Source organism: Anopheles bellator, chromosome 1, assembly GCF_943735745.2.
Source record: "Anopheles bellator chromosome 1, idAnoBellAS_SP24_06.2, whole genome shotgun sequence".
In the NCBI taxonomy this organism is placed as follows: Eukaryota; Metazoa; Arthropoda; class Insecta; order Diptera; family Culicidae; genus Anopheles; species Anopheles bellator.
This window is the reverse complement of record NC_071285.1, coordinates 29,823,189-29,937,256: the sequence shown is the minus strand read 5'-3', so window position 1 is coordinate 29,937,256 and position 114,068 is coordinate 29,823,189. Positions and strand designations below refer to the sequence as shown.

Here is a 114,068-nt window from a genome sequence, read left to right as displayed (position 1 = left end):
TGGCAGTCATCAGTTTTGCACGGCCGCATGGTCCACCTACCCGTGCCCGAGGCGAGTTAACCAGAGCCACCTTAGAACAGGTGGCAGAACTCTGGCCACACACCTACGGGTAACCTCAATAACCGTATATAAGTGGTCGGAAAAATGTGCTTAGCTTATCAGTTGACGGTTGAAGATGATTTCGACAGCACCTCACCGAGGTCGCCGTGGCTTTAGTCGGTAAAGGACCTCGCCGGGCTGTGCACTTTTGCGGACCTCACGGCTGCGGGGCGATTGTCGGAGTAGTCGCTTGTGATCCAACCCGGAGTGACTAGACCGAACACTCGTATCCCGTAGACGCTGAGCCTTTGCTGCCTGTGTGTTTGTTTGATTGTGTTGTTGCGCTAGTGTTGTGAACCCAAGAAGGAGCTTCTCGGCGGGAATCGAGTGTCCGAAGTCGGAAGGAACTCCCGGTGTGATATGTGTAAAGAATGGCGCTAGCGCCGCTATATCACAGCAGCAGTTACCTACTAACTTTGCACTCGCAAGGCGACGATGTGTGGCGTGGCGTTGTAATGTTAAGGACGGCAGGCTCAGATGTCAGGGTGCCTAGATTGAAGGAACTTCTGCTGTGATCTGAGTTACAGGTCATATCACAGTAGTTGTACTTTAATGTGGACATTTCCGTTAGCAGCACGGCTGGTGATTAAATCGTGACTCTCGTGTGCGCAGGCAGGCAGCAAACGTTATGCGACTAACTTCGTTCAGATGATGTTTCCCATACAGCAACTCATCACTGGGCAAAGTTTGTCGCATAAATGAACCAATCTACAGGACGGGGTGCCCAAAATGTGAAGCTCGTGGGGTGTCTGAAGGTTCAACTCGATCTTCAAACCCCAGCATTTGGAGCTCGTTCTCCCGCCAGTACTGCGCCGGTTACGTGTTACCTTATCCAAAATTACCTTCCACAGGGCCTGTCAGCCGGAGAATTGATGAAGTATTGGCAGGCAGGTTCTCCGAAATCGACGATGCCGGCCCGCCTTTCGGGGAGAGAAAATGGTACTGTCAAAGGTTAGGCTTACAGCTTGCGTTGACGTCAAATTATGGAACCGCGTTCGACAACAATGCTTGCAATGGGTGTCCCGCAGACGACGATTGATAGCTCATTTCGTATGCAAAAGCAATTTTCTTTTCCCGTGCCTCGTCCCACATGGACGACGAAACAATGCCAATCTGGGCCTGCCAGTGCCGGAGCGCCTGCAACGAGGATGTAATGAGTTAGTAATTTATATTTAACCAAATAAGCACCTAGACGGGCGCGGCGATACATCGGACGAGGAGTGCAACAGGTTGTGCAGCGGCGGTTCTATGGAGGAGATGCGTCCTCTAGCGCAACCTTTGGCCCAAGCTGCGCTTTAATTATGTCGTCGGCACCATGTGCCGTGCCATGTAAACAAATCTCGCTTTCCCGCCATTTCGAACGCAGCAGTGAACACCCATTCATCGGCGAGTGGGGCCAACCAAGATATGGTGAGTATGCGCACGGCGGGCGGTCTCTCGGATGCTGAACATACCCGGAATCGGCTGCAGTCGGCCGCGACCAGTTCCGTGTCGGTGGCTTTCGCAAACGGATCGCGTCGCGTTGATTCGCGAGTGTTCCGAGACTACGTGATTGGGAACTGTAGAATTGGCTGCGAATTGGCTCGGCGGTCGGCTCGCAGCGCAGCACAAGGATAAGTGTCCGATCTCGTTTGCATCAATTTAGTCGCAATCGAAGCTGCTGCTGCTGTGTTTGCCATTCCGTCACGTTTCCAATCCACAGCGCGCTCGTAGCAGCAGCCACAGCAGCAGTTGATCGTGAGTGTGACGAGAGTTCTCCATGTTGGTAGATTAAATTTAAAATTTGAATTGGTGATCTTACTTAAGAAAGAAAACGGAAGGCACGTTGGAATCAGCGGCACGCCGGCTCGTTGGTGTGTTGTGCGCGCTATGTTCGAACAACGGCCAGGAAACCGGGTTTGGGCCAACAATTAGCCCTGCACTTTTGCGGCGAATCCTGTTTCTGGTGGTGTGGTTGGTGTTTGCCGTTTCGGAAGTATGTGCATTTGTTAGTTTTACCAGTGTTTTGTGGATATTTTGAAATGGATCCCTATGGCAGCAAAAAACAAGAAGAATATTTAGCATCGGATAGCGTTATTTGCATAGCATAATTTGATGGTCCTAAAATTGTGGGGTCGCCCAGGAAGTTCCACTACAGGTTCTTACACGGTGCGGCGGTCGGTGTGTACGCGTGTGAAGTGCTTGATGAGTAAGTTCCCAATTTAAATATACCGACGAATACAAGATTTTCGCTCATCTCCCAGGGACGCTGGCCAGGCTGGGTTTCTCTGTGGACTGGACTAAATCAATTTAAATTTCAATGCCGATGGTTAGGCTGGCGTCCACAAATCGTCTCCCACCGGCAGTAAAGATTTTCGCCAACGATACGCCCAAAGATGACCTCTAAATGAGAGCGTATAAAATAGCTGTTCGTAACGGAGGCACTAGGGCTTCGATGCGGTAGATATCGTTCCAGCGTTTCGATATCTATTTCCCGAACGCTTGGTACCCTTTCTGATTTCGTGATCGGTCATCAACGTGGTTCGTGTTTTCGGAACGCTTTCTAACGGTTGCCCAGGCAGCGACCAGTCTGTGTAGGGGGCCTAGATCGAAGATAACGTATCACCGTACCTGGTATCTAGTTCGGAGTTGCGTTGTATGCGGAATTTAGCTAAACCAAATTACTAATGTATTAGCACTTCTTAATAGTAGTTGACTTAAGAATTGATAAATATAGGCTGCATTCATGGAGGAAGTTCAAGGACTCCCATTCCATCAAAAAGGAACTTGTACTATTCAACCGGCATTTGCTAGTACCGCGGTACACTTTGTGAAGCAAATGATTTGTGAGAAACGCTCGAAGGGATTTACAATTTCCCCGAACAATTACGGTGTCAACTGGGCCCGAACTGTGAACCCAATCCAAACAGCTTCGGACAAGGATTTACATCTTTCGGCGACAGGCGCATGACGATTGAAAAAAAGTGCGCAGAAATTCGCAAAATATTTCCATTTTTCTAGCATTCCGTTTTCAAATCTCTCTCGCCACTGACCGAGGGCAGCGAAAATGGTGGACGAATTTCTATTTTTCAGTCACCATATTTCTCCTGCGCAAATCTTTTTCCGACCGTGCACTTCTCCGTAATGACTTCTCTGGCGCGAATAAATGGATCATACAATTAATGCCCTGTAGCGGCACCCCGAATAGGAATAGGGGTTTCTTTTTTTCGATCTTACTAACCTTCGTGCGACTGCGGGACTGCCAGCTGGGAGTTCTCGAACGTAAATGCTCACGGCATTATGTTTTCCAGCGTTTAATCGAGTCGCCGTGGCTGGCATAAAGTAGATAGTGTTTTGACCTTCGGACGAGCATCTTTTCTCTTCGCCTTAAAAACCGGCGCGCCTTTGAAGTGTGGACTCTAAAATGGACCGATTGCGTGTCGGTGTGGTCGAGATACTCGACGATTTCTGTTTCTTTGCTTTGCCCCTTCGAGGGGAGCATCATTAGTTGCGAGATAAAGAATTTCTGAAGACGGTTGGCACGGTGCCACTGCAAAGAATGGAGCTTCATAAGAAAATTAATTCAAGAAAAGTCGTCATTAGCAACGTTCAACAAAAGTGTCGGTTATGAATAGAAACTCCTGTTTCGAACGGTAGTTTGCTTCGGTGTAACGAATGGGAATTAGTGGATGTGAGTAAGTTTTAATAAATTGTTGAAAGTGAAAACTATTGATTCGACAGATTGAAAACCAACCAGTGGTTGACGTCATACGCTACTTCACAGAATGTTCAATCCTCATGAAGAAGCAGTTAGCACACAACGGTACAGCTAGAGATATAGAGATCGTGTAATGTGTTTGGGAAAACTTTGTGAAAAATATGACGTATTCCTTACGGTTGTCTTTCCGGTTGGTGGGTATTCCGCAGACGGACGAACCGACCCTGCGGGCGTATAAGAATCGCTCCGTAACGACCTCGAATCGTTCGCCACGACGAACGTAATCACGGATTCGTGTTCGCGTACGAATCAAACAAATTAGTCCGTGGCATTTCGAAGAACGCGCCGAATTTTCGGGCAATATGTCGACAGTGTGTCGTGGCGTTCCGCAGGATGTTGGACACGGGCGAGGCAGACGCATATTAATAAACTTTGCACAGATTGAAAAATCGAATTCAATTGTTAGGCAACTCCGATTTAACAGATGGCTCGATTCGGCACGATAAGCCCAAAACGCCGTTAGCAACAAAATTAGGAAAGTGTCAAGAGAGCTACACTCCGAGAGAGAAAGAGCGAAGAGAGAAATTGTGAAAAGCAGGAAGGAATGAGATCATTACGAACGAAAGCAAGAAACTGAAAGTAAAAATGTTGTCATTTTGGAAGTTGTTTCAGGAGACGACTTACAAGTAAACAAAATAATCCCAAACTCTAAAACATACTCCTTTAAACAAATTCAATTTCAATTTAACACAGTACCAGCTAGAGAATGTTTTCGTTTACGCAACTGTTAGATGATCGTTTACGCAACTGTTAGTTTTACGCAACTGTTAGATGATGAATTATAGTAACTATCATACGAAAGGGGTTTGCCTATGTTTGGTACAAATCAAACCAGAGAAGGAACTTTTTTACAACTGAATCGAATCTCAATCTTCATGCGATAAAACAGCAACGAATATAAGTCTTCCAAAATGACATCACACGACATCGACTAACTTTAATGTCAATGTCATCAGAACTGTGGTTGTATGTTACCGTGTTAAACTCCCCCTTCAAACACTGTTAAACTCCCCCTTCCCCCTTTGGTACCTATGCTGGTTCGCACATTATCACTTCCTATTTGAAGGACGAATGACTGACTTTAAGGCTTCCGGAGACCGTGCCGAAGAGTGTGATAATGTGCTCGATGATTGCTCGCCTGAAATGGTAATTTATGTTGCCAATTTGTACGTATCTCCGAAATCAACTGTCGACCCTGGTCCATGGTCTACGGAATCGCATCCACAGGTGTGTAGGTGCTTTACAAGTTCGCCTTCCTCCTTGGACTGCCCCACTTGCTCGGGTTGCTCAAGAGAAATTGCGTCTACTGACGTGCAACAAACGGACTTCCCGGAGTCACGGAACGAGATTTTTCATGTCTAGAGCCACACTGGCCACGGGTTCAGATCTGTTACAAATGTTCGTGCCACCGCGGCGATGGTCATCCATCATTGGATGCAACGCGATGAAGACGAAACAGCGACGGTGGTAGAAAAGTTCGAAATTGAAAAACTTACCAGATTCCATTTCCAGCTGGAAATGGAACTCGGATGAATCAGTTCCACGACGTCGAATTGCAGTCGGACTCTGCAACAGGGCGGCGGATGTGAGGTTGGTGAGGAAAAATCAAGTGGCTCGCAAAAAGTACCCTTCATAGCCGGTGTTACCGCGCTGCCTGGGCTGCTGCATGTCCAAGAAAAGGGAGAGAGAGAAATGCATCTCATGCGATCCGGTAGCGCGAAATGGTTGCACTATCCGGCGGCAAAAAAAGCGCACGGAAGGAAAGTGAACGGAAATTGATTGTGCTATGGCGTATCAGAACGGAGTAAAGATAGCGCCGAATTTCTGACAGTTCTGTGCCACTGAATATATTTTTGAGGGATTTTTCCAATGCCCATCAGAGCTCATTCCCGGTTGAGTTCTGTTGGCGATTAAAAATAAAACTAAATGCGTGATTCGAGAAGACTATTGCTAGTCAGTCTGATTTCCATCTTGCCACACATTGTTCCGAACAACAGGAATGTGGGTGGAAAAATCCTAATTCCCGTACTGTCGTAAGTCACGACACGTATCACGGATCGCTTTGATGTCGTCTCGACTTGGATTTGTGTTGGGTATTCGAGATGCGGCGTGATTCTTTTCTCGATTTTTTGCTCACCCCGAAAGGGTTCACATCAAAGCCATACCAGCCGTACGAGAGCATCCATCCATACATCTCGAGCATGCCATGAATGTTTATGAATGACGCAACCCGAAGCTTGATTTAGCTCTGCACTATCTACAGGTGCGTGTTTCGGTTGAGCTGCTACCAAAGTGAGTTCGGGAAGAAAAGAAATCCTCGTAGTGGCGGGGCGTTCCAGTGCATTATTATCAATTTGTGAGCAAACATTCATATTTGTCCTTACCCTAAAACATACTTCCTAATCGCAATGTGTGAAATGCCAACACTTCTTCTACCCAATGGTCAGTCCATGCATATTTTTCAGTTCGTTAGTCAAAGCATATCGTAGCGGAAGGAAACTAACGAATAACAACTTATCGGAATGAAGTTGGAAGTGAGAATTGACCATGTGATTCTGGCAGTTTGTGGCAGTTTGCCGAAAGATATTCAGGTGCTGGCCACTCCAATTCTAGCATTCCAGTATTTGGCACCAAAAAAAGGAAGAGAAGAACCATTTTGGGCCGTATTATTGTTCGTTTCGATATCGTAAATTGTTTAGAAAATTGAAATTAGTGGGTCGTGCCGCCGAGGGATGAACTATCCCAAGGATCTAATGGTGTCACGTAGTCAATCCCCGATTACATAGCGTAGAGTGCCGTGCGGGACTGACACGTCCCGACCTTTCGAAGCATCGCTGGCCACATCGTGAGTAATGCTGGTAAACATTCGCTCATCTCGCTGTGCCGATTGATTAGCTATAACCGTATAATGAATGGGAACTATCAAACGACTGTACGCTTGAGATTATTGATGCTAATTGAAGACTTCGCCACGCTCCATCTATTGTTAATGGAGGGGCCCGGAAATGAGAATCGTATCTAATAATGGCATTCATAGGATTCATTCATCACTTTCTTTGATTGTGCCGGTGTTTTCTGTGTGTGGTGGCTGCCACCGCGGTAGGGATGATGTGTGCACAGTTCAGCACACTTATCAATCAAGGCCAGGACACAACCAGAAATTCTTGCGGACTTTTGCCAAAGAGCAATGTTTATCTTGCTCTACAGCAAAAAAGGACTAATACCGAACCATTCACCAGGTATGAGTAGTAACGGGGCGCAGTAGAGCTACTCCTGCTCGATGGAACCAGGAGTGAAATGAAACATGTGGCGGTGCTTTCGGTGTAATACAAGGAAAGCAGTCAGCCCAACTAGGTTAATGGTTTCGTGGCAAAATAATTACAACAAATTTTGTGGATATTCCCTAAACGTTAAACGTTTTGCACCACGAACGGTGTGTCACTTCCAGCTTTCGTTTGAAATTAGACGATTAAAAAAAGACTTTCTTTTTATACAGGCAACAAATTATAAAAATATGGGGTGAGAATTAGAAAATTATAAATTTAAGAAAGTGTTTCGTAATTGATTGGCAAACGCTGGAGTCTGATAATGAGTACTAGTTGAAGTTCTACTAGGCAAACAAGAAACAGTAATAGATCCTGCTAAAGTTACCTGGTGGTGATGCCGGTAAATCAATCCCCAAAATTAATTCATCAGTCACGGGCGCATTAGTCGCGTGGATTTGTGTGATCAAATTACAGGGGAGTGTTGCACCAAATTGTACTGACGTTATCTCTAGCGCTGCTGTCGCCGATTCCTTGAAATGTGCCAAGCGAACAAATCAGTTGTAAATCATTTATGTATCAATCCTACGCCTCCGCGAGCACACAGCATGGGCACTAAAGCAATCACCCGGCAAACGATTGCTCTTCAATTGGCCAACGAGTTGGCTTGGAGTGTTTTTATTACTTTTCATGATTTATTGCAATCGACGCCACGGCGTAGCAGCTATTAGGATTGAGAGCATAAACTATCGCTCGAAGGCGATCCGGGAAAAATTCTTTAGGTAGTTTGGTAATATGTTTTTGGTATGAAAAATAATGAACAAAAAGACAATTCGTAGTTTGGGTATAGTGTATAAGATTAATAAGTTAAATTATTGTTAAATTTTCACTGCCTTTATTGTATAGTTTTCATTGATCATGTCGTACCATTTTATAGTGTCAATTCCTTACAATGAACATTGTGGGATTTTAGGCGGTTCGGGAACGTTTGAGACCGTCTGAAATGGTCAGGCAAACTGTCTTTTTCCATATGTTGCATGTCGTGCTATGTTTAAACAGTGTAAGAAGTACAATAGACCACCGTTTAATTACGACCCATGACGGTGTTCGATTGTTAACCAATCAACCACACCACACACGCCCACCGATATGGTGGCGATTGAGAGAAAGAATTCATCGGAGGTGCAGACGATGTGCACAGCACATCCGTTTAAGAGCGCCAGAAAACAAGTGAAAACCTTAATCATGATCGGGTTACAGCTCTTTGACTGATGATGGTTTCGGCGAAATTAGCACCGCCTCCACATCTGCACGGTGTAATCAAGCAAAACGAAAGAAATCTTTTCGACGTCTTTCGAATCTTTACTCCTTTATGGCGGTTGTTATGGCAAACGCGTGTCACTGTAGCGGCGAGAATCCACCGTGAAATGAACTTCATTGTTGCGAATACAAGTAAACGATGTGGTGTAAACAAATCTTGCAAAGTTTTTCGCCAAGCTAACCAACGCGCAGCAGGCGAAGGTCTGGCAGGTAACTTAGTTACGGTAACGCCACCACAGTCTGCGACACAAGTTTTTCGCGATTCACAAGCAACGATGCTTATGAATATGAGACGATTAATATTAAATGCGCCGGAATGCTGCCATCGTTCCGAAATTCACAGTGTGCTTCCGTTTGGTGACCCCAGAAGTAAATTGAATGAGCAAACGTCGTGTTAAGGAACCGTCATGTCGCTCTGGATGGGAGGTCCTTTGAGGAACACCACAAGGTGGCGTGTGTTTATTGTTGGTAACGGTTAAATTAATTTACTCGATTATGTTGACTTGTGATGCAAATAAGGTGTAACTTAACTGATCGTTTTCTTTTTTATGGAAAACAGACAGGAAAGAGAGTATAAACAATTATATTCGAAGAAGTTTGTGGCGACACAGCCAGAGAAATTAGCAGCTTAACGATCATCCGAACCTGTCTGCTTGGAAGCGCATCCTCCACGAAGTAAATGAGCTTCGATTTCTCAAGTGGCTAATTTCGTGTTTTGCGCTCATTGTTTAAAAACTGCTTTTAAACAACAGAGTGTAATGAACCTTGCCCTAAGATATATCCGTTTTTTGTTCACTTCTTTTTCTAACTATCTATTTGGTTATGTTATTTTTCACTAACGGAAAACCAATCGTTTTGTTCTCTGGTTGAATAACTTTGCCGTCTTTTCCCAAAACAGCGGAACACATTTAGCGGATCGTTATTGTTTTGGTCCCGTAGCGCTTCCTCTGCGGCGCCTGTATTTTCTCGAATTGGGTATGTAGGTATACCAGAAGCCTAAGCACGATATTGGTGTCCAATGTAAATGCATGAATTGCGAGAAACACGGATGACAATTCCGGATGACGGAGCCCGAGGAGAGCAATTTAAAATGTCTCGGAGGAAAAACATATTACTACGAGCCGCTGGTTCTAGTACGCTATTACGAAAACTGGTGCCCGACACTGAGCGCTGGTCCACATCCTAATCTGACGACGCTGCTCGAAATTATCATTACTTGCACTCAGCAGATACACATTAAGTGTAATCAACGCCCAAGAAGTACGCCCGGTGGGCAAGTCGAGCAATTATATTTTGCATGATTGCTCTAGCAGCAGGTCTGGGATCTATAGTAGTTTTGCAGGGAGCTTGAATGTTTGTATACTAATCACTGCACGGGTCCAAAGTGTTTACAAGAAATCGAGGTCTGCAATAACGATTTCACTCAAGAAGTCAAGCAAACTGATCCAGCACCTGCGCATAAGACGTCCTTCTTTAACGTTTTCGCTAACTTGAAGTTATTATTATTTAACCTCGTTTCAAGTTGCTCCTCCAAACGTTTATCCATCTTGGGCTAGACGGAAAGATGGCAAGTACTACACCCGGATGCCGGAACCCGGAATGAACGCAAATTGAAGTTGCGGAAAATTACACTTTTTCCTACTTAAGACCATCACTATTATATTCCATAGTCTTGAATTTTAATCACGGATTCTGCTCACACAGACAGTGCACCCAGCCCTTCATTCTTACTTAGACCAGATGTACCAGATAGATAAAGGATAAAGGGAAAGGGAAATTTTTGAAAAATGAGAAATCCTCCGTCCGTTTTATTGCTAAACTTTAGTCTTTCCGGTGTTCGCTGCGCATTCGAATCCGAGATGAAGTAGGTCGAGAATTTTATAGTGGTAGAAACTTTAAAAACCGTAGGCAGTTCCAGCTTTCGGGAGGTACTTTGCATAATGAGAACTTCCGCCACATTCGTCACAGTGTGCAGTACGTTCTAAAGCGCGGCAACAAGTTTCCCCGATGCAGCAAGGATTCGGATGCCCTTCATCGTTGTCATTAAATAAATGGAGCAAACAATAGAATAACTGTAACAACAAACTAAAGCTTTCATGCTAAAACTAAAGCAGAATCCCCGAGTTATATACTCACCATAGTCTCTCCGACTAATGCGTGTAAAAAATGGAAAATTACATGGACATGGAGATGGAGTTAAATGGAATGGAAAATGGACAATTATAAATCAGTTCTGTAGTGCTTCATCAAAAGCTTCGAATATTCTACACAAATAGTTTTATATAACAACCTTTTTCGTACCTATCTTACTGTGGTTTGCTACTGTTGGACTGTTTGTCTCATGCCAATTGAGCCCCAGAAGCTGCGTAGCTGGAAAGGCACGAAAACAGCTCCGGCTTGGTGAACCATTCTGAGTTTTTGGTGAGATTTCAACATCGTGCCCGACAGTTTGCCCAGCCCACACATGGAGATCTCTAAACTGGATCCGACTGCTTTATTTGCGTAGCAGCATTACTCTGGCCACAAATAAGCTTAAGCAGATGCCGGTACTACGCCGGGAACTACTGTTTGGGTTTTTGGGTATGATTTCTTTTTTCCACATTTGGGGCTATGTTGATTTTCCTGTTGTTCGGTGAGGTTAATTGCCAGTTGCAACGCAGCCCGATTACTCTGGACCATTAGTTCAGACCACTTAGGGTCGCTTCGTAAAACAAATGCTCGTAAAAAATAATTGTCAAACGTAAATAAACCCTTTGATACAAGCTTTCCGTTCAACCGGCGAATGTAAACCGAAGTGTATGGTTCTAGTATGCGTTTTTGGTGCTTAGCTAAGAGGTCTGAGGTTTGAACTAGCAGCAGAACATCAAAGCGTAATCCGCGCTTCTAAACCAACTTCTCGGAGTGTCAAAAACTAGCTGATGGACAATAGGTTGATAAGTTGCGATTTTATCTAGCTGCAAACCGCGTATACTTTGAAACGTTCTTGATAGATCCATTCATTCCATCTCTAATATGACCATCTCAGCAACGTTACGGATTGAACTTGGGTAACCTTACAGAGTATGATCTGCAATACTCTGTAAGGTTACACAAGAACTACTTGTTTTTGCTCTCAAAGAGCTTGCCGCAAGTAATATATTTTCGAAAGTCTACCAATCCACTATCCACTATCATTATCAACTCAATAATCCTATCTCATGCGGTTTAGTTCAATAGTAAATAAAAATTTAATGCGAAAATTTACACGAAAATTTAAGCAAACGCATGATTTAAAAGTTGTTGCTGAAGGCACGTTAAAATTAACCAGTGGCCCGTGTAAGCATAATCTGCCCTTTTGTGCCGGACATGATCACTTCGAGCGTGACTATGTCTGATCTTGGTGAATCCCTGTCATCAATCTTTATTAAACTCAAAAAAACAAAGCAGTCATATAATTGGTGTGGCGCTCCGTGGGGCCGCAACCAAGGGACTCATACAGCAGCGGGAAAAGCAGGAAGCAAGCGAAACATAATCGTGGTACAATTAGGATGAGCAAAAACCATGTTAAAAAAACACCTAGACCTCCATCAACGTGCTCGGGACCCGCTTCCTAATAATAAAAACTTTTACAAATCTACCGGACTTTGGGTGCAGTTTTGGGAATCTTTCCGCAACCTTTCCGGGCGAGCGATTCAGATTGATTGATGAATGTGCGGCAAAAGCATAAATCTTTAAATCGTGTTTAATCCATCCATCGCGTAAATCGTTGACTCGCGGACCGCGTTTTTATCGCTCCGCGTTTCGCAATTTTCCGAGTGGACGGTCGCGCTGTCTTCGCGAGGCACGCGGTGGACCGCGATGATGCAGTAATTCGTTTGGTACGTGAGTGAGGATGTAAAATGTGTGTAATAAATTTATCATCAACTGATTTATGATCATACTGTGATTTACCATCACACTCGAGTCACAATCGCATGACATGACCGTTCTCGACGATTATGTGGTAACGGTGAACGTTATCGCCAAATCAAACATTGGACTATGTTAAATTCCTCTTCCATTCCATTAAAAATAATCTTTTAACAGATCCTTTAAGAGCTAAGTAGGTTTAAAAAGGGGTCTGACGTTTGAATTGCAAAGTTTTACTTGCTTTGTGGAGTTTGGCAAATTCGGGCTAACGTTTGCACATTTTGGGTGCGAATGCGGCGTGGTGTTTTGCGAGTGACGCAAGTGTTCTAATCAAAAGATTGCTGAGCCCGATGGAACATCTTCGAGCTATTGAAGGATACCGGAATGACGCACACAGCGACCGTAGCGAGGCATAAATGTTTCTTCGGCGTCGTTTCAACCGGGACGAAACCGTTTCCGAAAAACCGTTCCCGAGCGGTGCCGGCTCCAAAAGGAGTGTGGAATCGTACGAAATGCAAATAGAATCTAACTAGTTTGCTAGAAATAATAGTCAACCCGTACACGCAACAACCGAGGGCACTGACACTGGAGGATACGGGGCGCTGTTTAGCGCCCGTAGTTAGATAAGCGAAGTTCTACGGATGCGGTTCACTGCTTGCGTCCTCATTGGCGATTCACGCGCGCGAACCGTAGGCCAGGCAGAGACTCTGGCGATCGATTTGCATACCAATTAACGATTCTAAAAATCGACCCACGGTTCCTCGGATTCGCGGTGGGAAATTGTAAGTTGAGTGTTGTTCGATTGCGGTATCGGGAAGTGGATTTTTAACGTTGTGGTCACGGGTGGTCTAGGAGCGCCACAAGGCCCGGCCTGTTCCATGCCGGCACACGTTGTGCACAATAATAATTTATTTCTCAGTAACAGAACCTTTCGCACCGCCATGTGACGGATGTCCGCACGGATGTGTGCTCTTTCCGGGAACGATTTCGTTAGCGTTGCTACTTCGAATACCTGTTGTAGAGCCAATACATAAATAGCAATCCTACAAGAATCTTCACGCTAACGTCGAGCACCAGCAGTCGCTTGTACTTTTTCAGCGCCGCCGGTATGGTTTCGTCCGACTCCTTCATCAGGTACCGGCGGCCGCCGAGAATCGCTCGCTTGTAGTACTCCATCATGCCGTGCAGAAAGTAGCTGGTAGAGAACGCACTCCTGTGGATGGAAGGCATCGGAATGGGTTCTGTTAGTTGTTCCGCAATCATCCTGCAGACGTACGTACTTGTCGTCGTCCTGCAGCACCTCCTGGAGCTGTTTGAAATTGTTGTTCACAAAGAACCACTCGTTGTTCATGAAGTAGCGTAGGGACACTTGGGCGTCAAATATTTTACGAATCAATTTTAACATACTTTATGAAAGAGATACATAAAATAACAATCGTAGGGTTAGTGGTGGCCGATGGCTTGCCGATGCCGTGCGATCGTGCGATCGTGACTCACGTACAATGGCTTGTGGCTGGTGATGCGGAGCAGCGTGTCGATCAGCAGTGCCGGCACTATTTGGGCGAAAAAGAACGCGAAATAGAACAAGTACTTGTTGGTCGTCGCCGTACCACCCGGGGCCCAGAGCACGTTGGACAGCGGCACACGGTCGAACAGGGCCTTGCCGTCGTACAGCATCATGCCGTAGTTGATGGTTTTCTCCGGCGCGGCGGCACTGTTGTAGACGGGCAGCGCACCCGCCCCATCGATCGAGGCCCGCTTCCAGGCGGCCACTATGATTGCCTTAATGCTGACATCGACCGGGATGCAGTTGATGCGATTCTTTAAATCGACCAACCCGGTACGAACGACGCCGGAAGCGCAACCCAGCAGCAGCCCGATCGGTCCGTTGAAGTTGTCGACCCATCCGCTCAGCGGTTCACTTTCGGCGTTCGTCACAATCGATGGCCGGAACACAACCAGCGGGATCTCGTGACGATACTCCTCGCAAATCTGCTCCGCCAGCCCTTTGGTGTAGGTGTACGTGTTCGGGGCAAACTGCGTCAATCTATGCATGTGTAGACAATTTACCGATTAGTCCACTTGAAAGGAGTGCACCGGGACCGGGATCCGTCCGTTGAAAAACGCACTTTTCTTTAAACATCTCCAGCGTGGCCCGATCGAACGTCTCGGCCAAACGTATCGCTTCCTTCCAGTCCATTTTCGGCGGATAGATCTTCTCCTCCACGTGCAGCAGCTCCGGGTTGCAGTAGGTGGTGGATATGTGGACGACGGCCTTTAGCTTTTCCAGTGTTTTGGCCCACTCCAGCAGTTCGCGCGTGCTGCGAGTGTTGGTGAGGATGGCATCTTTGAGCGGGTCATCGAAACGCACACTGGCGGCCGCATGAAACACAAACTGGACGTTTCGCAGCCGCTCCACGGTCCCGTTGGACATGCCAAGGTTCAGCTCGGTACAGTCACCCTCGATGGGGCAGATTTTGGCCAGGGCGGCTCCATTCTCGCGCTTCAGCACGGCGAACAACTGGAAAACCAACAAAGACACGCACACAAACACATACAGACACCATGAGCTTATCAAATCAGCTTATCAAACACACGTCCGCAGCCCTTCGGCGGTGGCGCAGAATATCCGTATCGTACCGTAGTGTCGTCGTACTTACCTCTCCGTCGGTGATCTGTTTCAAACGCTCCTCGAGCGATTTGCCGCGTTTGCCGCGCATCAACACAAACACTGTTCCGAGTTTCGGGCACGATCGCAGCAGTTTCTCTATCAGCACTTTGCCCATGAAGCCCGTGCCGCCGGTAATGAAGACGTCGGCACCGGCAAACACGGCCGGTATTCCGGTGCACTGTTGCTGTCGCGACACCATCGCTACGCACGTACGTCGGTCAACTTGATCTTTCAGAGACCCCCTTGGAGCCGCAGCCGCTAGTGTGTGCTGTTCGCTGCGCCGCTTGAGCCTCGATGTTAGAACGTTCCGCTCCGACGTAACGTCGATGAATGACTCGGCTGGAACGGGGCAGTTTCGGGCGATGTCCGGACACGATTGCGTCGGTTACAATTTACGGCGAGCAAATGAAAGCACACTATTGAATATTGATTGTTTTATAACAAACTTCATTTCCATCGGAAGCCAGGCTTTGGATGCCAGGCCAGTGTTTGAGAGTGTACTGGTACTGGCGCGCACTACCCGCGTCCATCGGTCAAAAGGGGTGTCTTTCCAACGAATACCAGTCCAAAAGGGCCCCCAGTTCGTCACCACCACTACCGGGCGCTCTGATGCCATTCACACCAGGTGGGCGGCCTCAGCAGATGTGTTCCGACAACGGACTCTAGAAAACAAGTTCACAGAACCAGTTCGTAAAACAATCGGTTTGCGTATGCTGATCGGATGAAAAAGAAGAAAAAAAACGAGCGCTTCGCCTATGAATATTCATTTTGAAGGGACTTCGGGAATGTTTATCAAACGCCTGGTCCGGGAATACCCGTGTTATATAGAACCATTCCATTCGCGGCAGGCTAGTGACTGCTCTTGAACCTCCCCACCGTGCGTCGCCGGGTTAACATATGCTTGTTTAATATAGGGGTAAAGCCGAACAAATCTAGGGCTGTGAGAAGCGGACACTGCCCGCCAGCGGAGCGGGCCACACAGTTCATGACCAGTCCTTATTGGCAAATGAGTCAGGATGCACACTTCAACCCCGGAACCACCAACTCCGATCGACCCCGACCCACCGACCGACGGACGGGTTGCCCACTACGAAAGCGATTTCTGTAAAGGAAAACAATAACAAAACCGCATATCGATTGCATTGGGTTGCAGTTGTAAAGAGATCATTTTTTCTTGATGTTTGCAACTATCAGGACCGTAATCCGCCGTTCACAGCACAACACGAGAAGATTGTTATTCTCGCTTTCGGTTCGATTCTACTCAATTTGTCTTGTTTGCAGAACGATTGAGCAAGACCCATCGAGCTGACTAATTAAACAGTGTGGTTGGGATTCCATTGCTCGAAATGTCGGACTTCTATTCGGATTCAGGAAAGAAGATAGCATGTCGGTGAAGGCAGCGTATCTGAAACGATGCTTAAGGAAGGATAATTTACGTGCATCGAGGTCTGATTAAATAGAGAGAGAGAGAGAGTGTCTATCGTCCACCAGATCCAATGTTCAATGGTTGTCACACATTTAAAGTGCCGGTTGTACGGGTTTTCATTGGCATGAATTTATCTTCTATTTGACCCAGCAAATGTGGTCGAACTGAACTCTAACACGAGCCGTAGGTTTAAGATTACGATTATTTAAATCGTAATCTTAAACCTACGGCTCGTGTTTTGTTATTGCAGAACGAGCGCGAGCGTGATCCGGAATAGAAGCTGCTCAGCTAGAATCTTTACCGATTGCCCCAAAGTCGATGTAAGGACAGGGTACGAGTGCGATCGAGATAAAATAATTTAAATCGTGGCCTCCGACGGATACGGATCTAAACAAAAAAGGACAAAACAGGATCTGAGCCGCAATTGAATCCGTAAAACAATCCGTAAGGAAACGAACGACCCACCCGCTAAGTGCCATAGATTGGGCACAATAACAAAATCGAGTATTGAATTTGTTTTCATTATAAAGAATGGAGTACTTAGCGCATCTATTGATTAAGTAGCTTTTTAGTAGCACAATATTTAATATTTATGAAATTAAATGATTAAACTGAAATTTTCAGAAAACAATTGCAATGCCCTTCCTTAATGCAGTTCAAACTGTGTCGTAAATGTTCAAATGAAGATTAAAAGTGTGTACATCATAGCAGTGGAACGGCAAAGACGTGCTTCCGCAGTGAACACGGCCACAATAATCTCGTTTCCAGCTGAATTGGGTGAAACGCCATTTTCGGCATGCTTAATTGATTCCCGTGGAGAACAGCTCCCCTGACTTTTGACTTCACCGGTTCTGATTACATTCTGGGCTTATAGTTAAATGCACTTCGTGCGCCGGATGCGGGAGCCGCGTAAATTCCATCGACGGATTCTCGAGCAACGAGCATTCCCCGAACGTGTTTCGTAGCCGGCGGGAACGAAATGCCAACGGTGCTCTATTGTTTCGCATTAATCGCAAGGTGGGCTCATAAATTTGCTACCCAACCAGCGATGGGTAGCCTGCCTGCAAATAGTTGCCCTGCAGCACGATTCCTTCGCCCGGTTTCGGTGGTACTCTCAACAAAACGATCCATGCTCGGTGCTGTCTCAAGGCAAGCATTTTAGCGATTAATGCGCCAGGCTAAGAATTGGCCAAAATTAAATTTATTGCCTTAGTAGTGTGGCCAAAGGTCTATGTGTTAATCACCGATCCCAGACAAATCAGCCGACGTAGGCAAAACGGGAATTAGATCCACGTTAGCAACGTTTGCTCGGAACGATGGGCTGTACTAAGGATCCCGAATGTTTGCCTTTGACTTGCACGTTGATTGGCCGGCACGGATGACATCTCGCCCAAACCGTCGATTGATAAATCAGTGGAATCCATTTTCTTTTTAATTAGTCCCCTCGTTTAACGAGCGCTTGTGGAATAACGATGAAGTCACACTGGGACACAGTAACATGCCACTGGGTGGTCCAAGTAGTTGCCACCTGGATGTGTTTGGCTGCGTTTGTTTGCCCTTGTTCTCCGGTTACGAGGCAGCCACTTGGGATCGATGCTCATTAGGAGCAAGTTTCACTCTCACTTTTGCGTCACGGTTGCATGTCACACGATAAAGACTGATCACTTTCGATAAATCACTCGTCGGAGGCAATTCGTGGACATTTTGTTGTGATGGAAATTTTTGGGAACGCTTGTGATGGGTTTTAAATTGCGGTTTTTTTTGCAATTATTGTATAGCAATTGTCACTGAGAAAATATGCCAAAGCTGTTGCGAAACAGCAACGGGTCAACCAGGCCTAGGACTTAGGGTAAATTTACTATGACAAGGTTATGGGTTCTGAGCTGAATCCAACAGCTTCCGCATTATTATAATTTATCACGAACCATTTGTACTAACAATACCTCCTACAAGGTGTCTTGTGCATTCGAAACAAGCTGAACAAGCCAGCACTGCTTTTAATCATGATTGTAAAAGATAATGAGCAAAACAATAAGCGATAAGATACGATTAAACCCTACTTCTCTTTCTTGTTATCCTGTTTCCTATTAGGCAATGTTTTGAATTTTGAGGGTAATTTCTGAAAGGTTTGAAGGTACCAATACAAATTTCTGCCTTGAGCGTTTGGCTGATTTTCCAAAATGGAATTCTAGCAGACTTAATTTTTTATGTATACGTTTACTCAAAACTACTGATAAAAATAAAACAACAAATAAAACACGACAAATAAAAACTTAATATTTTTTGAGTTGTGAGATGAAACTCATAGTTCCTTTTTTCTACATAAAACAATAGAGAAATAAGAACTATTCAACATAATTTTCCAGTTCGTACAATTTATATTTCCAATTTTACAAACAATTTTATATAATTATGTTATTATTCATTGGTTCTATGCGTCATAATTACCATTGAATAAACGTTAAAATATTAGCATTATTAGCTTTTTCGCTTCGAAATTGTTAGCAACGGAATTGTGCAATACCTTTGAAATATTAAAAATGTCCTCTGCCATTGTATTTAAAAGCTAAAAAAAGTTATTCGTATGAGGTAAAGAAAACACCATTTCATTAGAAGCCATGTCCTGTTCATCATATTGAGAATGTAGTAAATGTGATTGCTTCACTGTGGCCATCGTCTATCTATTGGAGAGCCATCGTTGTTTGATGTTTAAAAAAATGTCAATCGAACCCGTTTCGGTAGTCCCCTTCGACTAACACATCCTGTAACGGAAGCCTCATAAAATCTCTTACTAGCCGGTGGCGGTTCCTATGCATCCCCGGAGCATCACGGTGCACCGTGAAGTCCTCGAGCCATTTTTTACGGGAATTTCACTAAAAACCAATTGAATTCACAGAAGCTCCAGAGAAGGTATGAAATATGGCCTGGCACCATTTAAATCATACCGACGGTGCCGTTGCGGCGGGGAGCTCTAATGGACCCATAAACAGTGCACCATAAAAAGGAAATAAATTGAAAAAATACGATTTAAAATTAACGATCTCCAGCTTTCGACGGCAGCGCCACGGGTCAATTCCTACGAATTTCTCGACACAACTGGCCAAGGCCAGTACAACTTCACAGTACACAGGACACACGCCTCTTGGCTGCCGGGCCAATGGTAATCGAAAAGACAAATATCAGCCAATCACAATGGCCTGGCCTTTATAAGGCACTTTATCCTGACCAAATAATGTGAAATCGAACGACACGGTTCGGCGAGGCGGTTACATGCGCCAGTCCTTGGGTGTTATCACTTCTGCGGTGTTTGTTGCTAGATTGGAAAGTTAGGGTGTTCATAGCATAGCGGCATGCGCGGGTCTGCGTGGTGACAGGCAGAAAAAAGTAACCGAAAATATCTTTCCACCTAAATTGACATCTACAGACGCCGCTGGAGCCAACAATATGGTGCCAGTTTTATTACGTACGGTCTCGAATGACCTTCAATCCGAACGAATGACGTGTATGTAAGCCGCAACGATTGCCTGAGTCCACAAGGAAGAAAACGGGCTTAAAGATTTCGGTGGTCTTTAAACCCAAGTTCACTACCCACATTTTACAAGAGCAAGGCAGAAGAGTGAGTTTTCCTACCGAACAATTCTGTAGAAGAACTCAAAACATACGAGACATTGATTTTAACAGGGCTATTTATTTAATTAACGTTCGTGAACGGAACGGTTAGCAAGACGGAAAACTTTAGAACCGATCCGAACCGAAAAGCGAAACCTAAATTCGAATTACTACGTTTTGTTTTCCGCGGTTCGGTTCTCGATTCGAATGTTGAGCGCCAACGGCTGTTCCGGTAATAAGCAGCTCGGATCCTGTTTGGACAGCCTACGACCCTAGCCATTATTTTGCTTTCGCGTATTCGGAGGAACTGATAGACGAGATAGCAAAATATCGTTGCTTTTAGCAGTTCAAAGGCTTAATTATTTTTGGTCGGACGTTGTGTGTTTTAGTTTGTACTACTCACGAGTGAACATATTAGAGACGATTGTTGCGACAAAACAATTTTAACAGTGATAGAGTTAATCATTTTAAGTTAGATGAATTCTGGAAAAGCGTGAAATGTTCAATGATATGAAAAACGCCTGGGTTAAGGTCGTTTAGACTAAATTGTAATCAGGTTACGCACAATAATTTTGGTATGAAAACCTTCTGTTTCAATATTTGGGTACATTTCCTTAAGCAGGATCAGCATTGACGCTTCCCTTTTCTAACATATCCCATGCGGTAACCGTGCCCTTTTGCTAGAGTCTTTCAAGTTGACCAAATAACTTCAATAGTTGTGTCGTAATTAATTTATTCGATGTTCAACCCTGGCGTAGGGACACCCCAACGCGAACGCGTACCGCACAACAGGTAACACAGAGGTCACGTGCCTGTCCCGTTAATTAAACAGTTCTTGATGAAATCCGCAGTAAACTGTTTACTGGATTACCCAGCTCTGCGAGCGACACGAAACGGAGAAATAAGGAGAATCTATTGGTTTCTTTTTCGCCGGTGTTCTCAGAAGAAATTCACCAAGAAATCAACCGGATGTATCATCCAAGCGGATGTCCGATACAGCCCTCAAATCCCGTTTCCTGCTAATTGTAAACGCAGACGTAAGCCGTCGTATTTCACAGAACTGCGATTTTATGTTCACTGCAAGTATTTATAATTAATTTTTGATACTTGTGAATGTTTACTTGCTAAAAAGTTTTTTTTAATTATTGGAACTTTGTAGTGAAGATAACATGCAATACGCACGGTTGCAGAGCGATAAGGAAGATTCATGTGCCCCGTGTTTTCCTAGGTTTGTACCATATAATTGCGAGGATCGGCGAAACAAGCAGCTTCTTCGATAAGGCAACATGTCTTGTTACTATCTAGGGATGCTGATGCAGCATAATAGTTTTACGTGATCGCCCTACTGGTTTGGTGATGGTAGAAAGGTACTTACTAGGTGATAGAGAGGCACTTACTGTGTGGATTTCGAGATGCTCGCTATTTCCACGAATTGTGTCGACAAATTAACTTTTATCGCCCAATAGTCCATAACTGGAATGGAATTGCTATCCAAAACAGTTCAGAGCGTGAAGAAGTGTGTCGTGCTCGTGTCACGAAGTTCGGTGAGCTGACGGCTGATCCTTGGTTCGTTGTTATTCATTCCCAATGAGTGGATTCGTACACCCATTCCAGCAGCATGCTGTTATATTCTGCACAGAGCCCAAAGGGTCCACATCTGGATCTATGTGCGTCTGGCATTCGCAATTGTCTGGAGGACCCACTTGATCTTGGTTTGGTTTTAGTTTTCTAGGGCTCCTTAGGAAACTCTGCTCTGGTAATCTGCAGAATCGGTGCGTCTGTTTCCTTGCTCACACTGTCTTATCGCGAAACCGAAATTTAAAATTACTTCTTCGCGTCGGATAAATGTTGTTTTGTGTACACAAACAGTAACACAAATTTTTAATCTGATGAAGAGATAAGGTTATTTTCCTTCTAGTGTACGGATAAAGACCATTGAGGATTGACCTATAAGTGTGTTAAATTGTTTACCTTTTCGAGAAAATTGTGTTTCTGATTACATGCCTCGGGATAAATGTTAGCTTTCTGGTGCTGCACGGATGTCCTTTCGATGACTGCTCGTTAGACCACAATCCTTAGATTGGAGCGGGTTGGTTGCGATATTGTGCGGGGCTTTTGTGTTGATGCCTCCTAACAAAGTACTCCGTCGTCAGCAAAACCACTAAGACTGTTTCGATCCTAATGAAATTTCACGGTTGAGACGTTGAGGTGTGGTTCATGGTTAGTCGCACTTATTAAGAGTCAATTCCGACGAATACCTTTGACGATACTACTTTATATTTGCACATCAGACATCTTCACGCTGAGCCTGAAGCAACTTATCGTGAGCGGTGGGAAACTTGCCTGTAGACTTCTGCAGATTGTTGTAACTTGTTGTTCACGTATCAAGGCATGCTTGGGTTCCACCGTTTGAAGGAGAATTGTGTGGTGTCTTTTCACTGCTGAAACAATGACTAACAAAATTTGCTGACTTCTTCGTAAACGATGCACATCGTGACATTGTGGTTCCATCAGCTCAAACCCCATTAAAAGGCAAATACGAATGATTAATTATAAACGGTATGGGTTCATATAAAATTCAACCCATAAGGGACACATCCTGACCAGTATGTTAAACTTCAAATTCGTTCATGTCGATAAGAGGCGCAAACTAACGATGAAGGTGCTCGGTCAGCAGTGTTAAGATCCGGAATGTGTTTACCGTTAACTAGTAGCGAGTTTAATTTCCGCCTCCATTAGCATTTCATTTCCAGCTGCTGTGTAACGTAATTATGGACATGCAGCATCGTTGTTTTTTGTCTACTCTTTTTGGGCGCACAGTTTGATCCGATCAATTGGGCCATCGGGCATGTTGGGCACAAGAGCTCCACTGCCCTTTTGGGTCGTGTTTGTAAAAATGTGTTTCATTTCACTCGGTAACTGTCAGAGCTCATAAACACACCACAGTGATGGTTGCTACTAATGATGAGTAGAGTATCTAGTGGAGTTATATTGTGTTCGTTTCTTTTACTTTTATTGCGTTACCAACGGTTCTTGTCCTGCGGCACTGTCCGTCGTTGTCCTGTGCTAGCTTTAGCTGGGATTAATTAGATACGGTCATCATCATCATCAGAAAAATGACATCATCGCTAGAGAGCGAGAGCAATCAAACGATATCATTTTCTTCGAGAGCACTATGTGAGCTCTATAGGCACAAAGCATTTTGAGATATAATATTCATTCATTGCGATAAAAAATTACAACCTTAAATAAAGCCAGACCAAATGAAGCTTTCCGATCGTTTTTAGCATGTCTCGCTGATAATGAATAATAATGAAACTGAACTGTATAAAACATATATTTTGTTTCATATAAGCATCTACCGATTTACTAATAGTTTACTTGCATGAAATTTCGAAGGGAATTTATTTATCGGAAATTTTAGAAAAAGAATCTTTTGATCGTTCCGTTTATTGTTTGCAGTGTCTAGTGAAGCTTCCACTAACTCATAGTGTCCACAAAGAACTCACAGCCCCGTGTTTGTGACATCACATCACCAACTTTAATTAAAAATGGAAGCAACCACAATAATGGAACGAAAGTTTACTTTTTCCACCAACATCGGCTAGCGGGACGAGCGGAAGTATCACAAATTTCATTAATATTTTCAATATTCTGTGTCCTTTTGCTCCGCCGAGCATCGTTTTCGTGGTGCTTGTGGTTACACCTTTCGGTATCCAGTTCTATTTTAACCCGCTAGTCTGATAAATAAAAAAATCTAGGAACGAAAGTACACCGGTGGTTTGTCACAGCCGTTTTGGTTTTCTATTAAATTATCTCCCCGGTGGAAGACCGCTTTTCGTACTCATCCCGAATGGTGCTTTCAATCGAGGTACTGTTTAAAGTGTATCAATTTATAAACGGTCTAAAATTCAATTTTGTTTCTGTCGAAGGTGTACTCGAAGGAAAGAACGATACCTACCACAGGAAAATGAACGGAAAATTTAGTTTCATTCTAATTTAAAATTTCATATTTGTTTCAGCTATCTCTTGTAATGAGTTTTATCAGTATCAACAATAAACGGTATCATACTTTTATACAAATCTACCAAATTATGACCTTATTTAATTTCATAGAATGACTACTTGGTAGTGAGTGCGTCGTGGACTGGAGCCTGTTGGAATCACATCTACTTCCAATCGATTAATTACGTCACGTGTTCAACTAAATCAAGGTTTTTGGAGTGATGTAACTGTGAAACATATTTGCGTCTTCGATTCAAGCATTTCAAAGCGTTGGCAGAAGCGTAGCATATTATTAGTAACGTATAAAAGCAGTTAAGCTTTTAATCAAAAGCTCTTGCAGTCTAAATCCTATACATTACCCAACTGCGTCTATCCTTGGGCATGTTCTTGCGAATGTTCTCGTAATTGGCAATAATCGAACTATATTGTTTTTTGTCTTTTCTACAGAAACACGTTTGACGCCCCGGAAACATTCCTAAGCCCCGTAACGCCGGTGAACGCTGAGATTAACGGCCGTTTGTCATTCCAAGATAAGAAAATAAAACTTCACCATGGTACGCCGTGTTCCCTGGTGCTAGTCGCGTAACTACGGGACGCGTCACTTGACACAAGAGCCAACGCGTCACTATCGGCCGAACGCCCAAAGCTGCACCGCTGAACTATCTGGACCGGATCTGGACAGGGCGATCGACACGACACGCTCCAGAATGGACTTGGGTGTGGACGGTCCGCGACACAAGAGCTGGCGGCTCTATCGACCGGCGATTTACAATACCGTTGCCTCCTGGAGCCTCGTGGCCACGCTGTTCCTGATCCACGGGGCGATTGGAGCGCGACCTGGGACCGCTTCTCGCCAGGTTCGGCTCGGCCTGCCCGTCGACGGTAGCGAGTGGCGCCCGCCGGAAGCGAAACATTGGCAGGCAGTGTCGGCGCCAGCAACAGGACCCGCTGACAGCCCGGTGACGCTGGTGACAAGTTCGCTTGATCGTATCGCTCACAGCCATCGGGCGGCCGTAGTGACGATTGGCGGCATGATTGGCACAATGAACGCGGCCACGCTTGGCCCATCGCTCACTGCCGATGTGAGACAATCGAAAGATGGTTTGGTCCCGAGCACGATGACCGACAGTTTCCTGTTCCATAACGCCACACGGCCCCCCACGCTGGAAAAACATTTCCTGTTCCGTCGTGATTTGAGCAAAAAGGGACAGGATACAGCACCTTCCGCAGGATCGGTGAACGGGGAGCCCATTACCCACTGCCCGGGTCCAGAATCGATGGTCGGAAATTGCACCACGACCCGGGACCTGCACCCGTCGACGCTAATGACCCACGGCGCCGGCAGCGGTAACGGCACCGAGGTCACGGCCCGCCTGAACAGGACCGGCTTCGGAGGGCCGGCGATGGATGGGCCGGAATTAGCGACACTTCAGTCGCCGCTGGAAGATAATCGCACCGCCTACTACTATTCGGTCGCAAATCTGGACAACCACAACGACGTAGTGTGCGACGACGAGTACCAGATGGAGTACAACGAGAACTGCTTAATCGATCACAACGTCACGTGCGTCGGCGATCCCGATTTCTGCAACCTGACCTACGGCGAGTACCGACAGCTGCTGATGGATTACATCTATCCATCGACCGGCGAGTGGATTCTCATCGCCTCGCACACCGTCGTATTCATCATGGGGCTGGTGAGTCGAATGGGCCCCTCGGGAAGGGTGCTTTTTTCAGTTGGACCGAAACGTGGCAAGGGGGCCGCAGTTCGACGCCACAGGACATTGGAGCACAGGAGCATTGGGCAAAACTTTTAATAAACCTTTCAACGACAATGTGGTGACACAACGTGGTAATTCTGGATGCCCAAACCCTATTTTACGGCAACCCCTTTCCAATATAGCGGCCCAAACGGATAGAGGTTAGTTGGCAAAGCGCCCAAAGCACGCCCTTTTCCTATGGATCCTTGCCCCCAGCGTTTTCAAATTACTAGGCCCGGCTCCTAGTGGTTTTTGGTCAGTTGAATGTTTCAAGAAACAGTTTGCGATACAGTTTTTTTTTTTCGTTTCTTTAGCTTTACCGAATTTTTATTGTTTTGATTACAGATTCATTTCCAGATTAAAAACCACGACGACATTGCTGAAAACTCACAACATTTATTAGTGGCCAATTTTGGTCAGAAAAAGACATACCAATGTCCCATTTCGAGGCTTGAAAGTGTTAGTAACCGATAGAAGGAAGCTAAAAGACGAAAAGTGTTATTTTAAGGAACATACGTCTTTGGAAATTCTGTTTCTACTTCTTTCACTATAAAAGCAGAGCTCGACACAAAGTCCAATATTGAACATAGATTACGTTTGATTTTTACTTCATTTGTCTAATCAAGCTTTACTATAGTTTTTTTTCTATAGGGTCAATTTTGTTGGATCTGTGGAACCGTTGGCACGTTGATCATAAATCAGTTTCGGTCTTTCATAAAAAAAACCTAAGCTAACAACAATCTTTATAGCTATTATATTGAACAATTGATTACATCGGCTTCTAGTTTCGTTTGTTTCCTTAACGTTAAAAACAAATTTCCAACTACCTTGTAGTTAATGTTCACAAGTTTTTTTAAAATACCATAGCATTAGTCGAATACGAATAAGCACTCTAAGGTTGCTTTACGGAGAATAATCACTTACAGTCCTCATTCCCTCGCTAATCACTCACTGGATCGTTGGTTTGCTATTTATTGCGAGAAGAGTGCGCCAATCGCCCACTCAACTACTGCAGGCCGGCATTTACTCATCCATTGTGAGCGTAAAATTAATGATAACTGAGAACGATTTATCTTCAACTGCGAGAAAAACATTTCACTTTGTGAAGTTGTTTATTTTTAACAGAGTTTGTACAGAGACTTTTACCACAAAGTCTCTGTACGAACTCTCTCTCACATCACAAAGTGAAATGTTTTTCTCGCAGTTGAAGATAAATTACTTACATTGTTGAAACAGGGTTGAAAATTGTTGAATTTACGCAGTTGAAATATGGTAACATGTAAAATTATTTACAAAGTGGAAGCAATTTTTGTAATGCTTCACGAGTTGTGAACGAATAACAGAATATTGAATTTTTACTGGCCTAGGAAGTATTTGCTCGCGCTGCTTGTTACTTCCCATGAGTGTAACTCTTTCAAACTGGGAGAAACTGGATTACTGTTTTGAAAAAAAATCCCTCCGGCTATCACATTCTGTCACAGAATTGAGTTGAGAAGATTAGCTTTTCAGTCTCTGTTTCTGACGGACAGGAAACCAGCCCTAAGGCAATGTCCGCTACGCGGATACCATTTTCGAGGACCTTTCAGTACAAAATGCGTTCGCTTTCCGATGTATTGATAGATCGTTTCTGGTCCGTACGTTTTCTTTTTTCTTCCCCGATGTTCTTGTCACGAAGCTGGCCCCTGGAACAGATGCCTATTTTTTCTCGCCTAACAACAAGTCCTGTGACATTATCGTTGTTGCTTTTTTTCTTCTATGCTGCAGGGTCCTTCTTTTCGATGGGCCGAGATGGGCGGGACTTTACGGAAGAATAAAAAAAGCAACCTTTGCCCGCAGGACACCGTTGCACTGGTAACAAATCTTCCCATTGCCAAAGGTTATATTCACGGACCATTTTATGACATCTGGTTCAGCAATATTTCTTCCGGAAGTGGCTTCCAATCAACGCCGGATGGCCCGAACGCCATTGTTGTTCGTGTTGGGGCCCCAGAGATTGTCGCTTTGAGACCTTTTTTCTATCTAATGTAGTGTTTGTGCACTTTAAACCACGTAATCTATCTTGACCTGACCCATCCCTGCCGGTTGGTAAAAGCAAACACCACACAAGAGTATAACAATAACTTTCACATATAAATCGTGCTACTTTAGATGGACGCGTCCTTAGTTAAACACATCCATATTTATATTCTGCACATAAGATCTGCATATTTATAGTCTAACTGATTTTGCTGGGTGTGTGTCACCCAGTTCATTTTTAAATTTACAGCTCTGCCTTAAATCTATCCAAACTTAGGTTGTAGATCCGTAACCAAGGCAGTAAAAAAATGTCTACTTACACCGTTAATGACCAGTATGATAAAATGTAATATCAAAAGCACGATTTATAGTATCAAAGTCAAGGAGTCTAGCATTGTAGTAACAAAACCGGCCGATTCACCGCACTACGCGAGGATCGTAAGTTTACGCAACGATTATCAATCAGCGCGAACGTTGCCACGGCGGATCGCATAACACATCAGTCTTCATCATGAGCATGCAGGGAGCCCGCCAATTCGGAGGACCATGAAAGCAATTTCCCAAGGGTAATAGAATTCTTGACATATTTTTGGTTCAATCTCGAGTGGTTGCTTCATGTCTGGAATATTAGCGCGAACGCTGGCGGTTCGCGGGAAAGACGATTGCCGGCAGTATCGTATGGGAACAGCGCAGGTATTTCTCAGATGTTGCGCCTTTACACCTGCAGCTGCCGGAAAAGCCTGAAGTCCCAGCTCAAATGCTGGCACAACGCATCCAATCTTGGGCCGTCTTTGACTTTGAAGCCAGAGCCAAATTTTTAGTCATGAAATCGACGCGTTAGCTGTAATGGGCCTCTTTTATCCTTCGTTGGTATTTACAGGGTAGCTGAATTTCGCTCCTTCGTTCATAGATTGTTGTACTGTTGCGAAACCAGAATTTAGCATGAATTACATAGTAACAGCATTCCATTTGGAATTTAGTTTAGAGGGAGCATCTACGATTCTTGTGCCGCAACTCGGTTTTTAAATAATGTTTCTCTCAAAATGCGCTATAGTTAAATTATGACAATTCGAAAACTTACCAAGAGTACAATGATTCCGTTCTTTAACCAATGTTGCAACGTAAGCCGTTTTTGAGCTTAAGAGGAGAGCTGGTTCAAAAATTCAGTTCCCACCAGCCAGTAGATGTGTCGGATGTTTCAAAAAGGATAGGTTGATCGTTGATATTCCAGCACCCCCAACTTTTATTTATGCAGATTAAGCTGAAAGAGACGGTTATTGAGCAATATTTGAACGGTATGTAAAAATGTGAGGTCTAGCAGATAGGCGGTTTGGCGCTTCAGAAGACATAGGCACGTGGACACGAATACGAATATGCTTCTTTACGCATATCTGGTTGATGCCCTTAGTTTGGACACACAATGAGCACGAGATACAATTAAATACATACCGTCTGTCTAACTAAGGAACTTTTGGCAAACAATTATGACGCTAATTTCATTAAAGTTAAGCTCATATAGGTAAAAGAAAATGGCTTATTCGTATTATTTTATCTTTGTTCCAATAGCTCAATTTTTAGCTACTTTTGCCAACTATATTATGGCGCGGAATTGAAGATTCAATTTTATTTTGCACTGCAACGGTTTCGATAATGGCAAACAATTCATAAACATATTACCGATTACTCTTAAAATTGTTTGTATTAAAGAATATAACCACCACACCCATTGTGTAAACAGCTCTCTGTATCGTAAATCATTTACGCCATTATTTTACATTCTCTTTGTGTATATTTTTATATTACTTATGGGTATTTATACGAAGGTATATATTTTCCTTGCTATAAACACGCACTGCTTTAACGCATTAACGCCTTACCACTCAATGGTCCTCCTCTTGCATAATCTACTCCGAACCGCCGGGGTACATCAAACAGGTTGCTCCCAAAACAGTTATTTGCGTGGTTTCGTCCCCATACTATTTCCACGTGTCTACGGTTACCCAAGCGGAAAAGGTTTCACCAGAAACCACGCTTGACATTAAACCACATGATCGATACGATGGTTTGGTGGTGAAAAATCATTCGTCCCCACACCGACTTCCCAAACAGCAGTGAGTCTGCTCGGCACACATTGGCCACAGGGCCAAAGAACTTTATTTAGATGCCAATCCGTCAACGATGGCCCCGGTGGTACAAGCCCTGGTGGTTGGTCAAGTGTATCGCCTGTTTACCCAGCGGCAGCCCAGCCGCCGCGATGTGACGTAAGCGAGGGACAGTTTGCTCTTCGCGGACGGCGGGTAGATGTACATATTCTCTAAGTGAACGCGCTGCAAATTCCAGTTACTTTAATCTTCGACAGAGAGCTACTGCGACAGAGCTCGTTCCAGATATAAACACAGCCGGTTGCCGATGACCTACGCCTACTAACCCTGCCTGTCGCTGCCTGATCCCGAAAACCAGGGGATTACGGTACGTGGTAGTATGTCTTGGACAACGCGTCGGTAAGGACGTTTGTGAGCCAAGCATAAACATGGGCAGTCTCGGCTTAAATGGATTTCCTGAACACACAAACAAATTCTTCCCCACGTTCCGATATGTTGCTTTCCCATATTCACCCAAACAGCGAGCGACCGGATTCCGGGTTATCCCGGGACAAGTCTAGCATCACCAGCGTTATGTTATTTCACAAACCGGAAGAAACAGACTATACTCTGTATATATTTTGGTTGAAATGTTCATGATAAATAGCCTGAAGTTTACTCTACTCTAGTGAAGGCGCCAATAGTGAAAGGATGGTCTTCAGTTATTATGTTTCACTTAAATTAATTAGTATTTTTATAGTTTGATCAAGAAATGCTTTGATTAGTAGTTCAAACAACCACAATACGATATTCTTACTAATATTAAAAGTGCTATATCCGATTTCATTTTGACCGATGACGAGGCCGTGTCGAATTCTTTGAGAAATCCTAGAGGACAAATACAAAAAGTGCTCTTTTTAATAGGGCATTAGCATTCGAACCTTCCTCTCTCGTGGAGAGGATCATTTTGACTGAAGAATATTTTAAATACTGTTCATTGGCGATTAGGTTATTGGCTTAGTTATTCTTGAAACGAGCAGAACCTTTTCTACAATAAATGTACAACTTCAATAACAGTAACACAAATGACACACGACTACAAATCTAATTGAAGTCATGCGTCCTTATTTCTAGTTGTGGTTTGTAAAACAGTAAAACATGCAATGGCGGGCTTATCAGCTTTTTCTATTTGAAAATAAAACCTTCTTGGTATACTTAAAAAAAACATTGATTTCGTATCGAAAACCGTCAGTGCGTAGTTGTATGATCGCACCCTATTTTTACACTTTTTCAAGTCGCTATTGTTCCGCACAGCATATGGTAATGTCAAAGCGTACGCAGTTTGAGAAGATAGCTAAGCCCAAAGTCTTTACCGTGTTTTGTGCCAGCAACATACTTACAGCATAACTAAGCACGGCGGTTTGACATATGAAGGTGGATAAAACATATTATGGCACGTTCAGGCAAAACGCCGGATGCGTGTATCCCTCCGAAGGGTCGCACGCCGTCGGTAGGCTTACTCGAAAGCTAAGCAACATCAGAAGATGCGGAAGAACGAGCAAGCATTTATAATAAGCTTAAATGATAATTTCATTGCGAACGCTTGCCTTGGCTCCCGCAGCCATTCAAAGCACATGGCACCGAATGATTTACTCAAACTCGGCGTGGCATGAGTAGAGTAGCGCCGGTGAATTAATTCCAAGTGCCACCTAAGCAACTTTATTCCTAAGCCCCGCTTCATCGCTTGGGCTGGCAATGAAATGAACTATGAATCTCATCAGCGTACCACTTAGAGAGCCCACTTCACAGTAAAACTGTCAAAAAGGGCATCGCAATCGTCACTGAGTGCGCTACGCTGACGTCGACATAAATTATGCACGAACTTCGCATGTTGCATGTACTCGCTTTCCGCTTCATTTGCATACCCCGTGGTGGGGAACGGGGCGGACGGGGCGACAATGTCGAATGTTTTCGGAAGTGCAAAGACCACCGCACAAAACAAGCAAACCGTCCAGGGCAAGCATGGGGTCAGGGTTAGCAGAACCAACAACAGAGCGCTGGTAACACCAGCTGCCAGCGAACACTGTTGGCCACTGTCTTAACACACTGGCCCACAAAAGTCCTCGATTGTACCACTTTAATTAGATGGCGGCTGGTTTTTGCTCAGCTTCTTTTCGCATCCCTTTCGACGCTCAAGGCCGCGGCATGCGTGCGCCTCCTTGCACAATCAACGTAGTGTTTGTCTTTCATATTATTTATTTGTACACACAATTCCGATCAAACAGTGGGCCAGTTCGTCAACAACTCCGTGGAGCTCCGAAAAGTAGTGGCGTAAAAAACTTTCCCACATTAAGGTCACATCACTTTCTGCTAGTCGCCCGACCCGGCCTAGGGACGTTCCAAAATAGATCGACGCCTGTGGACGAGCCTCTTCTCCCTATTTGTTATATCATGATGCGTCGTTAATCATGGGCACTGTGGACGCAAAACTGCCAAACAAGGGCTTCCGGAGAGAAATAATAAGATGTATGCTAAATACGTACCCTACGTCGATTCCACATAACACGCTTCAGTCGTGCGGTCCGAACGTTTGGTCCGCTGAGTGAGGGTTGCTTCAATAGTTCCTTCCGAATGATGGAAGGTTATTTTTATCCTAACACTCTTTCTAACATTTTCTTCAGAGTGTCTAGCTATTTTCGCAATTTTTGCTATTTTCGTATTTAACTTTATTGCAAACTAAGCGCTAAAGCTATGCGCTAGTGTTTAGTGGTAGTATACTATTTTATGTTACTTAATTTTCGTAGTTACATAATGCCTTACTGCTTGCTTCACTTGTAGAGTATAAACAGTTTCAAATGAAGAAACTATTACATACAATCTAAACACTTTTTGGCGCTCCTTCGTGATTCTTACTCGATCCACTATGAAAGGAAACGTATGGGGAATGTACGGGCAGAATAGATTAAATTGTACGTCACCGATATTTATGCCCACTTTTTGCCCATATACACAACCAAAGGCGACGCTTCTCCTTGGTAACGCTGCTAAACGTCACAGAAGAGAAACAAAAAGCAAAAGAAAAAGGCACGCGAAGGGTAGGCTTCGGTTGGCTTTCAATTCTCGGTGTTTGTCGAACAAATAAATCGCACAATTATTCCACCGATTTCCCGTTGTCGACCGTCACAACTGGAGAAGACGTTGTGTTCCGTTCTCATCCGATACTTGGATCCGGTCCAAATGGTACATCGTACGAGAACATCGTGCGAGATGTGCCGAGTTTGGACGTCCTCAATGGGAATCCCATTTCTTGTCGATGTCGAAGACATCCCAAAATCTTCCCAGATCCGGTACGGGACATGGCAATTCGAAATGTGCCACAGCTGGCCACTTTTGCTGTTTGCAGCGATAATAACCGGACTTTTTCTTTTGGACTTTCTCACACAGGTCGGCAATGCATTGGTGTGCATAGCAGTGTACACCAACCATACGATGCGCACCGTGACGAATATCTTCATCGTGAATTTGGCTGTGGCCGACTTCTTCGTCATACTGTTCTGCCTTCCGCCTACCGTCGTCTGGGATGTGACCGAGACGTGGTTCATGGGGAAAGCCATGTGCAAGGTGGTAATATACTTTCAGGTGAGTCTATCAAAAGTTTATCAACAGCTCCGCAGCAGATTCTGTGTGATGATACATCTCTTCAGACCACGTCGATCATCATTTGAACTTTATTCCCCTAAACCGGCACATGACATTGAAAAGAAAATAGAATTGTACAGAACTAGTTCGTTCAACGTGGACCATTTTCCGGCATTTTTCTTTTTTAATATAATAAATTCTAGATCATTGAATTTGAGTGAAGAACTTTTCAACGGTGAAATTGATAGGATCATGAGTAGGACGGTGATCGAAACGAAAACGAAACGTTGTGCCGATGGAGGCGCCGGTAGTAGTGTCCGGTGATCTGAAAAGCTAACGCTATACTAACGCCCAATAACAGATTTCAAAGTGCGTCCTTCCGAGTGCGCTAATTGTAACCAATTGTTTTTAACCATTCGCACCAATTCACACTCTCGAACAACAAAAGGATATTCCATTTTGTGTTGTTCTATTTTTTTTATAAAACTACACCATCACCAGCGGTTAGCAGCGTGTACCATCAACCGTGCCAGGCAATCGCAAATCCTTTCGGAATCCCAAACTGCGATTGCACATTCCGTAATAAACGATGGTGCATAATGGAACAGGTGACCTTTGTTCCACGTCCAGCACCAACAGATTGGCCACTTTGTGTTGTGCCGAATTTCGGGACCCGAGCTTGACACAAATGCACCAATAACCCTGGCATCGGAAACTGGCCGAGAGCATTCAAAAGCATTCGTTTCGGGACAACTGCAACAATTCGTTCGGGCATGCAGCATAGCCAGTCACGCTTCCTTCGCCCTTCCCTTTTGCCCCATTGTGCCCGTTTTCCAATCGACGGCACAGTATTACCGACAAAGTCACTTAAGTCACGGGGTATCACCTTCCAGTGACACTATCGCCGTCGCGCAGGTCGATCGGGCAATCGGTTCGGTGCCGTGTTCGCTGTCGGAAAGGGGAATGTAGCAATTTCGATCCCAAACACCAATTATGCCTTTCACCACCGGCCGGTTGATGCGAAAATCCCCTGCATCGAGGTTGAGAGTAAAATACGGTGTCACAAAAAGGCTCAAAATCGATTTGCCACGGATTTGAGCAACACGAAAAATGAGTTACACCGACGACAGCCGTTGGGATACGTGCAAATGCGTACAAAAGCAGCGTACCTTTACCCGATGGCTATCACCATTGTGCGGTAAACCTGATAAATATTTCGTTCAGCCCGCTCTATACGAGTGATTGTTGAGCTACGAAGGATATAAGAAAGACCAGCGGCTGTAGTAATTTCGATAGGTACACTTTTCACAATATAGATTAGCCCTTTTCACTTCACCGGTTGAAAGCTTGAGATTCGTACTGTTATCAAAGAAATCAAATATTTATTATATTGAAATGAAAAATTCTATTTTATTCAAAGTCTGTGCCAACGCTATACTAGCTATACTTTTCTCCTACCTCTCTGCTACATCGTGTTGAAACAAACTAATTAGTCATCCAATTTCGACTTCCTCGTAGGATACGAAGTGCTGCCCAGCCAATACGATGTTCCATCGATGAAAATGAATCATATTCGGAAGGGGCCAAGTCTGATGAATAAGGCCCGGAGGGATAGTAGCTCTCTTCCAGGTGATCTGCTAGTATCCTGAACCAGTTTTGCTTTGTATATCATGGAGACGCCAGGTATTGATCATTGTGCCCCACCTGGCGCCTCCATTTTAAACAAGTAAAACGGCATTTTGGTTGTTTTTCGATCAATGCATGGTTCAAATTGATCATTTGTTGCCAGTAGCGATCTGAATAAACTGTTTCACCAGGTTTTAGGAGCTTGTGTTACACCACACCTTTCTGGTCCCATCAGAAAGTCATTTTTTGAAGTCCTCCGACGTTCTTTCCTTGTTAAGACAAAATCACCATTTTTTTAACCATATTTTGAAACCACTTAAAGCACTGCGATATTCCTGAAAACAAGTCCCGACAGCATTTAATGCAATTCTGAAGCAGTTTTCTTCAAGAGCTGGCAGTGATATAAAAATCCCCGGAAACCGCCATTTTCAGGCACAAAAGCTGATATGGTCTAACCCTTTCAAAGATCGGTTGCTAACTATTAGGTGTATGCGTTGAAATTTATCGTTTACATATAGGGGGCGCTACTGTTGGATAGAAGGCACAAATGTCATCAAATAACTGTCAAATGTCAAGCTTAGGCATCTGTCAACAAATCTGCATCATCACATTTGTCAATTTTTCCATTGTGAGATTGTTATTAACACGAAACCATGTGCGAATTCGAGCCAACAAAGCGTCATTTGCGGGAAGTGTTGTTGTATCACTTCCATCTGAAGAAAACTGCAGCCGAAGCATGCCGGTTGCTTCAGGAGGCTTATGGCGATGCTGTTATATGCGAAGCCACTTGTCGTAATTGGTTTCGGCGCTTCAAAAGTGGTGATTTTTGCACTGAGGACAAGGAGCACCCGGGACCAGCGAAGACGTTCGCAGCTGAAGAGTTGGAAGCATTGCTGGAAGATGATCCGTGCCAAACACAACAACAGCTTGCAGATGCATGTGGAGTGGACCAAACAACAATTTCCAGACGTTTGAATATGCCCAAATATGGCCAAAGGCATAACACGATCATTCTGCAGCACGACAATGCTCGGCCGCATGTCGCGCAACCAGTAAAGACATACCTTGAAACGCTGAAATGGGAGGTCCTACCCCACCCGCCGTATTCCCCGGATCTGGCTCCTTCGGATTACCATCTTTTCAGGTCAATGGCACATGCATTAGCTGAGGAACGCTTCACTTCGTATGAAGATTGTAAAAATTGGATTGATCAGTGGATCGCCTTAAAAGATAAGGCATTCTTCCGCGATGGAATCCGACAATTGCCAGAAAGATGGCAAAAAGTAGTGGCTAGCGACGGACACTACTTCGATTGACTAGTTTGTTAAGAGTTTTGAACAATAAACGATTCAATTTGGTAAAAAAACGATAAATTTCTACGCATACTCCTAATAACAAACAATTTTTTTCAACTTGAAATCATTTACCTGTTGTCAAAACAAGGTTATGTTGCCAAAAAAGCAAAACTAACAGGTCCAAATAGACAGGTAGATCCATCTTTTTAACAGCCCGAATCTCAAGTTTTAAACCATTATATGTTGCAGATTCTATTTTCGCCATTAGATAAAGCTTTCGAAGTTAAGACAAGAACACACCAGCTCCATCAATATTCACTTTCAAAACGTTTCTCTCTCATCACTCGTAGAATCATTGTCGTAATCATCTCCACCGCAGATTCGTTTTTCATACAGAAAGGTTCGAACCCGGTGGAATGTGGAAATACTGTGCAAATACTAAAGGCCTAGACAGACAAAACAAGCGGCGCACATACGCCGCGCATTCGGTGATGTTGCAATGTAAACACTGGCGGTCCTTGCGCTCACCGGGTTGATCCGGTGCGAGGCAGTGACCAGCAAAGTAAATTAACGCTTGCCGATGATTACTTCCGCATTTCGTATTTCGCCATTTTTCCTTTTTTACTACCAACCGCTGATGGTGGGTTAATGGCATTTAAAGCGTTATGCCAGTAATTAAATCTCGCGTGGCTTTCACCCGTGGCCCACTGGGCGCACTGCTTGCCAATTGCGATGCACTCAGTGCGGCCCTGATCGTCATCTCTCTCGCCCTCTGCCTCTCCCTCTCTCTCTCTCTCTCTCGTTGTGGTGTTCTCGCAGCAAGACGAGTCGTCAACGGTTCCAATCTATCACCAACCCGAGGAGACGAGTCTGCTTACCATCGAAACCGAGTATGGTCCGACCAAACGGGGGTAACCTCATCACTTGCACCATTAGAGCTCACAAACCAGACCTGTCACCAGGCTTTATCAGCCGTACAGCTGGCTCCAACCACCCCGGATACGACGCGGTCAGCCGGGGACGGCGACGCGTATGCGATGGGTCGAGTCAGATGGAGCGAACTCCCGCAGCCACGGGAACGGCCGGAAGAGAAGTAAATTAAATTACGCGCCCCGTAAAATATGCTTCTTTAACGATGCGAACCATTATCACGCCTTTGCCCTGCACGCTCGAGCCCTGGTCTGCGGCAACGGATCCCAACAGCTCCCTGACTCCCCGGGCACACGTCACCAGTACCCGTTGGTGGTCCGCCTGGGACCGTAGAAAATTGCTACTTACCCTTGCCCTGCCCGTGGCCAGGCCCTTACGGGTACGGGGCGCATCATAAAAATATTAATATTATTAATAAATTATTGGGATATTAATCGAGCACCGGAGGCGCCCGGAGGATGTTTTTTTTTGCTTAGCGCACGACACCATATCACGTATAACTTACACCGGGGAGTTTATTCGAGAATTATTCGAGTGAAAGGCTCGGGATCATTCGCTTAATCTCTCGGTTTGTCTCTCTCGTTCTCTTTCGCTCTACGGCGTGCCTGTGGATTCGCTTCGCCTTCTTTTCGCTGACAGCATAATCATGTTACGATGTTGTTGTGACGCTATGCTCTGGGAAACGAATTTATTTAAACCACATATTGGGAGGTTCGCGGCCGGATTTATCCGCCAACATAGTTGTGGCCAAGAATAATCGATATTTATCGAATATGCTGCGATATTTTTCCGATAAGCTCTCCGGCATGGGTCGTGTTGCGAAGCGTTACAGCATGCCAGTGGTCTAACTACACGGGGGGGCTGAGTTGCCATTCGAGCGATAGAGAGTTCACGATGTACAAGGCATATTGTGGGGTTGGCCCTCCCGCTTCCGGCGACTGTTGTCTCGTAAAATCGTTGACATTATGCTGTACAAATCTGCCGGAGGTCGCCGAGCCCAGGCCCGAGGTTAGCCACCTAGATACGCAGGCAAATGATTAATGATCATTGATTAATCCATTGCACGGAAGGGCCGGGATGCGTTGTGAAGAAGCGGCAAGAACCGTGTTCGCCGGGCGGATCGTGATGCCTGTTTGTTGTTGTGGTGTGGTGTGGTGATGTTTTTACTTTGCGCTCCTTTTCATGCCCCGAAACGGCACCCGGCACCCTAGGCTTCTTACGTAGCTTGCTGACACAAGCAACTTCGGGACGATGTGCGAACAACTGGGAAACATACGCACGTACATCTGGCAGGATTGTCCTTCGATTGTAGCTTGGTTTGAATACTGGCCATTAGAACAGTCTATTCGTGTTAGCATTACATTCTGATTGATTCCGCCAGACTTAAACTTATAAAGAAAGCAAAGTTTGAAAATAGGCAAGCAAACGGTTAAAGTAATACTTCTCTTCTTTTTTTAACCAAACACATACTAAAATATGTAACAATTAAATTTTTCTTTGTATAATATTTCTTTCGCCTCTAATATTCATCTTCCTTGAGGTCGATCGGTCTGAAGAGCAATTGTAAAGTTTGCTCGTGTGATTAGTTTGCAAACATTGTTATGCAAACATTTCATTCCATCTTTTTCAACAGCACTTTTCTCACCGTGCACGATTTTCGGAGATCTAGTTTTGAGGCACGGGTTCCGTTTGCCCGGTTGTTCGACTATTTTTGTCAGGCTACTGAAAACCAATATGAAATACCAAACGGAGCACGCAAACACGGATTGGCCGACGAACTGCGGGGCAACCGTAGACTTCTCTCGGGTGTTGCTTTTTCCTTTCCACGGTGTTAAGCACACATGCAAAATGGGGACCATATGGAATCGTCAAAGCCGTCTCATGAATTCTTAAAGCATTGATTCAAATCCTGCTACGGGACCGGCGGATTTGTGATTCACAATCCAGTGAGCGCAGAACTTCTAGCCGGGTGTATACTAAGATTTTCTTTTTGGCTCCCAGCATAGCACGAACATAGTCCTTTCTGCCCGTTTTACTCTCCGTCTGCTATTCGTTATTTAGATCCCCGAGGTACAGCATTTCGGCCATCTTCGATCTGCTTCGCAGCTTAGCAAGACTTCAGCTGCAGTCTGTCTCGTAACTGGAGCAATGCACGAGCCATGGAGCTGCGCCATCAAGGTTAACCGTATCGCCAGAGTGGTTCAAGAATCGTCTGTGAAATGAGCCCTGCGTCAGCCGGGCAGAAGGTCAGGATGACCGTAGACTCATAAACTTTGCATGCTTTAACGGGTTGCTGGATTTGCTTCGTGGAATTCTTTATCCTCCAATATTCTCATCTTTTTATTCGCATAAACTGATCCATTCTATCACTTGTCGCCTGCGGATGGCGCCCTCCGAGGATAAGACAGAACACTTCAAACGATTATTGTTATTGCTGTGTCACTGGTCGCCTCGGTTTTATCGTTTAATAGTACTTTATCGTAAGTGTAATGCTTTTGGCAACATTATAATATTGGTTTATTTTAGCAGATGTTTGTGCGACACGCACGACTCTAGCTCTTGAAATATCAGTTTCTGGTGAATGTTCGAGAAGTTTAAAATATGTTTTGGAGTTCATTCGAAAGCAACTACTATGCTCCCATAATAGCACACCGAAAAGAGTATCGGACGGAACGGACGGAAACCATATTATTTCAAGTTCGGTCGGAACATCAAAAATGAATGTACCGCCCAGATACACTGTCGGATGTATTTGTGATACGGAAACGAATAAATAAAACATGAGAATACACTACCGTTACAACAAAAGATGGTGGAAATGATAAAACAAATGGTGTTTTTGGACAACAACGATGCAAACACGTGGCAGTGCAAATTGCCAACCGATGCAGTTGATTGGGACTATATTTGCATGTTTTATTTACTGTTAAATTTGATTTTTCTGTCTGTTTTTATGGAAAATCGAATATCGCGCATTTGTTTGTTTTGACAGCCCGTACAGAAAACAAGATTACGAAATTTCATTCAATTTTTATTCATTCTTTAGTTGATTAGCGAATAGCTGAGGCATTCACTCAGGTAATGACAGATTGTAAACAGGATTTGAAGATTATGTTTTCCTTTTCCGTTATTCGTTCACTTTGATTGATTGAACCATTGATTTTGATCAAAAAATTGTTTTCGTATCGCACGGGTCAAATCGGGAAAAATGTTTGAATGATACTTGCTAATTTTTGTTTACAGTTTATAGTTTTGTAAGATATTAGAAAACTAATAAAGAAAACTCTTCGATGAGATGAATCGAGGAAGGAAAATTGATTATCCAACATGATAGCCGCGGCAGGGCAAGGTAGTCTTCGTTGAACACGACATTGACTTACCCAATCGAGGATGATTGATTCGCGAAGATGCATTGTTTATGTATAATTCTGGATTTTATTAGTTAAGACTTTACATTTATTGCCTGTAAACTCCATTGGGTTTATGGGGCTACTTGCGCTGCAACTTTGAAAACGAAAATCGAAAACCTTCCGCAACGTAAGGTCCTAGGATTATAGCTGTGCTACGCCAGCATATGAGTGAGTTTATAGATGGATTTGAAAAAGCTTTAACTTGGCTTGAGTGTAACGCGTTCGTGAAAGGATTGGAAATACCGTAGCGAGAGATTTTAATTTTTATTGAAACAACCAAATACCGTCTACAGTTTCGAAACAAAGGTGCTACATTTTTCAAAACTCGCTCGACACATTTTCCATCGGCCCAAAAGTAGCACCGACATACTATCCATCATCCTCAGTGTTTTTCGGGGTCACGAGACGCAATCAAGCTCGGCATGGTACAACGTGGCCGTTGAATCTTTATCCGGTAAACCTCAACCCGTAGCATTTGAGTTTTTGTATGGACGAATTTATAATCGCATTTCGTTGAGGCAACCGAGATTCGTGTTGGGTAAGAACTCCCCAAGCTCATAAATATTACGATACAGTAAATGAAGCATTACCTCGTCTCGGCCAAGCGCACCGAGGCAGAGGGCGCAGTTTTCTAGTTCAGAGCTTTTCTCAATATTTTATCATTTTTCCTACGAGGTGCTAGCGTCGGGCCGTGATCCGATGATCCGACCTAGACAATATTCGACCCCCAAGAAGAGGTGACGGTTCGTATCGCGGTCGCAAAGCTGAGAAAAATGAAACTACAACCGGTTAAAACTTTCCCAACGCTCAACATCGCGAAAATCCTTGCGCCTGAGTCACGACCGGAGTTCACCTCACGGGCTGTTGCTCACGGAGAAAAGTGATATTTAGTTCCGCTCGAAACGATCGGAAAAACTCCGACCCGGCCCCGGGTCGAAACTCGAAAAGCTTGGCCCGATAATGTGATGTGCAAAACCCTGGGCCAATATTTTCCACCCCAAGCTCACCCGTAAGCCATCACCATTTTCCTGTGTTTGTTTACCTTTCGCAGATTTCATCTAGGTCCAACGCCTCCCTATGATCTGGCCCCGGTGGTGGTGTGAAAAAAGGGATTTCCGTGAGTGTTTTTTTTCCCTCCCGCCATTGGGTGGTTGATGAAAGATTTGTTAAAAAAAACGACGTTGAGGGAAAGCAATCAGTAAACATCGGAGCTCTCGGCCAGCCGGTCGCCCCGGCAAAACCACGCACCTGATTCGTTCGCATCTTGGACTGGGCGGCCGTGGTCTCGGGTCGCGAGCTGATGAATATTACCCAGGGGATAGGTTGGACTCTCGGGCAAAAAGAAGAAGACACTTGTAGTAGCTCCTCACCGGTGGCGGCGGCAGCCATCGGAATCCCATTCCTGGCTCGCTCCGCTCAGGTGGTGTGCATGAGCGAACATTTAACCACTTTCACGCCTGACGTCTCTGTTGGGAAAACCCGGCTCGCATGCATGATATCCGGACCGTTTGGCTGCCGATCGTGCGTGCGTGCGGGCGGTTGCAGTTGGCCGGCCCGGGTTAGTCCGGTCCAGTCTAGACCAGGGAGAAAATTAGCCCCCGTTTATCCCGGAGACGTGAGTTGGGCGCGATTCGCTGTCCCTTTCCTTTGCTGGCACATTTCCCAGATTTTGAAAAAAAAAATGTTTACTTCTTCATTAGACCGGGCTAATGTTATGGGAAATTTTGCGTTTCTCTCTATAAATAGCAACTGATAGCGTTGGACTTCCTAGACTGCTGAGTAACAAGGGCAGGGCATACGCAGTCACTTAGATCTTGCCCTTTTTGGACTTTCATCAGACAAAATCAAATAGATAGAATCGAGAATTTAAATTCCCCACGTTGTGCAGTGCTAAGCCCTAGCAGGATCAACATCGTAATCTCTTATCTGTGAAGCTGGTCAGCACTAGCTTTTAAACAGATTATGGGTTATTCAATTGGAGAGAGCCATCGACCGATATGTTGTTTGAAAAGATGAAGGCGAACTGTTATTATAAAAATGTATAGCAACGATAAAAGTATGAATACTTAGTCGTAAAGTTTATAAACTAAAGCTAATGCTTCCTGGACGATATCTAGATATTAACCTACAAGTAGTTTGATAAATAAATTGTATAAAAACTTAGACTTCGAGTTGCACTCAGTGCGGGCAAATATACATAACCCAAGCACCTTGTAAGAACGTCGACCAGCAAGAAATGTTGTGGAACCTGGAAAATTTACGGAAAATCCGTACAAACGTACCGGAAAATTGGAATTGTTTTAAGCCGTGCTCTTTTTCGGTTATGTTCCGAATGAATTAGGTTTATTTTTGTCTGCCACTTCGTTAAGACCGCACGAGCCAGGGGTTGGGTTGATTCATTCGGAAACGGAAACGAGAGGATTTTAAGTTAACAACAATTGGATCGTGCGAAACGACTTATGCTTATTTAAAACTTAAGTAAACAAACCAGAATCAGTTCGCAGTCTGTCGTGACGAAATGCGTATCTGGGGCGATCGTTTATTATTTTTACATTTACTAACAAAATTATGAAATTGTAAACTAAAGCTCATGAGAATGAAGTGCAAGTGAAGTGAAACAGTATTTAACCTGATTTAATAAACTCTTCAACCGTGTATGTGTTTACGTTATGATTTGCTTGTTTGCAGCGCGGAATAATCTTTAACCTCTCTTGCTGCATTTTTGTTAAATGGTTGCAAGTTTTCTGAATAATATAAAGTTATAGAACTTATGTAAAAACTTCAGGGAAACTCCACACTAGAGATTCTGATTACAGTGTGCAACGATATTCGGTGCTGCAGCAACTTAGGCAAGAGTGGAAAAATAAAATGGTGTTGTTTGTAGACACCATAAGCAATACTGACGCTCTGCTAGTAACTTTATTTACCACCCATAAGCTATCTGCACCCGCTCGGCAGATGTAAGTACTCTCGTAAAAGTGGCAATTCGAGTAAAAAAACGAGAAGATTCTGACAGAGTCTTGTGCCACTTTTTTTTTCTTATAGCATTTGCATCTCTTGCGACTCGTTCGCCACCCCACAAGAGCTGCAGGATGCAAAGTTCTTGTAGCGATAAACAAATTACAGCCATCACGCCATCACTTCTTGGCTGACCGCGATGATCCTTTGGAGGTCTGCTTTTTTGTGCTGAAGGAGCGCTTCAACAGCGTCTGTGTAGCAACTTCGGAACCGCATGGTACAAGCGATACATGAAAGAGGATGATCAATGTTATAAACTTTATAAAGTGATGTCTGCTACTCTTTACTCTCGTTACACTCTGTTACGCTCGTCGCGCTACCCGAACCGCTTTAGTGGCAATTGGAGGCATCAGTAGAGTAGCTGGTGTTACAACTACTGTCTACTAACTGGTCCCTCTGGTGTGTACTCAACTTGATCCAGGATAACATTTTTTGGTGAAGTTACTTTTTCGATTGGCTTGCGTTTTTTATTATTATTATTTGTTTTATTTATTATATTATATTATGTTTATTCACTATATTTATTATTTTTTAAATAACGTAATTAATCCATCAATCAAACGTATGGGCAAAATATGACGTTTCCTTAACAATTTTAGGCTTTTTTTCTAATTTGATATTAGTCCTTAGTCAATTATTGTTTGATTGATTTTGCTTTTACCTCTCATGAAACTTGGTGATCTTAGAAAAAATATGTCAATTTCCAATGGCTTTCCCGTTCCAAACCGAGGCTTGTCCAGCACGTTAAAATTCCTACGCCCTCCTACATGTTTTGCGTCATACAGCCAACTCAATTAGGTGACTTTTTCTGTTTGAATGTAATTCCCAAACCGTGCGGTAACTAACAGAAACGCAGCGAGTTTTTTGTTCGATAATCTCGCAATCGCACCACGGTTCGTCCCACGCAAAAACTCGTAACAGGTTTTCCCGATTCCTGGGGCGAGAGTTGGGTGAAAAGTAAGGAGCCAGCGGTCAACCGGCGAGATAAAAAATAGAAACGTATAAAACGACACCCTACTGAAGCGGATGAAATCGGACATTTTGATGTAAGCTACTTTCTGGACCGAAAACTAATGGTGCCAAAAAGGCAAACACTTCCTTCGAGGTCGAACGGTACAACGGATACCACAAGGTCAAACGCCGCACAGTTTGTTTGATGTTTCCATAAAAGAGGACCAATGGAATGGAGAAAAAGAAACAGATTCAGGTGGTACATTGATCTAACATTTAGGAAGCTGATTTTCCATTTTTTATGTGATTTTTTTTTTCAAGAATAAGGATGGCCAATTGCAAATTTAACAAGCTCTCCATTCATCATCTGACGAAACGTTTCCGCGTGAGTTGTAATTGATTTTACGTGATTCGTTGTACGTCGCATTCGGTTGATTAGTGTAAAATATTTCTTTTGATTAAGTTGATCAAGTCAAACGGTCGAAAAACGGAAACAGAATGGTAAAACAGATCAAACATTAGTCGGTGCTCAATAATTACTGCTCCAGGTAACGGAATGTTTCGGATTTTATAGGCACAAAAGCTATCCAGTAGATTATAAAATAGTTAGATTGAAGTCGCATGATCAGGCAGACTAAAATCTCTTGCTTGAAGAAAAACGGCTCTCAGTTCTTGGATTTTGTTTTCAAATTACTGTATTCCTCCAAGCTTGGCCACTTTTATTATAAAGAGATAAGTGCTACATTAGTTTTACTTATTTGTTTGTAAAACAACCAATTGATCGGCTCTTGTTTGAAAGTGCTCACGTGAGCAAACGAACTCACTGGCTGATTTATTGGACAAACAAGAACTTTGGCATTATGTTAATGCGAGAAGTAACGGAAGGAATTTGCTACAAATATTGCAATTCTAGTACCAAAAACCGTTCGTGGACTACAGCTGCCATGCTTATATAAATCTCCCATGCTGACATTTGCCACCGACCATTTGTTGTAATTTATGTACATTTGTAATTACATTCTAGCCATCTTGCTTATGGGACTTTATGCATCGGACTTAAGCGAAACGAAAAAAGATTTTTCCTTGCACGATTATCGTGCAAGTCACGTAATCAGTGTGTATTCAAGGGGTATTGGAGTACTGTTTCCGCCTATGTTTCACCAAATAGGTGCAATAATCAAAATACAGCGTGCAGCGTACTAAAGCTGTAGCATCTGTTAAAGAAATTAGGAATCAACATGGGGGGCAGTTCTTCATATTAAAGATATCATTTTTACCCTCTGTTGAAATTACTATACAAATAACAAAACTAACGAATTCAAAACAGTTTAAACTGTTTTTAATTTAATTTCCAGTAAATGATGGATGATTAAGGAGTAATTGTACTCGAGTTTTAGGAATCAGAAAATATCGCTTGGTTAGTTTTACCAGTCTTCAAAATAATAAAAATTCTAGTTATCCTACCTGGAGCTGGATGGAGCAAGCGATTAGTATTCAAATCCTCTTTTAATGAAACATAACACATCGCAGGCTGGAGGCAGAAACAGAAAATCAATTTTGATCCCTGTTTACTTTCGAAACTTTCCCGCTGTTTGCCCATTGATTAAAGCTTTTTCCGACAAACATTCCCAAACGAGTGCCAGGGCAATCGGGGAGCGGCGAAAAATGGACGATGGACCAAAATCGGATGTCGGGACCATTACACAGACCATGGTGCGTACCAGGATACCTTAAAATACCTTGAGTTTTTCATGTCAATAAACGTGCCTGAGGTCCCTTTGACGATGATCAAGTGAACAATGACCTGCCCAACGGACGGTGGGCCCTACTCATTTCCGTTGCGTCATTAAGCAAACTATCATTAATTTCATGTCCTAGGATTTTACGAGAAACCTTAAAACGCGGCGGATCCTCTTAAAATGAGACGAATTCACCGATGTTACAAACCGGTACTAATATCCGACAGATTTTACAGCCGTAGCCTGTGTCTTCTACTTGTTAACGTTTCATGTTTCGGAAGACATACTAATTGCTCCATCCTTGATTGAGCCTTCAATCGATAAATGATTCGTTCGTGCGCACAAGCTAATAGAAAACCTCGCCAGAAGTACGGTCAAAATGAAGTAACTAAGGCAGGCATGCAATTTTCAATGCACTACTAAAATAAAAACAATCGTGAAGATGGCCAGTTTATTATGTAAAAAATATTTAAACTGGTTTCGCTGGATTACGCTGATCTTTTTTTAAACGACAATCAAATCGGTCCGCCAGTAACAAGTTATGACATCGGACTATCCTAGTAAACCCAACCGGGTTATATCTTCCAATTACAGCGGCTGCCCGCTTACAGCTGCGTGTAGCGTAGAAGTTTTCTCCGGAGCGATACGAATCCGGGGCATATCTATGCTGTCAACAAAATCAAACATAAACTCCTCTATTAATGGCACCCTAATCCATAAGACCCCCGTACGTCACACTCCAATGCAGAGCTTTCCGTTGTGAGCGCTGTCTCGTCCCCCCCTTTTGATGTCTCTGGAGTACCTTTTCCTTCGTTTCAGACCGTGTCGGTGACAGTTTCGGTTTTAACGCTGACGTTCATCTCGATCGATCGATGGTACGCGATATGCTTTCCCCTGCGCTACAAACCCAGACCGGAACGTGCCTGGCGCTCGATTGCTCTTATTTGGCTGATTGGCTTCCTGTCGGGTAAGTTTCCAGTTCCGCCAACGGACGCAGACTCTCGCAATCCAATAGAACTGAACAGTCGTAACAATTCGACCCCGATAACGTGGGGCATTTGTTGCCATGCAGTATCCTCGTGTGGCACTGCGGCGTTTGACGTAGGGCTAATCGCGTGTTTATTAGCTGGGAATTATGAGGCCATTTACTGCGGTTCGTATCATGCGCCGCAGATACGGGTGCAAAAGAAACATATGTTAAATTTCCTATTTTAAACAAAATAATGTAACACAATTGCTGTTATGGCTCCATTTCAATTTCACACTGCTAGTGGAAAACTGTAGTTAGGTGGTAGATGTTTCGACAGTTTAGGCTTCGATAAATTGTGTTTCTTGAAAATATTCGATGCACTTTCAACAATACATCATCAAACATGTTGCCTATAGTAGATACATTGATTGATTCATTTTTGTAAATTAAATGGTCGAAACATCATCATCGACACTCTTACAGGATTTTAAGGCTTTTCACAGATAGACTGAAAGAGTGATCAGACCCTTTTTTTAATCATTCCATGCCTATCACGTGGCACACGGCTTAGTACGTGGTAGTATGTGGCCGGACGCCAACCACAGTCCCTTCCGGTAAACAGCCTGTTGTCCCTAAGGGGGATTGATGCGAAGAACTGTCAAATACATTTCATTAGTATGGCCGTGAAGTGTGTGAATCTCATCAGGGCAGGGCAGTAGAAAGAGTTCTAACTTGCCACCCATATAATGTGTTTCTTTCCTTGCCTTTGCAGACTTGCCCGAGTTTCTCGTGCTGACGACGCGCCGGAAGAAGTTACGCTTCGACATCAAACTCTTCACGCAATGTGTTGCCACATGGGACAACGAAACCGAAAAGACTTTCTACATCGTCAAGTTCGTGCTTCTGTATACGTAAGTCCAGATCAGGGCGACGATTAGGTTAGGCCATTTAAGATCGTCCACTTATTTTGTGCAGAAAGTTTGTTGCTAAAGTCTCTGCGGCTTTGCGCGAACATGTGCATTTCGTCTTTCGCACTGCAAGGTCCTCTGGTTTTTGAGGATTTTGAGCATTTTAATTAGGCCTAATGTTAAGCGGCAACAAGGATTCATGCTCACGTATTCGTAAAGTTTAGTCACAACAATGATCAATGCGCAAAAGAATCAAAATGTTTTCGGTAACAAAATATGGGAATATTTGTCTCCTTTATCCTGCCATTACAGAAGATTAACTGTCAGGCACTTTAAGTTCAAAATTCTGAATTGTTGTTCTGTTGGTTGTTTGCACTAAAAAGGCAACGAATCTTCGATGAAAAACACCACATCTTGCTCTAATCCTGATCTCAATTGGACCCATCGAGGCTCTTGATACATCGAGGTTCTCTACTCGTTCGATGTCGCCCCTCTTGTACCACAGAGCATGCAACAACAACCTATTGTGACTCGTGCGCTTCGAAACAATTGCCATAATCCTCCATTCTTCCTGTCAGTTTCGGACCGATGGACCGATCCTGATTGTAATCTCTAGAAATGAACAGCAACATTTGTAATTTTCTGTCGCATAACGGCATTTGAGCGATTGTACCTTTTTGGTCGTTTCCGTTGTTCAACTCAAAAGTGTTTCCATGCAGGCAAATTAATCCTGAAATGTTCGTGCAAATTCTGCCGGGGGTCGGCTGGAGTTCACAACCCCAACTGATTAATAGCCTTTCCGTTAGCTCGAACAATTTCTCGCCGAACTGTGTCTCAAACTGTCTGTTTAAATTGATTTGTTCTCGTATTGAAATTACCAAACAAGTCCCAACAACTTCTGCCTGTTTTCGCACTGATTTATTGGCACACCTTGTAGAGGGCCGTTAATCAGTAGCTGGATTCGCAACTCGATGATTTGTTTAAAAACAAGGAAAACATCTTCCATTTGACAAGTTTAGAAATAGGAAACGAGTGGACAGAAAATGGTATGAAAATACAATTAAAATTAAAATATCATCAAGAAAATTACGCCGTGGAAGCTTCTTAAAGGATTAAAGTTAAATCTAGAACATAGTGCTAGAGGCGGTCAGACGGTCCGTGCCTGTTTCTCTCAAATAATCTCGTCTCCTTTCACCAAATCTCACATGGCCCATCTTATCCGTTTCAGTTTGCCCCTTCTGTTCATGACTGTCGCCTACTTCCAAATAGTGCGCGTCCTGTGGCGCTCGGATACAATCCCCGGCCATCGGGAATCACGCAATCAGCCGTGTGGAAGTAAGTAGAACACCCAGCGAATTTCGCTCATGCAGGCCTATTTCTCTCATTTACGCTAAGATCGTTTAGCACATCGTTTCGCTCCGCACTGGCTTCGTTGCACGCACCAAGGGAACCGTTTTCCCTAAAGTGTCACCACGCGATAAAAAAATCGCTGCTGGAAGTCCGGAAGCTTGGCGCTTCCAATCCGGTACCACGAAGCCATCAGCAACACTTTTCCCGCCCATCAACACAATCGGCCTTAATCTCGTGCTTTGTTGGCCCACGCTCTGCATGAGTGCGTTTTAGGTGGGCTTTTTGCCGAAATTATATGTTTTTCTCTTCCCTTTTTTTAAAATATGCTTACCCAAAACGCTGGACAAACGAATCATCGCCGCTGTACATCGACAACAGTGCACAGCACCAGGACCACACTGAACTGCGTCGGGAACACGAGCACTATGGGCCAGCTGCGGGCACGCCGGAAAGCGGCCAAAATGTTGGTGGCTGTGGTGATCATGTTCGCCGGCTGCTACTTCCCGGTGCACATGCTCAATGTGGCAAGGCAAGTACCGTGGGATGGTCGGGCAAATCCAAACAGTTGCATAATCTTCAATGGCAAAGCTTGTTCAAATGTTTTGATAGCATTTTAGTAGCTTCGTATCGTATTCACTAGTTCACAACCATAGCAAACATAGCAACCGAGCCGCTCTATTCTCAAGCAGTTATGTTGGGCCGGCGAACAGTGACGTTAGAGAAAGCCTACACTAGCTAATTAGTGGACGGCTGGCGACGTCAACACTTCAATCGGTAGAAAACGATTCGGATTTTGCTCGAGTAGCGTTCAAGAGGTCCCAGTTTATTTTGTACTGCACACTAAAAGGCTTGTTTCCGTTTCACTTTCAGGTACACCGTTGACATTGGTCAAAGCGATATTGTGGCAGTGTTGTCACTCTTTTCCCACTGGCTATGTTACGCAAACAGTGCTGTGAACCCTGTGATCTACAATTTTATGAGCGGTAAGCCTGACTATGCTTATATTATTTAGAGCGATTGGAAGAGTCGCTTCATCTTTATTTTGCAAGTCGTCAGCATTAGATAAACCTTCTCTCTCGCAATCTTTGTATGTTAATGACAAATTGTGTTCGAACACATTTCCATTGGAAAGTTGTTAGAAAGCAGTTACAGCGAGCGAGCAAAGCCTTTTCCCCCTTAACTTCTCAAGCAAAACAGCCGTAAACCATGCTACAGGATTCTCCGAATCGGACAACAAACTTGAGCCCTTAAACTACGTAGCGCAGTATTGACTTGTAATCGAAATTGTTTTCTTCCCGCGGGCCCTCACTTTTACAGCAGGCAGGCAAACCTTGTATTGATCGTTTTAAATTTAATTGAACCGATGTAAACCAAGATGTAAGATGGCGACCGGTTCATATGATCGATCTAATAATCACTACAAAATCGTTAAAATCGTGACAGTTCTATCAAATTCAAAGCAACCGCGCGCTTTGTTATATATAAAACTTAATATTAATGGGAATCACTTGAGTTAAAGAGTGCAAACAGGCTATAATTCATAGTGCAGGAAAAAATAGGTTCCAGAGAATGTGTAAGCTTGTTTGGTACCACTTATCCGACTTCCGACCATCTCCGAAAAGATAATCAATGTGACGCCATCTACAGCTTACGGAAACGGTAACATGGCAAATGCTTCAAACGATCCCTCCGTTACGTATGAGTAAGGCACCGCTAGTCTGAAAGGGATAACATTCAATCGTGAAAATTCCAAAAAGTTACCTAATTCATCTTTCTGTAAAATGTATCTTCATTATGTTATTTTCCGGTTGACACATTTTAGACAACGCATAAAAAATTTCCGTTTCCCGGTTGCAGGAAAATTTCGTCGAGAATTCAAAAATGTGCTGGAGAAATGCCGCTGCCTGAAAAACTCCCACGCGTACGGAGGGGGCCGCGTCGGTGGCTATGACGACCGGTCCCTCTGCCATACCGCCACCCGGTTAAACGTGAGCCCAAGCACCCGAAGCAACTACCATTTGGCCAGTGTAAGAGATGCGCGGTTTAAGGTTATATTAACATTCTCCATCAATAGTTGCTTTTTGTGTCTGCTTGTGTCGCGCGCGCACTTTGCCAGGACACGTGTCACCTGTCACGTGTTCGTTGTCGCTTCGCCGACACTCGAATTGCCGCTCCTTTGGCTAACGTTTTTCTTCCATCTTATTGCTTGCCTTTCCACCGTGCAGCAGCACACGCAGCAAACGTCGTTCAACGGAAGCCGCCATCTCCACGGCCGGAACAGCATCAATCATCCGGGCAGCCTACAAACTCAAATTTCCCCGATTTCGATGGAAGAGCGAGTGGCGGTGGCGAAAAATCTGGACAGCGAAACGCTCCAGTTCACACCGAGGACAAATTCGTCCGCGGTCCCAACGAGCAGGGCGGCCGGATACGGAAACAGTAGCATCAACCATTCAAATAGAGGTAGCAAAGGTGCTACCAACAGCTACCGTGGAACCACCAACGGAAGTCAGCAACAGCGCCAGTCGTTCCTGCAGCATCAACATCTCGGTCAGACCGGACAAGTGGTACTCGGCAAGGCGGACGGCAACTGTGCTGACCAGGAGCCCACCAACGCATCACCGCGGACGATGATTGTGAATCAATCGAGCAGCTGTAAATACAACGATACTTGACAGGCGAAACTGCATGTCTCCTGGCGAAAGCCACGGGCGGACATGTGCAAATGAAGTGAAGTGAAGAAAATATAACTGAAGAAACACATCTTAACATATTTTTATCGGTAACCCATTAAAACTGTAGCTAGTGTAAAGGATAGCGATACTCAATTCATGTATCATAAGAACTGAAGTAACGTTAATGAAATGAATGAAGAACCAGCCAAGAATAGGGACACACAGGCTCATGGACACCAGAGGTAACAAGAGACGAACAAAATCATTACTATTTAAAACTATGGAGGCGCAGGATACGTGCAGTTGTACAGTAATGTAATCCAATAGATGTAATATTTTACCACAAACCTTTCGAAAACAATCGAACTAAACTTGAAAGTAAAACGCAACCTTAGTCACGGAAATTATCGTTTGGTCGCACGATATAGGTTAGGCCGAAAAATGGCTAAAAATCCTTTTTTTCCGTATATTTTTTAAGCCAGCTAGGACGCACTAACGACACGAGCGGGAGCGGGAGTTCTCAAACGTTGTTAGGTCTTCTGCCCTCCAATAGAGTATGTACGTACTTCCATAGCACCACTATAGTAAATTAGATAAAAGTATTTAAACCTGTTTTAGTGATAATTTAACCTTGTTTACATTGAATGTACCTGTTTTACCGCAACACTTGTGGGATTCTCTTTATCATCTTTTCTATTTTAAAAACTACAGGTTAGGTAAAAATATGTTTAAACAATTGAAATAATAAATACTTTTCAAGCAAAAGTGGAAATGATGAAGTTTAACGCAAATTGTGGAAGTGTTCAGAAGAAATTAATTATTGTGACATTTATTATTGTTGTTACTATTCTACCATTCAAAGTTTTCAGAGTTTTCATCTCCAAACTGACAATTTTAGCATTATAAACTCCATTGAAATCTAAAACGATGGGACAATACATACTTTTTTTCCTAAGTACGGTTGAAATATTTCGATTCTTGATCACTTTAGATCACTTAAAATCATAGTCAATAACAGATAAATACTAGTAAAATTTTAATTTTATGCTCGATCTGTCGTAAGTGAAACGAGTGAAATTTATTTTCCAATCATTGTAATCAATTATTATTTCAGTTTTTAAGAGCGAAATTCTAGATGTTCTGGCAACCGGGGTTCATTCGGGTTCATTCGTTCGGCGAGTTCATTCGTTGACGTTCTTGATCCGGAACAAACCAGAATCACCGAACAAAAATCACAACAAACTGCTAGCAGCTGCTTGGGAAATTCTATTAACCGGTGTTTAAAAAGTGCATAATTTCATCAGCAATGGGTGAAACGGGCGCAGAAGACTACAAAATAGACGATGGGCCCCAAAACGTGCTGGACGCGTTTCACGAGAACGATAAACTGCGAGTGTTGAAGTTAATCGATGATCTGCACGACACATCCGTCACGCCGGCTGATTTCGAGCATGTTTATGAAGAATATGCCGAGATACTGGCCAAATACCAGGAACAACCGCATCTGCTGGACCGCAGCCTCGAAGAGGTGGTCAATAAAATCATACCGTTCCTACAGGATAACCGTAGCATCGATGCGCCGGTGAAGCACCGGGCCGCAAAATATTTGTATCAGATCTGCAAGGTCCGTACGTTTAAGGCGTTCGTGAAGAACCTACCACACGAGGTGCGTCATCTGCCGTTTGTGTTGAGCCTCGTTGAGCAACAGGATCTCGAAGATTGGCAACATTGGGAAACACGGTACATGGGTCTCCTATGGCTCTCGCTGCTAGTTCTGAACCCGTTCGACTTGAGCCGCCTGGATACGTCCGAGCAGACGTACGGTTCTACGACGATGCAGCGCATCTACGAAGTTTGTAAAGTGAACTGCCTGAAGGAGGACAGCTGCACACCGGTGGCAGGGTTCCTGGTAGCCCGTTTTGTGATCCGCAACGATGTGAAGCATGTCTGTTTGGCTCCGTTCTTCGACTGGGCCACAGATGTTAACGCGGACTATCGGGTCGATGCGAAAATTGGTCCCCTTACAGCTGTTGCCAGCGTATTGAAGCACGGCAAGCGAGAAGATTTGTTACCGTATGTTGACCGTTTAGGTCGCTGGGTGCTGCAGCTGGACTACGACACGATAGCGGGAAACTTCAAGCTCCTTAAAACGTGCATCAAAATTTGCCAACGAATTGGGCTTGTGTTGCTCCCTCCGAAGGTGGCCAAATGGCGCTATCAACGCGGTGCCCGTTCGTTGCTTGCGAACGTGCAGAAGACAGTTACATTGGCGTCGCTGCGGGAAGCCCAGCAAACCGAAGCACTACCGGAGTGCAGCGAGGAAGAAAATGATCCCGACGACGAGGAAATCCCAGCCGTGCTGGAAGAAATCATCGAGCGCCTGCTGCTTGGGTTGAAAGGGAACTCTACTATTGTGCGGTGGTCGTCGGCCAAGGGCATCGGCAGAATAACCAACCGCTTGCCTAAGCTACTGGGCGACGAGGTAGTCTCGTCCGTGATCGAGCTGCTGAACCCACTGGAGCAGGACGACGCTTGGCACGGTGCCTGTTTGGCGCTGGCTGAGCTAGCCAAACGGGGCCTATTGCTTCCTTCGCGACTGTCGGAAATCGTGCCACTCTTACTGCAAGCCCTGGTGTACGATGAGATCCAGGGTTACCGCAACGTAGGACAGAATATTCGCGATGCGGCCTGCTATATGTGCTGGGCATTTGCCCGAGCCTACCATCCATCGGTGTTGCAACCATTCGTCGAGCGGATTGCTGCCGCACTGCTGGTAACGACCGTTTTCGATCGTGAAATCAACTGCCGACGGGCCGCTTCGGCTGCCTTTCAGGAGAGCGTGGGTCGGCTAGGGAACTTTCCTCACGGTATCGACATTCTCACGACGGCCGACTTCTTTTCCGTAGCCGTACGCAGCAACGCATTTCTGAACATCAGCGAGTCAATTGCACAGTTCGATGAGTACAAGTGCACCCTTATTGGTAAGTGGAAAACCTCTACCCTCACTTCTTGGCACAGTTCTTTAACACCGACATATTACATACTTTACCGAAAATGTTTCAAAACACCTCAATTGATTGATCCCATTTTGTAGACCATCTGATCTCCCGCAAAATCAACCACTGGGACACCAACATCCGCGAGCTGGCTGCTCAGGCGCTGAGTAATCTAACAAAGCACGCCCCAAGCTACATAAATAATGTCATAGTGCCGCAATTATTTGAGCTGGCAGAATCTACGGAACTGAATACCCGACACGGTGCGGTACTAGCCCTGGGAGAAGTGATCAACGCTTTACGGAAGCTAGCAACCGTTCCGTCGGCCGATTTCGAGGCAGATTTTGATCGTTTTGGGAATCTAGCAGGACAACTTATTGGAAAGTACCGACAGCGTGGGCAGTTTAAGGGCATGAGTGGAACCTACATGAAGCACAGTTGTGCCGCGTTCATTCGCAACTGTAGTGAAGCGAACCTGCCGCTGACTAACGTGGAATATATCGGTAAAAATACTACATTCGGCATCATTTTTGCAATACCCTAATCGAACTCTGTCTTGTAACTCTCTGCCCTGTAGAATCGTGGCAGCTGTTGCTGGACGAAAGCATCATTGATGAAAAATCGACAACACGGGAGCAAGCAACGGTGGCGTTCTCATCATTTTGTGCCACCTATTACCAAACAGAACCAATCGACCGCTTAGGGGCCTTGATCGATAACTATATTCACGAACTACACGTCACGCAGATCGAGCACAAAGCGCAAGGCATCGTATCGGCGCTAGGTGCACTGCCATCGTTCATGCTACGTCTTCGCTTGACTGAGATCGTGCAGATAATGGACCTGAAAACGGTGGTGCCGCAGCCGGGTGCTGTGGGCTACAATTACTCCGAGATGCGCCGTGATTGCATCAGGGCATTGATGCGTATTGTTGAAACAGTTGGCTTCGGGAGTCAGGCCGATGGGCTGCTGTGCGAATCAGTGTTCCGTTGCTACATCCGTGCTCTTGAAGAATACGCCCTGGACAACCGTGGAGATATTGGTTCGTGGGTACGAGAGGCCAGCATCCACGCGTTGTACGCATTCCTTACCAGTTGCCCGGACCAATTGCTGACAAAGGTGCACGTACAGCAAGCATTGGTAGCGATCGCAAAGCAGGCGGTGGAACGTATTGATAAAATCCGCGCCGTTGCCGGGAAAGTGTACACGGCACTGATCCATCGTGAGCCACCGATTCCTCACATAGAAGAGCATGAACGTTTGCAGCAAATGTTTCCCAGGGACAACACGGATATACTATGGCTATTTCCGCATCACACATTCCCCCTCTTCATCGAGCTACTCGGTGTTTCACCGTACATTGAGCAGGTGTCTTCCGGGCTGATACTAAGTGTCGGTGCACCCACCGAATCGCTGCATACATGTGCATCGAAAACTTTGAACGAGTATTTGAAAAATCATCAACCGTTTATCTTAACTTTTGGTTCAGTTGTGCTTAAAATATTGACGGAGAAAACCGTCGCAGATCCCCTGTTTATTACTTCTACGTTCCAGTTTCTGACCGGACTGCTTAGCTCTTCGGCAAATGCGAAGGTGCTATTGATGGAGGATAGTGGTGCCGAATTTGCTGAGTCTATTTTCAAACTAATTAACAGTCTAACTGCACACACGAAGAAACACATAGACTCAATTCCCGTGTACTGCGCCCTCATGCTAGCGCCAAGGCTTTGCAATCGTGTCCTTAGCAAGCTTGTCGTGTATCTTGGCATGGTTTGCGTTAACGTACGACGGGAGACGGCTCTCAAAATGTACGAAACACTACTTGTGTTCGGTGATCAGACGTGCATTCCGGAGGAAAATCTTGACGAAGTGCTTGTCTGTCTCAGCGAAGAGAAATGGGATGGTGAGCTGGACGAAGCTCGTCAGATTCGCAATAGACTGTGTTTGCTTATGGGCGTTAAGCCACCCGTAACTAAAGTTAAAAAATAGAACTACATTTCATACCAACCGTACGTTGCTTGTTCAAAATACGTTCTGCTCTAGCCTCTAGGTACTGTTCTGTTGGTTGAATAATTGCTTATAACGTAATATCAAATCATACTCGTGATGTTCATGTTATGAGTCGTACCGCAACTTTGTTTTCAGCATCATCCACAGCAACTCGCAGCAGTGTGATAATTAAACAAAAATTGTGATGGAAATATATTAAAGAACCCAAAACCTTTCTAGCGAGAGAATGAGGATGCGTTCCATGACCGTTATCGTTTCAATGTGTGGATACTACACGCTTTAAAAGCTTTCCGCAATCAACACAGTTTCACAAACCTTACGCTCTGTTTCAATTTTTTTTTAAATGGCCCACTTTTTGTTGGGTTCAGTTTTTGCTTCTTTATTTGCTGCCCGGGAACTCCGGAACCAAAGTACATTGAAATGAAATTTACGACCTAGCTACTATGAAATGGCCAACGCTCTCTGGAGAGTTATTCGGAACAGTCCACGACGTAAAATTGAAAAAAAACTTTTTCGTGGATACGTGGATTATTCGTGTATAAATTTCAATTATTTTTAACACACTCGAATAGTATTATTTCCAACGATGACAATTATTCCTTCGTCCTGCAACTCCTTTAGCGCGTCCTCGAATTGCTCCTTCGTCACAAGCTATGGAACAAGAGAAGAATCGATATACAAAAATATTGGTAGCTTAAATTCAACAGTAAGTGACTTACGACTTGAGACGCTTCTTTTATTTCGCCAAACAGCTTCTGGTAAGGTATAGTTGAAATTTTTCCTTTTCCTTTCAAACTCGTCTTAATGGATTGTACCAGTTCGGCACGTTTCTTGCGCGCCGCACTGGATAATCCGGTGGTAAGAATGCCTACATCGATTTTACCCGACAGTGGATCTGTTGCCGATTGTTTTAAGGCCTCGCGATGCAGGCGCCACGCTTCTTCGACATCCACTACTTCAACGGTTTCGCTGAGTCTCACCTTAGCATGAGCCTCCGAGAGCCGGATAAGGCTTTCCAGCTGGCGAGGGTATGCTGAAATTTGGCCTCTTCCCGAGCCTACCTTACGCATGTCAACGTAAGCTTGGACCAGTCTCTGCTGCGCTTCTTCGGATAATACAGGATTTATGTGCTCCTTGGCGTAGGCAATATAGTCACGTAGCACGCTCATATCCTGCAACAAACAAAACCGAGTTTCATCGTATGCACCAGCATGGAAAGTGTTCCTGCGTTAAACGAACCACTAAGGAATCCTCGTTCTCGTCACGTGTGGCATAATACATAGACACTAAATGGGCCGCCAGACGCCGGTCGAACACTTCGTCTTGCGGGTCTAGAATTAGGAAAATCAGATCGAATCTCGACATCAAAGTGTGCGGGAGCTGTACGTTGTCGATGATGGTTTTATTTTTGTTCCATTGCGACTCCGAAGGATTTGCTGCAGCCAGGATGGAGGTGCGCGCATTCAATTGACAAATGATGCCCACTTTGGCAATGCTGAGAGTTTGTTGTTCCATCACTTCATGAAGGACACTTCTCGTAGCATCGTTCATTTTGTCGAATTCGTCAATGCAGCAAACTCCATTGTCGGCCAATACCAAAGCACCACTGGAAACAGATTAAATTTCGTTTTTGTTTCAATAAACAAAATGATGATTATACTCACGTTTGCAGCACAAGCTGCCGAGTCTCCGTGTCCTTCGTGACGTAAGCCGTTAAGCCGACTGCTGAAGATCCCCGCCCTGAAGTATACTGAGTACGAGGCACTAAATTGTAAACATACTGTAGAAGCTGGGATTTAGATGTGCCAGGATCTCCACACAGCAGAATGTGAATCTCGGCACGAAAGTGCTGCCTACCACATGTGGCTTGCTTCTTTTTCGACCCTCCGAACATTTGTAATAAAATACCCTTCTTGATATCCGTGTTTTCATAGATTGATGGGGCAATGCAACGAACTAAACGATCGTAAACGTCCGGTTTTTGTGAAATCTTTTTCAACAGTTCCACTCGCTCCGGGGGGGAAGATGTGACCTTTGCCCTCTTCTTCCTCGTATAGGCGTTTATCGTCGACTTTGCGGAAGTGCAGCACATCGATGTGCGTGCGATAGACAGATTTCATGTTCGACAGGCGTGGATTTTCTTGCAATGGCATTGCTTTGTAGATTCCGGTTACAGTAATTCGGTCTCCGGGCTGCACTTTGTCTACCAGATCATCGTGTGCCATCAGCAAGACGTTGTGGGGCGTTTGTCCCGCTGCCATGTCCTCCGGCGATTCCTGCAACTTAATTAGCTGACGATCAGCAAACTGTGATCTGTTGTGAATCAACTGAAAACAGTGGTTCGTGTTGCAATGCCCACAAAGCGTTGGTTCTGCGATGCGACCGCGTTCTAGATCAACTTCCACGGAATAGCTGCAGATAGAGCACTTGAAAAAAGCACGACGCATCTCTGGTACAATGTTCGATGTTCGGATCACCATACCGCTGATGGTGAGGATTTGATCAATATCTTCTGGATTGAGAGCTCTCATATTTCTGGTCTTGTCGGCATTAAACGGGCGAACTAGTATCTGATGCTCAAGGGTGGCGGCGGGATATCGCTCAAAGAACATTTCGTTAACTGCAAGATCCAACGCTGGAATTACCTGTAGATTACATCATGAAGCAGCATGTTTTAAGAATAAAAGTTACCATTTGACTTAAGCTCATACTTACATCTTGCGGATAACACACCAACTGACGGTACAAAGATTCGTCGAAAGTTTTTAAATGGGCACAATTTACATTCAAGAAAGGTTCTTCAAGTGTGTGAATCTATGAAAAGAAATAATACAAAATTGAACTTTACCTAGCTCAAACTATGGCAATTTTAACAACATTGTCATCACCTCTTCAAGCTTCTGCAAATATAATGGTTCATTTAGGTTCATCCCTTCCGTTATTTCATCCTGGGCCGTGTCCGGATCGATGTAACGCTTCAAGAATTCCTTAAATTTACTCATGCATTCAGTGACGACTACATTCGTCCCCCAAACAACTAAACGTTGTCCTTGCGAAATCGTATCTGTATCCGAAGGACGGCTTTCCTCGTTTACGGCATTAAGTGGCGCATCAGCACCACCGACTGTAACCTGACGGGGAAATTGATCCACCCGAAGATCCGGACGTTGACGCATTGGTGTGCCACGCACCGCCGAACGAGGCCCACGAATCGAACCAATGGAACTTGGAGTACCATAATTCAGAGGCGAGCTAATGTCGATTTCACTCATTCCTTGTACACGCATGTTCGGGCTCGTGGCTTGCATGGCCGAGAGGTCTCCGGCTGCTGGTGAAGTCATCACCGTAACAAAGGGATCGGATCGTTCTTGCGCCCGACCACCACCATTCTGTGGCATTGTGCTGCCCATTCGTAACGGCGTCTCCGCTTCACTATTGGATGTAGCTGATGGGACGAAAATGGATCAATGGCTTAGCCTGCTAGTGTTCATATCCCATTAACCAAACATAATGTTACTGCTAACACATACTTTGTTTGTGCGGCGTTTGTTGTGAATTTTCTTCTGAACTCATCTCTCCTCTACGGCTGCTTCGCGATCCTGCCGGACTCGACATGTTTGACGAATTTCAAAGATAGTCAACTAACAAACAACAATCTTATCAAACACCAAGCGACACTTTCGAAATTAGCTGAGGAACAACGTTCTGCACAAACTACTGTTGAAGTTGTATGAAAACTTTACCAAACAAGACCAAGCTCAAAAATAACGAAAGCGCGCGCTTTGTAAGAATGTCACATTTTTTGACAAATAGATTGACAACTACGATGTTGAATTTTCGGTGACGGATCTTGCTTGTCAACGAAATCACAATACGCGGGCTTTAGCATATTTCCGTTAAAGCTTGGTGTAGACAATAGTTCTAAGCGACACTAGTTTTCCGTAAACTTCGATATTCTTCGTTGTTTGCCTAAACGTGGAAGTGCATCCATTGCAAGTTACTGTTCTATCCATTGCATTGTTGAAATTCGTCAAACATGTCGAGTCCGGCAAGATCGCGAAGCAGCCGCAGAGGAGAGATGAGTTCAGAAGAAAATTCACAACAAACACCGCACAAACAAAGTATGTGTTAGCAGTAACATGATGTTTGTTCAATGGGATATGAACACTAGCAGGCTAAGCCATTGATCCATTTTCGTCCCATCAATTTACAGCTACATCCAATAGTGAAGCGGAGACGCCGTTACGAATGGGCAGCACAATGCCACAGAATGGTGGTGGTCGGGCGCAAGAACGATCCGATCCCTTTGTTACGGTGATGACTTCACCAGCAGCCGGAGACCTCTCGGCCATGCAAGCCACGAGCCCGAACATGCGTGTACAAGGAATGAGTGAAATCGACATTAGCTCGCCTCTGAATTATGGTACTCCAAGTTCCATTGGTTCGATTCGTGGGCCTCGTTCGGCGGTGCGTGGCACACCAATGCGTCAACGTCCGGATCTTCGGGTGGATCAATTTCCCCGTCAGGTTACAGTCGGTGGTGCTGATGCGCCACTTAATGCCGTAAACGAGGAAAGCCGTCCTTCGGATACAGATACGATTTCGCAAGGACAACGTTTAGTTGTTTGGGGGACGAATGTAGTCGTCACTGAATGCATGAGTAAATTTAAGGAATTCTTGAAGCGTTACATCGATCCGGACACGGCCCAGGATGAAATAACGGAAGGGATGAACCTAAATGAACCATTATATTTGCAGAAGCTTGAAGAGGTGATGACAATGTTGTTAAAATTGCCATAGTTTGAGCTAGGTAAAGTTCAATTTTGTATTATTTCTTTTCATAGATTCACACACTTGAAGAACCTTTCTTGAATGTAAATTGTGCCCATTTAAAAACTTTCGACGAATCTTTGTACCGTCAGTTGGTGTGTTATCCGCAAGATGTAAGTATGAGCTTAAGTCAAATGGTAACTTTTATTCTTAAAACATGCTGCTTCATGATGTAATCTACAGGTAATTCCAGCGTTGGATCTTGCAGTTAACGAAATGTTCTTTGAGCGATATCCCGCCGCCACCCTTGAGCATCAGATACTAGTTCGCCCGTTTAATGCCGACAAGACCAGAAATATGAGAGCTCTCAATCCAGAAGATATTGATCAAATCCTCACCATCAGCGGTATGGTGATCCGAACATCGAACATTGTACCAGAGATGCGTCGTGCTTTTTTCAAGTGCTCTATCTGCAGCTATTCCGTGGAAGTTGATCTAGAACGCGGTCGCATCGCAGAACCAACGCTTTGTGGGCATTGCAACACGAACCACTGTTTTCAGTTGATTCACAACAGATCACAGTTTGCTGATCGTCAGCTAATTAAGTTGCAGGAATCGCCGGAGGACATGGCAGCGGGACAAACGCCCCACAACGTCTTGCTGATGGCACACGATGATCTGGTAGACAAAGTGCAGCCCGGAGACCGAATTACTGTAACCGGAATCTACAAAGCAATGCCATTGCAAGAAAATCCACGCCTGTCGAACATGAAATCTGTCTATCGCACGCACATCGATGTGCTGCACTTCCGCAAAGTCGACGATAAACGCCTATACGAGGAAGAAGAGGGCAAAGGTCACATCTTCCCCCCCGGAGCGAGTGGAACTGTTGAAAAAGATTTCACAAAAACCGGACGTTTACGATCGTTTAGTTCGTTGCATTGCCCCATCAATCTATGAAAACACGGATATCAAGAAGGGTATTTTATTACAAATGTTCGGAGGGTCGAAAAAGAAGCAAGCCACATGTGGTAGGCAGCACTTTCGTGCCGAGATTCACATTCTGCTGTGTGGAGATCCTGGCACATCTAAATCCCAGCTTCTACAGTATGTTTACAATTTAGTGCCTCGTACTCAGTATACTTCAGGGCGGGGATCTTCAGCAGTCGGCTTAACGGCTTACGTCACGAAGGACACGGAGACTCGGCAGCTTGTGCTGCAAACGTGAGTATAATCATCATTTTGTTTATTGAAACAAAAACGAAATTTAATCTGTTTCCAGTGGTGCTTTGGTATTGGCCGACAATGGAGTTTGCTGCATTGACGAATTCGACAAAATGAACGATGCTACGAGAAGTGTCCTTCATGAAGTGATGGAACAACAAACTCTCAGCATTGCCAAAGTGGGCATCATTTGTCAATTGAATGCGCGCACCTCCATCCTGGCTGCAGCAAATCCTTCGGAGTCGCAATGGAACAAAAATAAAACCATCATCGACAACGTACAGCTCCCGCACACTTTGATGTCGAGATTCGATCTGATTTTCCTAATTCTAGACCCGCAAGACGAAGTGTTCGACCGGCGTCTGGCGGCCCATTTAGTGTCTATGTATTATGCCACACGTGACGAGAACGAGGATTCCTTAGTGGTTCGTTTAACGCAGGAACACTTTCCATGCTGGTGCATACGATGAAACTCGGTTTTGTTTGTTGCAGGATATGAGCGTGCTACGTGACTATATTGCCTACGCAAAGGAGCACATAAATCCTGTATTATCCGAAGAAGCGCAGCAGAGACTGGTCCAAGCTTACGTTGACATGCGTAAGGTAGGCTCGGGAAGAGGCCAAATTTCAGCATACCCTCGCCAGCTGGAAAGCCTTATCCGGCTCTCGGAGGCTCATGCTAAGGTGAGACTCAGCGAAACCGTTGAAGTAGTGGATGTCGAAGAAGCGTGGCGCCTGCATCGCGAGGCCTTAAAACAATCGGCAACAGATCCACTGTCGGGTAAAATCGATGTAGGCATTCTTACCACCGGATTATCCAGTGCGGCGCGCAAGAAACGTGCCGAACTGGTACAATCCATTAAGACGAGTTTGAAAGGCAAAGGAAAAATTTCAACTATACCTTACCAGAAGCTGTTTGGCGAAATAAAAGAAGCGTCTCAAGTCGTAAGTCACTCACTGTTGAATTTAAGCTAACAATATTTCTGTATACTGAATATATTCTTCTCCTCTTCCATAGCTCGTGACGAAGGAGCAATTCGAGGACGCGCTAAAGGAGTTGCAGGACGAAGGAATAATTGTCATCGTTGGAAATAATACTATTCGAGTGTGTTAAATATGATTCACTGTTCACGTATGCATACTTCACATTTATAATTGAATGATAAATTTTGTATAACTTTGTCTTTTGTTTCTTGGAAAATTATTTCGCAGCTTTTGTGTTTGTAACTGCCAATAAATTAACAGAACTAATTAACTGGTTTCATGACAAAGAAAAAACGTTGGAATACAAAACAACAATTTATTTCGGCTTAGTTCGAGTTATGAACAAAACGAGATGACTAAATGCAAGATATGGCAATTATTTAATTTGGTATGAACATTTGGAACACATACTCAACCATATGCTGTACACGACGGTTATTTTGGGAAAGATGGCATCATTTTCTCATATATACAACACTGCAACAACAGTTTAAAAATATACGATAAGTCGCAATGTTTGGACAATGGAAAATTATTTTCGTGTGCTGAACTTTCGACATGTACTGTGAATGGTGTAACGCCGCTGGTCCGCTGAAGAAAGGCCAAAACTGTCAGTCAGCGCTGTCGTCACGTAAAGATGTTGTGTTGTGCTGTGATGTTGTGAAAGGCTGAAGCCGATCAATGTCCATGGATTCTTCTGAAAAAGTTTGTACAAACGGTGCGCTAGCGCCGTTGGTGTGTCCAGTAGGTTCTCTTGATGGGCTTGTTAACGTTCTAGATAATGAACGCATCTTTTCGCTATCTCCTTCTGTCCACAACCAGCTAGCGATGTTTATTCTTCCAAGCCCCTCGAAGTGTTAAGTGTTTTCTGCTAACAGTACTCCAAACGTGAAGGTAGTTTTGGTGTTGGTCATGTTAGTTGTGTTTTTGTTGTGCAACACTCTATTTCAGTGTGTTTACCAAAGATTTACAAATTTTGATATCCACGTTCAACTCATCGTAATATTTTATGTTTTAGCGGTTTTGTTAGATGGCTAACAGTGAAAATAATCGCCAAGATTCACGTCAGTAGCTGACGTGAAGATAGAAACACCACGATCGTCGCATAGGACTCTGAAAACTACGGAAATTGTTCTACGCTTGGTATTCACCAAAATACACAAGAAAAAATTGCAATTCAGTTGAAGGGACCATTGCTCAAACATGCTCAGAGTAGCTAACAAAAACAGTGCAGCTTTGTCTTTACAAGGTAGTCTTTTTGTATAAACTTGCGAATCATTACTTCACTTGGAACTTCTCAGCTATAGTATTCTTCATTTTCTAAGAGCTTAATAATTAAATAATAAGTTTTTAGATTAGATATAATGATATAACGTTATACTAATGTGATGGTGCACGAGTAAAGATTATCGCTACAGGGACGATTGGCCCTGCTAAAGATTTGCTATTGAGTTTTTATTATTGGCAATCATCATATGCACCAAAGACAGAAATATTTGAAAAACTGAAAACAAAATCTGCCATCAGTTCAAAAACAGATCGATTCTTGAATAAATGCACTCCAATGGAAGTATTATGGTGCTCTGAATCAGATTTGATGCACATTTATCTGCAATTATCAGCAATTAATTATCATGTGTTTTGTTTGTTTTATATATATTTAAAGAGACAAGATAAGAATGTATATGGTCCCACTAAATTTTATCAGTTCTGTTTGTGGTTATTTAACTTGCACTTGTCAATTGCTTAATAAATAGTTGGGCAGTCATTTCAAACAGAAACTTAAGTTGAACATGGTATTCATTCCACCTTCAAGATCCATATTTTCCAAAACGTAAAACACAACACTTTTATTGCTTACAACATTATGTCACGGTTCCAATCCAATTTCGCATTGAAACTTTAATTACAATTCGAGATGAGTTAAAAATATATTTCTGATGATTATGGTGGCCGTATAGTTTATTTAAACAATTTTATGTTTTATTGTTTTTTGTAATATCTAAACATCCCTTCTCTGCTCTTTAATTACAGTACTACAACAGTAGACGATTCAATTTCTCAGCTTGATAAACTTCCATAAATGGACCCATGGCGTTCTGTAACCGCACGCTTGCTATCAAGGCGGCGTTGGGAGCTGGTTTCTTACTCATTCTTTTGAATCTGTTAAATTCGAAATTGGACTCATCGACGGCTCCGAGCAGCGGGACGCGATTCGGGTACTGAGAAAGGAAATGGTTCTAGAGCTTAATTAGCATTGACTTCTACACTCCATCTCTAATTGCAGTTCAACGCATTGGCCAAAGAGAACACATGGTAGTGGTGAGAAGCACACTGCAGACAGACAGGATAAGGTGGCCGAAAATGTAAACTCAACATCACAACATAATTACCATTCCAATCAGAATCGGTCACTAGGAACTGATGAGACAGTGTTACAAACGCACAATAACACGTTTGGTGTTACGAACAGTACACCGGAGTCCCTCGAGTCACATGCAAACCTCACACGAAAAATTGCAATGAGCTCTATTAATGGCCCGGTTTTGGCTGCCCTAAACTCGTCTTCAAATAAGATACACAATAATTCCGCATACTCCATCTCCTCGAGCAGTAGAATAGCTAATCATAGCGACAAAAGTAGTATTAATAGTAACAAATTATTGAAACCTAAGTTCCAACATTTTATGGTGGAAAAAAGCAATGTAACTCTAGAAAATGTGGCCGCGTCATCTACAGTTCTTCCCATTCGGGAAAATACTTTGCACTCCGATGCACAAACTGATGACGGGATGCTGACGTTGGTAGATAAGTTTACCATTAACAGTTGTCCACCTATTCCACCAAATCTCGGTGAGCATGAGTATATCTCGTCGCTTTGCGTCATGGTTTGTACATCTCTGTTTTCTATCACATGCAGATGGGCCAATCGAAGTGGACGTAACATACGAATCAATTAACGTGGTAGAAAGCCGATATAGTGGAAGGCTGCAACCGGGTGGACAGTATGCGCCAACGGACTGTGCAGCGCGAAACCGTGTTGCAATCATTGTACCGTACCGCGATCGCGAGCAACACCTTCCAATCTTCCTTAAAAATATACATCCGTTCCTGATGAAGCAGCAGCTCGAATATGGCATTTACATCGTGGAGCAAACAACCGGTTCCTCCTTTAATAGGGCTGCACTGATGAACATTGGTTTCGCAGAATCAATGAAGCAGAAGAACTGGGAGTGCATGGTGTTCCATGATATCGATCTATTGCCGATGGATGACAGGAATCTCTACACATGTCCTGATCAACCACGTCACATGTCCGTGGCGGTGGATACGTTTGGTTTTAAGCTGCCCTATAGTACTATCTTTGGCGGAGTGTCCGCAATGACAGAGAAACAATTCCGCATGGTGAATGGCTTTTCCAACTCGTTTTGGGGCTGGGGCGGTGAAGATGACGACATGTCGAACAGGTTAGTGCATCTTGCCTAGACAATTTTGGGGATAAACCGTACCAAACAACTGCCTGCAACTTCCACGTCTCATACGTTGCCTCTTTCAAGGTTGAAACACGTTGGCTTCCACATTGCACGTTATCCTGTAAACATAGCTCGCTACACGATGCTCAGTCATAAAAAGGAAAAAGCGAATCCAAAACGGTACAGTCTGGTTTTGTTTTAAGGTAGATTAGTATTATAGTTATACAAGCGAACTAATCTGGTTTCTTTCTTCTCCTAACGATAGGTATGAAAAATTAGTCAACGGTGCGAAGCATTTCGACAGCGATGGACTGAACTCGATGAACTATCAATTGGTGAATCTAATCAAGAAACCTCTTTACACGTGGGTTCACGTGGAAATTTCACCCGATGTATGTACACTTAAGTTCTACTTGCAGGCATTACGCGAAAAAACTAACAATTATTTACTTTACAGAGCAGCTGATGATTGTCGTTTCTAGCAGATTGGCTAGGATAAATTGAAACTAAATGAAAAACAATTCAAAACTCCAGTCATACTTTGTTTGATCATCATAGCCTGATAGTGCTCTTTTCACAAGGGAAGGGAACGACACGAAGCGTGAACAATATGAGTCCTACCTGCCTGGATTCGCATTCGGGTCTTCCACAGATGAAATGGACGGAGATCGCCAATTTATACGAATAGCTAACTAATCTCATTTAAACCACCAGTTTAAATGAAGCACGCTACACGCAGAATTGCAGCATTTCATCCAGTTTTTAGTCATTTTCAATTGCACGTGAATATTTTCGTATTGACTATTGGCAGTTGCTGTGTTCATGAAAAATGTCAGGTTTATTTATAAGATAGTCTGCATACAATTATACAGACTCATAGTAATACTATCTGCAGATCTAGATGAAAATCTCTCACAAAATTACGGACCGAAAGTTAAGTGATGTTCAAGTTACGTAAGAAACTTTTCGCCACATTTTTATTTATCCTCAATCAGAAATGTGATAACCACCATCAAAGTGAGAGTGTACGAGAAAAAGTTATTATTAAACAATGACCAATTGGGCGCCGTTAGTAAGATGGGTTTTGTGTATAGTTAAACAGTTCCAGTGGTTTCATTAAAATTTTGAAAGCTAAGGTTTAGATGTAAGTTTTTTTATATCTTCCGCTCCTTCTTTGGTAGTATCTGGTCGATCAAACATTTAGTCAATTCTTAATCATCGTGCATCATTATTATTTCAAACGGTTTTTGTTGGCAGGATGAAATGTTTTTTCCCATTTCATTTCTACTTCTGCCACAAAGCTTGAATCGCATGACAATGAAATATGCTTTATGATTTTCCAATTCAACAACAAGGCGCCAAAGTGATTGATGAACAAAGCTGAGGGCGCTGAAACAGAGCGACGATGCAATGACGACGAATTTTTTATAATGGTGAATCTTGTTAGAATTTATAATGAAAAACAAACGTACGCACAACAATAAATTGAAATGGAGCTTTAATTAGAGTGCACTCGGATTGAGGATTTTAGGGCTAACAGTTTTACGGTGCTGAGTTCGACAGTCAAATATGCGCAAAGCAGCAAAATAAGTAGCGTATATTATGTTTTCCGTTCCGTCCGGACAAAATGAATTGAACTTAAAAGTTTACGAAAGCAACACATGTGAATCTCTGTTCTAAAGCACGGGCATATTTCGAAGATATTGCGTCCGTAAAAAGTTTGTAGTTGATAATCGTTTGTAGTTTGATGGTTTTACTCTCCTCCACAAAAATACACATCAAAAGCTCTTTCCTCGAATGTTGCTAATCGTTCGGCATAGTTACTTATGTGTAGTATACATTTTTTAATTTATAGCAAAAGCGATAGGAGTTCAGAGTTATTACTGTAGAAGGAATTATTACAATTCAACTATCTTCTACAATATACAAAAGTATTATTGATTCTCTCGAAAAATATGCTAAAAAATGGTATAAAATATGGTAATCTTGTTAATCATTTGAATCACGAACTTTTGGTTCAACTTAATGTGTTGATCTTTTCTGAATCCGTTTTCTTTGTTGATCGATGGCCAAGCCATGTTTTTACTGTTGGGAATGGGCAAACTGTGCATCGATAAAACCTTTTATTTTTAAATAGAATCTTGCTTCATTCTTGCATGTTGCATAGATTTTGTCTGTGTCAAGAACGAAGTACAATGTTTTATCTTGAATTCAAAGCGTTTTATTCGAAATTGAGCTAACACACTGCGCGTTAGATGTCTTATTGAAATTACCAACAAGGTTTATCAAACAAATTATCAATAACAATAAGAAATAGAAAACGTTCTAACAATCCTCTTTGCGAAATGCGCCAGTACTTCAAAGGTATTAAACAATAAAGTAAACAATAACAGTTTAATGATTAACAGTTTTATAACATTTTTCCGTTGTATCACAATATGAATTCGCCTGTTTTATGATGCTTTTAGATCGGTTATCCTTGATGCGCTACGGCAAACATTATCAAAGCTCAATAAATTTTCTGTTGAAGCCAGACTATGTGTATAAAATCGGCTTTAAAAAAAACTCGTTTATTACCGTTAAGATGGAAAACTATTCGTTATAAAAAATTTTGCCGTCGATAGCTATACATTGTTGCCATTCGTAAGTGCATTATTCTACCGGCTAAATTGTCAGCTAGGACCATCGATCAGCAAATCAGCGGTTTCATACTTGAACACCATACTAAGTACGATCGTATTATTATATTAGTGCATTTTTGGAACGAATAAAGGGCGATGAACAATCGCATTCCTGCGACTCCGGTCTTATTAAGTATCTGCGGGAGGGGGTGTTGAACAGAGATTTTCCTGTGAAATTTAGCTAAATGTGATCGGTACAAAAGTTCGCTCTGTTCGAATAGTTAACAATGACTTCATAGTCACATATCAACATAGAATTAATTCCAAAACTCTCAAACACACGTCAATATATGCATGGAATTGTGGACAGTGATTTATCCACAATTGGTGGAAGATTGGTGATCCTATCAAAATAATTGCACCCATTTTTGGAAACTGATTAGAATATGCTACAATAGCGATTGTGCCGATTCTTTACTAAGAGAGAGGTTATTTCTTAGAAATTTAACAGATCTCGTGATGCTCAGGATAAACTGTACTTACCTTGACTGTACACACCGCGTGCAATGTCGTGAGCGCCGGCGCTGCTGTCAAGCAAAAGTGACGGATGATGCTGTGAGTTGCTGTTTGCTGGTTTCTGCCTTTGCACACATTCATGGCTGTCATTCGGATAGCTACCTTTGCGCCATATTGAACTGAGATACGGAATGCATTCCTTTCTTTTACGCCGCTTTTGATTTGCCTGCTGATGAAAAGATTTGCAAATTTTCATCCGCATGTTTCCTTTTTTTGCTCTGCATTTGCTAAACTCAAGCGTTTTGCGAATGAACGAGCGCGTTAGCCAACAAACGTACTAATTATTCGGGCGCTCGGCACGACGTACTATTTTTTTCCGAGCCCTATTATCGCAACCAGGCACGGCTACCCATAGGAACGAGGCAGATCTTATTGCCCGCTATCGCCCCATTGGCCCGTGATGGTCGGAAAACTCGACCACGGTGCGGAAAACGGAAGGAAAACTAAAGTTCTGCTGTGGTTCCGTCCTGAAACACGCGAGTGAAATCATGTGCATGTAAAGAAGAAAAAGGAGCGAAATCTGCAGTGCAATAGTTACGTAGTAAAAGAAGCGGCCGTACGTTCCTAAGACAGCTCGGCTGATTGCAGGAGAATGAAAACTGAAGTGTGAAAAAGTGATTTTCCTGCGGACAGAGTGCGGAACAACGTGAGAAACACCACTTGGATGTGTCTGTTCGGTGCACCACAACACGGAAATCAACACATTCGGTGCGTCACAGCGCCGCGGTAGCACTCGATTCCATTCGGGACATTTACTTGGACATCCACGTAATGGTCGGGTCCTTTTGATAATCCAACTGGGCGTGAACGTTATGGGACCCTTTCGCTCGTCGTAAACAAGCGCAGCTCGCAAGTCCATATAACGGGATACCTACGCACCCTGTTTTCCAGCGGGGACTCCAGCAAAAGTCATTTGCGTACTTTGACGGTAGGTGAAAGCCTCCATTCGACCTGTTTCTCGATCCGTCCTGTGTATCTTGCAGTGTTGAAAAGTGGCGTCAAGACACCATTAAGTTTCGCGTTCGGTAATTTATCACAAACAAATGTACTCTATTAATGTCTCTCTTGGTCTATATTTCATTTGCAGACCGGGACAAGAGGTTGTAGATGGGCTGTGATGCAAATGTCAGTTCAGTGAGACTAAACTAAACTAAATAGAGTAGCAGAGGTACGGAGCCACACGCCACGGACACCCGAAACAGATGGAACGAACGGATTGATGAACGAATGCTACGAAACGGCTAACAGGATAAAGAACGCACCACAGGCCGGGCGAAAGGCAGCCGCGACCGACTGATGTAATTGTTGTCATCGGATCGCAACGTTATCAATTGGCAATGGAAAGGGAACGCGAGAGAGACCACGGTGGAAACGGTGGAAGTGGCGAGGGTCCCCGTTTAAAGCATGCGAAGAAACATTCACGGAAGAGTAGCAAAAAATCGAAACGCAAACGGCGCACCTCAACGGACGTGGACGATCTTTCGTCCGCATCGTTTGGCGAGGATACGGGAGGACGAGTGGTGTCCGTTGGGCGGACACGTAAATCGGGCCGACCGAAAGTGTACGACGATAGTAGTGGCGGGTTCGAGGACGTGGCGATCGTTGAGTACTCCGACGTTAGTTCGGATGATTTTTCCGCCCCGGAAGCGGGGGAAATAGAAACCGATGTCACCGATGCTGGCGATCGAGGCGGTGGCCCCGATGGCGATAATGGTGGAGGGTCGCCGCTGAGTGCCGATGAAGTTGATGATGACGACGGCGCAAGCAAGCACCGTAGGCACAAAAGCCTGAAGCGCACGCATCGCGATGCAGGCGCCGAATTGGCCAAACTGTCAAAGCGTTGGAACCGATCCACAGAAAAGCGAAGCAATACACCAACGTTGGACGATGATGCCGCCGGGAGCAATCGCAGAGTCTTCATCACTGGTAGTACAATAGTTGCAACTTCATCAATCAGTAGCTCGTCCAGTCGGTCGAAACGGATCAATTCTAACTCGTCCGATGCGTCATCGATGAAGCTCCACCGTATGAAGCACAGTTCTACCAAGGACGATGAACAACGGAGTCGAGCAAAGGTTCGTAGGGAAAAGATGCAGGAGGCGAGTCCTATGCTTGAGGAGGATGAAGAGGAAGACGACGAAGAAGCTGCAATGGAACGCGAAGACTACACGGGCGACGATAGTAGGGCACAGGATGCCAGAAACGCAACGATCAATGCCGTAGAGCTGGAGGATGAGGACGACGACGATGTTGAGGACGATGAGGACGAAACGGCCGCTGCGTCTAGTCGGCGGCGAAAGAAAAATAAAAAGGAAAAAAAACATAAAAAGAACAAAAAGACTAAGAAGCGAAAAAAGAAGCAGCGCACCAAATCCATCTCAAGTGTAGAGACCATATCTGAAAGCGAAGACTCACTGCTGGAATCGTTGACGCCACCATTGAAGCAGTCATCGCCCTACGGAGCCCCCGACGTTGGCCCCAAGTCCTATACGCCAGTTCACAATGATAGCAGTCTCACCCCTGTGTCACCCGGTAAGATTCTTATTTTTCTCCATCATCCCGACAAACTAACACGGTTCAATTGCGCAAAATTTTCCAGGAACCCCTCCTTTGTTAGAACTTCACCATTCAACACGCCACTTGCTGAACAGTCCGTACGATCGGGACGTAACGGTACGCAGTCACAGTTCTGTGGAACACGACCGCGATCGTGATCGCGATCGAGACCGCGACCGCTCCTCGAACGCAACGGGCGGTAGTGGAAGTGTTAGCAGCCGCAAACTCTACATCTCGTCGCCCCACACTCCGCCGGTCGCTGGCCATAAAAAGGTTGTCTCTTCGTCTTACCAGGAGCGCTGCCAGCAACATCTCGGGAGCCCTATCGATCTGGATAGTCCTCCGCCATCAGTACTGCACCACAGCAGAGGAGGTAGCTACCGAGATAGCAGCAGGCGACGCAGTCAATCAACCGATCGAAGGCACACCCTCCGGAGGACGCCTTCGCCAAGTAAGGGACCTTGTAAGATATGTTCTGCAGATTATTATTACTTTTATTTCTGTTAAATGTAAAAGGATTTTTTTCACGACTGTCCAGAGCACCACAATCTAATCGCAAACTCCCAAAAAAATATTATTGAATGGGTTCGTTAATTGTGTAAAAATATTATCTGACGTATCATAGATGGCAGACATAAACCGTACACTCCGCCACCGTCGAAGCGCCGTCGTGATCGGTCGCCGCCAGAGAAAGACTACTACCGGAAAGATGGACGAAGCCACAGTAAACGAGAACGTGACTCTGACGACCGGGGGAGGGGAGGTGACACGCAGAAGCGATATAGTTTAAGGTAGGTGTGCGCTCTTCCCGTTTGCCACCATCATGAATGTTGTGAATGTTTCTGTATTTGTCATTAGAAGTCCGAGTCCGAGCAGCACTCGGCGATCGCGAAGGACACCATCACCGGTGGTGACAGGTGGTGCCGGTGGTAGTAGATCCAGGTCTTCACGTAAAGGGTACTACAGTCCGTCGCCTGATCGTGGAACCGGTGGTGGTGGTGGTGGGGGTAGTAGCTACTCAACGTCTCGTTCGCGGCATCGCTCACGAAGCCCTCGTCGATCGCCGCCTGCGTCCGCCAGCAAGCGTTTCTCGAGCAGCCGATCGCGCTCACCGCAGATGCCTTCCGCGAAAAAGTTCGACCTGCAGGAAAAAATCACCGACACCAGCTTTTTCGCCGAGCTCATCAAGGATAAGCACAAGCGCAAGAAAACCCTGCAGGAAATTTTGGAGAACAAAGAGAAACATGACGCTCCGAGCAGCAGCAGTAGTATGGCTACTCTAAACGTCCATACCGGTGGCAGTGTATCAACGATTGACAACGAAAACAGTGTCTCGAACGATTGCATCTCCGTGGGAGAAGGTAATAATGGTGGCCTGGGATCGAACTCGAATGGGTTCAAAGACGGCAACAGTGCCGATGTTGGTACGCTTGCATCGAACCTAATCGATATACCAATGCCGGCAGTAGAGACGGGGCCACGAAGCGATCAGGTCGATTCTCGTAGTTCTCTGTCCTGTCGTATCGATGTCATTGGCGGTGGCAGTGGTCACTGCTATGACGGGACCGTTAACAGCAATGGGACGAACGCAACCTTCGACAGCACGGTTCCTGACTCACGAATACCTGTGATAATGAACAGCGGCAGTAACGCTACGCATCCTCATCAAAAGCCCGTTTCCGCCATCGCTACCAACGAGCCACTGACGAGCAAAGTCGACCTGACGATGTCCGCATCAATGGACGCGGGCAATCACAGTGCGAACCTCACTGGCACCCCCATTTTGAAACCAAAAAGTCTCACCAAACTCCCAATGCCACCGGGAGTGAACGTTGCCGAGCTGGTCGGTGCACAAACACCAAGTCCACCCGGACCCATTAGCCCTGTGGCCATGAGTATGAAAGTAATGGCCATTCCTACCCTAACGACAACTGGCGGTGTACCGCAACTGGCCGTTACCGGTGCTGCCAGCAAACAGTTGCAATTGCGAGGTGATCAAGCAGCGAAAACTGGCAGTAGCAATGTAGCGGCAATGGCCGGCGCGTCTACCACGATCGTTGGAAGCAACACTGGAAGCACTAAAAAAGGTTTACTAAATCTACCAATGCCACCGATGGTACCAGGCTCGGAAGATTTAAGCGGTGACGAAGAGCTGGGCTCTCCAATACTTTCCAGCCATCGCGATGCATCGGCGCAAAAGCAGTCCTCTTCTGGTCACAACAACAATAACAATAATAACAATCTCAACAATCGCTACAAGATTGGCAGCACGGCCTCGACAACGCCGGCACAGACCACGGGCGCTGCAAAACCTACCGCGCTTCAGCCGAGGCCAAGAATTTTGAACAGGCGCCATTCGCGCAGTATGACAGCACCTATGTCAGCTTCCGGCGGTAAAGATTGGGGTGAACGATGCGTCGAAGTGTTCGAGATGTTGGACCAGATAGGTGAAGGAACGTATGGTCAGGTAGGTCCACAGTAGGCCCCGCTCTTTTGGTATTATACAATTCAGTGTCGTTGTTTTTTTCCCACTCGTATCTTATAAAAGGTTTACAAAGCGAAAGATCAGCAAACGAAAGAGTTGGTCGCGCTGAAAAAAGTTCGGCTTGAACATGAAAAGGAGGGCTTCCCCATCACGGCAGTGCGAGAGATCAAGATTCTCCGCCAGTTGAACCACAAGAATATAGTGAATTTGAGGGAAATCGTAACGGACAAGCAGGACGCCCTAGAGTTTCGCAAGGACAAGGGATCGTTTTATCTGGTGTTCGAGTACATGGATCATGACCTGATGGGACTGCTCGAGTCAGGTCTGGTGGACTTCAACGAGCAAAATAATGCCAGCATAATGCGCCAACTGCTGGATGGCCTGAACTATTGCCACAAGAAAAACTTCCTACACCGGGATATCAAGTGTTCCAATATTCTAATGAACAATCGGTACGTATGTCTTATGGATGGTTGATTTCGAATGCTCTTCGCAAAACGATGTACTAATACGCTCCGAAATGAATTTCTTTTAAAGCGGAGAAGTGAAACTTGCTGATTTTGGTTTGGCGCGACTCTACAACGCGGACAATCGGGAGCGCCCGTACACGAACAAGGTGATCACGCTGTGGTACCGACCGCCAGAATTGCTGCTCGGTGAAGAACGCTACGGTCCAGCGATAGATGTTTGGAGTTGTGGCTGCATTCTTGGTGAACTGTTTCTGAAGAAACCGCTCTTCCAAGCGAATCAGGAACCGGCCCAGCTGGAGATGATTTCACGCCTCTGCGGAACACCCACGCCGGCTGTTTGGGCGAACGTCATTAAGTTACCACTGTTTCATACACTGAAATCGAAGAAACAGTACCGACGCAAGTTGAGGGAAGACTTTATGTTCATGCCCACACCTTCGCTCGATCTACTCGACAGCATGCTGGTTTTGGACCCCGACCGACGCGTCACCGCCGAGGATGCGCTGAAGTCGAGTTGGTTAAAGAATGTGATACCTGACCAGTAAGTTTTCTAGCGGAAATTTCTAAACAATGACCACAGAGAAGCATGGTTAATCTCTCTTTGATACCTCTTCGCAGATTGGCACCTCCGAAATTGCCCACGTGGCAGGACTGCCACGAGCTGTGGACTAAGAAAAGGCGACGACAGCTTCGCGAACAACAGGAGTCAGCGCAAAACCTTCCGCCCGGCAAGCCATCTGGTAGCACCGTCAAGATGGATGGTATTATGGGTGTTCCTGGTGTAGGCGGCATTGCACCGGCAAGTGTGAATATGCTCTAAATTACACCAAGTAGGGCGTTTTAAGCACCGTGGTACCAAAGGGGCGGTTAGAGGTTATCACATCAAGCAACGTTTCTGGATGTCGGGTAAAGCAAAGTTTTCGTACTCTAGAAACAAGCAAATTGGCTCCCACGAAACTTTTGCCCAGGTAGTCCACTTCCTTCCACGTGATCACTTCGTAATGGTGGTCTGCGGTCCATACTATAGGGAACAATTAGGTTTTTATTTTCATGTTATTTTTCTTTCCTTTTACCTTCTTTGAAAAATGTACATACATATGGAAATGAATGTACATCGCACTCATGTACATATTTGGATGTATCGTTGCTCGTACTATAGTGGGCATACATACTTTATACACGTAGAAAGAGTACACAATGGCTTTTAGTCTTACTGATAAAAAGCACCCTATGTCACCTGAATGAAAAAGGCGCTGACTGAAAACATTGTCAATAGTCAATATTCGATTGGTCGGAAATCCGATCTCTCTCCGTTTTTCGTTTTCCTTCCGTAAAATCCGGATACGTCGCTCAACCTTGATGCCTCTCCTACATTATTGTATAAATTTGTGCGAATAATAGACGGACTAAAAAGTACGCGATAAGTAATAATACCACAAGGTCTCCCTCCGCCCGAAAGGGGTGCAGTGGATCAAAGGAGGGTGCGTGCTTGCATTATCATTTACTTATATAAATTTTCATCTGCACACTGCAGTCTCCATAAGGCGAACAAGCTAAAATAATTTCCGTAAGGCAGCGAGCACAACCTGCCCCACCGTGTGCCCAAAAGACCCTCGAAGCAGCAAATGGCAGATCAAGCAGCATCGTGAAGTGTCTTAGGAATTTAAAAAAACAAAACTAGCAAAACAGGTAGACACTGAGAAAACGAAAAGGAAGGGCGTTACATCGATTGGCGTGTTTTGTATCGAGGAATGTGGGATCGCCGGAAAGCTTTATTGCGTCCTCGTCCATCTTAACGGGAGGCCAGTTTCATCGGTGTACTGCGGATTAAGAAATATATTGAAGGTATCATTGAATAGAAAACGGAATTGGTTCATTTGATCGAAAGGAAGTGTTTGCCGTGAATTGTGAAGTTGTTCAATCGATTGAAAGAACTGAGTTTTGTTCGACAACAACACGGCTTATCGGATACGGATACTGAACCAAGAGTGGTAGGGTAAGAAATATCAATAACTTCAATAAAACTATGAAAGGTGCAACGGAGCAGTTGCGTGACTGATTGAGACGGCGCCACCTCGCGTTTATCAAGCAAGTGGCTAGCTAGTGGCGAAAGTTTCACAGAGAATAACGAACGAAAAAGTACGCAAATAAAACAGATTGATTGAACACATACAACGGAATACGTACTTCAATTTCAAATTCCTACTTTATAATTAATTTTTTGGCCCTGGACGAATCTAATCAAATCTGCCTACGAGACAGGATAAAGAATACAAGGGAACAAGGTACAGATTCAACAAATGTATCTAACAAACGCCTTCATTACGCCTTAATTATTAAATAAGTAGGAGAATTACATAGAAGCTACGGTGCAAAATGATTCAACTTTTATATTTGATTTATATAGTGTACACACGAATGAGTAAGATTTGTATACTTTAACATATCTTACTTAATTGCTTACATGCTCACTTTATCGGCTTCCCGGAAAGTCCCAGCGTTACGCTTGTGTGCAACTATCAAACGAAATAGTAACGCATGGCTGTCATATTTGACATTTCCCATGAATCACGCCAGCGTCAAAGCGAGCATTCCGTTCAATAACAACGCCTGCTTCGGTTGCAGTCCTCCTTTTCCACCGAAATTATCTTGTTTAATCAGTAGATTAGTGAAACAGTACTAGTGTTAAACGAACCGGCTTACCTATGAAGTCAGTGTGGTGTTTTTTGCTGCTAACCATTTGGCTGTGTCCGGGTAATGCTGTGTTTATGATTTATGTTTGGGCCTACAGCGTCCCTAACTATGGGGCGGGGCGTGTCCCTAGCAGAACTCATTAGTCAACTTTGCTTGTACATTTGTACATTCATGCCACTTCAATTACAACCGAGCCGAAACTAATGAGTTTTAAATGAGAACAATAAAATGATCCTCTCTTTCTTACAGTTTGCTACGCGGCTTCAAAGTATAATTATACAATACCGAAAATCCTGCAAGGATCATGGTTCTCATGGGAGACTGGCAATCCGACCCTCACCGTACTCGACGATCACACAATGTCCGACAGGGGTGAGATAATTCGCATGGAACGGGTTGGCTCTAACTACACGTTTATATTCCGCGGCAAACGTTGCTACCACTGTGTGCACGCATTCCCAAGGACATCGAACATTTTCGAAAAGTTTGAATGTAAGTATTGAGCGAAGAGTTAAATTGGATGCAAACATCGTAAACTACATCCCACTAACGTCTTCCAGCTGCTTGCGTCACCTTGGATGGAAACCAGGAACCATCGATAGAGCGAGTGTGCCGCGGAATAACGAATGACCAGCAGCTGATAACGCTGTTCAATGAAAATTACATTCCCGTAAATTGTCGTTCATCGCTCGAAGGCGTGTGGCAGTTTGCCTATCAAAACCGATTTCGCTTTACCGGGGAGTGCGATCATCCGGATGCTCGGATACACTCGTGCCAGCAGGCAGGAACCCAGTTTCTGATATCGAACGAAAAGTTTAATATCACCTACAAACAGTGCATTGGTATGGCTAACACGTTCAATGGTGTGGTGGAGTACAGCTGCCTGGGAGATTGGTTTATCGGAAAGAACCATTATTTTGCCGTGGCGAATACGAAGGAGTCAAGAAAGGACGAAAAGTATCGTTGCTTTCTCAAGAACCGTGACGACGATCTGTACATGGGAGTGTCGATTACGGCCGAGTGTAATACACTGAAAACGGTTGAAAAATCACCGGAACGTTTGCGAGTCACGCCTGTGAAAGCCGAAGTGGTCGAGCCCGGTTGTCGGTTTCCGCAGAATTTCACCGGTGAATGGATCAACACGGCCAACGTTGACGGTGACGTGAAGATCAATGAAACGCACATAGTAGAGATCTACAAACCGGATCAGTCCCGGTACCGCCGTACGATTTACGTGTGTCGAGAGCAGCGGGACTCGCGCATTATGATGGCACGGCTTACGGTTGATGGTTGCCAGAAGGATTACGTGTGCTTCGATTTCGTGCCGAAACACCATAACATCATACGGTACCGACGCGGGTTAGCGGTCATTCAGGACGATTTTTCAACTGTTTGTTCATGGAAGCAGTTTCCCAACAAGGAGGAATGGCGCTACGAACTCCTTTTGTCGGCCAAACCCGTTCCGATTCGGTGCCCGGTGGCGGGAAAATTTAACTTTACGCAGAAAGGTGAAGCCCCATTCCGCACGAGAATCATCGGCGGTGTGACGCTCAGTCCCCGACCGGACATTGGCTGCAAGCAGAATATTTCCGATTTCTCGGTTTGTGACGTAGATCAGAAGGAAATGGCGATAGATGCAGATTACTGTCTGTCGGTTGACCATCTGGGCCGCCCAGTTGATATCTACAGCGATCCAGATTATCGGATGAAGTGCATCGGATTCTGGCAAGAGAACCTGAAATCCTACCTCATCACATACGACGATCTTGATCCGCTGTCAAAGTACCGCTGCTGGGTGTACCAGCGAGCAGATTTGAACCGAGTTTTGATGTCGCAGGCCGTTGGTGCATTTTGCCATATTCATCAGGACGTTACGTCGTGGAACTACACTGAAGGTGCTGTTGTTGCGATCGATATGACCGAGTATGAACGCGAACGGGATCAGTGCCCAATGCACTTTGACGACGGTGCCAATCCGTGGAAGGAAACGGAAAATGTTATTACCGTGTTTCCGTGGGTGATTTATCGCTCGGCGGCACCCTTCAGTAGTACCGTCACTTCGTTTATCATTTCTTTAGCGACAGTATTCTTGAAATTATTTTTTTAGTCATTTTTCAAATGGTACTATCTATTTTGGATAGTGTAGTAGATTTTTACGAGGGTTTCCCCTCGATTTCTCTTTCCGTCACTGAGCATCTGCTTGAATCCGTCCCGATACATGCGACTCGCCACTCGTGTGTATTATGTGCCTTCATTCCGTCCATAGCTGTAATTATGTATAGTCTGCCACAAGAAAATAAATTAATCAAATGGATAGTGCCTTCACTACCTCATTTTATAATTCGTTCGCCTGTTTTCATTTTTTAAAGCTACGATTAACAACGTTTTATTGTCGTTCAAGTTCGTCGTTTGTATGCTCTGCCACAGCTTCTATCTTCTTCTATGTATATAATATTATACATATCGAACCAACTAGTTTAAACTTAAAAGAAAGGTCCAAATAAAGTAAAAGGGGGACGAAGTTGCGGTATTTTTTATTACACAGTAGTACGTCGTCCGCGTATCAGTAGCGATCCATTTCAAATTCTTTTATAACCCTTTATCATCATAAACTCGCTGCTGAGATCGTCCGATGAAGTCTGCCATCAAAATGGTCAGCTAGAACGTGCCAATGATCGATGGGAAGGATGAGCGATTAATTTTAATTTTGTACATGGCGTTTTCCGTCTCGTTTTGCTTCTTAAGCTGGTTTTGTCTATCACCATAGCGTTATCGCAAAGATAACGACGAATTCAAAAACTACCACAAATATTTCAACCTAATAACTGAAATATTTCACGGTAATTCCACGTTCAGAACTTCGTTTGACATTTGATGTTTTGTTGCTATTTCTGCTTGCTTCAATAAAAATAGTTTGTTTATTACACAAAATCACTGTTTAGCGATGAGCGAACCGAAGAAGAGCAAAAAATCGGTGAGTTATTCGTCTTTTGATTGAGTTTGGGACTGTTATTGTTTTGATGGGTGTACGTTTTTGTATTCGCAGAAAGAGGAGATAGCGAAAGAGTTCGACTTACCGGAGAGAAAAAGCAAGATCGCCACCATTCTGAAACAAGATGGACAAGCCTACTGTCTTTGCCGTTCTTCTGATTCCTCTCGGTTTATGATGTAAGTGAAGAACTGTTGGAAGGAAGAGCTGGAAAATCATTGCTTTCTTTTATCGCTTCTCGCCATTATCTATAGTTGCTGCGATGCGTGCGAAGAGTGGTACCACGGTGACTGCATCAATGTTTCGGAGAAAGAAGCCAAACATATCAAACATTATTACTGCCAACGATGCAAGGAAGATGACCCATCGTTGCAGACAGTGTTCCGCCTTGTGCCCGTGCCAGGACCAGGTCCACATATTGACGAAAAGAAACCGACGAAGAAAAAGAGGGAAAAATCAGCATGCGCTTCATCATCTTCAGAAAAGCGTTGCGGTCATTGCGAGGGATGTCTCGCGGAAAATTGCGGTCATTGTGATGCCTGCCAAGGACAGACGAAAAATGGACGCAAGCAACGGTGCGAATTGCGTATCTGTAGCAACTGTCCCAGTCGTAAGAAGGACCGTGCAGCATTTAAGGCGTCAGCAAGAATCAAGAAAAGGCGGCGCTCGCTTACGCCGGAAGTTATTTTGAACCCTGCACTCCAGGGAGATCGCCAGTGCTATGGACCCGGCTGTATCATGACGGCTCGCCCGCAATCGAAATACTGTTCAAACGAGTGCGGAATGAAACTGGCCACCACACGTATCTTTCAGGTGCTTCCGCAACGCATCCAAGAGTGGTCTCTTAGCCCTGCCGTGGGAGAGGAGCAGAATAAAAAAGCGTTGGAATCGATACGCATGAAGCAAACAATAGTTCGTGCCACATTGGCCGAACTGGACAAGCGGCATGCTGAGCTCGACTTGCTGGTGGAGCGTGCGAAACGCTGTACGCTGGATCCTAACGCGCTTGAAAATACGGATGCGGAAGACGAAATGTCGATGTACTGCATAACATGCGGCCACGAAATACACTCAAAAACTGCCATCCGGCACATGGAGAAGTGTTTCAACAAATATGAAAGCCAGGCGAGTTTCGGCAGCATCTTCAAGACGCGCATCGATGGAAACTCAATGTTTTGTGATTTCTACAATCCGGCCAGCAAAACCTACTGCAAACGGCTGCGCGTCCTGTGTCCGGAGCATTGCAAAGACCCAAAAGTGAGCGATACCGACGTATGTGGTTGTCCTTTGGTGAAAAATGTATTCCAGCTGACAGGGGAATTTTGCCGGTAAGAAATTTGTGTCCAAAGATGCCTATTCCATCTGTGGTTAGTTGGTAACTACAAGTGTTCTATTACTCGAACAGGGCACCGAAAAAGTCATGCTTCAAGCACTACGTCTGGGAAAAGATTCGGCGAGCAGAAATTGACCTGGAACGCGTCAGGCAGTGGCTGAAAATGGATGAATTGGTCGAACAGGAGCGTCAGGTGCGGCAAGCCATGGCGTCGCGAGCAGGCGTTCTCGGGTTAATGTTGCACTCAACATACAATCACGAGCTTATGGAAAAGCTGTGTGCAGGAAAATTTTAGTATAATCGGTTCTTCGGTTACCGTTCTATCATGGTTTTTGTTGGGCAAGCTCAATAAAAATGCATCTCATATTTCAGTTCAGTTCATTTCCATTAGAGCATATTGAAAATTGGTGCGTCGACTGGTTCGAGTTTAGTTTCGTCGTGATTATGGATTAGCTTGAAAAGTCCCGTTCCTATGGACGCTGGCATTCCGAGAATGATCCGCTCCGACACGCCATCTACCGAATCCGTCTGGCCGTAATACGCTGCGTCAAAGAGATGATCCGCCGTTTTCTCGAACTGCGCCAAGGAAAGAAAACAAACGATACCATTAAGCAGCAACAAGCATTTGCCGTTGCAGTCTAATTTCTTACCGAAGCGAGGTTGAATACCGATTCACGCATTTTCGCCAACCCGTGCCGTGTGATACCGAGCACTTCACCACGTGATGTCATCTGGCTAGCCAGTAGCATTATGTGGCGGTGATCGACGCTCATGCCGTGTCCTTCCATTACCTCCGTGATTTCGGTCATTATCGTCGAGCGTGCCGCCTCAATACCGAGAGTGTGATAAACCTCCAGGATGTTGTTGCTCTTCGTTTGCGTACCAATCACACCGTAAGTTGCCATTACGTCACGCAAACCGCAACCCTCCACGCATAACCGATACTTGGGTGCTCCTCGTGAATCGTCTACGGCAATAACGGCACGCGACACCTGTGGCAAACCGGCAATCACCACGTTGGGAATGGCTACGATGAGCCGTTGCAATTCCGCATTCAAACAGTGACTGTGTTTGCTGCTGTCCGGACGAATGATTATCACCGACGGCCCGTACACCTCCACACTCTCTTGCTTAAGCTTCAACTTGGATGTGCAAATACTACGGAAAGCGGTAAAACGGGAACGAAGATAACCTATCATACCCAACAGCCATAGAGGTTTTCCCACACTTACGAGTATCGTATCGTTGCCGCGTTAACTTCCAACCCGAGCACTCGTATGCGATCCAGATCGAGCTTGATCAATAGAAAGCAGTCGTCGGTTCGATAGACCTGCTCGATATACGAAGATATCTCCCCGAGGGTAGTCTTTTCGATTCGGGCCTTTACCTTGCGGGCAAACTCCATGCTTGTGTTGTTAATGATTTCCGCTGTTATGATCGGTGTCGAAATGGCTTTGGTGGCATTGATGATCTCGACTATTCGCGGTACACCTTGTGTAATGTTCATTGAGGCGACACCGGCAAAGTGAAACGTTTTCAGCGTCATCTGCGTGCCCGGTTCGCCAATGCTTTGAGCGGCCAGAGCACCGACCGCTGTGCCTGGTTCCGTTACGGCTTTGTTATATTTGTTGCGCACTTGCAGCAGAAATTGCTCCAGCTGACTGGTGGTAGTCCGTTCAATTTCCATACCCACCTTCGACCCGTCGCGGTAGCGCCGTTGAATGGAGGCCAAGCGATTGCCAAACTTTTGCAAAAACGCACTACGTAAGGACAGACGGATAGAGAACGATTTGGAGATCAATTCAATCCTACACCACGCTATACTTACAGGCATTCTTTGCGATAATCTGCTCTACATTCAACGAATTCTGTATTGCTCAGGATCTGCTCAGCAATACGTGCAACGTTTTCGCCAAGTAGCGGAGGTTCTGCTCGCGATGGCTGCACACTGCGGACGTGCATGAATTGCCTTTCGATGTCGACTGGTTTGTTTTTCACTTCCATATACACTGGGTCCAGCCCATCTCCACCGTACGTAAACTCGACCACTTCCCCGATGGCGTTGCGTACCGTACCGTCGTACTGTATTACCAAATCTTCCAGACACTTCACCAACCGGCGCTGTAAATAACCTGTTTCCGCAGTTTTTACGGCCGTGTCAACCAATCCCTCACGACCGGCCATGGTGTGGAAAAAGAACTCGGTTGGAGTCAAGCCAGAATAGAAGCTGTTCTGCACGAAACCACGAGCTGCCGGGATTTTTGCTGTAAGAGAACAAATTTTAGCGCCCGTCACTGTTACCTCAAAATGTCCGTGCGTATGAAAGAGCAAACTTACAGTACTTTTCAAAGTGCGGCAAGGCACGATCCTCGAAGCCATTCGGAACCCGCTTGCCGTTGATAGCCTGCTGTCCTACACAGGCGATCATCTGCGAGATGTTAATGTTCGATCCTTTCGAACCCGACTGCGCCATAATGAGGGCACTGTTGGTTGGGTGTAGCTCGCGGAAGCAAGCTTTAGCCGCCAGTTCGCGAATACTGGAAAGTTCCTTAAGCATGACTGCTTCTAGCGTTTGCTCGGCGGTACAACCCGGTTGACACTGGAGTGTTCCTTTTTTCATTTCCGCTATATACTCATCACATTTACGGTAACCCGTCTCGAGAAGCTTTTGTTTCTCTTCGAGGAGCTTCCGGCTCGGTGTGACATCACCGATACCGAATGAGAAACCATGGTTCATCATAAAGTACGACGCCATCCGGGCCAGTCGCCACATAGACCGGATGGCGTACTCTTCGCCAAAGTCGCGCAGGATGGTGTAGAATATGCAGCTTTTTGTTCCCGAGCCTAGCGTGCCTTTATCCATGGACCCGCACAGCAGCTGTGAATTCCGTATAATGACCCACGAGTCCTTCACGCACATGTCCATGTCGCGTGTGTAGTTGCGCCCCTTCGTGGAAAGATTCGCATTCACGCACGACCTGGCATTTGGTTTCAGAATTAGACTGAATATCTGCTTGCCGGTCCAGAGGTGGCGCGGTTTCACAATGGCGGGCCGTGGCAAATCGATTGCCATGTTGGCATCGGGTCCTGAAAGCATGCAAGCCGCCAACTGCATAGCCTGCTCTCTGTTGAGGAACTGGTCCTTTTGAGTCAACAAATAACCTCCTGTGATAAAGTCTTGCGTCGCGGCAATCAGCAGCTCCCCGTTGCGCGGTGTAACCAGGTTGGATTTGTTGCCCATCAGAACCAACGCCTCAGCACGGGCTTCCTCGGTCTGCGGCAGGTGGAGGTTCATTTCGTCACCATCGAAATCCGCATTGTACGGTGTGCAGGCACACTCATTGAATCGGAATGTCCGTTGCGGTTGAACCTTCGCCACATGACACATGATACTGAGCTTATGCAAGCTAGGCTGCCGGTTAAACAGGACCACATCACCATCCATGAGATGCCGTTCGACGATGTCCCCACATTTCAAATCCTGCGCCACCTTGTCGCGATTACCGTACGCGAGGTACTTTTTAAAGGCGCTTCCCTTTTGCTGCACATAGTTTGCTCCCGGGTGTTTTTCCGTTCCGTTACGAATCAGTTGCCGCATTCGCTAGGGAGATGACAAATTTTAAAGAAACGTATCATCACAACTGATCAACTGTTACGATTTCAACTTTGTTATAATAAATTTCTGCTCCTGCTAATGATGGTATCAGATAGACAAATATTGTGGTTTGTATTCTGGGACTTTTGGTGCAAAATATCCTTTCGTTTTTGCGACAGTCCAGGCATATGTCAAGCCGTAATGGATTTTGTTTATACTTACATTGATATTAGCAGTGTTAACTTTTTCGGGAAATGTTAAAATCTTAGCAACCCTGTCTGGAACTCCAACTTGATGGATCATCAAATTGGGATCTGGAGAAATTACGGTACGGGCAGAGAAATCCACACGCTTGCCAGACAGATTGCCCCGGAAACGGCCTTGTTTGCCCTTCAATCTTTGCACTATGCCACGCGTTGGCTTTTTTGGCTGCAGAAAAAAAGGATGCCAGAGTTACTGCAAAGCTCGGAACATGTACTGGTGTAACGATTTACCATCAGCGAAAGTGGTATTCCCGAAAGCTCGCTGTTGAAGTACAGTGCACAGTGCAATTGTAGGTAATCCCAGTCCTCTTGTATCAGCTCTATTTTGCCACCGGTCATCATGTGCTTCGATATCACGTCGCTGATCAACAGTATTTCGCTCTGTTTCATAGTGAGATCATCCTCCGTTGTGCCTGCCTTCACTTCCGACACCACTGAAGGCCTGATGCAGACCGGGGGCACAAACACACGGGTCACGATCAGGTCAGCCGGATTAGAATCGGCCGACGTCATTCCAAGCAGCGGTACGTCACATTTCGGAATGTTATTAAACAAATCCAACACCTCCACCGGATTGAGCTCCTTAGTAAGGGACGCCGGTCCTATGGTTTGCGATAGTTCGCGATTGGACTCGATCGCCGCCAACATATCGTTGAGTGCCTGCGTCACCAGTGGATCGGTAGCCTTCTTCCCACGGAGTGGTTCGTGTACAATTTTCATCAAACCGGGACCCTTCTTAACCGGACCATTCAGGCTGTTGCAGTAGGGGCATTTGGTGTGTTTCTTGGCCTTTTTCAACACCTGACTGTGGATAGACTTCTTGGCCAGATACGACAGGTTCGGGTTCATCAACCGCACAGCGAATTGTTTCTTGTCCTCCTCCTTCAGCATCACCCGCGAACACACCTTGCATATCGATTGCAGTATGGTTATTGTTGCTCGAAAGTGACCGACGTGGAACACGGGCAGCGCTAGATCAATGTACCCAAAGTGACCGACGCAATCGTTTAGCCCTTTTTTGCACGTTTCGCATGTGGCATCCTTCTGGCTGACACCCATGTGCCGGTCCAAAACACCGTACGCCACCGGTGTACGTTCGGCATTTTGATTGTACAAGTTTTTGGCCACCACATGCAAGTGAGCCTCTTGCTGGATTTGCTGCGCACTGTTGATGTTGAAGGAAACGTGCGATCTGTGGATCGAGGCAGAACAACAAAAAAGGTAAGCAAAGAATTAAGGGCTGCTAAAAATGAGCGAATCGTTCTTACATTTTTTTAATAACATCTGCTTCGCGAAACTGTTCTTTCGGCATTGTACAAACACTGATTCCAGCTAATTAAAAGTTTGCCGGCTTTGGAATATTTGCGACTGTTTTTCAAAACAAACTCCGCGTGCGTGATCGGGAGGGAGAGCAAATGCCGAAAAATTGGGCAGAAGTCGAGTGTGCATTATAAATGCGCCGACGAACCTTGACGGATCCTGACAGCGGAATGATGACTGCTTTGAATTTGAATTATCTCCAAACAATCAATTTATTATGAATCCTTTCCTACGACATTTAAATCCCTAATTATAATATCTAGTATATAGTAATTGATTGAAACCAACGCACAAGGATTCGCTCGCACAGAACAAAGTTCATTGTGCAACTAGAGAAACATTCCAACTTTAAGCTTACCTCATTTTTTAACAAAATCTCTGTTGAAGTTACAACCATTTCATTTTGCCAAACTTATGTATGTCTAGATCGCTGAAACCGACGCATTTACTTAAATGGGAGGAATGTAGGGAAGATGGATTCTCCTAACACCCCTGCATCAGAAGATCCAGCACAGATCTTGGAATGTTTTTCATGAACCAGCTCAGCCTGATGTCTGGTGATGACGATGTAATGGATTTGAAAAACTCAAACTTCAAAGCCGTTTTCGGATAACATGCATTTTTAATAACATTCGTTTTCGGATGAGAGCCAAGAAATCCATAATTGGAACGTTCTAGGAAAATTACAACTATTCACAAAAATGAAAGAATATACAAGGATGATAATAGTAAAACTATGATCTTATTTTTTCAAAAAATGGAGAAAAAAATTCACATTTTATAAATAAACCTAACAATTTGCAAGGGTTCTAAGAAGATCTTAAAACAGTTGAAGTATTCTGTTTAAAGTATGACTTTTCGATATTTTTTTTTACTTTCTATTCATCTCGTCTACAGCTTCGACATAACACAGTAGCAATAAATTAATTTACATATCCTTCGATTATGCGCGTATTATATTGGTATCGTCACATTGTTTATATTCTCCTGTTCACCAAAACAAAATTTCTTAATAATATACAAAATAAAACAATTGTAATTACACTATGATACAAGTCCCAGATTTGGTTCGACAACCGCGTTCCACTTGCACATCGGTGTGATTCTTATTGAGTAGACCATTTGCTCTCCGCTTGTTTCTTCTAATGCATTCAATTTTCACCTTTGTATGAAAGAGGAAAAACACGAACTAGTTAACAAATTTAACAATATCATATGCGATGCAAAGTCTGTTAACATAGCCAAATTCGTCAGTGCCGCTATGTGTTGCTCTCGGTCTAGGGGCGCAAAAACATCAATTGAAACTGCCACTGAGGGCAGATGATGAATTGATAACTATGCTCGACGCAGCCCAATGATGCTTACTGAACTAACGATGGAAAACCCATTATTCTAGTGAATCGATTAGATCGAAACACCGTTTTGCGCTCGTTCCTTGCAGATGAACTCTTACCGGTCGGTGCCTGCCTTGCACATCGTAGACTTTGTTAACAACATCTCTTACAATGAGTGTCGGTTCATTACCGTTGGGCCATAAAATTGGTTGGGGTTGTTTATTGTTACTTCTACTCTTGTGTTTTTGCTACCAGTAATCAATTTCAAGCTACTGATGCTAACGTAGAAAACGTTGTATTGATGCTGCTGCTCGATGCTGTTGACACCGTGCTTGAACCACTGACTATTTTCGTCTCCTGAAGTCTGTTAATCAGCTTTCCCCAAACGAATCGGGCAATGTTGACGAGATGAGCCAAGAAAGAAAATAGAAAAGGAAAATTAAATGTAGCTGGCTTTTACCATTTCTAAAGAAAATTACCTAAAAAATGGTAAGAATAAGAATGTTTCATGAATATAAAAATGGTCAGGCTCCAAATAAAATTGTAAGATCAAATGTTAAGAAATGCGAGTCGTATAGAAATCGAAACTAGTTGGTATCCAGTCTAAACTTATATGCGGAAGGTTCACAGTTCCTGCTTCGCATTACTCAACGGTGGAAATCGAGGTTCACCATTGCACTATAAGCTGCTCTTCAAAAAAGTACATGAGGCTCCAACATTATTACTATAAAAAATTCTTAACAAATTTTAAAATATTTTATAAATGGTTGAACTATCATTGTTTATTAACTATGTTATGATCAACTAGAAGAAGTGATGAACAAAGTATAGGTAACGAAGAGTATACTGGTGGAATTAATTGAAAAAATCAAATATTGTACTGAACCGGTTTAATTGAAGTACGACCAAAACTAAATACATGGATAACAAGCTTATGTTATGTAAAACAGTGGGGCAATGAAGAAACAATTCAAAGAAACAATCACATGTACAGCGATGAAGGGTCTTTTCAATGTTGGCAGATGAGTACGGCATGGATTAATGACTGCAAACGAAGATCGATGGGCATTTTTATTAAATATGCTATTGATAATTTGTATTTGTCCTGACTGATAAGCAGTCTACGAGCCACCCTTTGGCCTTTAGATCTAACAATATTTTGATTAGGTATGTGAACGCTTAGTGACTAATAAAATAATTTAAAAAAATTCCCCAAGCTTGCAGTTAAAGTAGATAATCAGAGATTAAGATGCTGCTGTAATCCGAGGAAAATAGAACACACAAAGGTGAAATGGAAAATCGTAATTGATATGGTTACACTAGAGGTAGTAAAAATATTCTTATTTTGTCAAAAGTACGATACCTGTTAAGTGATCGGAGGAAATTTGCGATGAAATAAGCCCTGCTCCTGACGTCGAGGTCGTCGTAATTGTCCCTGTCGAAACCGATGACATAACGCACTTTGCCTGGGCTCCCGTTAAACTTCCACCATTGCATCCTGCTGCTAAGCCTCTGCTGCTGATACCGCTTACCCTATAGGTATTGCCACCATAAATTGAACTTTGGAAAGGTTAATTGTAAGTAATGTCCGTTGTCATGAAATGTACTAGTATAATAGTAAATATAAAAAGGTTATATTGATAGATCCACTGTTGACATCCTGTGGAACATGTAGCGGTGAGAGGAATGTACTAGAACCAACATACTTTGAGATATTGATTATAAATTTAACTGGTGTCGGTGTAGAAGCAATGCTTTTACAGTTCTCATGGTAACTGAAAAATCGAAATTTCGTTAACAGATCTCGTAACAGGATTGCACGAACAGGATAACATTCAGCAGCAAATGTCAGCAAATCTGTATGTAGTATGTATACCGCAATAAATTTACGTTGATGTATTTAAGTTTTACTGTCAAACAAATGTATTAATATTAATTACAATTGAATGTTATTGCACACCACCATTACGACAGTGTTTGAATAAACTGAATAATCAGAATGTTTACTATTTGGTAACATTTTAGACACTCTAGCGACATTGTTATGCTTTTTAGCAAGCCTGCCTTATTTTGAGATATTTCAAAGGATTTCAACTCAAAACATAACAGCTTTTAGTTTATTACATACGTCTGGAGATATCAAGATTCGAGATTAAACATCAGCAATCAGAAGATAAAATTAATTTTAACTTAAGCCATATAAGGGGAATTTTTGCTTAGTTCGACAAATGAGTTTGCACAGAAAAATCTATCAAATACTTACCCCATACCGATTTTAGTAGGCATTGATTTATGAGCATCTTCATCCGGCATTTTACGTTTCAGGCCAGGTCGAATCAAAATTGCATGCTGTTGGGATTGTGCAGGCGGTAAGTTCATTGGAGGTTGTTGCTGTGGCAGTGATTGTGCTTGTGGTGGAGGTTGCTGTTGCAACTGCTCCATATTTCCCTAAAATGAAAAACAACCTTGGTTAAATATTGTCGCATTTCGCGGCAGAATCGTGTTTACCTTCGGCGCATCCTGCGTAGTGTACTGGACCGTTGCAAACGAAGGCGGTGGTGGTGGCGGCTGTGGAGGAACTGGGGCATTGATGATAATCTGGTGTGATGGTTGAGCAGCGTGCGGCGGACCTTGTGTTTCGATCAATTGTGGTGGTGGAGCTTGGGGAGGTGGTTGCGTTTGAGCGTTAGGCAAACTCGTGATGATTTGTTGTGGCGGAGGAGGAACCGTGTGAAATTGTACTTGAACACCTAAGGTGAGATACGATTGAGTTCAGTAAAAGTGGCATAAAACGATTTTCTTACCCGCATAATTGGTTATAAAATTTCTTTTCTTTTCTACCTACCTTGCGGAGGTTGAATTTGAGGGTTAAATGCGCTCGTAGTAATTATTTGCTGTTGTTGTTGTGCCGGGGGACGATATTCGGCAGCACTTATTATTGCTGGTTGGCTAATAATATGAATTTCGTTCGGATTACGGATGGGTTGCGTGGTAATTTGAATGCTCGGCACCGTACTGACGGGTACTTGCTGCATCTGCGGAGGCGCTGAGGCACTAACGGGCCAGGCCTGTGGAGCACTGACCACAAAGTGGGAGCTGCTCATCTGCATCTGCTGTGGGGGCGGAGCTGGCGCAAATGATTGTATCGATACCGGTATTTGGCTGAAAATTTGCTGGGGAATAGCGCCATGAGTGATTGGCTGGTTAGATTGCGACGTAATGATAGTATTGCCCACTATATGCTGCACGGTCGGAGGCGGCACTGACATAATCGGGGGCGGTGGTTGACTGATCGGTAGGCCCGGTATAGACGACACTGGTATCACAGTTGCTTTGGCCAGCTGGCCAGCATTGGGGATTTGCTGCAGAATTGTACTGTGGGGTTGACCTTCGTCCAGTTTTACCGACTCTTGCTTAATTGGTATCTCATTGGTTCCGACCTTCTTATCGTTAGCCCCGTTCACCAGTAATCCTGTCGGTTGGGCAAGAGAAGTAGGCTGACCGAGCGGAGTGAGTTCCGGTGGCGGATGATGCGTCAAGATCGGCTGCTGCGTTTGAAAAATTATCTGATTTTGAGGTTGTGGCGCCGTTTGGTGTATGATATTCGGCGGTGGTACCATGAAAGCCGTGCTTCCTTGTACTGTTATGATTTGCTGTGGGGGCCTCTGGAAGTGTTCAAACTGTGGTGGTGGTAGCGTCGTTTGCACTATTCCCTGCACCGGTTGCGGTTGCTGTTGTATTAAGTGCTGAATTGTCACCTGCCCGTTTGGATGCGATCCGCTGCTGGTTGCGATGGGAGGATTCTGCTGTATGTACTGTACTTGGTACGGTGGCGCAGGATTCACTATAATCTGCTGCGGGGCCTCAGTTGTAGCTTGTTGGATTTGCATGCTGGGAGGCGGTTGTGACAGATGTGTAGTACCAGGACCGTTCTTTATCTGCACTATTGGCGGCCTTATTTGTGCTCCGGGCGGAGGGTTGCTAACGTTCGTTATTTGCGGCGGTGGCGCAGCCTGAATTTGTGAGATTACGACATTGTTTGGCTGCTGATGAATCTGTACAGGTACGTGTGACTGTATTATGGTTGGTGGCTGTTGAATGATTTGCGGCGGAGGTGGCTGACTTTGCGGCAACGCAGGCGGATGCTGCACAAAATTCTGAGGCGCTAGAACCGACGGTGGTGGCTGGTGTATTATGCCGTTCGGTTGGGTCACATGCTGTGCCCGTATGATTGGCGGCATCTGTGTCACTTGTGCTGTCTGAACAATGCTTGGTTGCGGGATCAACTGAAAATTTGCTTTGGAAACATTGTTTTCTTGAAAGAATGTTAGCTCTTCCTGTAATGTTTCAATCAAATTTTTGGCTAATTGCTTGGCATTTTGTATCCCATCCAGACTGAAAGAGAAAACGAGAAATCGAAGATGAAGCGCTATTTTTTTTGGGTAGCACGAGACTTACCCAGGATGTTCAATGTATAAATGCAAAGGCTCCGGCGCTTCCTGCATCGTTTGTGGCTCGAGATTCATCGATCCACGACCCCGCAGGGTTACCATAGCACCGGTTTCGGTGCGTATATAATTAATGTTAGTTCCCCCGTCACCAAGTACACGGGATCGTACATTGAATGCCGGAGGGGCATGATCCAGACCAACCATAAGCTTTGCTACACACATTGTGGTTCCATTTGGTGTGCCCAGTAATGTTGGTGGAGGACTGCTAACAATTTTAGAAATCTGTTGCTGTTGTTGCTGCTGCTGCTGTTGCTGCTGATGCTGACTCGGGAGCTGCTGATAGTCGATCGACGTCGGCTGCGCTTCGAAGTTAGGTCGGATCATCTCGATGCCTGCTAGGATAGAATAAAAGCTTGCAATAAGAATTTCTTATTGGCACTACACACAAATTAGAGCAGAACTGTTTTACTGTGTCAAGTAGTCCAACAAATCAGAATCCTTATTATGTTTTGGAAGTAAACATTCAACTAAATACCTGATTTGATAGCAAAGGTCAAAGGAACAAATATCACTTACTTTTTATATAATCAGTCTTATATTAATTTTCCAACTCTGTATGCAATGTCCTTAAGTTCACTGTTCCTTGCTTCACTGTGCTGTTACAAAAAATACAACTTTTGCATTAGTTTGATAATTATTCGGAGTGTTCACAAACGAAATTGGTCTCATTTTCGCAACGAGCGGGCACAGTTTGATAATGCACCTTCCCTTCAGCCAGCAAGAAGCAACATCTTTTAAGAAAACAGCGAAGGAATAATTACACTGCATCTCATTTACACACTTTTCCTTCGCTTAGCACACGTACAGAAAATCAATCTCAGCACACAATCAACGACATCGGATCAACTTCATTTTCTTGTTCACTCAGTCGTGGAAACCGATGCAATTCACGTTCAAGGTTCCTACGCGTCTTTGGCAAACATTCTGTGAGTTTCAGTGAAACTGTGCAGGACAAACTGCACAAACTTTGTGTTTTTCACCATTATTCTCACATACAACACGGACACAAGCAAGCTGAAGTACGATTTTTTTCTTTAACTTCTCATCGGCTACGCTGTCACTGTGATTCGTTGTAGAACCAGAAGCTCAATAATTATCCCTAATCTTTTTGATGGCGGTTGGCAGCTAGTAAGTCTCACCTGCTGCACAGTTGAACGGATTTTACGTTATCAAACAGCTGGACACCTCAGAGTTCATATGCACTGATAATGAAAAAAACCAATTATTTGGGCTTCGAACAGATTTTTTGCTTTCTAGCGAGTGGTCAGGTTTTCGTCTGCTGCCATCTTGTGTTTTGACAAATTCTCTCGTAATTGACAGCTGCGTGGATTGCAGCCGCTCGAAACTGCTCGAAAGTGGTGTTCATCCGCCGGTTTCTATAATCGTGGTAAGTTTCTATAATCGACTGCAAAAGCTCGCTCGAAAGTTTATAGCATCTAGGACCACGGGCTGCGCGAGAAATCTTCGGTTCAGTTCGGGTAGAGCCGTAATAAGGACGAGTCATTCGTGGGCAAAGTAGTAGTGATTGGAATAATTTGGATAGTGTAGAAAAATGGAGAATGCATAACATTCCCTCAGTTGTTGATCGCATTGTCCGCATGTTTGGTATGTGAAAGTGTTACGCAAAGAAGGCTCTTTTCAGTTTCACCCCATCAGGCACCCTATTAACTTAAATTTAACTTATTTGAAAGTGTGGCGTGGTATTGAACTTCCTTCATGGCATAAAATTGAACCTCTGCAACTTAGCTTGGCTATCGATAGCCGATTTTCCTCAGCCTTTTGCTAATTTTATCGCATTATCCAGGCGAAGCAAAGGTGATTTGTCCTTTTTTCATCCTTATGCAGTGTTCCGTGCTGCGGAGTTCTTCGGAGCTTTTTCATTCGTTCGTGTCTTGCAATGGTAGTAGTGTTTTTTTAGTATGTACGCAATCAGGGGAAGGACCGATACTTGAAAGTCCTTTCTGTCGTGTTACGAGATGCATCGTGCGTGAGAGAGAACGGAGAAAGAGAACTAGTTTGTGAGAAAAGTGACAAAATTATTCAAATAGACGAATGTTTAAGTCTTAAACATCAACTATGAAGTAGACGACAAACGTGAAAGAGCTCATATAGAAAGTAGATCTGAATAAATGCTTATCCCGGCTTAGAATATTCTGTAAAAATTCTGTCGAGGATTCGATATGAGCGAATTCCATTTTTGTCGAACGTGTTTCGTACGAGCTTCCAATACGAGCATACGATTTGGGAGAATTTTCCCAGGCGCTCTTTCTCTCCGAGTGTATGGAATAAAATGAAGTCATCATGCGGATTGCTGTGTTCGAGAGCGCTACCAGTAAAACTTTGCCAGTATTTTCTTCAATCGCATTGTACATTTTCATTTTTCGTCAAAAAGGTTCCGAAACTGAAAAGAAAGGTTGCAGTGAAGTGTGTGAAGAGTGTGTTTTAACATAAGTGGTGGCTCTCGGACAGTAGAAACAGAAAAACGTTGTATTGCTCATGTTATTTTCACTATATTATCGTTTGGCTACGTTTATAAAGCGCTGTCTGCCTCACTTATAGTATGGCCAAAGTAAATAACTAAGCATGGTTCTGATGTTCAAGCCTTTCACGTTGCGAGCATAAAATCGATAGCCGGGAGACAACGTTGTCGTAACAACGTCAGTTGCTTTAGCGGTCATCCAAAGGAAGTTCCAAATCCTAGTTTAAATTCTTATTGTGGCTTGGCTCCTATTCGCACACCACAGTCGTTGGAAAGGGCTTCCCTTGGGGTACTTGGGAGATTTGCGGTTGTGACTGGGCGGTGTGATGCCGATGCTATCGATTCTCGCCGCGTGTGTTTGTTGTTTGTTCTCTATTTTGTAAAAATCAATACCAAGCTACACTTTTTGGGCGCAGAAACTGTGAAAATGAATCAACAAAAAAATTAATCCTTCAATTAGTGAAGAGCGTAATAAATGGTGCCACAGTACCGATTGCATGAGATGATCGCGGTTCTGATTTCTAATTGCAAATGTTTTGACCCGTTTTCATACAGCAGGTTGTAACGGTTGAAAAAGGAAAGACAAGGCAGGCTTAGATGGGGTTTTGTGCGTGATTGTGGTGCGGTGCAATAGTGCGTGAACGTGTCGTGAAATTCGTGATCGTGAATAGCTTAAAAAGTGTGGATACGGCAGATTTTGCATTGATCGTTTTTTAATTTCTGGTGTTTGAAGCAACATTTCCCGGTTGGCTGGTCAAAGTTTACCTGCACAAGTTATCATCAACGAAACCAGCAACGCAGTATCATCGGCAGTAACACCTGTAATAGTCAAAGCAGCACCGACGTGGATTCGCTAGTGCATATAGGAAGTACAAGCACGCAACAACGCTTTTCGATTGATTGTGTTCGCCGCCATAGAGAAATTCTGGATCTTTTCTAAGCATCAGAAAAAACAACGGTAATGCCACGAGTTGAGCACATTAACACCATCATGAAGTGTGGTTTTGAATAGATTCAAAAGTTTGTTCTTTTCTGCTTTGGTCGGCGATACCTTCTGCAACCCTACTGTTATTTACACAGGAAGACGAAGCCTTTCATACTTCCAAATAGCAAAATAGCGAGCCACTGTTCGCCCGTATCGGCTTACACTGCGGCACTTTCAGATGCACTTAACAATAATTTGCGGCTATTATTAGCTCCCAGTCTGACTTGACAGGCATTGCCCTCGGACCGATGATGAGCATGTATGTTTGATTTCTTTTTCGTAGTTCCGTTCTCGAAAATTATTGATTTTCTTTTCATTTGAGTGTATCCGGAGAGCCCGTCTGCAAGCTGTGTTGGGCTGTACGACTGTGTGCACTGTGTTTTCCTCTGAATCGAACATCGGTGGTGAAATGTAGAGGAGCCCTGGGTTTTACTCTTACAGCCACTCGAACATTCATCGGTGTGCATGGTAGAAGAAAAAACCGACAGGGGTAGTAGTCTGGGTAGTAGTATGGGTAGTAGTATGCCGTTGGCGAGGTTGTCATTCGTATGTATTTGGTCACTGAATAAGCAAGCAACTCTCAATTGTAGGATGAAGCAAAAGGCTCCACAGAGGCACCCGCAGTGGATTCCACTGGTATTAGTGAGCCGCAATCCGGTTGGCCCGGTGATAGAGCCAGGACATCTGTCCTTCTCATTGAGTGTTGGCCTTTTTCTGCGGTATTTTTTATACTGTAGCAAGAACGTGCAATATGGGACAAAGCCGGACCAGTTTGTACTGGTTTCGTAGTGTCAGTTTTTGTTTACCACTATAATTACGATATAATTACGAATATATTTTACGAATATAACAACATACTTCTGGGTACTTCTGGGTTGAGTTACTACCGGTACAGTTGACATTGTCCATACATAGAGATTGTATTTAGCACAGCCCCGCCTGTCAAAGGGTTCGGCCTGGCATTGCCTAAAGTAATGAGTGAATCGAACTGAGAGGATACCTGTCATCAAGCAAATGGTTAGCAAAGGCTTGCGAAAAATGAGTCCAATCACGCGACCTCTACTGAAAGGACGAAGCACATCGTTTTTCCACGAGAGAAAGAAAGAGAGAGACACCCAGTGTGAGAGGAACGCGGATTATAGAGAAAGAGAGAGTACTGGTGGGAATAGATGGAAGGACGCCACTAAATCGAAGCAGTCTGCTAAAAACTGCAGGATTGGTCAGCCTTTCTGTGAAACACACAGCAGCACAGTAACCACATACGTAAACCAAAAGTAACTGCACTTGTAAGGGTAAGCTTTGGTGTGTGGCGATGTGAAGTAAAAACAAACTGCGATGAATCACATAAGCCACGGTTATTGATTTTGGCTGGCGCCTCTAAGGGCAGACGTTTTTCTGTAGTACACAGTACTGCTGGTACCGTCTTGATCACGCAAGTTAAGTTGAACTTATAATAGTAAGAATAATAACATCTGGAATCACAAAGTGTATCATTCACTTTTGACCACAACTAACCACTAACTAACTGGTGGTTAACATTGCTCAAAAAGAGTCCTAGGGGGGCCAAATTACTTGCGACTGACGCACTGGGGAAACTACCGGTAAATTGTGTAACACAAAGACGCTGATGATAAGTTTGGAGAGATTTTAATCTATTTTGAGCGTTTTCAACCCACTGTGTGATGCAAGAACGAGAGGTGTAGTTTTGAATATTTTAGTTTTTATTTCTCACTCGTTATTCATCGTATCGAACGTCGGAAAACGCCTCTAGTGTATGCAGTGTTGGTGGTCCAATGTACTATTAATGAATGAGAGAAAAAGTGCCAAGTTTAATTTAAAATTCGAATCAGAAGTTGTAATGACTTATGAAGTGTACTTTATGTCGTATGAAGAGTTACTGTAACGGAGGAACACGATAGGATTCCATCTCGTCATCGCAGCGGCCAAAAGGATTGCGTAGCTCTATTTTTTGGTGGATCATGATGTTGGTAAACTGTGAGTGATGAAAATTATGTGCAGGTGTAATGTTTGTCATGCTTATTTAAACCACCGGACTGATCGAATTAATTGAAAGCAATTCTGCGATCGTTCCGTGGATAGTGTTTTGCGTGTACATTTTCGGGAAACTTTAAAACGGAAATATTTGTCATTGCAACATAAACGTGGGTACCAACCATCTACGAGCATGGTCAGTTATGAAATGTGATTGAAATATTTTCCACCAATCGTGAAAATAGTGGTTCGCCGTGTTATTCGGAACTCTCCTGACCTATCTCTCACTGCCACATCTCATGCTGTAAGGAAAAGAGATCTCTCTGGGTTTCTTCTCTCACTGCTTAGCGCGGAGCTTTTCGAACGTATGAATCAACGATTCATCGTCACAACGTAGTTGTATGTAATGGTGAGAACGATGTAACACGTCAAACGCATGGTGGTTTGTTCAACCAGGCCTTCCGTATCGTTAGCGTTGGAATTAGTCGTGTCATGTCCTAGGAAACTGGAGTATCCTTGGGGTTGATGCTATTAATATTTTTTGAATTGTGTTGAACTTCAAACACTTGTTTTTCGCTTTTAGATATAAACCCCGAGTAGGACAACCGTCATGTTGGGAGTTGTCATTGGTTTTAATTTTTTATTTAGTGCTAACAGGCTTATTATTCGCACAACCTAGCCAATATACTGTGATCTATTGCAGTGCTGAATCTTTAGCAAAAAATCAATATTACCTAATTAACTGAATAATTTGACCGAATAGCAATAACGAGTGCAATGTAGGTAGGTAGATATGGAGGTAGGAACGGAGGTGGGTAAGCTTGGCGTGTGACTAAGCTATGAAGGTTGACAGGTTTTCATTTCGTTTGAGAAGAGTCAAAGTGAGAAATCGTTTTGAACTTATTATATGAATTTTGACTGACGCTCGTCCGAAATAATGTCTCACTGCGAGTAAGAGTTCACTGAAACTCATATTATATTAAATTTAATTTGTATATTTTGTTAACAACTACTTATTATAGTGAAACATCTTATTTTTATTCATTTGTCCATTTGTGTTTCACTCCTGATGGAGGCGCCCAGTGGTTCACCGCGAAAAGAAGTAGGCAAACTATTCCAAAGTCCAGAACACTTGAACCGATTTCTTTTATGTTTTATCCTGGAAGACCGTTGTTGTTCGAGAATACAGCGTTAAGTCAGTTCAATAAACCTCGTCATTGTCGCCGAAATTTGTGCAACCCCAATCTTCGCTCAAAATTGGACCAAGGCCATTGATATTAGCTTTTTGGTTTCACACTTTGCGGTATCCTGGTTTGTTTGTCGTTCGAGACATTTATATGAGATGCTGTTTTAAACGAAGGCTTAATATTATATCGGTGGTGTAACGTCTATTAGATTACCTAGCTACAAATTGTACCTTATTGCGACCTTATGCCATATGTCACACTTCAAGAACTACCAACATGAAGTAGACTTTTCAGACCTCAATGTTTTTCTACAAAACATATAATGTAGTGGTTTGATGATGGCATATTTTGAAGCCTTCGATCGACGTCTAGCGTCGATGACAGCAAAAGGTATGAATTTTTATGACGGAACAGGATATTATTTATTAAAGACATTGCATTAGCTTTGGATAAGATGAACAGTTTTTCGTGCGCTTTCAAATTAAATGGTTGTCCATTTGAGCTGACTTTCGTGACGTCAAATGGCACGATCGGCTTCGAAAAGTACGAGAACCATTGAAGTAATTGTATATATTCAAGTACAACTTCGAAAGAAACAATGTTGATAAAAAATACAGGTTTAGATCAGTCTCCGTAACTCAATGTGTTTACTCAACTTACACCGTTCGTTTGTTCGATTACCTCGATGCTTAACAGGTTTTTTTTGTTTGTTTTTGCATGGCAGTTTGTCTTGCTGCCTATTTTCTATCTGAGAACACAATGCTCAGTGCTAAGAATTGAGAATTGAGGAAAATTCATGCTAATCAAATAATCGCACGTTCAAGATCACATAATATCGCATATTTTATAATGTTAAGAAAACATCAAGTTTGTGTACGATTGTTTTCAGGGGAAAATGTGTGTTTGATAGTTACTGTCACTACGCATTAAACGCAGTTTGGTTGGAGTGTAAACAACACCTTTTTTAAGCATCTTAATGTGGCGAGTTTTGTTTGTGGTAAAGTGTTTTTGCGGGGAGTATTTCTTCATTACTTCAATATGAAGAAAAATGCTATCGAAAGTCATCCTATTTTAAAGAATGTTTGTGGTGAACATGCTCTTGCTCAGAGAACGTGTCAGATGTAGTTTGTCTGACAAAACCAAAAGCGACCTGAATAGCCAAAAAAGTTTGATGATGAAGAATTGGCAGCATTTCACGATCAGGAAGCATGTCAGACGAAAGGCAAAAAGAGCTTGCAGAAATGTTAGGAGTTGACCACACGACCGTTTACGAACGCCTGAGTGCCATGGGAGTGATTAGAAAAAACATCTGATTGAGTTCCACATGAATTGAAAGAAGGAAAACCAATTGCGAGTTACTGCTTGCACGACTGAAAAGAAAGGGCTTCTTGCGATGCAATCGTCACTTGCTCCTAAACCCAGAAAGACCTGATGAACCTGATATTCACTGTGCTGGCTATGGTGTGCATTTGGAGGCTGCAAGCGTTGACTATAAAACGATCAGAATGAAAAAAAAACGTAGTAAACGTATTTTTCAACATGACAACGCTCGACCACACGTCACAAAACCGGTCAAAACCTATGTCAAATGTCGGATGGGAATTGTTATCTCACACGCTGTATTTACCAGATATTGCTACTTTGGACTGCTACTTATTTCGTTACACGACGGTAAAATCTTTGGTTGGAATACTTCCTTGTTTTTCTCAGGGTTCCAATTTCCAACTCTACGACATGTTAGTCTCTGCTTATTGGATCAGGCATATTTCGCAAATCTCTCGACCTCGTTTGTCGATTTCGGATAGTCGTGCTTTATTGAATAATTTATAATTTGATCTATCACATTTCCCTTACAATAGTACTAAAGTCGTGTATAATTTGTTTTGGTTCTACTCAACTAGACATTTCAGTGCTATTTGAGCACTCAATCGAAACATTTCACATTAAAACACAACGAAATGTTTTAAACAAAAGCAGCTACAGTCTACTTATTTACGCACGTCATTGATTGACTTATCATTGATATCGTCATTGACTTATCGAAAGACTTCATGGGATAATAAAACAGACGATTCGTTCGAATTGTTGGGCCTGCGTCTGTACATTATTCCAAAAAATTATTCATACCTTTTCCAATAATGAAGCGGATTAAATATAGCGCAGTGGCATTATAGTGTTGTTGCACCCTATGTCACCAACGATTGTCGAATGTAGTCATCTTTCCTTTGGAGTATGCTGCGGCTAAATTTACGGGGAGACACTTCGAAGCACAATGTAACTAATTTTGTTAATGCCGGCTGGCAGAAAGAGACACATTTTACCAGACTCTTGGGAGTCCACGGTTAGCACAAATGCGCATGTTTGAGCTGACGTCATGCTACAGGGATTTGAATATTGTGGAATAGGTCGCCTTGGAAACTAATGACAAACCCATACACTCTTTGGATTCATTGGACTCGTTGGTTGAGTAATAGTACCTATTATCATCTTAGTTTTCCACTGATGTTGGAAAAAATATCCGATGAATGGCATTGGGCCTGTCTGATTGTGAACTATTCTTGAACATAGGATTACTCGGTTGTAATATGGCTTTTCAATGTGGTTCCATAATAGAAACATCATTCTGTCCTTGTCATCGTTACATATGTTGTTGTTCTATTATTATGGAGACTTGGAGCGCAGGGCTTCATTCGTCTCTTATCGTCACATATTAACTAATAAAAATGTATCTTTTTCTCTGCACTATAATTTCAGCAATTTGGTTTGAGGAATTAGATGCGTCATAATCAACATGACGCCGTGTATACAACTGTGATCTGTGGAACGAAATTCATGAGCCCCATGTAAGTGCCTAAACTTCGTATAATAAAAAAGTAGCCGTAAGGAAGAAGCTAGAGGAGTTTCCGTTGTTTGTCCAATACATTAACATTAAACATTATAAACAAAACATGGTTCTTATTTTTAGATGTAAAATGTTCCATTTTTGAACTCGTGCTGAATGATACCTATTTTCTCTGTCACCGGTTGCAGGCCTTGGACATCTGAGGCTCTCATTGTTGGCCATATAGACAATGACCGAAGACTCCGATTCGATATCTGAGGAAGAACGTAGTTTGTTCCGTCCTTTCACCCGTGAATCATTACAAGTTATAGAAGCACGAATTGCCGATGAAGAAGCCAAACAACGCGAATTGGAAAGAAAGCGAGCCGAGGGGGAGGTAAATTGTGTAGTTTTGTGAAATTGGAAAACAATACACCCAAAAGGCTTCAGGATCGCTTCTGTACTGTTTTCATCCATACCCCATTTGACTCAAATCCATGTCGAACAATTCGCCAATCTGTTCTCCGGAATCTGCCTTTGAAGTTTCTAAATTTCAGTAATAGTACCTCCTATGTCTAAATTTAGTTTTGTTTCTTCGGACATTATTTGTACGCATTACTTTTGGTCCTCTTTTTGGTATTGGTTTTATCTGCGAAAAAAACTTCTATCTCTGTGTTCCTTGTACAATCTATTACTCTGTATTTGCCGTTAAATTTAATATGTTTTATGTAAATTTCATCTGATGTCTATTTTTGCTATGTCTTATTGTGTACATAAATGTTCCCGTTGTGCCCATATTCAAAACGAAGAAAGACGATCTGTTCCGTGCTATCTCATGTTCCGTAAGCACATAAAACTTACGAAATGACGCCTTTGTTCGTGCTACCTTCAGATAATAGAAATGCATGCATGGTCAGAAGAAATGACATGCGCTAAATTTGTTTTATTAAGTTGAACATTAATGAATCGATAAAACTCTCAGTTCTTATTTGTCTTGCATTACTACTGCAACTCTGCCAAGAATTTATTTGTTTTGTTCATTCATTTCAGTAACTAAAATCGCAACATTATGCTTAGTCTGTCTATATGGTCAGTCGTTATCTGTTTTTGGAAACCTTTTGCTTCGGTCTTTTGTTTAACATAATTTGTAAGATGTGCCAAAAATATCAGCTATTGTTACATTAATTCAGAAATATTGTGTATAATTACGATCACGAAGGAAATCGTTTTACTACAAATCGGTCCCTAGAAATGTAGACGTCGTCGTCTGCCTACAAAGCTTTCACAATTCAATCCTTGTGATTGAAATGCTAATTTAGATAATTTGCAAGATTAAACTAAGCATAAAATAAATTAACTTATAGGCGACGGTGAAAATACCCGAAATGAGGGTGAAATACTCTCACCATACTGAATCTGGAAAAGCAACTAACTCGATGAAGTAATTCGAACGTTCCTTCAAATGATGTTTCGATATTGTGCATGTTTTGGGCTATGTCCATGGTCTCGGTTGGCCCTTAAAAGCGCCATTTATTCTTCAAGTATCTCTGCCGTTTTTTTCATTGTCTATGATTTAAATTCAAACAAAAAAAGGAATACGATCAATGTGTTTATTCCACGGTTTGCGGGGTCTTCAGTCTACCAAATCTTACTTGAAAAGCTAAAATTCGCTTAGAATAGATTGCTTCGGCACAACCACAAAATCGACTTCCACCAATAATTTAATTTGATCGTGAATTATTTTAACTGTAGTATTTGATGTAACTCCCAAGGGAACTAATGCATCAATTACAGTGTTTGCAGAAACGATAATTGGTTAGCACAATTTGAACTGCTCAGGGCCAGGGTTCTGTGCCGTCCAGTGATACCGTAAACAATTCACGACCACGCTAGTAACTTTCGCCAACATTAATGCCATTATCACCGCAAATTCGCACTGCAACCATTGAACATCCAAGTAGAGGTTGCAGCCCAGAATGCATAACTTCAATTCATACACTAATACATATCAACTAACACCTCTTTACAGAGTGATTTTGGTCGGAAGAAAAAGAAAAAAGAAGTAAGATTGTCATTTCAAATACTCAGCAAGCGCAAGCAAAGCTCGATCTATATATAAGATTATTATATATAGATTTGTTATGATATTTTTTCTTGAAACTTTCATTTAGTCATTTTAGTTCACTACGTTTACGTTTTCCATTTATCCTTAACATTTCGTTTCTACTGCAAAACTAGACAACTTTTCTTTTACATCGATTCAAGGTGGATTAGTATCACGTTTCCAATCTGCTTACGAGGTTTTTAGCGATTTGCATTCCATTGCTATTCTTAATATTCATATTTCTGGTAAAGACTTGAACTTGCGCTGTAATGACTCACATTGTGAATTTGAAGAATCATACGTGAACATAAGTTATTCGGGAATATAATTTAAAAATTGGTGTACAATATACTCTGTAAATCCGTTGATAAAAATTGAATGAAGGTTAAAAGTACTTTGATGTAGCCTAAAATTTGCCGAAAACATGAAATACTTCATGCTATGAAATGACTCTTAAATCCATAAGTGAGTTTCACATTCTGTTTTGTTGCGTTGCTTACGCGTTTTGCTGTAAACTAAAGCATGTCTAACCTCAATTTCACTGCAAAATTTGTATAAACATTAATGTTATTGTACTACGTACTGCAACAAAGTGTAAGATGACTAATATGTTTATATAGATAACACAAAGAAAACAGGAACAAAATAATCTTAGCACGGTCTCCCGATGTCCCGATGCTGGCGGTTTGTGCAAAGTGGGATCACGGGGTTGAAGCGGCAGTAAAAAATAACTGTAACGCCAACAACGCCACACTTGAAGCCGTATGCACCGATTATGTTACTTTTTCTTCAATGGCATAGGTAGTAGATTTGACGTGACAGAAAAAATATCAACGCATTGAAAAATGCTAAATTTCGGCAGCATTGTGTAGATGAAGTTCCATGCGGCATATTACAAGGTGTCTGGATACCAGTTTTAATTTGTTTTAGTGCATTGCAATTGAAATGAGGCAGACACAAATCAATATGGACTCTGTATGTAAGTGGAGAAGAAAAACAAACAGTGAAATTAGCGGCAATGGTGGAAAATGTTATCGCCTGGCATCGCGTTCGTAATTAGTTTATTTGTTTTGGGAATTCCGCGGTATAGTTTCGGGGATAGGTTTGTTCCATCTTTCCGTGCCAGGGCTGCGTCCCTGGTCATGGGCTTGTCTGACCGATTACTTAGAAAATTGGTTGCACCATGCTTAGGACTGTTATGTTGTGTCATCATCATTGTTCAAAACGTATACTGATCGATGGTAGCGATAAGCTGGCGGGCCATGGCTGAAGGCACCAAATGGTAATGTTCTGATGTCATACTTGGAATGATGATAGCTTCTATATTTTTCTTTAAAAATATTAGAAATTTAACAAAAAGGCAGTGTGAAAACTGCCCCTACCGTATGAGAGAACGTTGGCCCGAGAACCGTTTAACTTGCTGTGCAACTACAGCAACGTAGATAAATGCTCATCAATTGAGATAAAAAAACACGCGTAGAGTAACACAAGAACATAAATTAATTTTTAAATCTAAGTCTTCTTAACAGTTTCTTGGCCTCAGTCTACCTAATCCTTAACCTAATATTGCATCTCGATCGATTAAGCTGGCAACGGGTACATAGCCACAACAATATCACTGTCACTATCTTTATCAAACCCTCGATTATTTCGACGAACTTGCCGTGCACTTCATTACGTGCCAAAAGTACATAATAGAAGGATTTTTAAGATATTCAGGTATATAATGCAAGGATGAAGAATAGTATGGTGATTTCCTAGTTCCTCAATCCATACGTCCGTTGATTGTTTTAAAAGGCGTTCGATCTGGATGCTTTAATAATATGCTCTTTTCTAAATGTGTTATGGTACAAGTAAGTACAAAAAAATAGCAAACATAAAACTCTGGCGTGACGAACAACGAAAGCACTATTCTATGCGACGGCCACAGAGAACCAACACTGCTTCACTCGCCGTGCTTTCAATCTGGGACTACTTCATTCTGTTTATTACGCTGTCTTTAGTTCCTTTCACGTCAACCAACAACCGGAAGCATCGATCGAGTCTACATCGACTCTAGTTATTGATACTCTAATCTGAGGAACCATGTGCCAATGCTATGCTTTTGCCGACCTCGCACGGCTTCCCGAAATCTCTTCCACCTGGTCGCTCCTTATTGCCTAGTACCGAGGATGCTCCATTATTGCTTCATGTTGATCTTTTTTCCGATCTCTTACCGTGTCCTCTTTGGTCAGCCATAGTTTTTACCCCATTCACTGTGTCATGCCTTGCGGACATCCTTTTATTGCGTATGCACAGGGTAAAATGCACATACCGCAAACAGGTGGCAGCTCTGGCAACACCTCAATGTTTACAAAATCAGTCACCAGATCTGAATAATGGCATCCTTCAGGTATCGGGACCAGGTACGGAAGCATTGTCAGTCGGCTACTCGCGAGGTAGCGAACAATGGCGAAGACAACTGACAGCTACGAAGGGGGTCTGGAGGCTTTTCGGAAGGCTCCTTCACTTCTGGCACCTCTAGTCGATTGCGCTTAAGCCCAATACACACCGTGTGGCGCAAATACTAACGCTTGGATTTTTCTTTCTTTTGTGTGAACGTGTATATATGTGTGCGTGTATGTGTGTGTATGTGTATCTGTGTGTGTGTGCGAACGTTTGGTGTGGCTCCCGGAGCAATATTTTTGTTGTACGTTCCCATCTCTTGTACATTACGCTTTTATGCTGAATGTTTTGCTTCGTTAAGCTTAGCCTACAACCTGTTAGATACTTTTACAACAATCGATGTTTGTACCGAAGTATACTATCTTAGTACACTAACTATCACGCTGCGGAGGAAGACTTTCCGTTACTGTAGGCATGATCGAATTAATAACGAAAGTTATTTGTTTCTTTGCCATTTTTCCCCCATTTTTCTTCTAACTCTTACATTCGCGTGTCTTGTTTCTTCTCTTTTTCCACCCACGATATGATTACAACTGTCGTCTTTGGTTGCAATCAATGATTCGCGCCCGTTTACCAAACTTAACGTACCGCCATCAACCATCCTGGATGGGTGATGCTTTTTTGACACCCGATCTCGAACCCGAATTGCGCACCGAATGCCACCGCTTGCTGGACGTTGTAGATACGCTACGATGACGAAGATGAGGATGAAGGCCCCCAACCGGATCCTACACTTGAACAGGGAGTTCCGGTCCCAGTTCGAATGCAAGGAAGCTTCCCTCCGGAATTGGCCTCCACGCCTCTCGAGGATATCGACGGATTTTATTCGAATCAAAGAGTAAGTATTTACTAGAATCGAAACCCGTTGCCCTTGCGGCGGAGTTAATGCAATGGCGTTGGTGTTATTTCGTAATGTCTCCGAGCGACGCCTGGGTTGTTGATATAGCTGATCAAACGTACCATATGATTAACAGCCGCACTGCTTGACGATGCCCCGTTCTTGGCAAGTTTTGAGACTTAGTGTTCCATTTCCGTCTACATCTTAAAAGTGCGAGCCCGCCGTTCAACCCTAACCTACAGAGAACACTGCGCGAAGAATGGAAAATCGTCAGTCTGTTTGCGTCACCACACGACATTAAACGAGACAGTAAAGTTCTCTTCTTCGTTTCTCTTCTCTTCTCTTTCACAGACCTTCGTAGTAGTTAGCAAAGGAAAAGATATTTTTCGTTTCTCCGCCAGCAACGCATTATATGTACTTGATCCGTTCAATCCTATACGTCGTGTAGCTATTTATATTTTAGTACATCCACTGTTTTCATTTTTTATAATAACGACCATTCTTGTTAATTGTATATTGATGATTATGCCTAGCACGCCCACAGTCGAATCTACCGAGTAAGTACACGAAGGGCCATCGCCAGCCTCTCACGATCTACCCTTTACCGACTTCTCTCATTTCACTTAATTTTTCCCATCATCACGCTCACCACTGCTCCCTTTGTTCATTTTTTGAGTGTTACTCCCCATTTCTATCTTTGGGTTTTTCTTAACCCTCATTACTAGTGCCTTTGTTAATTCAAAGCATTGATTTTACTATCTCTCGTTACGGTTTCTATTCCAAATTAGTCATCCAACGACCCCACTCTAATATGACGTCTTTTAATCGTAATAGTGTTTGTTTGAGGTTTGTGGGACTTCTGTTGGGAAATTTTCATATGGCGTTTTATCTATAGCTGTTTTTAAGATAGCTTCAATAGTGCTAGAAATATTTTTTCTGTTATTGTGTGGTTTCTCTATACTTTGTTAACGAAATATTGAGTGATTGATTTATTATGCTCTCTGGTATAAGAAAAAACAGAATTTCTCAATAATTACGTTTGTTTCTTGTGGCAAATTGATAACTAGGTTTAAATGTACATTACTATACGTAATACTGTTACAGATGTGTTTCACAAAATGTATTTTGAAGGCAACCTTCTATTATTTTCTTTTACTGATATACAATGGCCGTAAATTTCTATAAACTCCATAGGAAATAGCTTAACCTACACACGTGAAGACATAGTTTAAATGTTCAACGCTTAAGACTGAAACATACGACTAATCAGTAGATTAGAACGGCGTCCGTACTTGGTTAGTAATCAGTGCGATATTAAGCCAAATTTACCGAACTTGAGTACGCTTCTTGGCCCAATGTGACTATTGTTATACCTTCTTTTGTGAGTGTTCAGTAACGGCATTCAAAGAAATGTGTCTCTTCTGCGAAACCCAACTTTGTTGCTTATGATAAAACGCACTACTCGAATGCACCGTGCCTGTTGAAGCAAACTGCAGGCTGCAAGCACTTCACAATTCAAACGAAAAACTCCTGTAAATAGGTTTAAGGATTGTACAAAAGAATAGATTTCAGGGTTTATGAACAGTGCTGTTACCAACTATTTATCAAATGCTAGTTTCATACGAGAAACGCTCTACCATTCCTAATACCATTCATACATAATCTATTGTCGTTCTGACCACTGAAAATTACTCCCCGTTTTTGTCTTACGCTGTTATCCCAAAACTACAGGGTGATATTCACCGGCATCTACACGTTCGAATCAGCTGTAAAAGTGATGGCGCGAGGTTTCATATTACAACCGTTTACTTATCTTAGAGATGCATGGAATTGGTTGGACTTCGTAGTAATAGCATTAGCGTGAGTTATATAATCTTTTAGCAATCAAACAACTAACAGTCATCATCCTCATTATCCTTTTCTGCTCACCATTACGATTTCAAATCATTTCAAAATATTGCAAAATAAATAATATACATTTTCGGATGGGTGATTTCGAACCAATATCGGTGTTGTTGCTTCAAGAAGCACAATTTTCGATTGATTTTATGAATGTTATTTGACCTTTCATCCTCTCTTAGCATACTTACCGAACATAGAGACATTAGCTAGATATATCACTGTTCTGTTTATCACTTAAAAATACCATGTTTTGAGTTGTACGAAAAATGTGCAGTAGTTGATTTTTTTTTCCAAACAATTGTTTTCTCTGTTTCGTGATCTGTTCCTTCCCAAATATTTTCACAACGGTACATTGAAAACGTTAATTTACTTGTACTAGAGATAGTAGGTGGAATACATAAATTTTATTTTGTTACAATCATAAAACGAAAAGCACCTCAAAGAAACAAACGATATGCCTAGCTAGTAACAAAACACAAAATCTTTTTCCAATAGAGCTAGATTTGATTGTTTACAAAAAGACAAACAGAAACAAATCAAATGTATATTGTATAGGCAAAACACGCCCATGAAACAAAAATCAATGAAAAATTCAATCAACTATGTACGTTCACTTCCAAAGTTCATTTGCGTAACAAGAAGAACTTTTTTCGTCAAGTTTTTCGAGGCAACGCCTGACGGTGTTGCTACGGTGACGGTGACTAGTTCTTGTTTCCACCAAGCGGCATACACTAGATGCTAAATTATTCGAAACGAATGCTGTAATTCGAGTGCACCATCATCAGAAGCCATTGTGGCGAACTATATCCCAATTGATTTTGTTGTTATGCCTTTTTTCCATCTCTTCAAACACTGGCTGGATCGGGTGTGCTGGAAAATTACGTGGTGCTTCTCACTTGCAAACTCAACAGATATGTAACTATGGGAATAGATTTGGGTAATCTCGCTGCATTGAGAACATTCAGGGTATTACGAGCTCTCAAAACAGTAGCCATCGTTCCGGGTAGGTATCAACAGTCAATTATAGCGCTTTCGTTCTCCTTTACAACTCTACCGCATTCCATGTCCATCTTTGCAGGCTTAAAAACCATCGTCGGAGCTGTCATTGAGTCCGTGAAAAATCTCAGAGATGTGATAATTTTAACGATGTTTTCGTTATCCGTGTTTGCTTTAATGGGGCTGCAGATCTATATGGGTGTGCTAACGCAAAAGTGCATCAAGGAGTTCCCAAAGGACGGTTCCTGGGGTAATCTAACCCACGAAAGTTGGGAGCTGTTCAACAGCAACGAAAGTGAGTATGCACAGTTTAGTGCACAGGCAGTGTCACTAGGGCTCACTTGAAACGAGCCCGACAAACGACAACTACACCAAACAGACTGTGTGTGCCTTTCTTGTGGAAGACGAATGGTAGAGTTAAGCCCATCATTTTCACTTTCCTTTCAGCGAATTGGTTCTATTCCGAAAGTGGTGATCTTCCTCTTTGTGGAAATTCGTCTGGCGCAGGGTAAATATACATTTCATTATTCTAGTATGAAATGCTAGTTGTTGAAGCAATACCGAGCTCGATCGGCCGTCTTCGTTCCTTAAATATACGGGGACCTTTCACTAGCCGATGGCTCGCCAGCGAGAAGCTAAGAATTGTCTCACAACCTGGAGATTGATGCTTGGATTGCTTTGCCGTCATCCAATTGTTTGTGTGGTGGCAGCACTTAAGCAATATCATGGCATTAGCTCCGTAATTACAGTGCATCTACTTACCATATCGTTTGGATTTTACTCCCGTTTCAGGCAATGTGATGAAGGTTACATTTGTTTACAAGGTTACGGTAAAAATCCAAATTACGGGTATACAAGTTTTGATACATTCGGATGGGCATTCTTGTCTGCCTTTCGTCTAATGACTCAAGATTATTGGGAGAATTTATATCAACTGGTTCGTATCAAGATTGTATCACATAGAACAAAACAATTTACTTATTTATAATTTTGATTTCGAAGCATATTGATCGTTTGACCCTTTTTAAGTCAGTTCGGGTTGGTTGTTCACAACAGTAGGCGCGACGACTTTACCGATGTGACCGATTAGAGTCACGGTAACCGATGGCGCGCCTATTGGTTAATACCAAAACAATTAATGCTTCCAGTCTATTATAACTATAAAGTTCTGTTCAATAATCAATCAGTGTGTGGGTCAATCCACAATTTAATTTCATTGAGTGTACTAATTCTATTCCTCTTTCATTTTCCTACTTTTATTAACTCCTTAACGTTCTTCTTGATTGTATCAACTGCAAACACGTGTTAAAATTAAATCACTTTCTTCGCTGGTGTGCAAAACAGGTGTTACGATCAGCTGGACCGTGGCACATGCTCTTCTTCATTGTGATTATCTTCTTGGGTTCGTTTTACCTTGTAAATTTAATCTTGGCCATTGTCGCCATGTCGTACGACGAACTCCAGAAGAAGGCCGAAGAGGAAGAGGCCGCCGAGGAAGAAGCACTTCGGGTGAGAATATTCTTTCCTTGAACCAATTAAAACGCAAACTTAATGATAACTGTCGTCATCAATGCTAAGATGCTATGTTACGTGTACATCGCTGTGCGTTCCACTTTTGTTCAACTTACCTTGCTCCACATTTGACTTATGTGTGTACATAACAATAGTGTTATGATTATTTCTCATGTTTCACTCGGTGATTGTAGTGC

The 114,068-nt window shown here is 43.6% G+C and overlaps 12 protein-coding genes across 46 annotated transcripts in view; 8 read left to right on the top strand and 4 right to left on the bottom strand.

The window, feature by feature from the left end:
• Positions 1-13,198: 13,198 nt before the first annotated feature.
• Positions 13,199-15,300, bottom strand: LOC131212975 (fatty acyl-CoA reductase wat-like). The gene is made up of 5 exons (XM_058207082.1): positions 14,988-15,300; positions 14,457-14,848; positions 13,829-14,374; positions 13,608-13,733; positions 13,199-13,540 (listed from the first exon to the last, which is right to left on the bottom strand). The coding sequence occupies exons 1-5, from the start codon at positions 15,195-15,197 to the stop codon at positions 13,327-13,329; spliced, it is 1,488 nt and encodes a 495-aa protein (XP_058063065.1). The 5' UTR covers positions 15,198-15,300; the 3' UTR covers positions 13,199-13,326.
• Positions 15,301-24,745: 9,445 nt separating this feature from the next.
• On the top strand, positions 24,746-52,406 carry LOC131215402 (uncharacterized). The gene is made up of 9 exons (XM_058209791.1): positions 24,746-25,735; positions 33,340-33,534; positions 47,323-47,470; positions 48,246-48,384; positions 49,610-49,716; positions 50,110-50,260; positions 50,602-50,714; positions 51,589-51,779; positions 51,957-52,406. Exons 1-9 carry the CDS (start codon positions 24,746-24,748, stop codon positions 52,404-52,406), a joined length of 2,484 nt encoding a protein of 827 aa, XP_058065774.1.
• A 1,306-nt stretch (positions 52,407-53,712) lies between these two features.
• Positions 53,713-57,862, top strand: LOC131216042 (tubulin-specific chaperone D). The gene is made up of 3 exons (XM_058210440.1): positions 53,713-55,387; positions 55,501-55,905; positions 55,980-57,862. Exons 1-3 carry the CDS (start codon positions 53,713-53,715, stop codon positions 57,389-57,391), a joined length of 3,492 nt encoding a protein of 1,163 aa, XP_058066423.1. The 3' UTR covers positions 57,392-57,862.
• Positions 57,863-57,967: 105 nt separating this feature from the next.
• LOC131211665 (DNA replication licensing factor MCM4-like) lies at positions 57,968-61,142 on the bottom strand. Its single transcript, XM_058205242.1, is given in 8 exon segments — positions 57,968-58,063; positions 58,132-58,584; positions 58,652-59,018; positions 59,077-59,432; positions 59,434-60,057; positions 60,128-60,226; positions 60,301-60,857; positions 60,943-61,142. Coding segments are annotated over 8 exon segments (2,637 nt in total). The 5' UTR covers positions 61,028-61,142.
• A 268-nt stretch (positions 61,143-61,410) lies between these two features.
• Positions 61,411-64,627, top strand: LOC131211041 (DNA replication licensing factor MCM4-like). The gene is given in 8 exon segments (XM_058204385.1): positions 61,411-61,533; positions 61,626-62,182; positions 62,257-62,355; positions 62,426-63,049; positions 63,051-63,406; positions 63,465-63,831; positions 63,899-64,351; positions 64,425-64,627. Coding segments are annotated over 8 exon segments (2,637 nt in total). The 5' UTR covers positions 61,411-61,448; the 3' UTR covers positions 64,521-64,627.
• A 384-nt stretch (positions 64,628-65,011) lies between these two features.
• LOC131216166 (beta-1,4-N-acetylgalactosaminyltransferase bre-4) lies at positions 65,012-70,325 on the top strand. Its single transcript, XM_058210586.1, has 8 exons — positions 65,012-65,134; positions 65,213-65,284; positions 66,425-66,609; positions 66,678-67,243; positions 67,311-67,857; positions 67,948-68,043; positions 68,129-68,255; positions 68,321-70,325. The coding sequence occupies exons 3-8, from the start codon at positions 66,482-66,484 to the stop codon at positions 68,327-68,329; spliced, it is 1,473 nt and encodes a 490-aa protein (XP_058066569.1). The 5' UTR covers positions 65,012-65,134; positions 65,213-65,284; positions 66,425-66,481; the 3' UTR covers positions 68,330-70,325.
• A 995-nt stretch (positions 70,326-71,320) lies between these two features.
• LOC131206128 (cyclin-dependent kinase 12) lies at positions 71,321-78,726 on the top strand. The gene is made up of 8 exons (XM_058198544.1): positions 71,321-71,988; positions 72,148-73,592; positions 73,660-74,067; positions 74,242-74,407; positions 74,475-76,083; positions 76,165-76,553; positions 76,639-77,112; positions 77,190-78,726. The coding sequence occupies exons 2-8, from the start codon at positions 72,398-72,400 to the stop codon at positions 77,389-77,391; spliced, it is 4,443 nt and encodes a 1,480-aa protein (XP_058054527.1). The 5' UTR covers positions 71,321-71,988; positions 72,148-72,397; the 3' UTR covers positions 77,392-78,726.
• A 452-nt stretch (positions 78,727-79,178) lies between these two features.
• LOC131214967 (uncharacterized) lies at positions 79,179-81,592 on the top strand. Its single transcript, XM_058209320.1, has 3 exons — positions 79,179-79,325; positions 79,515-79,757; positions 79,826-81,592. Exons 1-3 carry the CDS (start codon positions 79,277-79,279, stop codon positions 81,370-81,372), a joined length of 1,839 nt encoding a protein of 612 aa, XP_058065303.1. The 5' UTR covers positions 79,179-79,276; the 3' UTR covers positions 81,373-81,592.
• Positions 81,593-82,195: 603 nt separating this feature from the next.
• On the top strand, positions 82,196-83,953 carry LOC131206611 (CXXC-type zinc finger protein 1). The gene is made up of 4 exons (XM_058199227.1): positions 82,196-82,239; positions 82,312-82,433; positions 82,509-83,582; positions 83,660-83,953. The coding sequence occupies exons 1-4, from the start codon at positions 82,210-82,212 to the stop codon at positions 83,880-83,882; spliced, it is 1,449 nt and encodes a 482-aa protein (XP_058055210.1). The 5' UTR covers positions 82,196-82,209; the 3' UTR covers positions 83,883-83,953.
• A 21-nt stretch (positions 83,954-83,974) lies between these two features.
• LOC131206610 (DNA-directed RNA polymerase III subunit RPC1) lies at positions 83,975-88,757 on the bottom strand. The gene is made up of 8 exons (XM_058199226.1): positions 88,714-88,757; positions 87,677-88,637; positions 87,405-87,611; positions 85,925-87,188; positions 85,416-85,851; positions 84,820-85,347; positions 84,238-84,745; positions 83,975-84,163 (listed from the first exon to the last, which is right to left on the bottom strand). The coding sequence occupies exons 1-8, from the start codon at positions 88,755-88,757 to the stop codon at positions 83,975-83,977; spliced, it is 4,137 nt and encodes a 1,378-aa protein (XP_058055209.1).
• Positions 88,758-89,577: 820 nt separating this feature from the next.
• Positions 89,578-95,182, bottom strand: LOC131216147 (uncharacterized). Of its 2 annotated transcripts, none has more exons than XM_058210560.1 (7): positions 95,127-95,182; positions 94,558-94,945; positions 92,945-94,494; positions 92,608-92,849; positions 92,363-92,547; positions 91,463-91,659; positions 89,578-90,463 (listed from the first exon to the last, which is right to left on the bottom strand). In XM_058210560.1, the coding sequence occupies exons 2-7, from the start codon at positions 94,932-94,934 to the stop codon at positions 90,444-90,446; spliced, it is 2,571 nt and encodes an 856-aa protein (XP_058066543.1). In that variant the 5' UTR covers positions 94,935-94,945; positions 95,127-95,182; the 3' UTR covers positions 89,578-90,443. The 2 variants fall into 2 exon arrangements, with proteins under 2 accessions (XP_058066543.1, XP_058066544.1); XM_058210561.1 differs by having other exon boundaries at positions 91,463-91,632.
• A 9,142-nt stretch (positions 95,183-104,324) lies between these two features.
• LOC131206638 (sodium channel protein para) overlaps positions 104,325-114,068 on the top strand; it is a 30,483-nt gene continuing 20,739 nt past the window's right edge. For 18 of the 34 annotated variants that reach the window (XM_058199289.1, XM_058199284.1, XM_058199282.1 and 15 more), the window contains exons 1-10: positions 104,325-104,480; positions 106,104-106,136; positions 109,306-109,461; positions 109,813-110,018; positions 111,193-111,321; positions 112,275-112,366; positions 112,442-112,654; positions 112,807-112,867; positions 113,152-113,296; positions 113,704-113,868. In XM_058199289.1, coding sequence (XP_058055272.1) covers positions 104,325-104,480; positions 106,104-106,136; positions 109,306-109,461; positions 109,813-110,018; positions 111,193-111,321; positions 112,275-112,366; positions 112,442-112,654; positions 112,807-112,867; positions 113,152-113,296; positions 113,704-113,868 — 1,356 coding nt within the window. The remainder of the gene's footprint in view (positions 104,481-106,103; positions 106,137-109,305; positions 109,462-109,812; positions 110,019-111,192; positions 111,322-112,274; positions 112,367-112,441; positions 112,655-112,806; positions 112,868-113,151; positions 113,297-113,703; positions 113,869-114,068) is intronic. The other 16 variants (XM_058199290.1, XM_058199280.1, XM_058199275.1 and 13 more) reach the window with 3 other exon arrangements.

Bases quoted from the DNA above. Each gene is read 5' to 3' on its own strand.
- LOC131212975 (XM_058207082.1), bottom strand. From the start codon at position 15,197: ATGGTGTCGCGACAGCAACAGTGCACCGGAATACCGGCCGTGTTTGCC. The intron at 13,734-13,828 runs GTACGTGAGTCA...TCTTTCATAAAG, and splicing joins ATCACCAGCCACAAGCCATT to TATGTTAAAATTGATTCGTA. The intron at 13,541-13,607 runs GTACGTACGTCT...TTCCATCCACAG, and splicing joins GTGCTGCAGGACGACGACAA to GAGTGCGTTCTCTACCAGCT.
- LOC131215402 (XM_058209791.1), top strand. From the start codon at position 24,746: ATGGACTTGGGTGTGGACGGTCCGCGACACAAGAGCTGGCGGCTCTAT. The intron at 33,535-47,322 runs GTGAGTCTATCA...CCTTCGTTTCAG, and splicing joins AGGTGGTAATATACTTTCAG to ACCGTGTCGGTGACAGTTTC. The intron at 50,715-51,588 runs GTAAGCCTGACT...TCCCGGTTGCAG, and splicing joins GATCTACAATTTTATGAGCG to GAAAATTTCGTCGAGAATTC.
- LOC131216042 (XM_058210440.1), top strand. From the start codon at position 53,713: ATGGGTGAAACGGGCGCAGAAGACTACAAAATAGACGATGGGCCCCAA. The intron at 55,388-55,500 runs GTAAGTGGAAAA...CCCATTTTGTAG, and splicing joins GTACAAGTGCACCCTTATTG to ACCATCTGATCTCCCGCAAA. The intron at 55,906-55,979 runs GTAAAAATACTA...TCTGCCCTGTAG, and splicing joins GACTAACGTGGAATATATCG to AATCGTGGCAGCTGTTGCTG.
- LOC131216166 (XM_058210586.1), top strand. From the start codon at position 66,482: ATGGCGTTCTGTAACCGCACGCTTGCTATCAAGGCGGCGTTGGGAGCT. The intron at 67,858-67,947 runs GTTAGTGCATCT...GCCTCTTTCAAG, and splicing joins GATGACGACATGTCGAACAG to GTTGAAACACGTTGGCTTCC. The intron at 68,044-68,128 runs GTACAGTCTGGT...TCCTAACGATAG, and splicing joins GAAAAAGCGAATCCAAAACG to GTATGAAAAATTAGTCAACG.
- LOC131206128 (XM_058198544.1), top strand. From the start codon at position 72,398: ATGGAAAGGGAACGCGAGAGAGACCACGGTGGAAACGGTGGAAGTGGC. The intron at 74,408-74,474 runs GTAGGTGTGCGC...ATTTGTCATTAG, and splicing joins CAGAAGCGATATAGTTTAAG to AAGTCCGAGTCCGAGCAGCA. The intron at 77,113-77,189 runs GTAAGTTTTCTA...ACCTCTTCGCAG, and splicing joins AAGAATGTGATACCTGACCA to ATTGGCACCTCCGAAATTGC.
- LOC131214967 (XM_058209320.1), top strand. From the start codon at position 79,277: ATGAAGTCAGTGTGGTGTTTTTTGCTGCTAACCATTTGGCTGTGTCCG. The intron at 79,326-79,514 runs GTAATGCTGTGT...TCTTTCTTACAG, and splicing joins AACCATTTGGCTGTGTCCGG to TTTGCTACGCGGCTTCAAAG. The intron at 79,758-79,825 runs GTAAGTATTGAG...AACGTCTTCCAG, and splicing joins CATTTTCGAAAAGTTTGAAT to CTGCTTGCGTCACCTTGGAT.
- LOC131206611 (XM_058199227.1), top strand. From the start codon at position 82,210: ATGAGCGAACCGAAGAAGAGCAAAAAATCG. The intron at 82,240-82,311 runs GTGAGTTATTCG...TTGTATTCGCAG, and splicing joins CGAAGAAGAGCAAAAAATCG to AAAGAGGAGATAGCGAAAGA. The intron at 82,434-82,508 runs GTAAGTGAAGAA...CATTATCTATAG, and splicing joins GATTCCTCTCGGTTTATGAT to TTGCTGCGATGCGTGCGAAG.
- LOC131206610 (XM_058199226.1), bottom strand. From the start codon at position 88,757: ATGCCGAAAGAACAGTTTCGCGAAGCAGATGTTATTAAAAAAAT. The intron at 87,612-87,676 runs GTAAATCGTTAC...TTTTTTCTGCAG, and splicing joins GAATACCACTTTCGCTGATG to CCAAAAAAGCCAACGCGTGG. The intron at 87,189-87,404 runs GTAAGTATAAAC...TCATCTCCCTAG, and splicing joins TTAACACTGCTAATATCAAT to CGAATGCGGCAACTGATTCG.
- LOC131216147 (XM_058210560.1), bottom strand. From the start codon at position 94,934: ATGATCCGACCTAACTTCGAAGCGCAGCCGACGTCGATCGACTATCAG. The intron at 92,850-92,944 runs GTAGGTAGAAAA...ATCTCACCTTAG, and splicing joins TCAAATTCAACCTCCGCAAG to GTGTTCAAGTACAATTTCAC. The intron at 90,464-91,462 runs GTATCGTACTTT...GCTGATTAACAG, and splicing joins TTCCTCCGATCACTTAACAG to ACTTCAGGAGACGAAAATAG.